The 144,179-nt window shown below is 40.0% G+C and overlaps 1 protein-coding gene across 1 annotated transcript; it reads left to right on the top strand.

The window, feature by feature from the left end:
- Positions 1 to 25,658: 25,658 nt before the first annotated feature.
- LOC124799241 (F-box only protein 28) lies at positions 25,659 to 139,453 on the top strand. The gene is made up of 5 exons (XM_047262786.1): positions 25,659 to 25,854; positions 66,015 to 66,263; positions 133,155 to 133,350; positions 133,431 to 133,528; positions 138,966 to 139,453. Exons 1-5 carry the CDS (start codon positions 25,735 to 25,737, stop codon positions 139,293 to 139,295), a joined length of 993 nt encoding a protein of 330 aa, XP_047118742.1. The 5' UTR covers positions 25,659 to 25,734; the 3' UTR covers positions 139,296 to 139,453.
- The last annotated feature ends 4,726 nt before the right edge of the window (positions 139,454 to 144,179 follow it).

Raw genomic sequence — 144,179 nt, 5'->3', positions numbered from 1 at the left:
CGTCTGAACCTGTAGTGACCACATGGGATCCAGCAGTGCACAGAGCCCACTTGCTGGAGCAGGACAAGGAGCTGTTATTGTCCGTCCCACTCATCAATTTGTTCAATGAGGACACACGGTCTGCTCCCAACACATTGAACACTGCTGGTGGTCCTAAACAACAGCAAGATGGAGAACAGTACTAGTCACCAACATATGACCCATCCCAACAGAACATCTCTGTGCTAGTGCAGGCACAGAGTGCAGATACAGTGAATAAGCAGGCATCGAGTGTACCCATGCTTTTCAGTTGTTCAAAAATTTAATTCCCAGTGCAACAAAACGAGTAAACGTTGGTAAAGAAACACATCGTAAATGGGACTTGCGTGTGAGAATAGAAATTGAAAATGCATCGAGGGGCGCTAAAGCGCCAATTTCCGAGTTCGACTGGGACGAAATATGTCGTGCAGAGCGGTACATCAAAGAGCATGTGACTCCAGAACATTATCCAACTCGTACCCCTCCAGACATTCGCCTTACTGGTGTGGCACTACATATTACAGTAGTGTATGATGACTGTGCACTATGTGTGAAATTGGGTGACAAGCATGTTTATCTATGGCACGCCTCAGTTATGAACTTATATGATATGGATATTAAGCAATGCCTTGCATTGGAGAAATTGAATCGTTGGTTGCCGACCTTGGACTCCGCATACATTGATGTTGTGAACTTTCGATGTGTGCATAGAGTACATGTTGATGATTTGGAGCAGTAACTTTGTTTGTACATGAACGCTGAATCAAAAGAGAAACAGATTAAATGAGTGTGTGAAAAACTCAAGTAGTGTGAGGTATCCATTGGCTTGAGGGAGATATGCGCGGAATTTATTGCATATCAAAAAGTTTTGTTTAGGAAGTACTGTTCAGGTGTGAAGAAGAAGATAAAGAAAAAGTCTGATGACTTTTTTTGAAATACTGCATCCTATGTACGATATTTAAATAAATAATATATGCATATATAATCCCAAACTGTGTTTGTGTTTTAATTCATACCTCTCTCATTATAGTCCAAGCATTATGCTTATTAATATCATTATTTTTCAGTGCTACACCTATAACGATGCAGCAGCAGCAGACAATTACCCCATATATTGCCTCGCCATTTATTGACAAAATGGATGAACAAGTTACTCTTCATGGGTGAAATACATATGGCTGATTTCTCTGTGTAGCTAGTATAGTTCAGTTGGTTAAGTGATGGAGCAGTAGTGGCTACACCTTCTATTACCGTCCCTTCAAGTGTATCACTGTTTATGTGCCAACTACTTGTCAGTATCTGGTGTAGTTAGCGACATGACAGGGTGGATGAAACATCCTCATCACAAGGACTTTGTTGTCGGTGACTGGTCCTGTGAAGATGCAAAAGAAGATCAGAAGAAGAAGAACAGAATTTCTCTTCCTGATAATATACAAGCAATTAGTGTAGGTCAATCCAATTGTGGCAAGACTAATGAATGCTCTCATGACGCTGCTAACACATGTAGATGAAGTCCGATTTGAACATGTTTGTGTATTCTCAAAAACACTGTTTCAGCCCAAGTATCAGCTATTACAGGAGATATAGCGCGGTGTAAAGGGTGTTACATACACAACATTCAGTGAAAGTGGTGATATTCCTCCCACCTGAAAAAGCCAAGCCAAGCACTGTCTTCATACTGGACGATGTTGCTGTGGAAAACAAAGACCATATTCGAAAATATTTTTGTTATGGTCGTGATATGGGTGCTAAAGTATTTTACCTAAGCCATACATACTCCAGAATCCCGAAACTGTTGGTTAGGAATAATGCAATCTCATTGTAGCAACAATCTGAATTTAAAACACGTTTACCAGGCACATATTGAGACTGACATGTCGTTCAATTATTTTGTAAAGATATGTACTGATTGTTGGAATCACTCACAGTATGGGTTTCTCGTTATTGATAAAACAAGAAACCTGAGTGATGGTAGTTACGGGTAAGAGAGTTTCGTACATCAGTATATGGTGTACCATGGACAAATTCGCGTGCATCTCTAGCTCTCAACCCGAGAGACTGGATGTACACAGACAGAACATACGCCTGTACATGGATGCGAAAATTCAGGTTATTGTGCATAAAGTTGGAGCTATCTGCAGGGTTTTAGAGACCTATTATCTGACTCTTCAGAGAATGTATAACACCTTGTCTGCTACTGCTATACCATAACCTTAAGTAGGAGTCAGTTTGCAAAACAGAATTATTTTGTTATAGCAATTATGGTATAAAGCAACAGAGCAGTGTTACCCTCTGAGAGGAATTTTGTTGTGTTGACCATGTTGTACCTAACGGAGGTGGCTTATCGGAAGTGAAAGTCAGAATTACGTAAATATTCGAAAAGTAACAAACATTATTTTGCCTGTCTGCACTGTTTAATTGATAAAGAAAACGGTCGCCAGCCTAACTAGGCAAGAGAATGATTAACATTCTCGTTCAAGAAAATAGTTATTAGTAACTCTAATGGGTAAACACAACCTATACTTGGCCACACGCGAGTGCAATGAACTCTGACACACTCATATGTTTACGGTAAGAGTGAAACTAACAGTTGGAGCAGCACATACTATTTGCAAAATTATAACAGGTACAGAAAAACACTATCACTTTCAGGGCTTACACAAACTGAGTGGTCTTTATACTGTTAATATGCACACAAGAGAGACAAACATTTAGTAATCATGAACATATAATTTCCTACTATGCAGTTTTCCACTTTTACTACCGTGAGACATAAAATTAACATTTAAGTAAGATACTGACTCACTTTCTGCGATTAACAACAGGCAGTAATGTGATCATTTACTAAGCAAAACTTTATAAGCCTCAGTCTTGAGAAATTTTAATTTGAAGTTGGCAACAACACATAAATAAGCAGTTTTACTAGGAATATTATTTCAGCAAGCATCATTAACTTTAACTCACTCTCTTGCCACATTAACTTTAACTTTCTCTTCACTATGTTCAAGAGGCATTAATTAGAAAACTGGGTTTTAATGTACTTTCAGTAAGGACACTCGGTAATCACTTTCGTTCAAACGGAGAGGACCTTGAGAGGTGTTATGATGATGAGAAAAATCAAGGTAGGTACATAAATTCAGATATAAATTACATTATATTTCAGCACATTAAGCTGATCCTTCACTGTACATCATTATAGCATTACATTGCAATGATTGTGCAATGTGGTGGCAACTGCATGTTGGTAGGTGGAATTGCAGGCAGTATTGCTGGACTTGGTCATTTCTTGGTGGCGATGATAGATACAAATTCCAGAATATTTCCAGCTAATTATCCATCCATCCGAGGCCTTGGAAAAAAGCAGGAAAGGCCTCTCTCGAAATCAGCACAATATGCATCTTTTACATGGCAGTGCACGGACTGGTGGCTCGTCCCCGACTCGTAGCTCGTCCCCGACTGACTATCAGTTCCACCTTTTCTACATAGGCCAGCCACACTTTGCGCACGCTACACAATACAGACAGGTGTACGTACACCAACTTTCTTTATGATCGCTTCACCAGATATAGTTTTTTTTTAACGCCAAGAGTATATGGAGACAGTTACGCACACCAATGACCAAACAAGTACCCCATGAGTTGCTGTACAACACAGCTGTATTATCGCTTTTCTTTCCTGCTCCATCTAACATATTTATCGAGAAACAAATCCACTGTCTGTATGCCTCTGTGTGTACACACTTCTACTTTATGATCTACACACCAGATACGTCCGAGAGGGATAGTTCCCTAGGCAATGACCGTAGAAGCATCACTGCTGCATCTTTCATTAACAAGGGTTGTACCAAGAAAACCTGATGAATACACCTGCAGTTAACCACTTTCAAATGATTGTTTATATATGTGTCTGTATATGTCCTAATCCCCTTTATTGTATTCCTATGATGACTACACTGAAAATGCTTTGCTAGATATAAGATGGTGAAGCCATAACAGAATCAGAGTCTTAGTTGATGCCACAGCATTTTGTGTGAAATTGAGTGTCTGTTTTTTTCCTAATGGCTTATACTTACATTACACGATCCTGACAGTGCCAGAGTTTTCAGGACTAGCCATCAGATCATTCTTACGTTGTGCAGCTGTTTCACCGACCATACACAATTCAGAGGTACAGTAAGACTACAGAAACATTCATGGTTTAATGACTGAATTGTTCATTTTTCTCCCCACAAGCTATTCAAGTGTTTGTATACATGCAGTTGCTCCCTACCCTATCTGATGTCTATGACTCATGATAGCCCGTGTCAGTCAGGAGTGGTAGAATTGCTACCGAGATGAAAGCCTGTCTGAATGCTGTACTTCTCATATTTCAAAGCACTTCTTATCAGATGACAGTGAACTGTGTACCACAGGTCTTAACAATAGCACTCTGTTGGGGATAAAATGATGTTTTTTTAACCCCGTAGAACACTGCACACATTAGTAAACAGTGGTAGTGTCTCGGCAGTTCTACGTTTCGACACTAAATTCACGATTCTTTCATGCTGGTCAGTGCTTTTTGAAAAAGGAAGTGTTAAGATCATACAGTAATTACAGCTATCATATTAAGAGCAGAGCCAAGTGTGGTTGTTGTATGCAGAAAAAGAATGTATTTTAACGATAGCACTTTATTTTTCACGATACATATTAACAATGTGTAAAATGGTTTCAAATGGCTCTGAGCACTATGGGACTCAACTGCTGTGGTCATAAGTCCCCTAGAACTTAGAACTACTTAAACCTAACTAACCTAAGGACAGCACACTACACCCAGCCATCACGAGGCAGAGAAAATCCCTGACCCCGCCGGGAATCAAACCCGGGAACCCGGGCGTGGGAAGCGAGAACGCTACCGCACGACCACGAGATGCGGGCGAACAATGTGTAAAAAATATATATAATGAAATAATAGTGTTTCCTTTAAAATCGTTATTTTCATCAAAAATGCAAAGGAAGGGAAGGTCCACATTTAATAAAAGCAGCAATATGTCTGCATGGAAAGAATAGCACTCCCATTTCTTCCTGGAAACAGATTTTACATAGGCGAGCATTATTGGAAGTTCTCGTAGTCACATGGCATTCTGATAACTGCGTTCAGATGATTTGATAGAGGTTTAATATTTGCTGCATCCTTTTAGTAATTATCACATCTCTGTTCTGAAAAATATTATCCACAAAATTCTTAGCGTTTGTATGGATCACTACACACTGCCTCAAAGTATGTTCAAGCTATAGGTCATGCATTTCTGCCCAACATCTCAATTCACCACTTCAACAGAAACACACAGTGTGATCTTCGTTACTGATATGAAAGAATCCAGCTTCACTTAGTTGGTTAGGAGTTTGCTTAACAGCGAACGACCTGTCAACAAAGATGCTTCCTTGCATTATACCTTTTATATTTAGGGTGAGCTGACCCAATATCCCACACATCAACCACTGAACTGCACAATGATGCCGATTCAGATGGTCAATGTAGATGTACCTCCATTATGTGCAGTTTACAAGTATCATAACAAAGAAACAATTCGAACAAACACAAATACACACTCACAGGTACACCTTTGCGCCACCCAAGACTTTCACCATGTTACAAAGAGACTTACTTTCGAAGATAGGAGATAGTGTTTGTGGTGTTGTCGGATCTGACCATAGGGTACCACCCAGCCATATTTTTCGTCAATCAGAGTAGGGAACACTGTTAATGAATTTCTTTCTCAATAAATCAGAGCATGCGATAGGTGTATATGCGTATTTTCTCAATTTCTTTAATCTCTTTTGGTAATTTATTGTACAGTTTTATTCCTTGGTAGAAAATGCTGTTTTGAATTTTATGTTTATTTTTTCTTAGTAAATGTAAGTTGGGTCTATCTCTTGTTGCATGGTGTTGGACAGAACTGTTTTTGCAGTAATTACCAATGTTATTTTTGATGTGTGCAACTGACTGGTAAATGTATTCACATGGAGCAGTTAAAATCCGCAGTGTTTTGAGCAGATCTTTACAATGAGCTCGACTAGTATTTTTGGTTATTATTCTTATGGCTCTTTTCTGGAGAATGGAAATTGTGTTCATATTTTGTGCATTTGTTCCCCAAAAAAGAATGCCGTAGCTAAGAATTGAGTGTACGAATGAACAATATGTAACTAAAAGACACTGCATGTTGCACACTGATGATAGGGTTCCAAGGGCATAACATGCTGATGACATTCTGTTTGCAAGCACCTTTTTGTGTTCACACCACTTCAACTGAGAATCAATATTCATTCCTAGAAACTTTGCATTTGTTACACAGTCTATAGAGGTGCCATCTACATTTAATTTAACATTGCATTTTTCTTCTTCAAACTGAAATTTATGGCATTAGTTTTCTTTATGTTCAATGTCACTTTATTACTTATTGACCAATCATAAACTTCCTTGAGAGTTCCATTTGCTTTCTTAGCAAGGAGTTCTCTTGTTTTCTCAGTGACTATATTATTGCTGTCATCAGCGAAGAGGACTTTTTCACCATGAGTAACACTACTGGAACAGTCATTGATGTGTATCAGGAACAGTATTGGCCCTAATATACTACCTTGTGGAACCCCTGTATTAATGTATTTTGCTTCTGATAAATCTTTTACTAAATGTTTGGATCTATTTGAAGTATGTGTTATCTCTACTCTTTGTACCCTATCTGTTAGGTATGATCGAAACCAGTCATTAGCTACCCCTCTCATTCCTAATGCTTCTAATGTATTTGATAGAATCATGTGGTCGACTCTACCAAGCGCCTTAGAAAGATCCGAAAACATGACTGTGACACACTCATCTTTATCAAGAGCATCAACTACAACTTTTGTGAGTTCTACTGTGGCTGACTCCATATTTTTGCCACTTAGGAAACTAAAATGTGATTCGATTAAAAGATTGTATTTATTCAGGTTATTCGTTAATCTGTCTTTCATAATTGCTTCTATTATTTTTGAGGATGCTGACAGCAGGGAAATGGGCCAGTAGTATTCAATGTTTTTTGCATTACCTTTCTTAAGCAAAGGTACAACTCTTGCCTGTTTTAACTGGTCTGGAAATGTCCCTGATGTGAAGGATTCCTTTATTATATTTGTTAAGGGGCCTTATATAATCCGTATTCATTGTTTCTGTACACACATTGGTACTTCATCTAAGGCTACTGACTTTTTATTTTGTATTTTTTGAATTGTTTTACTGACTTCATTCTCTTTGGTTGGAAGAAACACCATTGTATTTAGTGCAACATTATTTCCAGGTGTTATATTTGTTTGGGGAAATTTTTGCTGTAACTTCTCTGCAATACTTGCAAAATGCTCGTTTACATAGTTTGCTAAGTGCTGTGGATCATTTATTACTTTGTCCCCCTCCCTTAGCAGTACGTTATTATGCATTTATTTGTATCTCCCTGTTTCCTTTTTTATAAGATCCCAGACTGTTTTGCTTTTATTCTTTGCATTATATATTATTTTGTCATGAAATGACTTTTTTGCAGCTATCAGGACCTTCCTATAGATCTTTTTGTATCTATGACAGAAATTTAAGGATTCAGGATCATTGCGAATCTTTTTCATTGAACTGGCGTGTTTAAGTGTTTGCGAGGACTTCTTAATACCTGCTGTTATCCATCTGCTTTTGTGAGATGTTGATACAGACATGCATACTTTTGGAAATGCCTTTTCAAAGTTCAATTTAAACAATGTGGAGAATTTAGAGAATTTCATGTTCATATTGGTTTCTTATACACTTCATCCCAGCTTTGTTTTTTTAGTTCTTTTGAAAAATCTTTTATTTTGATGTCGTTTGTAGGCTTATACCTTAGGGAATGATTCAATGCCTGACTTTACTCTTGTTATTTGACAGAGATGGTCTGATAGGCCGAGATCTTTTACAGCTACATCACATTATTCCCTGTCCTTATTTGTGGCCATATGGTCAATTACTGATGAAGTCGTTGTGGTAACCCTTGTTGCACTATTGACCAATAGGGACATGCCAAAACTTTGATGGATGTTTATGAAGGTACTGCTGGATTCATTTATGATGTTGGTGTTGACGTTAATGTCCCCATGCAGAATTATGTTGACTTTTGTACTAGAGACTTTATCTAGAACTTCTGATAACTTACTGAAAAAAGTGTCCACACTGCCACTGGGAGATCTATACACACACAAAATGATTAATTCTTGGTGATATCACGCCTTGTTAATTCAATAGCTGATATTTCGAAGTGTTTGTCTTCACTTACAGTACAGAGGTCATGTCTTGATTTGAACTGTGTTTCTTATCTGATATAATTGCACGATCCTCCACCCCTTGAAGTAGGTCTGCAGTAAGAGTTTGCCTTTTCATACAATGATAATACTACATGTTGGATTTCTGTGTCTCTGCACCAGTATTCAGTAATACAAACCACTGTGCAGTTCAAAGACTGGAGCTCAACTTCTAATACTTGTATTTTATTTTTTATTGATTGCATGTTTTGATGGAGGATTTTTAAGTCTGTGAAATGCCCCATGTTATCCTTTCCAATGGTTTGTTTTTCTTTGTGACATCTGGTATATGTGATATTTGAGGTGTTCACATCTGTCTTGTGAGTGATTGTTTCAGTATCTTTTAAAGTGCTGGAGATACTCTTTAGGCAGGGGAATATGTTGTCTGGATTTAGCCTAAAAAGACCTACTTTTCCTACCTATGACAACAAGTATTTGATCATGTGTGGCTCGAGATCCACCCCCTATACTTTCATGTATCAACTGTACCAATCTTTCCTTCCCATTCCTGTTTAGTTGTAGGCCATGCCTAGTGGAACCCCATCTGTTGATAGTCCTGACAGGCACCAGAGAAACATGAGCAAAGTTGGCTGTCATCAGAGCCATCCCTAACCCCACATTGATTCCCTTCACAGCTCCATCAAGATGTGGTCGAGCATGACACTGGAACAGCTCAACAAAGTGTACATTGGTGCCATGAGTCAGGGAAGCTATCTTGTTCAGGTCACCACCTATGTCATATGCCCCGTCTCTGTCCAAACAGTTTCCCACCCCACCCACTATCACTACATGGTCCTTATTTGTAAAGTCCTTACATAAAGATCCTAGGTCCTCTATCACATGACTTAGCCCTGCATCTGGCTTGAAGATACTGGTGGCCTGGTACGCTGCACCTAAAGTTTCCTGTAACTGTGGGCATACACCTCGCCCATGGCTATCTAACAGCAGCACTTTCTTCTTCCTAACACTTTGTACCTTCCTAGGCTTCTTGGCCTTGGTTGAAGTGTGCTGCCCATTTCCTGCTCCTCGTTCTACCTGAGGCTCTTCTCCACTTAACTCTGGCAGTGGTAGATACCTGTTTGTGGTGTTGATGATAAAACTGTCAGATCGCGTTCTCTTTCTTCCTACCCTCCTACCAGCTGCCAGTTCCCAACCACCCACCTCCTCCCTATCTTCCTTGATCCTTATGAGTTCCTTCCTTGCTTCCTCCAACTGTGCCTGAAGGGCACAGATTTTCCTTTCCTGTTCCCCAATCAAAATGTTCCTACTGCATACTCTGCAGTTCCAGGAGATAGCCTCTTCTGTTCTGCCAACATTCTCCCCACTGCATTCCCCCAGTGAAAATATTTCGTACAAGATTGGCAACAAATCCCGCTACTCACTACCCTATAATAGCTCCCACATTTCTCACTCATGGTCAGTTTCAAAAGAATAATTAAGTTTAAAGAATGTTTTAAATTTGTCAAGGACGCGAGGTTGGCTGTGTGTAAACAAACAACGACACAAAGGTCTTAGTGCGGTGGGTTTTTTGTACTGATTTAGAGATACAATGACAGAAGAATGAATTTGTAATTAATTTGCTTTTAGAGAATTTACGTTTTCAGGTGTGTTTGGTCAGATTTTTAAACGTTTATAGCTCGGAAAATTTAGGCCTAGATCACGTCTATCTAACTAGCAAACAATAAGAAATGTGTTAGTTAATTACGATTTATAAACGTTTAATTACACTTTTATTGCAACAATAGACACTGATGAAACTAGTAGCAGCCTTTTCAAACGAATTTTGCACTGTCAAGAAAACTTGAATAGAATTTTTTGTGTTTATGTCACGCAAAATTTTGGGTTATGTCGCGATTATGGGAACTTCAGCACAAGAACAAGTTTTTTCGAGAACAAGCGGTATAATCCCCAGAACGTGTGCCATCTCATCTCTCAGCCTCTTATAAGTCCTGCATATCCTCACAACTCCTTTCAGCACCTTTCAGCTTCTCAGAACCCTGCTGAAAGCTATCAAGTACTTTCCCTAGTCGCCGGCCGCGGTGGCCGTGCGGTTCTAGGCACTTCAGTCCAGAACCGCGTGACTGTTATGGTCGCAGGTTCGGAGCCTGCCGCAGGCATGGATGTGTGTGATGTCCTTAGGTTAGTTAGGTTTAAGTAGTTCTAAGTTCTAGGAGACTGATGACCTCAGATGTTGAGTCCCATAGTGCTCAGAGTCATTTGAACCATTTTTGAACTTTCGCTAGTCGTCTCACCTCGTTCCACATCTTACATGCACTAAATATCACCTATACCACCCAGCATTGACTAGTGATAACCACATCTTCTTGCTTCACGAACAGCACTTCCCCTTTCGGGCACAGGTCCCACAATGCTTCTACTCTGACGATGATCAGAAGTAGGGTAATGGCCCACGCCATCTCATGACGTACCTAACCTGACGGCAGGTATACACATTACCCTTGCCTCCCCCTGAAGTCCCCTGCTGCCCCACAGCAGCTCATCTCGCCTTCACTATCCCTTATGCTATACTTATGCCTAACAGACACAAAAGCTAGTCTGCTTTTATCTCCTAGGCCTTAATATATACGGTTCTCATTGGTTCATCCGAAACTACTCGCTCGCTCTCCTGCACTTTCATTTTAACTTTTCCCTTCCAGTCCAAAACTGTAATGCCTGGCATAACTGCCACACTGCCTCGAAATGGTTTCAAACGTCCCACGTGTCGTACTTGGCAGCAACTGAATCTTGACGTTCATTGGCGATGTAGATACTACAACTTCACATGGTTGTTGATACTTTGCAAAAAAAAATTTCGACTTCCCCTTTGGAGTACAAGAAGCTGATAACATTACCCATTTGCGAGTCTTGTATTTCAGCCTTCCTGCTGAACAGCCCACTGCTTCATTTTGCTCTTCTAGCGCCCTGGTATTAGCTTTGCACTCCCTGTTCGACATTTCCCTTATTACTCCCATGAACTCTTTAACAGCCTCTCATGTCTTACCCTTCTTGTTTTTAACAAGTCGAATGGCGCTAGCATCTTACAACCATATACTACCTCATAAGGTGACATGCTGGACATACTGTATTGATGTGTTGTTTTAAGTTGTATGCTGAGACCACATTCCTCAAATAAACATCCCAATTGGAATGGTGTGCGTCCACGTAGTACATTAGCATCTATCCTATAGTTCTGTGCACTCTTTCTGTTCTTCCATTAGCTTGAGGATGCAAGGAACTCGTCCTCAAGTACTGCACATACAAAATCTTACACAATTCATTGAACAAATCCGACATAAAGTTGGTTCACTGATGCATCAGTATCGTCTTAGGTACCCCAAACTTCAGTAACCAGTTGTTTACTAGCGCTTGTGGCACGTTTCTGGCTGTTGGCTGGCACTGCGATGATTTTCACGTACGTCAATAAATTTTCTATAATTGTGAGTGAATATTTATTCCCTGCAGGTGTTTCGTAGAAATGACCTGAAACATAAAACACGAGCAATTGAAACGGTGCTAATATTTCAGGTAACCTCTGCAATGGTACTCTCGTCCAACACAAAACCACTCTCTGGCACTTTGTATTCAATTCCATACGTATTTCTCCAAGCAACGATGACTAAATACAAATAATGCAGCGAGAAACCGATTCCAGCTATCACAACCTCAACAAGGATGAGGCTCACTGTAGTAAGGCACGAACAATGTAATCAGAGACAGGACTATTAGTGTCTGCAAGGCGAAGTGGTTTCGAGCACAAGTGGGCTGAGCAGCTGTCATCGGCCATCCTACATCGCGGCAGCGGAGGGCGCTCGTAGTCCACAGTTGCTGGAGGCGTTGCTCAGTGGATATGCTCCATTGAGTCCACCGGATCGTGCACGACTGTTGCAATTCTGTTACCAACGTAATGACGCCCATAGGATAGTATCGATATATGATACAACGAAAATTGCTGGGATAGTTTACAAACAATTGCAATGTGTCTATTTATACAAAAGCCACAGAATGTAGCGTTCTCCAAACACGTCAATGAGTACTGCTGCAATGTGCTTGTTTTAGCTTCTGCTATGCATCCGGACAGTCCAATATTTCTATATACCTCCCTCTGCTACATTTGGAACAATGCGCCATTTATGATCAAAGAAACGTCACTCCAGAAATAGTGCTCTGAAATGATTCGATCTAAAAATTTTGTTCAAAAAACTGAGTACTTTTTAATAGTTTTTCACAGACCTTTCTATGGTAAATAAAAGTATATTTCATTGACTGTTGTTTTCTTCTAGGTGTTATACATTCTAGTCACTTGGTGGACACTAATGAAATATTTTATTAAATTGTGCAAGTAGATACGTTTGTCTGATTATTAACTTAATGGTTGCTGCTGTGTAACATATGAAAGTCATTCAACTAATATGCATCTTTAAGCAATATTATCATATTAAAGATTACTTCAGGTGTATTAATAATGTCTTTATAAATACAAATTACATGGTACAAGCTATGGGAATGTGTGTCAGTGCTATTCAGTGAGTACTATGAGCAAGAGAACTGTTTCTCAGGAAGTTTATTATCAGTATATGATGGAGAATACATAAAAGCCATTATTATTTTCACTTTGCATTATTTGTCTACAGTAACATTGAACTTACAATGCATAATTTACAGTAACAGAAATAATATTCTTGTTTTTTAGTCTTCACATAACAAACATAGGAAAAATTATTGTAACGAAACACAGTGCTCCTTCATACCTGTTTTTTTTTAATTCCTGTTTCAAAAATAATGCATCATAGACATTTAAATGAGCCAAATTAGTGGTTTACATAAAATAACTAGGGTGATGAACTAGTAACAATAATAAAGAAGACAAAAACAAAAAATAAACATGAAGTCTATTCCTGTGATTCTTCCATGTTTTCCTCATTTTCTAAATCGTTAGCAGTATTGAGTGCTTGATATAATGTGTGATACCTAGAAGGTATAATATCCTTATTACATAAATATATAAGATATTTTTCCTTTTCTTTACTTATGCAGAGAAGACTGTCATAAGGTGGGTGCAGGGTACTATCTTTAGGTGCTGATTTTGAAGAATTTCGTAGGCCAGGTCTTTTCTTCATGAGCAAAACTTGAAAGTCACGATCATCGTAGGAATGCTTTAAAAACATCACGTCAGGCTGATCCTTCATATATTGCATCCAAACAAGCTTTAGCCATTTCACAGATTCCGCAGTTTATCTGTTCCAAGTTATTTTCTTCTGAAGCTGGTTGAAATCTAAAATTTGAGTGTTATCCGTTTCTGTCACTCTGTACTTTTTGGAGGTCATTCTTGCAATTGTATACCAGCCAATGGGATCAAAAACATCCACCTGTTTACTTTTTCTTGCACTGAGTCTACTTCTGCTTATGAATGTCGAATCTCAAAAAAGCATTGGCCAATAGTTGGACTGTCCAGTGTATTCACTGCATGCAAACATATAATGCTCATGTTGTCATTCCTGTTCTGGCCCCAAAATGTATCAGAAAACAAGATTATCGGTTTTCCTTGTGCATAATTTTTCAAAAAATCCCGCAGCCATGAAGCCACCTCTATGGACCGCCTTTATGCTGTTGTCTTGTTCCACATGTAGCAATCAGTTATGTTTTCTCCTACATTAAGAACTGTGAGATTGTACACAGATACCATTCTTTTATAGAATACTGCCTTTTCATTCACTTTAGGGCAATAAAGCACAGCATTTACGTCAAATTCGCATTTTTCTTGCACTTTCTTTCTTAATGTTCTTAAATTCCCTTTCCATTTCTTTCCTTTTCAAATGCTCTTCTTGTTCCCTTTTAAAATCTTTTTCTTCCTTTTCCGCAGCCGAAAGGTGTGAAAATTTTAAACATTAATCACACATATCTTTTCGTGGCCTGTAGAATTTCAGATTAAATTTCTTTGTGAATATCTCCCTGTAAAGCCCTAATTTCTCGACTGTCTTTCCTTCCTCATGGCATTGTTCCCAATATAATTCATACATTATCTTAATACTCATATTGGCAGGTAAATAATCTGCTGTACATTCTTTCCTCTTGTAATGGGAAAAATGGATAAAAAACTCTTAATGAGTTTCATTACAGCCTCTTCACTTTCTTCTGGTCTCTTTATACCTGGCTCATGGCATCCTGTTCACTCCTCAATTACATGATGTTCATCTCTTTTTTAATGATACTTCTTACGAAGGTTTCAGAAATGTCAAATGTCTTGAGAAAAAACTGCATACATACTTGAATCTTATCAAATCCCTTTATTAGATAGAATTTCCTGGTCCTCTTCCTTCGTGAGTTATCTGATTTGGTCCTCACATTTTGTTTCTCTTCTTCTTACACTAACTTATTTAGATAGTGCCTTTGTAGCTCAACTGATCCAAGATCCCAGTAGGCTCTATGCATATTTTGTATGCCTTGCTCAGCAAACTTACTACTGCACTGTCATGGACATTTAAAGCAATATTTTGGCTTCACATTTATTGCAGAAACTTAGGATTTCTTCATAGAAATATATGCCCTACCTTGCTGTTGATTGATTTTTCTTTGATGTCTTTTCCATTCCTTTTTAACCGCTATCCTTTTTCGTTTTCTTGTTTGTTACTATTCTCAATACCAGCATTCTCATCTGTGATTTCCACATCCTGATTGTGATGATTTACTTGTGCACTAGTTGCATCCTCAGCAGTTTTTGTGACATTCTTTACAAGGGACATTCCTTGTTCAACACTGCTGTCTGTAACAATAACATGACAAATGTTCAGAGGAAGGGAAAAGAAAATTAACTGGAACTGCTATAGTGTCTAGTAATTGTTTCGCTACTCACCAGAATCTGTACTGTTGTCTTGTTGATAGGAAGGATCATCATCTGTATCTGAACCAATGAATGTCCTGAGCATCTCCACATAACATCCTTCCTCAGCTTTGAATATAAATAATTATAATAATAATAATAATAACGACAATAGTAGTAATAGCAATAATAATAATTATTATTATTGTAGTGCTTACTACCGAAATATATACAGTAAGAAACATGTCCTAATACTTACAAGATTCCATTAAATTCTGTTCTTTCTCTAGGCAGATTTTCACCATCCTTCTTCCTCTGGACTCCATAGCGCTCCTACTTGCTTGTAAACCCATTCACAACTGAAATAATATTTATCTTCCTTGTCAGGAAGTCGCATTTCATTGTTGTCATAGAGCGTTGGTGACAATGCATCTAAAGAGAAGTAGTGGGAAAAGCAACTTCTAACAGTTCTGTTAGGATCAGAGAAAGGCAAGAGCTGTTCCGTTTCAAAAATAACACTGGGTCCTGTGATCTAAAAACGGATCAGCTCTTCCGTCTGACTGATCCCTACTATTTTTCTAAAAATGTAGATACATTGACAACTAAACTGGAAACCACATAAAATAGAGTTATGCTTGTTTCATCATAACGTTGGTCTTCATTCCGTGTACCTTATGGTACTAACGACTCAAAAGTAGCAAAAATGTAGTTATCTCTGTCTGATCCTAAAAGGGCGAATGACCCTCTGTGTATAAGTGGCGCCCACCCGCCCCACACGCCTAGTCATAGACGTGTTGCAGAAGCCAGCTGCAGCGACCAGGATGTATCAAGCTGCCTCATGTCCTTAAACGCACAGCGAGATGGCGATATGTGTAACAAAACCTCATTTAATCATGGATCTAATTCGAGCATTGCACAAATTTGCAATATGCAATTTATATTCTACAAAATCTGTCTGACCAATCTATCCTAATAATAATAATAATAATTGTTGTACCAGGTGAAAATACTCGTTGGTATAGCGATGGGTTCTTTAGCTTCTTCTGGGAGAAAACATAGGGGCGCATGTATCGGTTTCCAGTGGACATCTGGTGGAACTTAAGGAATGGAAACCGCCACAGTATACAGTGGCTGGAGGAGAAGCGGGGTGGGGGGAGGGGGGAGGTAGAGATATCACACCATAGGGATCAATAGACATAAATTTTTGAATTTTTGCCTGGGTGAAGCTCGGTTCAGATGTTGTGTAGAGACTGTGTCACACATGAGTGGGGGCTGTGACATGATTCTGGGTTTGGATTTCTTGCATCATTATTGTGCGAAAATTGATCTTATGCAACACATGGCTGAGCTTGATGGAAAAATGTTTCAGTTAGAGTTGGGTGAAACCACTGCCATTGTAGCAATGTCAGGAAGTGAGTTTATCGAGTATGATAAGCTGTTCGAACCATAAATAATCACACTAAAATTTGATTCACACTATTGTGTACCTAAAGGTTCTGGGAAATCACTTTTGGTTAATGTTGAGTCTAACTTACAGTTAGGGGTGTCGTGCATGGGGGAATATTTGGAAGAATATGAAGTATTGGATCAGGCACGTTATGTGTGGATACAAGAGATAAATGGTAATGAAACGGTACCTGTGTTTGTGGATAATCTTAGGACCGACGATTCAAGATTACTTAAGGGGTTGTTGTTCATTAATGTGTATATCCTGAAGGAGTAAGAGTGGGACAAAAGCGGTGTTGGCCATGTAAAAACGCCAAAAGTCACTGAAACTGCGTTATGAGTGAAAGTGAAGCACCTAATGGGAAGTAATATGGAATGAATGGAAGAGTTACTGTTGGAATTTAGAGCTTTGTTTTTTTCCAAAATGACCAATGCCAGCTACGCACATTACACAGCACCGAGTACCAACAGGAAATAAATCATTTGTTTCCACATACCACACTGAGTCCCAAGGCACTTGCAGCCCATGAGGGGCCGGAATTGTCATTGTCAAGAAATCAATGGATGGATCACGAAAATATAGGTTTTGTTGCGATTATCGACACCTAATGCCAAAAGTATAACGAATGCCTACCCACTGCCACACATTATGGAAACAATAGATTATTTAGCACAGTGAAATTATTTTTCAACAATGGGCATAACAATTAGCTATCATCAGCTAGAAGTCGCTCAGGAGGACAGACGCAAAACAGCATTTCCTTCGCTGTGGGGACACTATCTATTCAGGATGCCTTTTGTGTTAAAGAATGCATGTGCGATGTTTCAGAGGTTGCTGGACAGAGTTCTCAGAGGACTCAAACATATCAATGCATGATGTATCTTGATGATATAACAGTTTTTGTGAGTGACGTGGAGCAGCAAATAAAAAGCCTAAGGGAGGTATTCTTGAGACTGAGAGCTGCTAATTTAAGGTTGAGAACAGAGTAGTGTAACTATGTGATGGTTGAGGTGGCATACTTTGGTCACATGCTTTGTGTGGATACGGTTAGGACAGACTCAATGTTGGTTAAAGTGATACATGAATTTTCTGAACCTGATTCATGAAGGAACTAAAATCATTTCTTGGAGTCGCAAATTATTGTAAGAGATTTGTAAAAGGATTTGTGGATGTTGCCAGATAATTGACACAATTACTAAATAAAGTTGAAAATTTGCTTGGTCAGAAGATTGTCAACAAACTTTTGGGAACTGAAGGAATCTTTTACATCTAGTTCGATTTTGGTGCCTACAAATTTCAATAAGGAATCCATTCTGTTATGTGATGCATCTAGCCGTACACTTGGTTGTATGTTGCGTCAAGAAATAGGTGAGTAGAGCACCCAGTTGCCTACGCACCAAGGCAAATGAACTCAGCAGAGAAGTATTACTCTACGATGTAAAAAGAAATGTTGAGCTTTAACTTCACTCTGTGGGAAAAAGCTTCGAGTGATAACAGATCATGCAGCATTGAAATGTTCGTTTGCGTTGAGGGATCCATATAGTAGGTTGACACAATGGGCAGTATGATTGAGTGAGTTTTATGTTGATGTCGTACATAAACCTGGGAAGAGACTGGGAACACAGACAATTAAGTAGGAAAGTAGCAGTGTTACAAAAACGGCGCGATGAGCTTAAGAAATGGCATACAGCAGAGAAGGTGGAGAGTGAATATAAACAGTTTAGTAAGCAGTCACAGTTTTGAATACAGGATGAGTTGGGACTATGGGTGGCGGTGCTGCCAAAACCAAGAAATAGAGTATTACATGAGACACATAATCACATGTTAGCAGGTCATGGGGAATGTAGGTCTAGGAACAGGAGAGTAAAGGAGAGAAGAATAGGAAGTCAGACGTGGATGGTTTAAACAGTTTATCATACTCAATAAACTCACCTCGTGACACTTCTACACTGGCAGTAGTTCCACCCAACTGAAAAATATTTCCATAAAGCTCTACCATGTGTTCCCAAAGATCGATTTTTGCACAATGCTAATGCAAGAAATACAAACCCAAATCTTGTCATAGCTCTGATTCATAGTGTTTGGGGACCTGGTAGTGACGTCACACACTGATACTGTGAGAGATAAGTTCGTTTAGGTGAAATGTAGAACTGATGCTTATTTATTGTTAAATAAAAATTGTTTAATGGTGAAGATCTATGCATATTTGTTAAATTATCATGCTATGATGATTGTTTAACCTATATTTTTTATGTGTGACTTCCTGAAAAAGTGGCTGTTTGTATAACACTGGGAAAAATTCGGTAAAACTATATCTAGCCGTGGTGTGGTAACAGAAGGTACATAGCAGGACCTTATTTGTTGCTAAATAATACAGTGTGGAAAGTTTTAAACATTCACAGTCTAATATTTACGTTCGTATTCTTCAAAAATCGTTAAAATTGTCCCATACACCATATTTATGTGCATCTTCTTAAAAAATCGGTAACAGTGCATCAAAACCCATATTAACATGTATCTTCTTGAAAAGTAGGGAGAAAATCTGCAAAATAGCAGCGAATCCTATATTTACATGTTCCATCTTAAAAAATCAGTAAAGTAATGATGAAACCCATATTACATGCATCTTCTTAAAAAAATCGGTAAAAGGCAATGAAACTGTAAATTGCATCATATGTTGCAGAAAATGGCATTCAGTGTGACACTCTGCCAAAAATTTGCGAAGACTACACTTGAAATTTCCAAATATCAAAGGTATTTGTTGCCGTTGCTAATGCAAGGTGCAGAATACAAACGCCAAGTTCCCTCTGAGGACGCTGTGGCACTAGAAGGGGCTGGACCAATAGGAGCAGGCTGCACCAGTGGGGGAGGGCTCACAAATTACCATTTTTATGATGTAAGTTATCAATTCAGGCTAAAAGCATTTGACTGTTAACTAAGACCTGCATAAACATAAACACAAGTGCAATACTCATCTGCCATGTTGGTTATAAATTATGATAATTATAATGATAGCTACAGTCTATGAATTGTAATTATTATGACAGTTATAATCTATTAATTATTTCCTAAACAAAGAAAACAAGGGCCCAAGTGAATGGTTTGTTTACATAAGGATGCTAGGACAAGTGGCCAGTTTCTTTAAATAAGAAACCGATGGACCCTTTGTCACTAAACTCGCCTTGGTACTCTACTCACATTCACCAAAAAACGAGTTAATATCAGAACATTTATCTGATGTACCAAAGTGAGAGAATATACTCGTACATGATGCTGACGATCATGTCTCTCATGCCACCCTTCTAATTGTTCTTCTGACGTTGCCAAGTCAATCTTTATTTGTGAATCCGGATAACAATTCGCATGTTCATAATGTACACTGAATCAACAAGTTTTCCAGTTGCGACTGTTTCGTTGTGTTACGGAATGATAAAATTTTTATCATCATATGTCATATTGTATCCAGGCTGAGCAACTTGTTGAACAGAGAAACGCTGGTATCTGGCATCAGGTACATACCAAACATTTTCAAGCAAAATAGGTATCCACTTGCTGTTTATGAACACTGATGAAAAAAACATTATGACCACCTGCTTAATATCTTGTTTGCTCGTCTCTGGAACGAATTACATAACTGATTCTGTGTACCAAGGGCCCGACAGTTCGTTGGTAGGTTTGTGGCGGTATATGGCACTAGATGCCCACGCACAGGTCATGTAATTTGCGTAAATAACGGGCGGCCGATTTGCGTAGCCGGTAATGGTGTGGCTCAGGTGGGTTCCATAGGATTTACATCAGGCGAATTTGGTCGCCGAGACATCAGCATCAGTTCACCATAATGCTTCTCAAACTACTGTAGCACGGTTCTGGCTCCAAGACACTGACAATTATACTGCTGAAAGATCCCATTGCCGTCGCGGAAGACATCAAGCATGAAGGGATATAGGTGGTTTACAACTATCAGAGTGTCTTCTATTACTGCGACGGATGCCACGCAAGAGCAGGAGAATGTCTCCCATAGCATAATACTGCTCCCACCAGTCTGTGTCCGTGGCGAACTGCACGTTTCGAGCAGGCGTTCACTTCGATTACGGCATTTACGGAGACGGCCGTTGACCTAGTGTAACAAAAAACGTTACCATTGATCGATGGTCGAATCTCAATGGTCCCAAGACGACTGCAATCGTAACTGACCAAGTCGTTGGGTCAACTTATGAACACCTAGGGGTGGTATGCTGCAGAGCCCCCTGTTCAACAATGTACGATGAACAGTGTGCTGCAAAGCAGTTGTGCGTGCACCAGCACTCTGCTCTTTCGGCAGATGTGCCACAGATCACAATTTATCCTATTTTACAAAGCAGACAAGCTTCCGAACCCCACGTTCTGTGAAGAGTTGTGGACGATCAAACTTTTAGCGCCTAGTGGTAGATTCATAGCACTTGTGCGTGCACCAGCACTCTGCTCTTTCGGCAGAGATGCCACAGATCACAATTTATCCTATTTTACGAAGCAGACAAGCTACCAAACCCCATGTTCTGTGAAGATTTGTGGACGATCAACCTTTTAGCGCCTAGTGGTAGATTCATAGTCCTTCTGCCTTTTTCTGTAGGTGTTCATGACAGTAGCACGTGAACATTCGGCCAGCTTCTCTGTTTTCGAGGTACTCGTTCACAGGCTCTGCGTAATATAATCTACCCTTTGTCAAAGTCGCTTATTTCAATGGATTTCCTCATTAGCAGCCCATATCTTCGCTGGGGTGATCACCACCCGTGTCTGTTACGCTTACATACTCTTGTTACCGTGACATGTGCCCGCGACGCCATCCAGCGTCGCTGTGGGCAATGGTCATAATGTTTCGACTCATCATTGTGTATTATTTCATTACTCATATTGCCAGCCCCATGTGAAAAAAAAAAGTTGCCAGCTGTCTGTATTCAGTATGGAAGATATTTTTCTAGCTTAGCGAAGTGCCATTTATTTGGTGAAATGTGGGTGTCGTGCCATAGTCAGAAATCCAAGAATAACCACTATAACCACTATAAAAATCAGTGTGCAGTAGAAAGCCAGTGGTGAAAAATGTATTTGGTCTGCTGTGCACTTTTCAGCTGAAACTATAACTTTTATTGCTAGCAGTCGCCTTTATTTCTTCTGTGGCCATGTGTTTTCAGCAATTTGCAATAATATGTCCAACTTTTCTTGCAACAGAGACAGGTACGACCTTCTTTCTTCTTCGACTGACTCCACTGTGTTGTTGATTTCTTCTGTTTCGCTTTTGCTCATCCAATTTTGATTTTGAAAGTGCCAGCTGCCCGAGTATTTCCATGTGTAGCTAGCGTCTTAGTCAAACGCAGATCCTCAATAAGAATCTTTGTCATCTGCTAAAATTCAGGAAAGTGGTTTTTAAGACACAATGTTTTGAGAATACGATGATGAAGTAGCGAAAGAGGCAAGCTTGCATTTGGATCACTCTTTTCTCAGTTCACTGCGTTAAGTCATAGAAAATGTCCGCAAGCAGCGACGTGTGTTCTGTTACAGAAGTGAAGTCGTCTTTTGTCATTAAAAAAAAACAGTCGAACAGCGTGCATAATCGTTGCAACGAAGGGTATTCAGATACTAATACAAGGATGTCCCAGATTTCTGTTTCATCTAATTTCTTAGAAGAATGCCAGATTCCACTTCAAGTGCCGTTCTGATGATATGACCTGCCCATGTATTGCCCCGTTGCCTGTGTTAATTGCGCAAACAAAGTTGACGCCCGGTGAGCTCACTTATGGGAGGTGGTTGATTCGATTCAAATTGAATGCATCCGACCGTCAGTGACAGTTTTCCCTCGCTGCCAACCTAACCTGATCGCACTAGTAGAAAGCATTACAATGTTAGAGCGTCGTGTGTTTGTTAATGGTAGCAGACGTGAGAGAGTTAGCGATAGCGTCAGTGTTATATGTATTCCTTCAGTGATTATGGTTGAAGAAGTCTTAACTTATTGAACATCATGCTTATTAACATATCCACTGCTACAATTTGCGTAATGCTATAGCTACGAAATCTCTGTATGAAGGTATTTAGGCAGATGTGATAAATGGAGTAGAAGTTCACTACTGATTTTTACTTATATTCTTATATACACAATTTACAGTATGAAAATGAAACAATGAAGAAGAAACAATATGAACTCTGTGCAAAGTCATTCAAGGTCAGACACCCCACTAACATCTTCAGCTCTATCTGAACTGGATTTTGACGAATCACAGGAGTCACCTGTGCCAACAATAAAATTGATGTTATCAATAGTTCAAATGAGCACTATGGGACTTAACATCTGAGGTCATCAGTCCCCTAGAACTTAGAACTACTTAAACCTAACTAACCTAAGGACATCACACACATCCATTCCCGAGGCAGGATTCGAACCTGCGACTGTAGCAGTCGCGCGGCACCAGACTGAAGCGCCTAGAACCACTCGGCCGCCGCGGCCGGTTGTTACCAATGACAACTTCCATAATACCATCGTTTGTCCAGTACTCCCTCTCCAAATGCTCCACCTGACGACAGTAGCCTGCCCAGTGATCCTCAGTGACTGACATAAGGGAATCGTCCGCAAGTTTAAGGAGATCTTCCGCAGACATGTCCCCAGTGACATTTTTTCCCCCTAAACACACTCTTTACTTTCGCCCACGCAAGTTTGATTGCGCTTAGGTCACAGTTACAGGGTGGCAAGCGTATCACTCTGTGACCTTTGCTTGCGGCCAACGTGTCGACAGCACAGCATTTATCCGCAGGCTTTTGCAGCCTAATTAACGAGAAGAGAGCCACATTTCTCATGCTCGCGCTGCGCTCGATGGTTTTTTTTTTTTTCCCTCAGCCACTCAAGCATTTCTGCCTTGGAATCGTCGTATGTGGGAGGTTTGTCCAGCTGCCTATTTTGATAGGGCACATTGTCTAACACAATAACTGAGTTATGGGGAAGATTGCGTAAAACCATTTCTTCAAAAAACTTTTTAAAGTTATTGGAGTTCATCTGCCCATGGTAATCTCCTTGGCTGGTTCTGGCCTCACAAAACCATTCTTAGAACCAACATATGCTACTATTAATCTCTTAGAAGCTCTTCCCCAAGCTGTCACACCAACCATGTCTTCACTTTACCAACATTTGCCGCAAGTAAGATTGTTATCGAGCCAAGATTCGTCTAGGTAGAAAATTTCGCTTCCTGCCTTCCTAAAGGCTTTCATCTCAACAAGAAAACGAGATATCCACTCCACAATGTCCTCACATTCGAGTAACAATGTCGTCTTGTTTTGAGACGTATTCCACATGAAACCCATTGACTTCAAAATTGTTCTAAGCGAAGTACCACAACAGTTCCATCCTATCTTGAATCTCACAGCTGGCAACAGTTTTGTTACGCTGGGAGCAACTTTCTGCATAGTATAAAAGTCTCGTATCATGTCACAAATGACACACTTGTCAAATTCATCCAGTTCCTCTTGAATGTTACTACGTCTCATATTAAGGAAAGAAACTCTTCAAAACTTTGATCATATTGTACAGTGACTATATCGAAATACAATACAGTATTTATACACAAAGTCATTCAAGTGTAATCAACGACACATGAAAAGAAAAAATAACATCCAATAGAGGGTTGTACCGAAGGACAGTGGAACAGCAGACTACTAAATTACACTAATCTTTTCTTTTTTGGCTTTCTTGGAGACTTGCCAGGATTAGTTTTCGTAAATTTTACCATTCTCTTCATACTCGACACACTTCGTCCTGTGTATTTAGCAGCTCTCTTCCCCACCTGTGAAAGCGGGTAGAACAATGTCTTCTGCTGTTTTCATCTTTGCGGCACTTTATGACATTCAGCACTATTTTACGTGCTTGGCTACGCAACATCTTTACCCCCTTTGCATTTAGGAGTGGAAGGAGTTAACAACTCCCCAGAGGGACCAGCATCACTCATTACGAAACAAGTTTGAAAACAGTATTTACCCACAACATAAAACTCAACACACCGAAGGCAACACAGATTGACAACAACAATTCCAGTATTGCCCAGCACCTACATTAGACAAAGGTTGGCAGACATCCGAAACAAATGAAGATCGGATTAAAGTCGTACACTGTCTTTCGACTTTGGTCGATTCCAGTGATCTCTATACTATATGGAGATCCACTGGTCGATTCTGCTCCCCCGCCACCTACAGCGCCAGAGCTCAACTTTGGTTGAGCGATTAATATTGATATACATCAGACGATTCTTCTCCTCCCACAAGTGATGGACACTGACTGATACAGTCGGAGAAAGAAATGTTCCTTTAAACAAAGCTGACTCTGCCATTTCCAAGTTCCCCACTAATCTTCACTTGACAACTTAGAAACGTTTGTACGACTGCTGTCATCATACTGAAGTGTCGCGCCTACCACATTCCATCAAATTAATCGTTTCACCAAGATCCTTTGTAAACAAGAAATAATCCAGTGAACGAATGCTCCAATTCTCGCAATTTGAAGCGGTCAAATTTGAGCCCTTAACCTCTTGTGGTGAACTGAGCATATTTTTGTAGCAAGAATAGAACACGAAAGCCTTAAGAGAAAGGTGCACTTCATGTACTATAACTTGGATACTATAAATAGTACAGTCCAAGCACAAAGCAGAAACAATGAATGCATACTTGTAGAAGAGTGGTTTCACAGAAAACAAGACTAGGTGTCACAGTAGGAGGGAACAGAAAATACAAAGTTCAATCTCTCTACTTCACTAAACGGTACAGCACTGAGCCACATCCCACTGTAGATGTACACCTCTCTTCAGCTATTTCCAGCGCTTTTGGTTCGTCTACATTTTGTGTTACGAAAAAGGTAATTGCAAGTAAGTTGCAAAATAAAACTGTTGCTGAGAAACGGTGTCTGAATTATCAAATCTCACACAGAAATGTAATAGGCCCCCTCAGCTCTCCTAAAGAAACTAAAATACTGACCACGCCCCACGGTACAATGTACGCATGCGCTCACCAAGCTTATAACAAATAATATCTTTGTCCGTGTGTTAAAGGGACGATGCATCTGCGACACATACACAAAAGAAATAAAAGTTGATGTTTTGTTAGGTGTTGACGTTTTGATCATTATGAACGAACGTAAAGAAGTGTGTGCTGAAGAAATAAGGGCGTTACATGATTTGCCTGACATAGTATTGGAAAAGATTTTTTTATGTCTGAGTTATGATGAGATCGCAAAAAAGAGACAAGTGAGTCCTTCCAACAATTATTGATTTTTACTAAATGTTGGTTATGAAGACATTTCAGATAATCTGGCCGTCACTGAATAAAGAGTTAACGTGAATTTGATATAGAACAGTGACGCGCGTTTAGACAAAAATGCGAAGAATTTAATTATATTACCCAGAAGCATGACGCAGTTGTGTTTAAATTGATCATGTCAAGTACGGTTCACCATCAAGAATTCCAAAACTGTTAATAATTAATAAATATTTAAATTCTGCGCGTAGCGACCTGTTTTGTTTATGCTGGTGTTTCCTACAGTATACCAGTGTCCTACAAAAACTCCAACTTTTGTTGGATATTCAGTTCAAAGTGTAACAAGGCGTTTGTGAAGGATGGTAGTTAAACAGGAGTGCAGTGGGCCAAAATTGCATGCTGATATCTTTTTTTTTTTTTTTTAAATCGAGTAGATGCATGCACTGTGTATTACGATTTGGACTTTAGCCTATCTGCCTCGGGCCTAATATTTAAAAAACTGTTATTCTAAGGTGTGAAACATAACCTATTTCCGTACGTACTCCCCACTAACTGCCTAGCCCTTGATCAAAAATCTTAACCCCCCCCCCCCCCCCCCCCCACACACACACACACAAACAATAAACCTTTTTTCCTTAAATCTATCTTGAACTAGACTAACACACATATGTTTAGTACCATTTTCAGTAATAGAAGTTGCTTAGGTAAGTGAGGATTTGAAAACCAACATCAATTTTTTTTTTAAAAAAAATGTTCAGCCTGATACAGGCAATGTATTTTCCAACTATAGTTCAGAGAAAAAAACTGCACAGTTAGAAACCATATCATTATGTTAATTGTTCTGTCATTGATTACTATTACCATTTATTACCAAGTATTATGGGCACAGTTTGAGATAAATTAGTAATGGCTTATGTCGTTGTGACACAAAGGTAGTAGCTAATACTGAAAGGAATCAAGGCAGAGTAATATCTCCAAGTGCTTAACAAAATATTTAGATATAGTCCATTGTCAATGAAGACATTTAAACCCACTCCTGAAGGACAAATTTGGTAACAATATAGACAAGCTTAGTGACAAATATAATACATTTCTGCAGACTTTAATGTTTTTCTTGGATAACTGCTTCTCATTAAAAAAATTGCAGGCAGATATGCAGTACTAATAAGCAACCAATCTACAATTGATTGCATTAGGATATCATGTAGAAGAAAATGGGAACTTTATGATAATATGAGGGACAGTCCTAGCCCAGTTTAATATTTGCACAACTGACAGTACTGCAAATTGTGAAGAGAGTCGCCAGAAAGGCTAAATCAATGCATTGCACCTAAAGAATAAAAGTCTTTCAGAACAAAAATAAAACTACATGTTAAATTGTGAAAGAAGTATCAGCGCAGAATGTGATGGTGCTCAACATATTGTATGAGAACAAATCTGTTAATGATCTATGAGAGTTGTGCAGCATAGTTCATAATCACCTCTTGCTGCTAGTCAGCCATTAAAAAAGTTTATTGGTAGAGATGAATATGCCACTAAACATGACAGATGATTCAGAAATTTTTCTCGTTTTCAATCACACAAGCATTATCGTGAAATATGTGAAATGGAATGTCAGTGGTCTAGCTAAAAGGTAATTGGTAACATCGGAATTAGGTTTCAGAGAACAGATTAACACCTAAGTGCAACAAAACACTATACATATCGTTTCTGACCTGGTACTTTTACATAAGGGAAATTTTACAGTCGCGAGGTGGTCAGTCATATAAATCAAACATTTAAACTCTTAGGAGTGAGGGTGAAAGGAAAGTTTTCTGGGAAGTATGACATGCCTGCAGATGGTTCTGGGTGAATAAGTATCATAAATAAACTAAAAAGAAGTAAGTGCTGTGAATGCTTTCTGAATGTATTTTTCTGGACCAAAGCCTTGTACAGAAGTGATATTAAACAAATGAGACAAGAAGGGAATAGAAGCTTTTGAAGTGTGAAACTGCAGAATAATACTGAAGTTAGATCAAATGACTCGTCGCCATTATCAGCTGCAACTTGATTCCAAATGTGCAGGACTTCTTCCTGTGTAGAATGAGCGTTTCAACTCAGCTTATGATGTGTTTCTGATGATTGGATAGACCAATCCTGGCATAAAACTTGCACCCACACAAATCACACTGAGTGGTTAGAGAAGGGCTTGCTTCTCCCTTGGTTTCTTCTTCAAACAAATTGACAGTGGTGGATGTAGTGTTCCTCCACAGTAAACGGTCAACAACACATTCTTCCCATGTTTGTATATTTACAGCATTCATTTTCATGATGTGTTTCAGCTGGTCCTTAAAGCACTTAAGTGGAGCTCCATGAGGTCTACTACTAGAGCAGAGTTTGCCGTAAACGACTTGGCGTGGGTGCCTGGTAGTACTCGTACAGTGAACATGACCTGACCATTTCAGGTGATGAGAGATGATGGTTGACTCAGTGCTGTTTAGATGCCCTTTTTCAAGAAACACTGTGTTGGTCACATAGTCCTCCCACTTAATGTTCAAGATGCATCTCATTTTTTGTTGATGGAAGCACTCAGGTTTCTTGATATCACAGCGATATTGTGTCCAAAGTCACAGCCATTCAGGAGTGTGGAAATGTCCACAGCTGTGAACACTGTGAGTTTAGTATGCAGCTTTACGTTTTTATTCATGAAGACTCTGCATCAACTGTCCAAATGTTGCATAGGCAGCTCCAATTCTTTTATTAACATCCTGTTCATAGATATGCCGTCAGGCAAGATGTGTTCAAGATATGAAAATTGATCAACCAGCTTCAGTGTTGTGTCTTAAGATGGAGGCATTGAACTCAGCAAGAGTTCATCTCGGGGCAGGTTGTGCGAATACCTTCGGTATTTTTTCTCCCTTTCATTCTTTCTTTCTTTTATACATTGATGGTAATACTGTGATTCTGTCATCCAGGTAACCTGCGAGCATCTTTTTGAACGAAGTCTTGCCAGAGTGAAGAGACCTCCACCTAAACAAAACTTCATCTCCATGCTTTGATTGTTTGTAGGTAATTCGTATAGCTATTCGTATAGCTCGATAGCCATGTACAGAGCACAAAATGTTGGAACAAGCACACAGCTGTATTTCAAAGTCTGAGTGGTTGAGAATGAATCCAGTGCAGAGTTACCATGAAGAACCTGCCGAGACAAGCCATCATGAAGAGCTTTAAGCAATTCCACGTAGCATTCAGGACATCCAAAGTGTCTCAGTACTTTGCACATAGAAGATCTAGGTACTGAGTCAAAGGCTTTTTCCTGGTCATATAAAAACTAAGTTTAGAGTCTTCTGTTGTTATCTGCATTTTTCATGATGTCTAACACAGAAGGTCATATTTGTCATGCCTCTGGAGATTCAGAAACCACATTGAGATTCAGGCAAAAACCTCTCAGAAATAATTTGGAGCCGAATTAATAAAATTATTGCAAGAATTTTACCTGCAATCGTCACTAGCAATATACCATAGTAGTTCCTACATGCACCACAATTGCCATTCTTAAAGCTAGTGATAACAGTAACATGCTTCAAGTACTTTTAAAATTTCCCTAATTAAGAGGATGAGTGTAAGAAGCGTAGTCTTCAAAGATATACCTCAATTTTGTATCAGTTCCAGAGAAGTGTTATCTATAGGACCAGGAACCTTTCTTGGTCTTAGTCGATTGAATGCTGTGGTAAAGTTCATGTATGCCGGTGGAACTGCCATCAATAATTGTTGCAGTTACTGAGGGACATTACAAAGAAAGTCATAAGCAACATTGGAGGCATGATTCAGAAGTGCGGAGAAATGTTCTTTCCAATGCTCTAAGATTTTTTTCACAATCAGTTTAAGTGATAGAGTTGTCAGTAGGCTTCAGTGTCCCTGATGAGGCTCATATTGGCTCTTATATCTCCTTTCTGCCTGTATAGAAGTTTTGCAGTTCTTCAGCTTTTTAATGCCTCCAGTTATTCTTGATTTCTTTCATTTGTGTGTCACATTTACTTTTAAGTTCCATTAAGTATTATTGTTTCATGCTAGAAAGTGGATCTTGAAGAAAGGATAGATGGGTTTCGTATTTTCTGTGCAGAACCAATTGTTTCCTCAGGTGACTCAGCAATGACCTCCTGAAGTGTGGCCACTCGTGATTTGCATTATTAGTGCTGGCTGGATGACTAGCTAGCTTATTTGAGGCTGCATTCCAGTAATCTCTAGTAGTGCATTTAATTTGAAGTGTATTTCCATCTGGCAGGTTGTTGATTGATCTTTTTGGGCTAAAAGGAACATATGATCATTGAAATTTCTTGTGGTTCTAATGACAAGGACATCATTTTTTTCCACTGCCTGCTGATGCAGTAGCTCCATACTTAACAGTCATATACAACAACTCGCATAACAGAAGATCCATACCCACAAACTGGAAAGTTATACAGGTCACACCAATATCCAAGAAAGACGATAGGAGTAATCCGCTAAATAACGGCTCCATATCATTAACATTGATATGCAGCAGGATTTTCTAACATGTTATGAATTACCTCAAAGACACATAGTCAACACGAATTTAGAAAACAACATTCTTGTGAAACAGTACTAGCTCTTTACTCTCACAAAGTGTTGAGTGGTATCAACGATGGATTTGAGATTGATTTGGTATTTCTAGTTTTCCATAAGGCTTTTGACACCATACATCACAAGTGGCTGTAATCAAATTGCGCATTTACTGAATATTGTTTTAGTTATGCGACTGTGACTTCCTGCCAGAGAGATCACAGTTTATAGTAATTGACAGAAAGTCATCGAGTAAAACAGAAGTGACTTTTGGCATTCCCCATGGTAGTGTTATAGGCCCTCTGCTGTTCCTTATGTATAAATGATTTAGAATACATGTCATCAGAAGATCAAAACCAATTGCAAAACCATTTAGAGAAGATATCTATATGGTGGGAAAATTGGCAATTGATCCCAAATAATGAAAAGGGCGAGGTCATCCACATAAATGCTAAAAGGAATCCATTAAACTTCAGTTACATTATAAATCAATCAAGTCTAAAGGCTCTAAATTCAACTAAATACCAAGGATTTACAGTTGCAAGCAACTTAAATTGGAAGTAACACGTAGAAAATGTTGTGGAGAAGGTGAACCAAAGACTGCATTTTATTGACAGAACTCTTTGAAGGTACAACAGATCTACTAAAGAGACTGCCTACACTATGCTTATCCATCATCTTTTAGACTACCTGTGCTGTGTGGGATCATTACCAGGCGGGAATGGAGTACATTGAGAAAATTCGAAGGAGGGCAGCACATTTTGTACTGCTGAGAAATAGGGAGAGGATATCATGGACAAGGTACAGGATTTTAGGTGGACATAATGAAAACACAGGCATTTCTCATTGTTGCTGGATCTTCTTACAAAATTTCAAATCAGCAACTTTCTCTTCAGAATTCGAAAATATTTTGACACTGACTCACATAAGGAGAAATGATCATCATAGAATAAATAGGGGAAATCAGAACTCACACAGAAAGATATAAGCGCTCATTTTTTCCACACACTCTTCAAGAATGGAATAATAGGGAGCTGGTGTGAAGATGATTCAACAAACCCTGTGTCAGGCACTGAAGTGTGATTTGCAGAGTGGCTATACAGTTTTTGGATGTAGATGTAGAAGGATGTGCCAGTGCTGCGAGCAGGGATGCATCCAAGTACTCTTGTAGCACGTAGGCAGGAGCAGCTGAGTGTTAGGGATAGGGAGTTCATGTTTAGCATACAGAACAAGGAGCAATAGACCATTGGTATTGCAGTTGCCAGATCCTTTCTTCCTTATCACATTGCTCCCCAACTGATGATTCTTACCAATTCTGGCATTGAAATCACCAAATACTAAGAGCTTGTCTCTAGGCGGTACTTTGGTGATGGTTGTGCTCAGCAGGTTGTAGAATTTGTCTTTAGTGTCTACATCAGCATTGAAGGTGGGAATGTATGCAGAGATACGTCAAAAATTCACCTCCAGAGAGTGGGATTTGCAAAGACTATTCTTTTGCTGACAGCAGTTGGAGTTAGGTGATGATCATTCACAAGTTAGTCTCCACAGCAAACCGAAGACCATGCATGTGGCATTCTCCTTCATCTTTTCCCATCCAGAAGATGGCATAAACTGAACTCAGCTCTGTAATTTTACTTTCACTTGACAACCTGGCAGCAATATCAATGTTCATTCAACCAGGCTCATGTATGAAAAGTGCTGTTCTGCTCTCAGGCATGTTATTTTATTTCAAATGTAAAGTAATAGTTTATTAGTCTGTATCTTAGTCTCAAAATTGATGTCACCTATGTCACAGTCTTTGATTGTATGAGGCATGTTATGTGGTAATAAAAATTTGATTTGAAACCAAATAAGGTTCAATCATTTCAGGTTCCTATTAGTAAGGGCTCTGTAAATGATCAAACAATTTGTCAAATTTTATTATGTTTGCCAAATATTTGATTGTGTACAGCCCCATTGCACATGTTTGTCAAACATAAAGTGTGTTCGACATATTTACCATGAATTTTATTGGATGGAAAATTTGTCAAGGTGGTGAAAGTTGGTTGTGTTGATATTTCACCACTTATGTTTAATGGAAAATAGTTATATTATAATTTTTCTCACTGTATCAAAAGTTTTCACACCTATTGAAACTATGATCAAGGATAAAAACAAAACAACATTGGCAATTACTAAAATGGTAGAGCTTTCACATCTGTCCTTTAACATGCAAGGAGGAGTCCAATAATAGGAGGAGTGCTGTAATAAAACTCTGGTTCCTCCATGAACAATGTAGGCTAAATGTTTCCACATTGTGATATTTTAACTCACAGAAAGTTGACGTATTCATCAGGTATCGAGTGTTATATTTCCGTTAACAGGTTTTCATGTGCACTTTTTTCTCATTTTAAACCATTCCCTGGAACAGCATTTTGTTTTCTCCTCCTCCACACACAGTGCCAGAGTTAATATTAGAAACCCTTTATCTGCATTTGTAGCCATTCCCACTATTGTCAAAATACAGCATACATGAACAGCCTCTACTTGAAAAGTGAGGTTAAATTGACAAATTTTGTTGGAATGTGTATGGGCTTGTTCGACAAATCCACGGCTAGGTAGAAGCAAATTTGAAAAAACAAGTCTGATCTTTTATGAGAGTCTTTAGAACTTTGGTAATCATTTTTTCGAGTGCATGCGGGGAGACCCGCTGAGTGTGGTGCAGCCTCTCAGCCGGCTGAGAGTGTGACTCCCTATGTTTAGTCCACATTTTCTATTGCCTTCCCCATTCAGAGTGGGGAGTGGTGATCCTAGATAGGCCTGCCCAAACACAAATTCAGGACCAAATTCCTGAGTAGTCATTGGGACTCAAAAAGATGACCGTCACACATCTGCTGCCTGTCTGATGAGCTAGAGTTTTCCAGTTTTACCTGAAAACCTGCTTCCACCATCCTTATCTCATTGCCCTTTGACTTTAGTTGAAGTTTTGACAGCAGAAAAAATTGCCACAAGTGGGTTTTGTTAAATGTGGATCTCAGCTTGCAAGGAAGTGATCCACACACTATGATCTGAGAACTATACTCTGCAGCTCAAAATAAATGAGACATACAGGTTCTTGTATTGGGACTGCTGCAGACTTGAAATGCAATTGACTTGCACCTTAACACCCAGTCCATCTGGTATGACCCCATCTACGTCTATGACTGCACCTGTTTGATCAAAAACACAGGGTTGCTTCATCTGTCAACTCCACTGTTCTGATGTCTCTATCTCCCCTTTGCTGCCATTGAAGTCTTCACTGTACTGTGTCAAGGGGGCCCCACAAGGTATTCTTACCAGGGCCAGGTGAACTATGGTTTTTTAACTAGATGTTACTCCCCTCCCCTCTTTCTCAACGAGATTGAACTGGCTATGGCTGCATTAGATCAAATAAACAGTGAGAATGTAATGAATTAAACTGGGAAAAAAAGGAAATCTGTTGCAGAACTTGAGTAAAAGAAGAGTACAGGTAATAAGACACAGGTGAGGCATCGAGGAATAATCAATTTGTTTATTGGTGTTGTATGTGGGGTGTAAGAATAGTAAAGGGTGATGAGCACTTGCATACAGTAAGCATGTTCAAATGGATTTAGGTTGTAGTAGTAATGCAGAGATGAAGAGGCCTGCACAGGATAGACAGATGAGGAGAGATGCATTAAACCAGTCTTCAAACTTGAGACCACAGTACGGCATAAAGCATTGTGCAAAAATGTGAGCACTATTCAGCAGATGTCAACAGGATTCCAGCAGAAAAAAAGAGTGAGAAATACCCACGTCTTCAAAACTTAAACTTGAGCTGAAAGCTTTCTTGTGACTCATTCCTGTTCTGTACAAGAGGTCCTTGCAGTAGTTATGAAGTTTTCTCTATAATGTGTTATTTATTTGTATACTTTGTAACAATTTTATTGTGTATTTCGTAATTATTTATTTTCTTTTGTGTGTAAAAGTTCTAATTAGCATTTTGTAAATTAAGCCATTGTACTGACTCCTTCTATGATCGAGTAACTTCAGTTTGCTTGGTTTCTCAGGATATGATAAATAAATAAAATTAAAGAAAAGGATTAATTTGAGCCTAATAGCCCTAACCTTTCCCATTTAGACCTACACTCAAACCTCCAGATGTCAGACACTCAATTCAGTTGCAAACGTTGTGTGTCGTGTCGATAGAGTATCAACCAAAATACCAATATAGTTTGTGCTGTGTGCTGTTGTCCAGTAGAACATGTGCAAATGGTAATTAAAAGTAACACCAGAACTGTGGAGTATAGGAAAAGCATATCTTTGAGTGGGAATGTCTCTGGTAGGTGAGTTGGTAGAACATCAGATGGGTTCCAAGTTTGAAACCCACTGATGGTGTTTTTTCAAAAAGTTTACTCATGAAATTGTTATATGGCAGAACATTTTTATGATATGTAAAATGACATTTCGGAATTTGTAACAATGTTCTTTTGGCAGTCTGCTTTTGCTTAGTTAGTTGAAAGTAGCAAACCTAGAGCATATATTTGCAAAGGTAACACCACTCCTATCTATACATATGTACTCTATATGTTTGCTACTTTCAACTAATCAAGCAAAAGCAGACTGCCAAAAGAAAATTGCTACAAACTCTGAAACATTCTCCCATATAACAATTTCACATGTAAACCGTTAAAAAAAAAAAAAAAAGGCACCTTCAGTACGATGATCTGTTATTCTACTAACTCGCCTAACTGATATCTTCAACTTCACAGCTCACAGATAGTTTTCCCTATACTAAGTAGTTCTGGTGTCACTTTTAATTACCATTTATGCATCTTCTACTGGAAGACAGCATACGGCACGAGCTAAATCAGTGTTTTGGTTGATCCCCTAGTGACATACATCATTTGGTACCGATCTGAGTGTCTGACATCTGGAGGTTTGGGTGTGAGAAGACTGTTCATTCAATTGAATGGAATCTGTGCGGACTTAAAGTGAAGCTTTGTTTGGAACCTACGAATTGAAAAGATTTTACACTAGGCCCTAAGCTAGTTATTTGCTTGTTCTGTGGATCATAATTACGATCTCAGACTGTGATGTGGAACAGGCCTGTTAGTTTACAAATGTGTATATATTCTTTGGAGTAGTAGTCAGGTAGATATGATTCCAGCTTGTGTTTGATGTTCATTTTATCATCTATTAGAGTCTTCACCTTATTGGGTGGGTAAATGATGAAATTCTTTTGTATCTGAGTTCCTCACTCCTCTCTGTGGCACACAAAGGCTAAATAATTAACAGTTTATATGATTCCTTCTTTTGATTTTAGTTGCATGAATGTTGACGTTATTTTTATACTACGATTGATTCTTGACCAAAAAAAAAAAAATCATACATACATATTTTTATCATGGGCTAGACTTTAAAATTACTAAAATGTTTAAGTAAATTCTAAATGTGACTTGCTGACTATGCAGATGTTTGTGCAACAACAGCTCTTAAAAGTGTAGTGTTTGATCTCAAGTAATTTCACAACAAGCAGATCGATTTTAGGACTCTTTCCCATCTTGAATTTGAATGAATTTTTGCACAGATGTTCCCAGTACAATAAAACTAGCTAGTGAAAAATTTGAATTCAGGATACCAGAAATTCATGATTTAGGGGGGCAGGGGGTTGGGTCATTGAAAAGTCCTGTGAGGACTACTATAGACTTAAATTGAAACTAATAGTGATGAAGTGCTTCAAACTCAAGTATCACTCAGCACACTATTTAAATTTCAAGCTCTGTTCACAGGCTTCATGCTACATGATATGGAAGTGTGACAAGAAATTAACTGTGACAATTTTTCAGTTATTTTGTTAGCGCAGTGGCTTTTTTGGAAACATGAATATTTAGTGCCCTCTAGCAATTGCACAAGAAAGTTATTTGTTATCATTTGTATCAAGCTGTGACAGTCTTACATGAATATTCTAGAAGTTACTGTCTAGAAATGTGCCGTCTAAAATTTTTGCTGGTAATAAATACAGATTTCAATATTATACTGTTAAACATTTACGTTGCATGAGAAGAAGAAGAAGCTATTCTTTTATGAGAAAAGGTTTGTTTGTGCTGGAGATCGTGAGGTTAAGGTTAAAAAATGAGCTTGAAAATGCTGTCAAATATTTGCAAATCGTTATATATAGTGTGTCTTCTCCTGCTGACACTTGGTGAGTATATTTTTTTTTAATCCATCCAGTTTTTTAATCCATCCAGTATTTGATAGGTTTTAGTTACATTCAGATGCTGTATTTTTTAGACGTACTAATTTTTAATATTGATCTCTATTTTATTATAATGAAGAAATGTTTACATCTGTTGCAATTCAGGGTGGAGAAAATTAGACCATGTTGTCAGTTTCCTATACATGATTGTACAGATGGACTTCAAGTACTATGCATGCTGCATTTTAATTGTTAATTGTTAATGGCAGACTAGTGTTCAAGGCAGTAGTTTTTGGTGTCTGTCACTGACAATTAGTACACAGAGCACTTTAGCCAGTGTTTGTGTGTGTGTGTGTGTGTGTGTGTGTGTTTGTGTGTGTGGGTGGGTGCACGCGCATGCATGGGAGGAGGAGGCAGGTAACTTCATCTCCTTTTTTAATTGTAAGCAGTTTGTTGTAAAGCAAACAATGAAAATAGCATCATTCTATTTACAAGGCAGTTTCAGTGTGTTCTAAACACAAGTGTGTCTAATTAGAATTTATTTGGGGTGAGGGTAAGTGGATCTAGATTTAGGTCCTGACTCACCACTTGTAAAATTGGTTGTTTGGAAAAGTCAGAATGTCATTTAACCTTTTTCAATAATTGTAAAAAATGGACCCTTTAACTTAATGCATTCCAGTCTGATCAACAAAGACTGCTGATATGTTGTGGTCATAGCCACGAATCAAATTCATGATCTGATTTCATAGTGAAGCCTATTTCTCACTCAGTGACCTTGTTAGCCTTTCATTGTGTGAATCATAAAATTCTATTTAACACACTACTGTTTTATGGCATTGGTTGCATCCCTCTTGCACGGATTGAATCTTAACTCCCTTACATTCAGCAGAGGGTCTCATTAACAGACTCTATCACAGGCATGAAAATAACGTAAGAATGGAGGAACATAACGTGTAGTGCCACAGGGATCAGTACTGTTTCTTTCTAACCTGCACAAATGATCCTCCATTGTCTTTAAAGAATGGCTCAAAAAAATTAATGTTTGCTAATGACGCAAGCATACTAACCAACGATTCAAACTCAACCCTAAAGGATACTCAGATGATAGCCCAGCAGGGTTACAAATGGTACACAGCTAACAGTGTAGATCATAATCTCACAAAGAGTTCTATTGTGGTGTTTCAAACAAGCAATTTTACCATTTAATATGGAAAGTAGACATTAATGGTCAGTCACTGAATTTAACACGTGATATAAAACTTCTTTGGATCAGCTGGATAACAACTATAAATTGAGTTAGCACATGGATAAAGTCGTCAAGAAGCATAGTTCAGTTTATTATGCTCTTAGAATCACCTTTCATTGTATTGGCTTAAAGATAAGAGTACGGCCTTATTTTACGTTTTATCATTCTCTGTTGTGTTATGGAATTATTTTCTGGAGTAGTACACCTTAAACATGGTGTCTGTACAGCAGGGTTGAGCAATAAGAGTGTTGTGTAAAGTGAATAACAGTGCATCTTGCAGAAGCATTTTTAAGGATCTTTGAATTCTTACACTCACTTCCCAATATACTCACCCCTTAAAGTTTTTTGGTTGCTGATAATAAAAATTGGTTCCAGCTGAAATTTGATACACTTAGTCACAGTAAGTACACAAAAATAATTTTCATGTAAACTCCAGGTTCCAGAACAGAGTCATGTACTCTGGTGGTAACATATTGATTAAACTCCTGTCTAACATACGGCAAGAAACTGGGAATCACTACCAGTTAAAAAAAAAAGAAGAGAAATAAAATAAAATAAAAAAAAATTAAAAAATATCTGAGTGTCTGGATTCAGTGATCTATTAGCTAGATTGGAAGTAGCAGTTTTGTTATAAAGCTATATGACAGTAATGTGCTGTAAATAGGACTCTCTATTTATAGATGTAGAAATATATTATTTGAAAAATACTTTTGGAATCAAGTAAATGTTAAGCTATGAATACAGCTAAATGGCAGCTATGTAGTAAAACTCATGAGGCAACAGCTTTCTTATTAATTTACTTGATCCATCTTATATGGCATAAGTGTGAGTAGCATTAAGCAGTATACTCATGCAGATTAAGTTCCTGTATCTTTGCTTTACGTTAATATGTACCGTGACTCATTCTGCATCCATAATAGTTCTTCTTGTTGAGTTCTATTCAATGAAGTAACTCGGTTGTAACTCTTGCAAAAACGCATCGACAGTGAATAAAAAGTTCTCTGTTAAGTTGCCACATCAAATTTGCATTAAATCCAAAGTTTTTGACGGCGTTGTCATTGGGGGCTACGACTGACTGTCATGAAACTGACGGGGCGAAATGACAGAATCGATTACGTCATGATGACATCATGGAAATGGCGCATCTGTAGATTATGCTCCATCCACTCCAGTTTCTACATCTACATCCATACTCTCCAAGCCACTGCAAAGTGCATGATAGAGGGTATGTCTGATTGTACCAGTTATTAGAGTTTCTTCCCATTCCATTCACATATGGAGCAAAGGAAGATTGATTGTTTGAATGCCTCTGTGCATGCAGTAATTATTCTGATCTTGTCATCACAATCCCTGTGTGAGCGAGACATAGGGGGTTGTAGTATATTCTTAGAATCATCGTTTAAAGCCAGTTCTTGAAACTTTGTTAGTAGAATTTCTTGAGATAGTTTACATCTATCTTCAAGAGTCTCCCGGTTCAGTTTTTCAGCATCACTGCAACATTCTCACACAGGTCAGACAGACTTGTGACCATTCATGCTGCCCTTATCTGTACATGTTAAATATTGCCCATTAGTCCTATTTGGTATGGGTCCCACACACTTGAGCAATATTCTAGAAAGGGTCACACAAGTGATTTGTAAGCAATCTCCTTTGTGGACTGATTGTACTTCCCCAGTATTCTACCACTAAACTGAAGTCTATCATCTGCTTTACCCCCAACAGAGCCTATGTAATCATTCCATTTACAGTGTGTTACAGCCAGGTAATTGCACGAGTTGGCTTATTCGAACTGTGACTCATTGATGTTATAGTCATAGGATACTGTGCTTTATCATTTTGTGAAATGCACAGTTTTAATTTCTGAACGGTAAAGCAAGCTGCCAATCATTGCACCACTTTGAAATCTTACGTAGATCTGACTGAATATTTACGCATCTTCTTTCAGACACTACTTCACAGTTTCCTCAAATTTAGAGAAATTGCAAATGTTAACATTTGCTTTTAAAGTTGGGTGATAAAGCAAATGCCCTCAGATTTTTCAGTTTCAACCAGAATTGTCAAGAAAAGCTAGGAAGCTTAATCAGCAGCTGATTGCCTTATCCAAAGCCTGGCAAGAACAAAAGTCCTTTGTGATTACATGAAATAAGGTTTTAGCTTTCTTTGAAGACAACAAATTTAGTTAGAATCAGAATGCATTAAATGGTATGTTATACTTTAACAGAATTTTTAAAAAATATTGTGCTAGATAATTAGATTAATGAATGTAACTGCAATAAAAACATGTAAAGTTTGTCATACAGAATGCACTTGTTAAAAAGATTGTTTGTGAATATTTGACGTTAGTATTTCAAGCTCATTTCTGAACATATCCAGATGGTCTCCTAACAAAATAAAGCTTTTCTAATACAATAAAATCTGCTTTTCCTAATAAAATGTAAGTAAGGACAATTGCAGGTTATAGAACGAGTATTTAACAACATATCAATGTATGCACAAATTTTTCAATGTGATAGCAGTTGATAACAAGTATTTTCTCTAAACCATTATTAAAGATTGGTCAGTATCATTTATCAAAAAATATTGTGGTACACATTAGTTAAAAAATTTATGCAAAAATTGTGTGACATTTTTACATATTAATAACTTCTACAATACTCACAAGTAGCTGCTGCTACTTGTAGAACTGATAACAAATAACTTCTCTATGAGCGTACTAAAGAGCAGTAAATATACTGAATTCTTTAAAAAAATTATTATGATTGAAAACAGTTCAAAAATTATCATGCTTAGTTTTCCACCAACTTTGATGTCATGTAGCACAAAACCGGTGGATGATAAGAGCGTTGCAATTGTAACAGAGTACTGAGCACACAAAGTATTGAATTTATGACAAGCATCTTCCATGCATTACTACTAGTTTCACTTTTAAGCTGTCTTAACTCTTGTGTATCTCACACAGCAGTCCTCTACTGAAATCCTTCTGAAGCATTGGGCTCAAATTTTGCACAATGTAATTATGAGGGTTGAATAAAAAGTAATGCCTCCACCCTCGTTAATTGGGTTTGGATGGGAATATTTTAATAAATCAAATGCAGAAATAATCCCTAGGATGTGATCTTTAATTACCAATAAACACAATATGAACAAGTTTTCTGAAGCTGTCACGGAAGAAGTCGACACTGTTTCCGCAACCACAGTCTCACAGTTCTCTCGGTGTCTTCATAAGCATAATGATGTCCTCGCAGATCGTCTTTCATTATCGGGAACAGATGGAAGTCAGACGGTGCTAAATCTGTACTGTAAGGACGATGCCGTACAGTGGTGAGTTTCAGTCTCTGAAGTTCTGCTGTGGTGGTATGTGAAGTGTGTGGTTTTGCGTTGTCATGCTGCAGGAAAACATTTCCCTTTTCCTTTCAGACCCTTGTTAGCCGCCGTTTCAGAGTTCACAGCATTGTGATGTAACACTCTGAATTTATTGTTGTTCCGTGACCAAGGAAATTAACACGGATAACACCATCTGTGCCCCAGAACACTGTGGCCATGATTTTTCAAACTGAGGACTGCGTCTTGAATTTCTTTTTCTGGGGCAAGTCTTTGTGTCGATATTCCATAGACTGACATTTTGTCTCCGGGTCGTAATGGTGCACCCACATTTCGTCTCCTGTCACAATTGAATGTAGGAAGGCATCACCTTCATTCTTGTAATGCAAGAGGAGTTCCTGGCAAATTTCAAGTCTGTGCACTTTCATTTCAGGAGTCAGCATCCGGAGTACCAATCGTGCACAGATCTTCCAATAGCCAAGCATTGCAATAATGTGACCCACACGTTCTTGTGAAATGCCAATTGTGCTTGCAATTTCTCTCTTGAGTGATACAATGATTGTCCTGATTCACTCTGTCAACATTTTTCTTGTGAAACTCGGTGGTTGCTGTTACAGGACATCCAACTCTTTGTTTGTCATGCAGGTCAGATGTTCCCACCTCAGCATCTTTAAACTTACTTGCCCAATGACGCACAGTACTCACATCATCACAATCACCATAAACTGCTTTCATTCTCTGATGAATCTCCCTTGGGGTGACACCTTTTGCTGTCAAGAATTCAATGACTGCACTTTGCTTAAATCGCTTTGACCGACTGTCTATGCAGGGTTCCATACTTTACACTGTAACAACACAACCGTTCAGTGCTAAGGCTTCCCACCATCTGGAGCTGTAGAGAAGAGGCTGTGGAACAGGCCAGTACCTGCCGCATACCAACACTGCCAACTGTTGAAGAGTTATGAAGGTGGAGGCATTACTTTTCAGTCAACCTTCATATTTCCGTGGGTAATATCTGTGCGAAATTTCATTAAGTTTGGAAAGGGTCAGGCCGGGACCACTGGACATGAAACAACCCTCTCTAGTTGCTTAGGATTTCTTTTCAAGCACTTATAATTTCATACCTTCACAGAAATTCTCCTGTCACTATGACCATGTCAACATTTGATGTCTTGTCATAGTGCAGATGTTTCTGCTAAAACTTTCTCCATGTTCGGACACATGGGCCGTTAGATACAAGAAACAGATAGTAGAATTTTAGTGTAATTTTTATATATTCTTAGCATTGGACTTCTTGTCATAGTGCAGATGTTTCTGCTGAAAGTTACAATAAGATTACATTGGGATGGGTGGGATGGTTAGGTACAAGAAACAGTTTGTAGAATTTTAATCTAATTACAAAATATCCTTCAATACAAATGAAAGCTGCAGCAATCTGTCCATGATGGGCACCACAGAGAATACAGAAAGAGAATGGAAGTTGTTAATTAGCCATGAGAGTTCTAGAGAGTTGTTGGAAGGGGCAGCACAGACCATGGGCGGCAGGTGTGCATAGCCTGTATTCCAGCATCTTGTCAATGGTCTATTTTTGTGATGTAATGGAATTAGTAGCAAGCATGGGCACTGCAAGTCTGACACCAAGGTAATGGAGGTCAGAGCATGCTGCTATCTTGCGTAGTAGCAGATTGTTGCACCAATGTTGACAGTGAATAAGCCATAGTAAAAGAATGAGGAAGTATTAGATGAAACAAGTCGGAGTGCGCTGCCTTCGGCAGTTTTATAACCATGTTAATGTCCCATGGTCAATTGAAGTGTCTTTCAGTAGTAATGAAAAATCATGGGTCTTGGGTTCAAACCTAGCCACTGCTTAAATTTTGAATAAAAATCATTGGCAATGCCAGCAAAGGATTTCCACCGTAGGAATTCACCTCTGTCCTGCCAAGGCCTTGTCACAGAGGGAGGAGCAGATAGAGGATCTAGGCCTTCTCTTGTCCTTAAGGTGGGTAAATACCCCTAAAAGGCGGTAGAATCGGCAATGATCAAAGGCATGAGAATGCACAGGGCAGAGGAGATCACTACATTAAAGACATGTAAGGTGTATGCACAGGATGTGGCCAGTAATTGAAAAAGTGTCATGATGATCTCTCTATTGGCAGAAGATTCCACATTAGTCCCCCGTTTGGATATCTGTGAGGAGATTGCAAAAAATAAAAAAAATAAAAAAATGGAATACGCAATAAAAGGGTAATATTCTAAGAGTTGGCATGTGGAATGTCAGAAGTTTGAATGTGGTAGGCAAGCCAGAAAATCAGAAGACGGAAATGCAAAGGCGCAATCTTGATACAGTGTAGTCTGTGAAGCAAAAGAGAAAGAAGATAAGGTTTTCTGGTCAGATGAATACAGAGTAAAGTCAGCAGCAGCAGAAAATGCTATAGTGGGACTAGGATTCATTATCAGTAGGAAAGTATGGCGGAGAGTGAGTTACATGGACAGTTCAGTGATAAGTTTTTTCTCATCGGGTTTGATAGCAAACCAATGCTGATAACAATAGCGTACACTTCTGTGTACATGGGATACCTCCTAATATCATGTGGGACCTCCTTTTGCACAGCATATTGCTGCAACAAAATGCGACGTTTACCCAACAAGTCATTGGAAGTCTCCTGCAGAAATATTGAGCCATGCTGCATTTATAGTGACCCATAATTGTCAAAGTGTTGCCAGTGAAGGTTGTTGTGCAAGAACAGACATCTCAGTTACGTCCCATAAATGTTCAATAGGATTTACGATGGGTGACCTGGCTGACCATGTCATTCGCTCAGATTGTCCAGAATGTTCTTCAAGCCAGTTGTGATCAGTGGAACAGTGGTGGCCCAGTGACATGGCACATTGTCATCCATAAAAATTCCATCATTGAATGTATGCAAATGATCTTCTAGAAGTTGTAAATAACCATATCCAGTCAAGGATCAGTTCAGTTGGACCAGGGGACCCAATCCATTCCTTGTAAACACAGCCTGCACCATTACGAAGCCACGAACGGCTTGCACAGTGACTTATTGACAATGTGGGTCCAAGGTTTCCTGGGGTCTGCGCCACACTTGAATCGTACCATCAGTTTTTACCAAGTGAAATGAAGACTCATTTGCCCAGGCCACTTTTTTCCAGCTGTCTAAGGTCCAACCAGTATGGTCACGAGCCCAGGAGAGGTACTGCAGGTGATGTGTTGTTAGCAAAGGCACTGACATCAGTCTTCTGCTGCCATAGCCCATTAACACCAAATTTTGGCACACATTCCTAACAGATATGTTCGTCATACAACCCACATTGATTTCTGCAGTTTCTTCACACAGTGTTGCTGATCTGATAGCACCGACAACTTTACGCAAAGGCTGCAGCTCTTGGTCATTAAGTGAAGGCCATTGGCCACTGTGGTGTCTGTTGTGAGAGGTAATGCATGAAATTTGGTTCTCAGCACACTCTTGACACTGTGGATCTTGGAATATTGAATTTTCTGACAGTTTCCAAAATGGAATGTCCCATGCATATAGCTCCAACTACTGTTTTTCCTTCAGAGGCTGTTAATTGCTGTCGTGTGGCCATAATCACATTCGACACCTTCCCACATGAATCATTGGAGTACAAACGAAGCTATCCTTTATATCTTGCTTATGTGAACCTGCATATTGCTATCAAACTTTTGTCTGAATGGATAATTCAGTATGTAAAGGAGATGAAATCAGTAATCATGGGCAATTGGAATATGGTTGTAGAGGAAGGAATAGATGAAAGAATTAAGTAGGAAAATGGGCTTGGCAGTAGGAATGAGAGAGGAGAAATACGAACAGAATTCTTCAATAAATCTTAGTTAGTAAAGGAAATACACTGTTCAAGAACCACAAGAGGAGGGCATATTCTTGGGAGTGGCCTGGAGATATGGGAAGATTCCAATTGGATTATATCATGGTCAAACAGTTATTTCAAAATCCAATACTGGATTGTAAGGCATACCCAGTAGCAGATATAGACTCAGATCACAATTTAATAATAATGAAGAGTAGACTGAAGTTTAAGAGATTTGCACGGAAGAATCAGTGTCATAAAAAGTGGGATACTGAAGTACTGAAGAATGGTGAGATGCATTTGAAATTCGATAAAGATGCTGTGCTGTGATAAGAAACATCCCAGTAGGCAGTACAGTTGAAGAGAAGTCAACACCTCTAAAAAGGGCAATAGCAGATGTTGGAGAGACAAACATAGGTACTAGGAAAGTACTGCAAAGAAACTATGGGTAACATTAAATCCTTGAACTGATAGACAAGAGAAGGAAGTACAAATATTTTCAGGGAAAGACAGAAGTACAGCAATGTAAATCACTCCGAAATGAAATAAATACGAAGTACAGGGAAGCCAAGTCAGTATGCATACAGGAAAAAGTGAAACAACTGAAAAAGAGATGATAATTGGAAAGGAGGACTACATATAGAAAAGTTCAAAACAACCTATGGTGAAATTACGAAGAGGAGGAATGGTTTGACAACATGATAGAAGAAGAAATGGGAGTCAATATGGAAGAGGTAGGAGATACAGTATTAGAGTTAGACTTTAAGATAGGTTTGGAACACTTGATATGCTATAAGGCAGAAGGGTAGATAACATTCCATTGGAGTTTCTGAAATCGTTGTTGGAAGTGGCAACCAAATGGCTGTTCAAGTTAGTGTGTAGAATCTATGAGAGTGGTGACATACCACCAGACTGTCGGACAAATATAATATATTCAATTCTGAACAGAGCAAGGGCAGGTAGGTGCGAAAACTATCACATAATTAGCTTAAAACCTCATGCTTCCAAGCTGCTGACAAGAATAATATACAGAAGAATGAAATAGAAAATTTAGTATCTGTTACATGATGATCAGTTTGGTTTTAGGAAAGATAAAGGCACCAGAGAATTGGTTCTGATGCTATGTGTGATAATGGAAGCAAGACTTACGAAGAATCAAGACACACTTCGTAGGATTTGTCAGCCTAAAAAGTGTAAAATGATGCAAGATGTTCAAAATTTTGAGAAAAATAGGAGTAAGCTATAGGGAAAGTTGAGTAATATGCAATATGTCCAAGAACCAAGAAGGAGAAATAAGATTGGAAGACCAAAAACAAAGCACTCAGATTAAAAAGAGTTAAGGATGCAGTCTTTCACCCCAGCTGTTCAATCTACACATTGAAGAAGCAATGCCAGAAATAAAAGAAAGGTTCAAAGTGCGATTAAAATTGAGTATCAAAGGACATCAGTGATGAGATTCACTGGTAACATTACTATCCTCAGTGAAGGGAGGAAGAATTACAAGATCTGTTGAACGGAGTGAACAGTTTCTTGAGCACAGAGTAATAGATTGAGACTAAATCAGAAAAAGACAAAAAGTAAGGATAAGTAGCACAAATTAGAATAGTGAGAAACTTAACATCAAAATTGGTGGTGACAAACCAGATGAAGTTAAGGAATTCTAGATTTGTTTTTGGAGAGGGTCTACCTTGGGTAAAACACAATTTTTTAGTTTTATTCCCCAGATGTGTTTTACTGAAGTTTCATACTCATCAATGTTTTTTACCTTCTATAAAATAGGAAAAATGCTTTTTACTGCTGGTTCACATATAAATTTGAGTTTTTAAAGACAGTGCTTACATATTTGATAAACAGATAAAATTTTGTATGTATACCGTGTTACTACATTCTTTGGAGTTGCTGGATTTCATGTAATTTGATGCAGTTATTTTGTTTCACAGTTCGTCATCTGCAGCCATATACAGGGTGTTACAAAAAGGTATGGCCAAACTTTCAGGAAACATTCCTCGCACACAAAGAAAGAAAATATGTTATGTGGACATGTGTCCGGAAACGCTTACTTTCCATGTTAGAACTCATTTTATTACTTCTCTTCAAATCACATTAATCATGAAATGGAAACACACAGCAACAGAACGTACCAACATGACTTCAAACACTTTGTTACAGGAAATGTTCAAAATGTCCTCCGTTAGCGAGGATACATGCATCCACCCTCCGTCGCATGGAATCTCTGCTGTGCTGATGCAGCCCTGGAGAATGGCGCATTGTATCACAGCTGTCCACAATACGAGCTCGAAGAGTCTCTACATTTGGTAGCGGGGTTGCATAGACAAGACCTTTCAAATGCCCCCATAAATGAAAGTCAAGAGGGTTGAGGTCAGGAGAGCGTGGAGGCCATGGAATTGGTCCGTCTCTACCAATCCATCGGTTACCGAATCTGTTGTTGAGAAGCATACGAACACTTCGACTGAAATGTGCAAGAGCTCCATCGTGCATGAACCACATGTTGTGTCGTACTTTTAAAGGCACATGTTCTAGCAGCACAGGTAGAGTATCCCGTATGAAATCATGATAACGCGCCCCATTGATCGTAGGTGGAAAAAACTAAAATGAGCTCTAACATGGAAATTAAGCGTTTCCAGACACATGTCCACATAACATCTTTTCTTTATTTGTGTGTGAAGAATGTTTCCTGAAAGTTTGGCCGTATCTTCTTGTAACACCCTGTATAATGTAATGTAGAACTGTTATTTACTTCAAAAATATATGACTGTGCATGTTATGGCAAAATATATTTCACACACACACACACACACACACACACACACACACACACACACAAATTTTCCACATTGTATTAGTAAATGGTAGGCATAACCATAACATGCCTAGTCATAAATTATTCAATTTAAATAACTGTTCTATGTTAAGTTGATATGATTGCAATGACAAACTCTGAAACAAAACAACTGCATTGTTGTTGTTGTGATCTTCAGTCCTGAGACTGGTTTGGTGCAGCTCTCCATGCTACTCTATCCTGTGCAAGCTTCTTCATCTCCCAGTACTTACTGCAACCTACATCCTTCTGAATCTGTTTAGTGTATTCATCTCTTGGTCTCCCTCTATGATTTTTACCCTCCACACTGCCCTCCAATACTAAATTGGTGATTCCTTGGTGCCTCAGAACATGCCCTACCAACCGATCCCTTCTTCTAATCAAGTTGTGCCACAAACTTCTCTTCTCCCCAATCCTATTCAATACCTCCTCATTAGTTATGTGATCTACCCATCTAATCTTCAGCATTCTTCTGTAGCACCACATTTCGAAAGCTTCTATTCTCTTCTTGTCCAAACTAGTTATCGTCCATGTTTCACTTCCATACATGGCTACATTCCATACAAATACTTTCAGAAACGACTTCCTGTCACTTAAATCTATACTCGATGTTAACAAATTTCTCTTCTTCAGAAACGCTTTCCTTCCCATTGCCGGTCTACATTTTATATCCTCTCTACTTCGACCATCGTCAGTTATTTTGCTCCCCAAATAGCAAAACTCCTTTACTACTTTAAGTGTCTCATTTCTTAATCTAATCCCCTCAGCATGAACAGACTTAGTTCGATTACATTCCATTATCCTTGTTTTGCTTTTGTTGATGTTCATCTTATATCCTCCTTTCAAGACACTATCCATTCCGTTCAACTGTTCTTCCAAGTCCTTTGCTGTCTCTGACAGAACTACAATGTCATCGGCGAACCTCAAAGTTCTTATTTCTTTTCCATGGATTTTAATACCTACCTTTCTTTTGTTTCCTTCACTGCTTGCTCAATATACAGATTGAATAACACCGGGGATAGGCTACAACCCTGTCTCACTCCCTTCCCAACCACTGCTTCCCTTTCATGACCCTCAACTCTTATAACTGCCATCTGGTTTCTGTACAAATTGTAAATAGCCTTTTGCTCCCTGTATTTTACCCCTGCCACCTTCAGAATTTGAAAGAGAGTATTCCAGTCAACATTGTCAAAAGCTTTCCCCAAGTCTACAAATGCTAGAAACGTATGTTTGCCTTTCCTTAATCTAGCTTCCAAGACAAGTCGTAGGGTCAGTATTGCCTCACGTGTTCCAACATTTCTACGGAATCCAAACTGATCCCCCAGTTTTTCCATTTGTCTGTAAAGTATTCTCGTTAGTATTTTGAATCTGCGACTTATTAAACTGATAGTTCGGTAATTTTCACATCTGTCAGCACCTGCCCTCTTCGGGATTGGAATTATTATATTCTTCTTGAAGTCTGAGGGTATTTTACCTGTCTCATACATCTTGCTCACCAGATGGTAGAGTTTTGTCAGCACTGGCTCTCCCAAGGCCGGTAGTAGTTCTAATGGAATGTTGTCTACTCCCAGGGCCTTGTTTTGACTCAGGTCTTTCAGTGCTCTGTCAAACTCTTCACGCAGTATCGTATCTCCCATTTCATCTTCATCCACATCCTCTTCCATTTCCATAATATTGTCTTCAAGTACATCGCCCTTGTATAGACCCTCTATATACTCCTTCCACCTTTCTGCTTTCCCTTCTTTGCTTAGAACTGGGTCTTGATATTCATACAAGTGGTTCTCTTTTCTCCAAAGGTCTCTTTAATTTTCCTGTAGGCAGTATCTATCTTACCCCTAGTGAGATAAGCCTCTACATCCTTACATTTGTCCTCTAGCCATCCCTGCTTAGCCATTTTGCACTTCCTGTCGATCTCATTTTTGAGACGTTTGTATTCCTTTTTGCCTGCTTCATTTACTGAGTTTTTATATTTTCTTCTTTCATCAGTTAAATTCAATATTTCTTCTGTTACCCAAGGATTTCTACTAGTCCTCGTCTTTTTACCTACTAGATTCTCCGCTGCCTTCACTAATTCATCTCTCAAAGCTACCCATTCTTCGTCTACTGTATTTCTTTCCCCCATTCCTGTCAATTGTTCCCTTATGCTCTCCCTGAAACTCTGTACAACCTCTGGTTTAGTCAGCTTATCCGGGTCCCATCTCCTTAAATTCCCACCTTTTGCAGTTTCTTCTTAATCTACAGTTCATAACCAATAGATTGTGGTCAGAGTCCACATCTGCCCCTGGAAATGTCTTACAATTTAAAACCTGGTTCCTAAATCTGTCTTACCATTATATAATCTATCTGAAACCTGTCAGTATCTGCAGGCTTCTTCCATATATACAACCTTCTTTTATGATTCTTGAACCAAGTGTTAGCTATGATTAAGTTGTGCTCTGTGCAAAATTCTATAAGGCGGCTTCCTCTTTCATTTCTTAACCCCAATCCATGTTCACCAACTACGTCTCCTTCTCTCTCTTTTCCTACTACCGAATTCCAGTCACTCATGACTATTAAATTTTCGTCTCCCTTCACTATCTGAATAATTTCTTTTACTTCATCATACATTTCTTCAATTTCTTAGTCATCTGCAGAGCTGGTTGGCATATAAGCTTGTACTACTGTAGTAGGCCTGGGCTTCGTGTCTATCTCGGCCATAATAATGCGTTCACTATGCTGTTTGTAGTAGCTTACCCGCACTCCTATTTTTTTTATTCATTATTAAACCGACTCCTGCATTACCCCTATTTGATTTTGTACTTATGACCCTGTATTCGCCTGACCAAAAGTCTTGTTCCTCCTGCCAGCAAACTTCACTAATTCCTACTGTATCTAACTTTAACCTATCCATTTCCCTTTTTAAATTTTCTAACCTACCTGCTCGATTAAGGGATCTGACATTCCACGCTCCGATCCGTAGAACGCCAGTTTTCTTTCTCCTGATAACGACGTCCTCCTGAGTAGTCCCCGCCCGGAGATCCGAATGGGGGACTATTTCACCTCCGGAATATTTTACCCAAGAGGACGCCATTATCATGTGACCATACAGAAAGCTGCATGCCCTCGGGAAATACTACAGCTGTAGTTTCCCCTTGCTTTCAGCCGTTCGCAGTACCAGCACAGCAAGGCCATTTCGGTTAGTGTTACAAGGCCAGATCAGTTAATCATCCAGGCTGTTGACGTTGCAACTACTGAAAAGGCTGATGCCCCTCTTCAGGAACCGCACGTTTGTCTGGCCTCTCAACAGATACTCCTCCGTTGTGGTTGCATCTACGGTACGGCTATCTGTATCGCTGAGGCACGCAAGCTTCCCCACCAACGGCAAGGTCCATGGTTCTTTATGCGGGAGGACGACGGTTCAATCCCGTCTCCGGCCATCCTGATTTAGGTTTTCCGTGATTTCCCTAAATCGCTTCAGGCAAATGCCGGGATGGTTCCTTTGAAAGGGCATGGCCGATTTCCTTCCCCATCCTTCCCTCACCCGAGCTTGCGCTCCGTCTCTAATGACCTCGTTGTCGATGGGACGTTAAACACTACTCTCCTCCTCCCCCTCCTCCATGGTTCTTGGGGGGAACAACTGCATTAAATTACATAAAATCCAGCAAATACAAAGCATATATAAAATTTTGTCCTTTTTCAGATATGTGAATACTGTCTTTAAAAATCAAATTTATATGTGTACAAGCAAAACAGCATTTTTCCTGTTGTATAGAAGGAAAAAAACTGATGAGGCTGAAACTTCAGCAAGACGTGTGTAGGAATAAAAATAAAAAATATAAAATTGTGTTTTGTTCGAGGCAGACCCTCTCCAAAAACATGGAGAGAAGAGCTTCAACCTCAAGATGATTAAGAAATTATGCTACATTGGAAGCAAAATAACCCATTACAGACAAAGCAAGGAGAACATAAAAAACAGACTAGCACAGACAAAGAGGGAATTCCTGGCCAAAGAAATCACTAGTATAAAAAATAGACCTAAATTTGAGAACAAAATTTCTGAGAATATACTTTTGAGTGCAGCATTGTACGGTAGTGAATCATGGACTGAGGGAAAATAGGAACAGAAGAGAAGCAAAGCATTGAGATGCATTGCTAAATTAGGTGGACCGATAAAGTAAAGAATCAGGAGGTTCTCAGAACTGATAAATAAAGGAACATATTGTAAATATAATAATCGTGACTAAACTTCAAAAACAGACAGCTATATTGATTCCTTTGATAATTTAAGAGAAAAATTCATCTCAAACACTCTCATAACACTAGTCATCTCAAAATTTTAATCACATTAAAGCTGATGCAGCTCCTAAGAACAAACTTCCACCTTTGTGCGCCAAAGTACACATCAGTTAACTAAAACAAATTGTAAAACTTTCAGACAAAGTTGTCTTTGGTTACTTTCCTTGGCTGTCTTCTTGTCTGTCACAGTCTCCTCTGTGACCATTCAGTGTGTTCACCTGTGCAGAGTCCTAGGTCAGTAACATTTGTCATGGCTTCAATCAGCTTATTTGCCTACTCATCTGATGCACTGGGGTGATACTTACACTGTGTGTGCACATCTGTTGGTTCATCAGGCACTAGGTAAAATTAAAAACTTTTTTGTTTTCGTTAAAGTGTTTGCCATCCTGTATTTACACACATTGCTTGTGCTGTTACATAAGAAAGTCATCATTCTGCCACAGTACAGAAAAGTTCAGAATCGTACCTTAACAGGTCGCTAACAGCGCGCAATTAATAGAATGCCAAAAATGCTATGAGAAGCGTAACATGAGGTACCACTCAAACATGAATCAGTGTTCTTAGTTCTGTATATTATTATCATTATTGTTATTTTTGTTGAAAATTTATTTTCTTCCACTTTCACTGTAATTGTCATCCTTCATAAGCTCCTGTAATCAAAATCTCCAACTCTGTTGGAACAGAGTGGAAAAGTGAGATAGTTCAAATCAACCAAATACCAAGGCATAGCTCACTGCAGACAGGACCAGTTCACACTTCCACATATTATGCACAATGAAGAATTCCATTTTACTTCCTAAGTTAGTGAAGTTGGTTTAATACTGTGTGGACACTTAACCTTGGAGTGTGTCAATAGGGATCTTAATTTCTTCATGTCTTCCAAAAACACATGTATGCTTTCACTAGAGACATGAAAAGAGTCAATTTAATGTACCTCTTTTGATTGGCAAACATTCACTCTTGAGCCTTTGCGTTACTATCATCCTCCCTTACTGTCCTTTTGCTCTTCTCAGGGGACCAACTAGCAATAGCTGGGTGTGAACTTTGGGGTACTGTAGTCCCTTAGCTTAGGCCTTGCTACTGCCAGCGGCCTTCTGATGCCAAATGTATGAATGTGAGTCAATAACCACCATTGGATGCCACACTTAATTGAATTCCATAGATCCCTAGCTGTTAATGGGAGCAACTTGATTTTCATTTATGTGTAAGAGAACTATGCTTGGTTATGGATATTAACAGGACATATTCCATAATACAGAACATGCTTGCAGTAAAAACACATGAAGAAAATTGGTTTGATAAATTATTACTGTTGTGTATGAGCAATTGGGAAAAAAATCTGGCATTCTGTGGGTCAGAGTATACCATATAAGACTCCTTAATCAGATAGATTAGATAATTTAAAAAGAGAAATGGTTACATTAAAATGAGATATAATGGAACTTAGTTAACTGTTGGATGAGTACAAGTTTATTAACACTAAATCAAATGGGGGGGGGGGGGGGGTGGATGCAAGAGGAGGTATGATAATGAAGAAGGAAACAAGAATACTGTTTAACAACTATGAACACCTTAACGAATGCACTATGATTGCCAAGATAGACACGAAGTGAGCACACTATCGAGCACCCGCATCCCCCCCCCCCCTTACAAAAACAAACACACACACACACACACACAACAGAGACAAAGCCGACACCCACCACACTGGTCACTAGTGCAAGTTTATATATCAACTAGTTCCACAGATTAAGATGTGATTAAAAGAATCTATGATTTAAAAAAAGAAGTTATTCCTATTGGTAAGGAGGGTGAAAATTTAATTGTGGTGGGTGGCTGGAATTTGGAATTAGGAAAAAAGTAAAGGAAAATTAGTAGGAGAAAGTGGATTGGGAGAAAGGGATGAAAGGGGAAGCTGTATGGTAGAATTTTGCTCAGATTGCAATTCAGTCATTTATAACATTTTGTTTAAAAATCATACAAAAAGATTCTGTGCGTAAAAAATATCTGAAACATTGGAAGGTTACATAATCCTAAGTAAGGCATTTCTAAAGTAGATTTCAAAAGGCGTAATATTTCAAATGGCAGATGTGGATTCCAACCATAATTAGGATTCCCACCATAATTAATGGGTTATGAACTGCAGATTAAAAATGAAGAAATTGTAAAGGTAGCAGATGAAGCATATGGGACTAAAGTGAAAGAATCGCTGGTAGTTGAGACTTACAAAGGCAGTGTTAAGCCTCAGTTGACTGAAACAGGGGAAAGAAATGAATGGGTGACTGTGAGAGGTGAAACAGTGATGCCACCAGACACACGTACAGGTAAAAATAGAATGGCAGTAGAAAACTGGATAAAATATGAAATATTCAATTTAATAGACATGGAAGAAATATAAAAAAATGGCTAGTGGAGAAATGCAAATTTCTTGAAGTATATGTGTCTATAGGGTAGATAGATGCTACGTATAGGAAAACCAAAGAAACCTGCAGTGAATAGAGAAACAACCATATGAACTTAAAGAGCTCTGGTGCCAACCAGTACATAGCAAGGAAGGGAGGGCTGAAAGATGTGATCAGTTTGTGTATAGAAAGGCTATACAAAGGACACAAACTTGAAAACAATATATGGAAAGGGAAGAGGAAGTAGATGAAGATGAGATGGAAGATACAGTACTGCAAGAAGAATGCTGCAGAGCACTGAAATGCCTAATTCAAAAGCAGATGACATTCCCTGAAGCAAACAATATTCCTTCAGAATTATTGAGATCCTTGGAGGAATGTACCGTTAAAAATCTTTTCCACCTGGTAACCAAGTTTATGAGACAAATTCCCACACTTCAAGAAGAATGTAAAAATTCTAATTCCTTTGAAGAAACATGTGAATTTCAGAATGAAATTCAATTGTCAGCTGCAAATATATTTTTATTTCACTTCACTGGTTTCGAAAAATTGAAGTTGGCATCTTCCTTTAGACCTTGGCTATACATTTATGTAAGGGAAAACAAATGTGTTATAGAAACCAGACTGCAGTTGTAAGAGCTGAAGGACAATGAAGAGAAGCTGTAGCTGAGAAGGGAATGGGGCAGGGTTGTAGCCTAACCCCAGTGGTCTTCAGTCTGTTTATTGAGTGAGCAGTAAAGGAGACAAAAGAAACAATTGGAGGAGGAATTAAAGTTCAAGGGGAAAAAAATACTTCCAGTTTTGCCAGTGACACTGTAACTCTGTTCGAGACAGCAAGTGACTTGGAACAGTAGTTGAATGGAATGGTCAGCATCTTGAAAGGAGGATATAAGATGAACATCAACAAAAACAAAACAAGGATAATGGAATGTAGTTGAATTAAATCAAGTGATGCTGAGGGAAACAAGATGTGAAAGTAGTAGATGAGTTTTGCTATTTAGGCAGCAAAAAACTGATGATGGCTGAAGTAGAAAGGATATGAAATGTGGACTGGCAATGGCAAGAAAAGTGCTAATGAAGAAGATAAATTTGTTTTCATCTAATATCAATTCAAGTGCTAGGAAATATTTTCTGAAGGTATTTGTCTATAGTGTAACCTAGTACACTAGTGAAACATAAATGTTAAACAGTTCAGACAAGAAGAGAATAGAAAGTTTCGAAGTGCAATGCTATAGAAGATTGCTGAATGTTAGATGCGTAGTACAAATAGCAAGTCAAGAAGTACTGAATTGAATTGGGGAGAAAAGAAATATATGGCAAACTTAATTAAAGAAGGAATCTGCTGATAGAACTTATCCTGAGGCATCCAGGAATAGTCACTTTAGTAATGGAGGCAAGTGTTGGAGGTAAAAAGTGTAGAGGGAGAGAAGATTTGGCTACAGTACCAAAATTCAAACGGAAATAGGTAGCAATAGTTGTGCAGAGATGAAGAGTCTTGCACAGGATAGACAGTTGTGGAGAGCTCACATCAAATCATTCTTCAGACTGAAGGCCACAACAACATAATTGCATCCAAAGGTTTAGAGGCTTTGTGTGGCACTCTGCTCTTTTTTTATTTTATTTTATTTTTATTTTTTTATAAAAACACACACACACACACACACACACACACACACACACACACACACACACACACAAGTAGCTCAGCAAGTACTGAATTTAATGAAAAATAATGAAATTTTGAGAGAAAATGACTGGCCAAACTTGCCGTTAAGATGGTAAAATTCTTACTATTGCTTATAGTCAAATGTGAAAGCACAAGAAATTATTCCTTGTTTTAGCAGCTGTTTGTTCCTTCCTCAAGGTGAAAAGAGGGATAGTTTGTGGAAGCTAGAAAAAGGTGGCAGGTCTGTCAGACACTAGGATGAAAGAGAGTTATGAAGATATCCTCACAGCAGGCAGGTTCTCTCACTTAGGGAAATAAGGGCCCTGTTTGACTGGGTAAGTCCTATACAGCTGAAGTGTGGTAGGTTACTGAAATGTTTTCCAATGATGACCGTTTCATCTCACAGCCACCCAGCTCTTGTTGTAGGTTTGTACTAGTGAGACAATCCAGGTGAGTGATTTAAGATCCCTGCTCTGTGACACACAATATTACACCAGATGTTCATTGCTGAAACATGCACTGAATGTACGGTTACAGCTGTGACTGTAATACAAGTCTTATGTGGGCAAAAACAAGTCTATGAGTAGTTGTTTCCACAGGGAAAGCTGCTGCATGAATCAGCATCTAGAGTTGTGTTATCAATGGACCCTTCTATAACTGCTCTAAAAGTGAATTAGGACCCTCTTTGACTGGATAAGCCCTATACAACTGAGGTGTGACAGATTATCAGAATCTTTATTCACTGATGACTGTTTCACCTCAACATCCATCCAGCCCTTGGCACAGTTTTGTACAAGCCAGGCAATCCAGTTGGTTAACCTAAGACCCCTGCTCTATGTAACCCAGGCAAATGAGCACTTCATCACATGCTCCAAAGTCTTCTCTGCTGAGACAGATAATGTACTGCTATGATAACTGTGGCTTGTATGGGCAGATTTGACTCAAATATGTCAACATAATGTTATGCTTATTCAGCGACAGAAGATACAGGAAAGGGTGATGTATATGGAGGCAAATGTGGATCTGCACTTCGCATTGATTGAAATAAACAGAATATTCTCTTAAGGTTAATGATAGACCCATGCTTACAGCAATTACTTGAAAATCTGTAGTGAAATGAGTGGAAGGGGTAGTATATTGGCAATCATAAGGACAGAAAACTCTGCGTTCAGTATATTCTCACTATAATCATCTTTTCCGTGTGTATTGCCTTAAGGTGTAAAATGTATTGTCTCTACATGAAGTATATATGTTCTCAAGTTCATTTATGTTTCACAGCATAATGAAAGCCATTTATTAGTTATTAGTGATGTTTGTCTCTGCACCCTTTTTTTTCCTTTCTGCAAGGTCAAAAGTAAAAGAACAGCAGCATACTTTATTTGGCATAGCTGAATCAGCTTTTCTGCCTGCTGTTGATGGCCTGGATCTGAGTGTTAAGCTTAAACAGTTCCACCCTCTTTTGGTCATCTGTGATGGCTGAGCGTTTGCTGTCACATTGCATCAATTTTGAAATGTGTGCTTCTCAGTTTGCCAGGCAGTTTAGGGTTTATGGCAGAAGTAGAAGGTGTATTCCACAAGCACATATACGTACATGTGTACTGAAGACCTCTTTCATGACCTCTTTTTCTTTGGTGACACATTACATCTAAAAGAATTCTACCAACAGTGCAAGGAGAATATATCAGTTTTGTAGCCTGAATCTACAGACACTTTTTTTTTCTTTTTTTTCCTCACCTCCTTCAAGGGGGCAGTCTATTTGCATTGTAACACATAGCTGACAAAACAGATCTCTCAGTCTTGTAATAGCTGACAAAACAGATCTCTCAGTCTTGTAACATTTCCATGCTCTGTTTGTGACAGCCAAGTGGAATAACAACTTGAATTAGGGTAAATCACATAGAGGAGGTGTTGAATGGCAGGCAAGCCCATTGAAAAGAAAACTGTTGGATATTTTTAAGTTATCAAAAAAGTTCTTTCTGTGTAGTGTGTCTGAGTTGTGTGCGTGTGTCCACTGTGTGATTACAACCAAACGGTCTTCATTAAACTTCAGGCATTGTATATGCTGCAGCTAGTCTCTAACACATGCCCCTCCTTCAGTTGATATATGCCCAACCTTTAAATAATCAGGTGACTCTGACCAGTCAAAAATTAATATAAATGAGTGTGTTTCTCCACCATGATTTATTAATAATAATTTAATGCTGAGAATATGATCAGAAAAAGTAAGTGAATAACCAAAAATGTGCATTTCTCATATCATGCAGTGAATGCCATTGTATATTTATGATGCTTATTTAAAAGATCGAGGACCTGGACTCAGAAGCATTATATATAGCACATAGAAAACTTCAGGTACCGTAATGTTTTCTGGCTTCTACAACATCACTGGAGCTTTGACAACAATCTTAAGGTGGACTGCTGGTTATGTCTATCGCCCAACTCCGAAGAGAGCTTGACAGGCCAGTTCGCCAGAGAAATTAATGACAAACATTAAACTGTGAACAGCAAAAGGGCAGTTGTGATTTTGTGTGTGTGTGTGTGTGTGTGTGTGTGTGTGTGTGTGTGTGTGTGTGAAGATGGGAATTTGTTCTTCTGAACTGTGTCAGTTTTTAAAATGATTAAAATTTTAAGATGATTAACATTGTAGGAGTGGATTACTCTCTAAAATTATCAAAACGGATGAATACAGCTGCCTCTTTTCAAAACTTAGTCAGGAATTAACAACCGTTTCTTTGAACAGGGATCTGCAGCACTGCAGTGTTTTCAAAAACGTGACTAATAAATGTTGAAAACTGTCAAAATCAAGAAGGAAAATTATCTGAGTGTTTTCAGACAGTAATTGTGCAAATGGTAATAGCATTCAAACCTGCCACAGATAACTTGAATCACGTTAGCTGTTCTTTCACTGAATTAGCAATGAAATGTTTTGTTATGGCTAGTGATTCCACTTGCGTTGTTGGAAGACACTGCATCATTCTCAACATGTTTGTTACTGTTACTGGGAGTGGACATACAATTCAGTTTTTCAACAGAAATTTGGTTTTATCCTGCGGGGAATGACATTCCAGTTTCAATGCTATATTCCCTTTTTTCCATAAAATGTTAGTCTAATATTGGTGGATATATCATGGCAAACAAGCTCGAGCTTGTAATACTGCACTGCCAACTTAACACACTGTGTAAACAACTATAAATGTTTTGGCTTTGGGGAACAGTTATCCATGTGCGCCTTCTACAAGCAGAGTCATTTTGATTTATTGGGAGACACATGTTGGTCACCCGGGGCTGAGGTTGTCTTTTGGATTTTACAATGCCCAACATGACAGTGCTTGTGGATAGTTTTGCTATAGCTAGTATTGGTAACAGGGTGGTTTTTCTGGAGGCAGAGCTTTGGCACCATTTCAATGCGGGCTTCCAAGTTGCTTCATTTGATAACAAGGAAATTTCAGACAACTGGCCTCTTTGATAAAGTCACACATGTGGGATGAGGCAGGTACTTCATTTTGTGTGCTTCTTGGCATGCTAAAGATGCTGATAATGCTCTTTTAGGGATATTATCATAACAATAAGAACCAAGATGCAGGTATCAAATGGAACTATGTGATTTTTTGATTACAGAATAGAAGTTCTTGATGAAATCTGCTGGTCTTTATGCATGCTCTGTAAGTTAGTCACAGGTAGCTAATTTTTCACTACTAAATGTAATTATAGATCTAAAAAATATTTGCAAACAGAGGCACAAAATATTGTATGAGCAGAATAGATTAAAAGAATGTTAGTGTATAACTCAATAGGCCTGATCTACACAGACTTTGACAGCACTGTATATCATTAAAATCTTCCAAACACCAATACAAAATTAATAGATTACTTTCTATTTCCACAAAGCAATTTGTTGAAAAAAAAAAAAAAACCCTCATTGCTGCATGTTTAACCCACCACAATAACATTATGAAACCATAATTTTTACTACGCAATTTCTTCCCAGCATATGAAATTTTATGTAAGTTTCTTCATCTGTGGCAGAGGTCTGCCTGCACAAGCTACATGTAACTTGTTATTGGTCCTCCACTCTCAAAAAATTGCCCTATACCCTATTCACACTCACACTGGCAAAGCCAAGACAACCATCACATCAGCCCATAGAAAGAAAGAGGATGCTATAAATACAGACAATTAACTTCAAATCATAGATTCTTGTAGCTGATGAAATTGTAAATCGAATGATAGCAATCACGGGTCGATTGCCTGTATGTTAATCAAGTACATAAAGTTAATATGCAAATCTCTGCCAGTAAATCAATTATGCACAAATTTCTTAAACCATCTGTGTGTTGTGGAAGGATATCGGCTTTAGGGAAAACCATTTCCGTGGTCATGGTGAGGACATTCATCTGTGCCAAACTAATTTTTTATGTTTAACAGGGAAGAAGGGACACTTGCCAAGATGCTACCTTTTTGTTTTCAGTAAAATGCACTGGTGTCCAAAACTTAAGTACGAAAGTAACTTTTGCACGTGGTGTCACTGTCAAGTAACAGCGTGGTGAAACTTGAACCATACATTAGAAAGAACTGCTACTGTAAAGTGCAAAAGGTAACCAAAAGAAATATGTGATGAGATGAATAGAAGTGACACTTTTATTCAGAGACAATTATTACATTGAAATCACCACCATTTATGATGATCTCGTGCACATTACAAAAGGCAGGACATGGTTCTTAATAGGGTGTGTGATCGACACCGATAGCAGTGCATGATTTGCAATGTGCTTCCATGCTGGCCACAAGATTGGTAAGGGGTTCATGTGGTAAAATGTTCCAATCCTACAACAGTGCAGTTGACAACTCCTGGGGGGTCACTGGTGCATGTGTACGTGCTACAGTGTGCCTCCTCAAAACATCTCTCATGTCCTCAATGCGATTTAAGTTGGGGGATCAGGCAGGTCAATCCATTTGCTGAATATCCTTTCGTTCCTCCACTTTTGCAATTTGATGCAGTCACACATTGTCATCCATAAAATGAAGTCAGTGCTGAATGCTTCCCTGAAGAGGCACACACAAGGAAGGGGTACATTGTCTCAATAACATTGACCTTTGAATGTACTCTGTTCAAAGATATGGGGACAAGTGCACCCATGGAGTATGATGTCACCAAAACAATCATGTTAGTTAATGCTGGACGTACCATCAAATTATGAGAGGTAGAAACACACAGTGAAACCAGGAACATTATCAAACAAGGTTGTTTTGATGCTTCGGATTTTATGGTGTGGGGAGGCTTAATGTTGCATTGGCCTACTGACCTCCAATCTTCAAACACAGTACACTCGCTGGTCACTTTTATTGTGACACTGTACTCCTTCCCCTAATATGTGTCTTTTCAGGGGTATATTTGGCCCTGAGTTCATTTTTGTGGATGACAATGAGCAGCCACATTGAGCAGCGTAGGTGGAGGAGCTCGTGGAATGAGAGGATATTCGGCAAATTACTGGCCTGCGTATTTCCCCGACTTACATCTCATTGAGCCTATATCGGATGGTTTGGGGAGATATATTACAGCATGTCCACATGCACTAATGACTATCTGACAGTTTTCAACCACACTGATAGAAGAATGGAATGCCTTACCACAAGAACTCGTTACCAATTTTGTAGCCAGCATGGGAGCATCTTTCAGAGCATGCATCGCCATCTGTGGTGAACGGGTTTCATAATAAGAACCTTGTCCTGTCTTTTGTAATGTCCAGTAGATCTCCTAGAATTGTGGTGACTTCAGTGTAATTATTGTCTTTGCATAAAAGTGTCATTTCTGAAACTTCCTGGCAGAATTAAAACTATATGCTGGAGCGAGACTTGAACTCTGGACCTTTGCCTTTCACGGGCAAGTGCTCTACTGACTGAGCTACTCGAGCATGATTCATGACCTGTCCTCACAGCTTCAATTTTGTAGTATGTCATCTCCTACCTTCCAAACTTCACTGAAGCTCTTCTGAACCTTGCAGAACTAGCACTCCTGGAAGAAAGGATATTATGGAGACATGGTTTAGCCACAGCCTGGGGAATGTTTCCAGAGCGAGATATTCATTCTGAAGCGGAGTGTGCTCTGATATGAAACTTTCTGGCAGAATTAAAACTGTGTGCCGCACCGAAACTCGAACTCAGGACCTTTGCCTTTTGTGGACAAGTGCTGTGCCGAGTGAGCTACCCAAGCACAATTCACGACCTGTCCTCACTGCTTCAAGTCTACCAGTACCTCATCTCCTGCCTTCCAAACTTCACAGAAGCTCTTCTGCTAGCCTTGCAGAAGCAGCACTCCTGGAAGAAAGGATATTGTGGAGACATGGCATAGCCACAGCCTGAGGGATGTTTCCAGAATGAGATTTTCACTCTACAGCGGAGTGTGCGCTGATATGAAACTTCCTGGCAGAATTAAAACTGTGTGCCAGACCTAGACTCAAACTTGAGATTTTTGCCTTTCACAGGCAAGTGCTCTAGAGCACTTGTAATGTTCAGATACAGTGTTACTAATGTCCTGCTTGGCACAGTCAGGTCATTTAAATACCTGGGCATAATGTTGCAAAGCGATATGAAGTGGAATGAGTGTGTGAGAACTGTGGTAGGGAAGGTGAATGGTTGACTTCAGTTTATTGGGAGAATTTTAGGAAAGGATGGTTCACCTGTAAAGGAGACCACATATAGGACGTTGGTGCGACCTGTTCTTGAGTACTGCTTGAGTGTTTGGGATCAGTACCAGCTTGGATTGAAGGAAGACATTGAAGCAATTTGGAGGCGGACTGCTAGATTTGTTACTGGTAGGTGTGAACTATGTGTAAGTGTTATGGAGATGCTTCGGGAACTCAAATGGGAATCCCTGGAGGGAAGGTGACATTCTTTTTGAGAAGCACTATTGAGAAAACTTAAAGAACTGGTATTTGAAGCTGATGTTGAATAATTCTACTGCCGCCAACATACATTGCACATGAGGACCATGAAGATAAGATATGAGAAATTAGGGCTCTTATGGAGGCATATAGATGGTTGTTTTTCCTTTGCTCTGTTTGTGAGTGGAACAGGACAGGAAATGACAGGTAGTGATACAGGGTACCCTCCGCCATGAGCCATACAGTGGCTTGTGGAGTACCTATGTAGATGTAGATGAAGATGCAGATGTATGGATGTGCTATACTATTGTGAACGCTATGTACACAATACACTTCCGGCCATTATCATTAACCAGTTGTATGAATAATTCCATTGTCGGTGCAAAACATTGATGATTATTAATATCATATAGTAGGTTGTAACAATAACATTTCAGTCTATCTAGAAAAATTTATTGTCATTGGGTCTGAGCAACATGTCAGAGGAGAACAAGTACTTAATATTTTGCTCAAAATATTTTATGTTGCACTTTTTCTTTTAAGAAAATTAATTATTTTATGATTTGTGTACAAGACATTGTGCTAACTTAAAAGTGATTGAATATTAGTGATGTTCCACGTTGCATACAAAGTAATGTTTACAGCATGAAACTTGCCTAAGTATGTTTTAAGTACACATTACAGTTTCACTGTCATTATATGTCCATGGGTGTAAGGATTATTCAGTGTATATTACCAGGGTGATGATTTTTCTGGAAAACCTGGGATTCTCTGGGGATTACATTTAACCTGAAAAAATCAGGGAAATATCTTGGAATTTCAGGAATTTTCTAAAATATCAGGGAATTTTGTGGTTTTAACCTAACATTGGAATTTAATTTTATTGAGCCGTGTAACTCACAGGTTTTTAAATATTTACTATTTCAAAGTGGGTTAATTATTTGACTATTAGTCCATATGTATTACAGCAGTTTAAAAAGTGCAGTTAAATTACAAATGGAACTTTGTCCACAAAATTTTTCTACACTTACATTTCACTTATTGTGCTCGGCATCTTTCGAAATGCTCTCCTCCACAATTGATACCACCACTCCCAATGCCGTTTCCACTTTTGGAAGTAGTCTTGGTATGCCTTTTGCTGGATTGCATGAAGCGCCGTCTGCAAATTTTATTTTGTCTCGTCTGTTGTTGCAAATCTTCGTCCTTTCAACAGGGTTTTCAACTGTGGAAATAAAAAAAAAGTCCTTAGGGGCCAGATCAGGAAAGTATGGAGAATGAGGCAGCACAGTGATTTTGTTTTTTGTGCGGTTGTCACACACCAGCAGGGATGAATGTGCAGGTGCGTTATTGTAATGCAAGGGCTATGAATTATCTTACCACATTGCAGACCATTTGCTTCTCACATTTTCCCACTGGCTTTGCAACATGTCCTGATAGTACCATTGATTAACAATTTGTCCCTGTGGCATGAATTCCTGTTGAACTAATCCTTCGAAGTCAAACAAAACTATCGGTATGGCTTTGACATTAGACCTTGGTCTTGGAGACTCTTTCCCCAATGCATTGTGAAGAGTGGACCTTGGTCTCAACATCATAACTGTGAACTCATATCTCGTCACCAGCTATGATTCTCTTAAGGAACATCTCGTTCTCATTTGCGTGATCCAAAAGCTGTTCACAGATTGCGAGATGAAGGTCTTCCTGGTCTTGACTCATGAGTCGTGGGATGAACTGGGCGGCGACATAATGTGCTCCAAGATGCTGTGTAAAGATTTTGTGACATAATCCAGTTGAAATGTTACATTCTTCTGCAATGTCTTGGACAGTCAGTCTTTGATTGGCACACACAATTTCCTTGATGTTCCTGATGTGAGTGTTGTTGATAAATGACAAAGGGCATCCTGAATGAGGGTCATCTTTAACTTCCATGCCACCATTTATAAACCATGTGAACCATTCATAAGACCGTGTATGGCTTAAGCACTCATCACCGTAGGCTTGCTGCATCATTTGGTGTGCCTCTGTAAAAGTTTTCGTGAGTTTGACACAAAATTTAATGCAGACATATTATTCATCTAACTCTGCCATCTCAAATTCACAAACTGTGTGGCACAATGTTCTACTCAATACAGCACTGAACAATAACTAACAGACATACAACAATGCAACTTCTCGTGGTTACACATTAAACACAGGCTTGTGCAGGGATCCCAACCACATTTCTCTCTGACACACCATTAGCGTGAAATTACGAATGTTCAGGAGTTTTTTGAACAGACCTTGTATAAACAGCTAATAGTGGTCTGTGAAGTTAAAATGCTTCGTTTGAAGTGTTGTATCATAACAGCAATCGAGTAGTATAAAAAGAGTAGCAGTGACATTTTTTAAAGTAACTCTTTTTCTTCTAAGGTATGCGTATGAAGCTGTCTAGAAGTAATTACTGTAATTATCAGTTTGAGCAGATTGGAGCTAGTCATAAGTTTTTGTTAGTATATTTTACAGAAGTTAATATGTAACTAGACACTTTCCACATCCATGAAAGGTCTCCTTCATTATGGGATTGACAGAGTACAGTGTGCCAATAAATGTTGTTGTTTGTAGGCATTCAGATCCACCAGGAGTTTTTCAGTTATGCGGATTCAAAGTTAATGACTTTAGAATAATAAAAGAGAACACAAACACAGTTATTGATACAGTAATTTATCCTGCAAATTATACCTGTTTCTGTGTTCTTGTAATACATCTAGTGTGTAGTTCGTTAATGACTATGTTGCCTACACGTGTGTGTTGGAGGATTGTACTTTGACAGGTTGATCATTATTGCTTTTTGTTTCTATAGTTTACATACTGCATGCTCAGATTTTTTTCCTCTTTTAAAATGGTATGATTTTCGTTTTAATGATGTGTTACATAATTTGTTAAATGAATGTATTTTATAGGTGTGTCAGCGGTTTAATAGAATTTGTGGAAAATTACTGACCAGTGGGTTTTTGAAAGCTGAAAAATATCATTCAAGATGTATGAAGTCGATAAAGTCACAGCTTCCAAGACGTGAGTCTGAGAGAAGAAATCATCCTCTCTCAAAACACTGTGACATTTTGAGTGGTATAGAGACACGAATGTCTATGCTTTCAATGACCTTTATGAAGTTCATTTCTAATGGAATGTGTTGCTTCATACCAGGAAAGGTAGGTACATTTTGCATATAATTTTTGATTCGTTAGAAACCTATGGTATATGGAGAGGATTTTCTTGATCTGCTAGCTAATTTCATAATCACCAAATCAGTTAACTTTGCTGAATTCAGCCACTTCTGCATATGTAAGACACCAGTCTGTTCATAATTACTTTTCAGCCCCACAGGTTACTTTCAGCGAGGTTGTACTTCACCTGGTGCTAGGATAAAAATTAGTGCCATGTACATAGCAAATAATTGGTGTGAAAGGCAGACGCAGTGGTCTTAGTGAAATTGTCAGTGAATTTTTGTCACTTTTCTTGACTGATGTGTGTGCATGCATGCATGCATGCCATTGGGTATTCAAATCTGTACTGTCTCCTAGAGGTACAGTATAAATATTAGAATGATATGTAAGATGTGTCTCATAGAAATGTATATTTGCAAATTCAGAGAAAATGGGCCCTTTGCCAGTACATTATTCTTATACTATGTTTCCCTTTGGTTATCTGGTTGCTTTCCAATGTGGGCTCCTCAGTGGAAACAAGAAATTTTATTGTTTTGTTAAGTCTAATTATTAGATGTCTGCTGGTTCCCACACAGAGTGCTGATGCAAAATGTTGTTAGTCTCTGAATGTAATAAAAAAATTAATGAGCAAATAAATAAATTGAAAAGGACAGTAATTTTAGAGCATAGAGAAAATAGGTGTTGCTATGAAATGTCAGCATTTACAGTCATCTGCATCTACATTTGTACTCTGCAAGCCACCATGCTGTGTGTGGCAGAGGGTGCAGTGTGCCTCAGTATTAATTTCCGCACTTGCTATTCCACCTGCAGATAGTATGTAGAAAGAGACTGCTGGAACAGCTCTCTCAGAATTTCTTTAAATTGAGCATTGTGGCCAGTGTGTGAGATGTATGTTGGAGGAAGCAGTATGTTTCTTGGCTCATTTTGGACGGTGAACACTCAAAATATTGTGGCTAAGACATTTTGTGGTGTCCATCGTATTTCTTAATAATGTTTCCAACTGCATTATGTCAAGCTTTTCTGTGGCACTCTTGCACTGACTGCACAAACTGCTGATGTCTTGTGCAACTCCTCTTTGAATCTGCTTTTATCACTCCTGAAAATGCAGCTTCATAATGGTCCCTGACCAACAAACAAAGAAATGATTGAATGAGGGTTTTGTAGTGACCTCTTTCCCATATGAACTACACTTACTTTGCAGTCTTCCAATATATCTCAGTCTGACATCTACTTTACTAATGGTCAGACTTATGTTGTCATTCTACCTTAAATTGCTCTGTACAGAGACCTTGGACACTTGGAGGTTGTGACTGATTCCAATGACTGACTGCAAGTCACGTAGGGAAATGATACGAGAGCATTTCATCTATTTAAAAGCATCACATTTCATTCATTTATATTTAGATTCAGCTGACAACTTCTACACCAAGCATTAATCATCTGCAAGTCTCTCTGTGCATTTCTAACAATGTCATCTCCCTGTACACAACTCCACCATCTGTGAATGGCCTCATTGAGCTATGGAAACTATATGCCAACTCATTTAAGGGGAGTTAGAACAGAAATTTTTTTTTTCACATTTTCAGATTTTTATCTCATTATAAAATTTTCAATTTTCCAAATAAAATGATATATATATATATATATATATCACTTATAAACTCACATGGGAAGTATTTTATCTATTTTTAATATAATCTTCACTGGTAGAAAAAGTTAAAATTTTTACGTGAATTACTTCAAGATCTAATAAAATCGGTAATTTTTTATATAGAAGGCTGTGGATTGCTGTGTTATAAAGGTTAAATTATGTGAAACTTCCTAGCAGATTAAAACTGTGTGCCAGACCAATACTCGAACTCGGGACCTTTGCCTTTCGCGGGCAAGTGCTCTACCATCTGAGCTACCCAAGCACGATTCCTGCCTCGTCCTCACAGCTTTACTTCTGCCAATACCTCGTCTCCTACCTTCCAAACTTTACAGAAGCTCTCCTGCGAACCGTGCAGAACTGGCACTCCTGAAAGAAAGGATATAGCGGAGACATGGCTTAGCCACAGTCTGGAGGATGTTTCTACAATTAGACTTTCACTCTGCAGCAGTGTGTGCACTGATATGAAACTTCCTGGCAGATTAAAAGTGTGTGCCGGACCGAGACTCCAACTCGGGACCTTTGCTACCCATGGTTGTGCACGGTTCGCAGGAGAGCTTCTGTAAAGTTTGGAAGGTAGGAGACAAGGTACTGGCAGAAGTAAAGCTGTGAGGACGGGCCAGAGTCGTGCTTGGGTAGCTCAGATGGTAGAGCACTTGCCCGTGAAAGGCAAAGGTCCCGAGTCTGAGCCTCGGTCCGACAAACGGCTTCAATCTGCCACGAAGTTTCATATCAGCGCCTGCAGAGTGAAAATCTCATTCAGGTTAAATTATGTGTTTGTAATGGTAGCACTGTCAGAAACAGTATCGTATTGTTTTGTAATATAAACATGCGTTGCATGTCGAAGTGCTAATTTTTTTCCAAGAAAAAGTGATTAATAGATTGGCAAATCTCTCAAAAGGTAAGTATGATGCCAAAACGAAATGTTTTTAAGAAACATGGGTTTCATGCTAGTAGATTTTCGAATAATGGGAAACATTGTGTTCAACATGTGGCGTGTGAAGTTACAGACAATGCACCTTATCAGTATCTAGAGAAAGACCCATTAGTGCTTTGAAGATTAAAATAAAATGTTGTGATACACAGTTTTCTCAAAATTAAAGTGATGTAAATGGTAGGTTAGGTTATATTCTGATAGATTTAAACATCCTAACAAGGGTGTTAGGTGAATGTGTGTATTGTGAAATATGTGGAGGGCCAGTTAGGTATCAAATGGACTAGCCAGGAAACTTATCATTAATTGTGCCAGTTGTAACTATTCATTTTGGAATTCTGATAAGTGTAAAGATAATTATTTTGAAGTAAATGTTAGGTGTTTTTATGTATTGAGAGCTATTGGCAAAGGACACACTGCAGCAGAAACAATGTATGCCATGATGAATATGCCATGCCCACCTTGTAAAATCGACAAGTATGCAGGGTTTATCGGGGCTGCTGTGGTATCTGTTGCATGTTAGTCAATGAAGGGTGCTGCAAATGAAGCTGTTGAAATAAATGATGATATGACTGACATACCAGCAGCTTTTGATGGCACTTGGCAGAAGTGCAACTACAGTTCTAAGAATTCTGTTGCTATGGTGACCAGTGTGGATACTGGAAAGATAATAGATTTCCAGATTTTAACCAAATATTGTTATAAGTGTAAGGGCATATCTATGACAGAAATTATAAAAGAACAAGTGGTGCTGCTATTAAAATTTTAAGTCGATCTGTGAACGAAAGGGGAGTGTGTTACACTAAGTTCTTAGGTGATGGAGCCGGATGGAGTGGCCGAGCAGTTCTAGGCGCTACAGTTTGGAACCGCGCGACAGCTACGGTCCCAGGTTCGAATCCTGCGTTGGGCATGGATGTGTGTGATGTCCTTAGGTTGGTTAGGTTTAAGTAGTTCTAAGTTCTAGGGAACTGATGACCACTGCAGTTAAGTCCCATAGTGCTCAGAGCCATTTGAACCATTCTTAGGTGATGGAGACTCAAAAGCATACAACAGTGTAGTAGCCGTTCAGCCTTATGGTGAGAAGATTATCACAAAACTGGAATGTGTTGATCATGTCCAGAAGTGGATGGGCACCAGGTTGAGGAAGTTGAAACAAAGTTTGACAGACAAGAAACTTTCTGATGGCAAAACCATACGAGGCTGGCTGACAGACAAAATGATTGATGAACTACAGCAGTATTATGGGTTGGCCATTAGAAATAATACTAAGGATTTGTTGAATATGAAGCAGGCACTATGGGCTACCTTCTTCCACAAACTGTGAACTGATGAATAACCAGTACACCACCTTTGTCCTCCTGGACCTGATTCATGGCGCAATTACTGCAATGCCCAGTACTCAAACAGTTCATACAACCATAAACATTCCATCCCAGCAGCAGTCATGGGTATCATAAAACCTACTTACAGAGACCTGGAAAATCCTGAGTTACTGAAGAAGTGTCTGCATGGTCAGACTCAAAATCACAATGAGTTGTTCAATAATGTTATATGGATTCACTTACCAAAATATGTTTTTTTGGAATGAAGACACTAAAGTTGGGGGTCAGTGATGATGTTACTGCTTGAAAGTAATATAGCATATTGGAATAATTCCTGGAGCAAACTGCATCAGAGAACTTGAATGGATGGACAAGGTTTGCATTGATAAAGCAGAGTATGCAGCACCAGTTGGCCACTAAGGACTCCAGAAAGAAGAAAAGAAGAAAAAACTTGGAAAAAGATCAAGAGGATGATTTATTGTATGGTGCAGGGTGCCTTTGAGTAATAAAAAATTAAGCATATATTAAGTGAGTTACAGACTTTTGAAATTTTAGAAGTCGTTCCTGAAAATTTACATTTTCTGTTGCATTTTTCCCTAAATCTCTGAAACCACTTCGAGTAGAGTATTCAAGTTTCAGGGAATAACAACATACATATCCTGAGTGTACTGAACTAAAATAAGAACATAATGTTATGTATAATTAAAATTATTTAGGATAACATACAAAAAAAGTACACAAAATTTTAACTGTATAATTAAAAATTTTTATTTCTGAAAGCAGAGACTAAAATGCAATTATTGTACTTCAGTAGACTCAGAACATACAGTTTAATGTCCTGTAAAAGTTTCATGTCAATGGCTACTGTTGTTCTTGAAATACAGGGAAGCCAAGTCATTAAATTTAACATTGTCGGGGTAGGGCAGTCCAACTCCACTTAAATATATTGTGAACAGCAGCGACCCATCACACTACCTTGAGGTACATGGGATATTACCTTTGCTTTTGAAAATGATTCCTCCTTAAGAATGACTGACTGAGGTCTGTTTAATAGAAAGTATTCAGTCCAGTCACATTTCTGTTTGGATATTTTGTTTATCTAGTTGATGTAGCGATGGCTGTAGCGAGTTGTACTTTGAAAGGGTTCTGGGTGGCATAAACATATCAAATACCTGACATGGATGTCTTCATCAAATTGAAATTAATTGGTAATCTTTCTGTATTAAACTTCTCCAAAATGACTTTTCATAATTATGTACAATAATAAACATTTATTGTATGCTTATACACAGAGTTGTATATTGAGTGGATATGCTTAGCTCACACTAACTTTGGACCTTTCAAAATTTTCAGCATCAAATGTGTATACATTATTGTCCGAGTTTTCACGGGCAATTCTTGTAGAGCAAGATACTCCATGCAGCACCTGCTGTGATGTAGAAATATTTGCTGACAAACTCCAATCTCACATTTTCCAAGACATACCTAAAACAAATAATAAGATGCAAAATGTTACTGAACCAATACAGAATATCCTATATACAGGGTGAAGAAAGAAATGCCTCTCATGGCAGTCAGCATGTGATTCTTCGTCCAGATTCACAACAAAAGCTTATGAAGCAAAATCAGATAGGGTGCTTTTTGAAAATACATGTCTGAAGAGTAGCTAGCAACACCATCATATCATACAGTGCATTGGAATGTATTAAGGAATGTGTATCACCCTCCACTACCGTTTCAGCCATCATAGATCACTCAGTGGAATGGTGGGACATCAAACCCAAACCCACCATGGAGCTATGGTTTGAATCCTTGTCTGGTTCCTTTTTTATCTTTTAGATGTCCATTCCCTAGTTCTCATCATTTATAAGCAGAACATCATTTTGTCACATGGCAATAGCCTGTCACATGATAGTGTGACCGTTAAACTGCATTCGTGTGTGTACTAATTGCACAGTGCTCAATCATAACTGGTTCTGTCAAGTTCACTTGGGGGGGGGGGGGGGGGGGGGTTCCCGAAGGAGTACACAAATAATGAATACTTCAATGTACATTTGGTGCTGGGTGCATCCAATCAACAAGCTGCTGCTGCTGCTCATGCATATGCTGCACAGTATGCTCAAAGGTGCCATACTGGTAAGAATGTTTTTTGTCACCTGGAGCAAGACCTATTGGAAACTGGTAATCTTTGTCCACAAGTAATGAGGATGAGGAATCTCATACCGACCGCCAAGTGTGGCATTTTTTTCTTCACCCTGTATAGAAATGATATGCTTGCATAGTATCTAAATAATGTAACCTTTATAATAAAATTCTCAGTACTCTTGGTCATTTATTGACGACAAGGTACAGAAAACTTCACACCTCGAACACTTACGGAAAAAATTCCCAACTTTCATTCAGCATAATTTCCATACCCTCACAAATTCATTTGATCGTCACTTGCAGATAACATGTTGGTTTCTACATGAGAGCTATTCAGGAGAGTCGTCATACATGAGAATGATATATTTTCCATATTTTTACCAAAATGGGTGTCAATAAATGATGATACCTAACATTGTCAGCTGTATTGGAGGCGATCTCAGAATCTAAACACAGTTGTTGCTCTTGTTACAGAAGTTTATTTGCCCAGATCACATCAAAATGTGCAATGATTACTACAGCAAAATTAAATTGCCATCTTCATATCATTTGTATAAAAACAATTTTTATAGGGTCAATGAAATGGATTGGCCTGTAAAAACTTTTTCTCTGCAAATAATCTAAAGATGATGATTTTATTCCACTGAAAGTAATAACTATTGTGTATTTTTGTACTATCTGGGTGAATAAATTTCTAATATAAGAACAACAACAATGGTTGGGTGTCAGTGAGGTAGGTCAGTAGCTCTGTGTATAGGTTGTTGACAGTGCTTACAGACTGAAATGATGTGCACCTTTTCTTTCTTCTGGCCTACAGTAAACTGATACTACAATAGGGACCAGTCCACCTGCATATCAAATTTGTGTATTACATTGGCTTCCACCTTTAAGCTCTGAGGTTTTCAAATCTTGTCCGAAGCAGTTTCCATCAATCAGTCTTTCCTTCTCATCCTGTGCGGAAAGTCTCCCCTGACCCACAGTTCTGGGCGACTTTCCTGAAACCTGTCCCTTTTCCTAGACCTCTCCAGTCCTTTTCCTTCACCCCTCTTTCTTCCCCTCCAACCCTTCTGCTGAAGAAGGAGCACTGGCTCCGAAAGCTTGCCTAATTACAACCCTCTTTTGTGTATGTGTTCTGCCGCCGATTGGTGCATAGATTTTTTAATCCATCCAATTAAATTATTTTGTGAAAAATTGATTCTTTTCGTTTTTATAAAATGTAATGGAGAAGTGCATGTGCAAAACGATATGTATCCTAGGCAACTAAGTGTAAAAATGACAGTGGATGAAATAGAAAATACTGACATCCAACCTGGGCAGCCACGAAAGATTGTTATTGTGTGGACACTTTAACATGACAGTTTAGAAGGGAAGTGGTTGAAATGTGGTTACATTAGATACCAGCCCCAGATCTATGATATTTCTGAACCGGGGCAAAAACTTGTTAGTGGTGCTCCCTACCCCCATTTGGGCATTTGAGATAGGACATAAAAAATTTGAAAAAAAAAAAAAAAAAATCAATTTTTCAAAAATATGTTCATTTTGCAGTGCACATCTTTCTGAAGGGGTTGGTTTATAAAACATATATGTTTGAGGAAATATAAAACATGTAATGTGGTCTTATGTGTGCCAAAGTGGAGTGCCACATCTCTTCACACAGCATTCTTCTATCGCACATCTTTGTTCCTCACTCTGTGGAATTCAACGGTGTATATTTTGTAATGGAAGCCATCAAACCTGTGTTCAGGACAGTGGAAATTAAAATATCCCTTGGTCCCAGTTGGTCGGTTTGAAATCCTACCCCTCCCCCCTCCCCCCCTTTTTTTTTAAAACCCTTACAGTTAATACTGGGAGGAATTATTTGTGACCAGGAGAATAAGAACTGTTTAGAAAATTTGCACTCATTATTGCTTGTTAGTTAATAACTTACTCTCTTGTGTGACATAAAATTACATATAAGAAACATAAAACCAATAAAGGCAAGAGACAAGCAAGACAGTACATATTTCTTCAATCCTTAGGTCCCAGCATTTTTTTCTCTCTAATCATGTTAGAGTTTTATACTCTCATGCTTTCCTTCCTGCTAAAGAAGTGGGACAAAGGTTTTGCTACATGAAAAATCAAAATGTGGTTGTCTAGTACTGAAAGAGCTGTTAATACAAATAGTGTCGAAGACTGGTGTGGTGTCTCGATTTGACTACGTCCGTTTTGTCAGTGTCACAAGATAAAATGAAATAGGCCTTTCTAATATTGCAGCATCAGTAATCTACACCAAATAAGTGAGACTGTTTTGGCACAAATGGTCATTTTTATCTATCTCATTTACATTAATAACACAACACAGTATAATTGATGAGGTACCAATATCAGAAGCCTATTATGTATACTACAAGCAAAAAATTTTATCTTAGGAAGTAGTTTCACATTTTGTTCTTACCGGTACTCTCGTTACCAGGCCTGTTGAGCATATCAGGGTCCAGACATTTTTGAAGCTGGCTTATGTGCCTCCAGCAGGTGACACCATTAGCCAAAGTAACCTCCACTATAGCTCAGCCAAGGTGATGGGAAATGGTGACAGGGAACCATTGTTGACAGCTGCGAGAAAATGTCAGGACCTACATGGGTTCTCAACTGGCAGAGCAGTGGTGGCGAAGGTGCCGAGCAGCGACGGGGGCAGATTGAGAGTGTAACAGAGAGAGTTGGGGCTGGTGAGGACATCAGTGCAGCTTCTCTATTTGGGAGAGCCCTCCTGGGGAGTCGCTCGATAGAATGCCAGGAATAACAAGAGGGCATCTTCCAATGGATGGTGCTTTTGGAATTTGGTCATTCGGGTTTTGAAAGTCCTGATGAACCTCTCGGCCATGCCATTGGAAGGTGAATGGAAAGGTGCTATGTGGATCATTTGGATGCCATTTTTCTTGCAAAACTGTGGGAATGTAGTGAAAGTGAATTGCAGGTCATTGTCCAAAACAGTCGTTTTGGGACTGCTTCAATGGAAAAATGTGTGAAAGAGCACTGATGATGCAGTCAGAGGATATGTTTGATATTTTTGTGTCATAGGTAAATCCACTCCCCATATTGACCATAGTAAGTCAGGAGGAGCCAAGGCTCAGAGGTGTATAAAGGCTCCTTTGAAAAAAAAAAGAAAATTTTTTTTGTTTACCACTACTACTACTAGGCTAATTACTGTTTAGCTCTACAGAACCTTTATACTGAAATGTTTCCCACACCACCTTTTATTGTCTTTCTATGTGTGTGAGTAACTGTATGTTCACTTTTGTGGGTAAATACATACAGCGTACACAGGGCGATGTGTGAAACTGATAGCGATTACACGCTTCCGCTGTTGTAGAAATCTGCTCCAGATGCTGCAGATACCGTGTTGAGCTGAAAGTGGTAACCAAAGTACGGAGAAATATTCTTCGGGGCTCTGTTGCATAGAAATCAGATTGCTTTCAGTTCTGAGAAATGTCCAGGTACTATTGTGGATTTGAATGATCCATGAAGTGACTTCTTTTCTGAAGAAAACATCGAACTATTTCACTAGAACTGAACGCTCCCGTTGGAACTGTTCTCAAGCTGGTATTTATTATTAAGTATATGCTGGGTGTATAATAACACGTACCTTCTTGAAATGAACAATATTTTATTGTTCTATTAACTGATTTCCTTCCATATACACATATATTTTACAATGTGAATCAAAAACTCGCAATGGCGTCGATTTTTACCTCACAAGAATGGCTCTCTTTTAGTAAAATTTACTCGTAAGAAAAACAAAAGCTCTGTCTCCTAAGAATAATTATGTGAGCGCTGACCGCGACAGAGTAATAAACAATATCTCTCTCTCTCTCTCTCTCTCTCTCTCTCTCTCTCTCTCTCTCTCTCTCTCTCGCGCGCACTGTCACAGCAAGTTACGCTGCATGATACATCATATATGCCCCTCTTGTGGACGAACGTTTTTGGGCAAAAACAAACATGAGCGTTCACACATCACTATATTGGTGATTGTTTATGACGCTGTATTAATGTCCACTGGAGTATTAGTGAATGACTATCTAAATGGAAATTATAGATTTGGGTGCATATACTGCTGACAAAGCCTGTGCTGCTTGAAATTTTCTGATGCAGCTTATATGCATAGCTTACTTGCTTGCTTCTATTCATTTGTCGAGGATGGCATGAGATATGATCAGAAACCTTTTTCATCATCACTCAAAGCTTCTGTCACTCGCCTTGGGATGTCTCAAACGGGTAATCTAGCCATTCAGCCAAGCCCCACAAAGGAAAAACAAGGAAAACATCGGTGTAGATTTACCATCCTCGTATTTGCGAAGAAAATTAATTGAATTACAATGGAAAAAATATATTTACAATATGGATATTTTTTTGAATGAATTTAAATACTGTTCACAAAAGAAACACAACACTGTTAATCTTGTGTGTGTTGAGGTGAACCGTAGACGCGTTGGTTTACGTCCATCTACGATTCCCTTCTATCTGTCATCTCCGGGTAACTGATTGATCTCTATTCCCATTTCACTGTTTCCTCGTGGGTATTATGGTTTTCCACATATGGTTAACATGAAAATAAGAGCCAGTGCAAGTTCTGTGGAAAAGGTGTTTGATCTATGCTGAGCTGAAATAGAATCTAATCTAAAGTTTTCTAATTCTCTGTCCCGAATTCGAAATATTCGGAAGTCGTAAGGTGCTCTTCATTTCTATCAACAACCATAGAATGCACTATACACAAATCATACTGGTGATGCCGTGTCAACTTATGCTCGTCATCTTTCAGATGGACTTTAACACTTGTTGATGTGCTTGTAACTGAAAGGCATTCGCTCGGTTGGTAACTTCGCGAGCAACAATTGACATAACATAATTTACATACACAGGTATGTTACAACATTAGTACAATTATAAAGACAATGTCCATCACAAAAGATTGAAACAAAGAAATAGGCGTTTTTTTTTTTTTTTAACTGAGAGCGGGTTACCCCTTCCAAACAGCATGACTTCAGCTCAGCGAGTAAAAAAAAAATACAAACATACACTGACATTGTCAAATTGACATACGAAAAAAATATCTTGCCATAGACCAGATTCATTTGAGTCACTAACCCATGGTCATTATGCATTGTGAAACCTGATTGAAATTACTATCAACTAAATTTAAAAAATGTTAAAAGAAATCATTCATACTATAGCTAAATTCTCTGCATACTGAAAAGAAAACTCATCTTTACAGAGGAAAGCAAATACATAATGTCTGCATCTCTCTCGTACATTATGCCTGAAAAGAAAAACTAACTACTAAATTGCAAAAAGAAAGGAACTATCCTAAGTATGATTCATAGGTTTAATGAAAATTGTCTGATCAGTATTATTTGATAAGAATAGTATCTTCAATTTTCAGTTATCATGAAATTCCTTTAACAGGTGATGAGGATACATTCCTTTCACCTTTCCATTCTTCACATCCTTCAAAACATAAGTTCCTGGATGGGATATTTTGGTAATCACAAATGGTCCATGATACAATAATTGCCATTTTGTGTTCTTCCTCTGTATAAGTGAAGCCTTAGGATGAGTTTTTACTAAAACTTGGTCTTTCACTTTATATGTTTTTATTTTTCCAAGTCGATTGTCAAAATATATTTTCCTTTTCCTTGCCTTGTCCCTTATATTGAGTAAGGATTGTCATACTTTATTTTGTAGGTCTATTTTGTTAATAGCTACTTTAGGAATTGGTCGAATCCAGTCATTCTGTTCCTGTTTTCCAAACATCAGTTCGTATGGGGTGTATTCTGTCGTAGTATGTGGCATATTGTTTACAATTCCCTGAAAATAATCAAGATAATCGATCCATTTGGTTTGCTGGTTGTGGCAATATGTTCTCATGAACCGGTTTAATTCACGAAAAATTCGTTCCACAGGATTCGCCAAAGGGTGGTACACTGATGTTAGAATTTGTTTTATACCACAACTGGTTAATGTATGCCTCCAACGAAATCCAGTGAACATTGACCCATTGTCAGAAAGAATAGCCTCTGGTTTGCCTACCTTGACTATATAATCCTTGACCAGCTTCTTGGCTACGGATGCAGCAATAGCTGATTTTACGGATAAAGTTTGACATACTTAGTGAATATATCAAGAAAAGCTACAATATATTTGCATCCTCCCCTTGATGATGGTAGAGGACCACAGACGTCGACCGAAATGATTGACAGCGGTTTAGTGGGTATAATAGGATGTAGGAAATCTTTCACACAAAAATTTCCTGGTTTGGCTAGCTGACAAATTTTACATTTCCTTAACTGGCTGTGTACTTTCCTGCGAATATTTGGGAAGTAGCAATATGCTTGAATCTTCCGAGCACACTTTAATACTCCAAAATGTCCCCAAGTGATGTGCGTGTGCAAAATTAAGTCATTCCTCATTCTTCTCGGGAATATACACCTTCCAATTATCTGAATCAAGATGCCCTTTGAAAAATAAGATGTCGTCCTCAACTTTGTACAGTCTCTTCAGATCATCGTTTCCAAGCTTTGCTAAAGTTTCCTTTATTGAATGCCAACGAGGATCTTCATTCTGTAGTTTTCCCATGTTCTTACACATGTCAAGAAAATGTTTCCTATATATTCTATCAGTCATTATGAGAACATTAAATTCGGACGGATTGTCCGTGATGTTGATAGTTGACAAATCTCCATCTGGCATTCTAGACAGTGCTTCGGCGATGAAATTATCCTGTCCACTTATGTATTTAATTGCAAACTGAAACTCTGGGAGTGAGAGCGTCCATATTGCTAATCTTGGATGTAACAATTTACACGTTTGCAAAAAACTTAACGCTTTGTGGTCACAGTATACCGTTGTCTTCGCTCCGTGTAAGTAATAGTAAAATTTCTTAAATGACCAGACTACGGCCAATGCTTCCTTTATGGTAGTCGTATATGTTCTTTCACAAGCAGTTAAGAGTCAGCTAGCAAAAGCTATTTGACAGAAAATTGATTTTCTATCTATCATCTTCAATTGGAAGAGGCATGAACCTATTCCAATTTCTGAAGCATCTGCCATTAAACCGAATTCTTGGCTCATATCTAGATGATATAATATTTGTGAATTGACTAAGGCATGTTTTATTGCTTCAAATGCATTCTGGCATTGTTGCGTCCACACCCATGGAGTATTTTTGCACAAGAAACTGTACAACAGTTCTGCATTAATAGAGTGGTCGTGAATGAAACGCCTGAAAAAAGAGTTGGAACTGCAAAGTTTTTGATTGCCTTTAGTTTCTCGGAGTCCGGTAAGATGCCTTTTCCATTTATAAGATGACCCAGAAATTTGATTTTATCTCGAGCAAAATGGGACTTTTGCAGATTTGTGGTTATGCCTGCTTCCTTGAAACGTTCTAACACTCTTCTCAATAGATCAATGTGCTCCTTCCATGTGGTCGTAGCTATGAGCATGTCATCCACAAACAAAGTTAAATTGCTTCGAAGTGCAGGTCCCAATGTGTAATCTAGAGCATTTATAAAAACTCCTGAGCTCACGCTTAGCCCGAAAGGTAAAACCTTAAATTGATAGCTTCTACCTGCATGTACAAACGTGGTGTACTTTTTTGATGGTTCAGCTAGAGCCACCTGCCAAAATGAACTTCTCAGATCAATATTTGTTAAGTATTTTATCCCCTCGAACTTTTGAATTAACTCATCGATATTTTCCAGATGAGTTCACACGGGCATGATAATCTTATTTATCTGCCGTGCGTGTAGCATGAGACGAACTTTTCCTCCCTTTTTCGGGACAACATGAAGCGGTCTACGGTATGGACTCGTCGAAGGTTCGATCAGATCCCATTCAAGCATCTGTTGGATTTCCGCATCAACTGCCTTTTGCTGGTGCCACAGTACTGGATAAAAAATATGGCGGAAAACTTGGTGTGGTATCACATCTAAATGGCATGTGTATCCCTTGATTACACCAGGTCTTTCTTGAAAGACTTCATGATATTCCTGTAGAAGATCATATAATTGCTTTCTTTGGTGTTGTTGCACATATTCAGGTTCTTGCACCTTTTCATATACCATATCTTCAGGGTTTAAGACTGGTTGCAAGTAATTAATTTGGTAATACTGTGCAGGTTTGCTATGTATCCACTTTATTTGCAGCTTTTGTCCCTGACAATACTTTCCATTGGTACTATATTCCCTGAGAAGATTCACTTGATGTTTCTGATCCATTATTGTAAAACTGGCACGGCCTAGAGAAAAATCGATATGCCAATTTCTCTCTGTAAATTCATCTATACACAGGATACAGCCCTCAACCAATTTTTATATTTCAAGGAACGTGCAATTTATAGCAACATTTTCTATATCTAACTGGAGTTGAGTCTGCACTTTAACCTGAGAAGACTTATGACCAGTAGGACCTACAATTCTACAACACTGAACAGGAAAAATCAGTGGATTTGCTTTCTGAAGTATTCTTTGAAATAATTTCTCAGAAACGACGTTTACTGCTGCTCCTGTATCTAAAGTAACTTGCACAGTAATGCCTTCAATTGCCACCTGAATTTTCGCAACAGGTTCAGTGATATGTTCCTCTTGACAAGGCATCATATCCTGCTGAAGTTCTTCTATTAATAATCTGCCATCATTGTACCGAAAAAATTTGACGCTTGAATTTTCGCCCCTCAAAACTTCCTCGACTGCACCGTCGGGGCTTCTGACAGTCGAGTTTAGTTTGACAATTGTCCATTATTAGTAGATGTCTGCTCCGTTGCGTCAGTTATTATTGGTGGTACATTTCTCCATTCATTTGCATTAGCATTTGGTACTCAACCTGAAGTTTGTGGTTGGTTGTGATATTCTTGAGTTGGTTGCTGATATCGGCGTTTTTGCTGATAATTCCCTTCTTGATAGTATCCTTTCCTCTTCTTATTATTCTTCCTCCATTTCCGTTTATATGTTTGTTCACATTGTTGGTCATGATTACACTGGTCGGGATTTTTGTTACCAAATTTCACGTTTTCCTGGAAATAATTCATCTGTGGATTTGGTGAATTGTGTGCAAAAGGTTTGTTTCCATACTGTTTGTTGTTACTGTTGTATTTGTTAGGTTGGTAACTTGGTTGGTTATAGCGCACACGTGATTCTTCGAACAGAATGTCTGTTGAATCCAATGTGGCTAGAAAATCTTCCACATGTCGTTCAGGCACATGTAGAAGTTTTTCCTTAACTTCAAGTGGAAGTTTGCCCTTTAATATTCGAATGATATCCTGCGTCAGGATTGGTTCATTCCAGTATTTGCTTTTATTTATATACTTCTCGAAATACTTTCTTAAAGATCCATTTTTGAAAGAAATAGGTTGTGGGTCAAAAACTTCCTTACGTAGTCTTTCTTGTACTCCCTTATTCCAGTATTTGTGCAAGAAAGCGCGTTCAAATTGGTCATAATCTTGACACCAATCGGATGCTTCTGACACCCACATCGATCCATCTCCATGTATGAATCCTGCAATGTACATAATTTTTTGTTGCTCAGTCCACATTCGCGGCAATATCCCTTTAAATTGGTTGACAAGTACCACGGGATTGATCGACTTCCTTTCGGGAATAAATATCTGGAATTGACGATATTTAAGCATTTTTTCTTCATTCATAGTCACAGGTGTATTCTGGTGGCTGCTTTGCGGTGAATGATAATCTCGATAATTTGTTTCTGGTTGATTATGTGAATATGCACCAATACTTGGATATTGTTGCATGGATTCGGTTTCACTGGTTTCATCAGGAATAATGTCTGCTTTTGATAAACTGCCCCTCTAGTATTAACTAGACCCTGCTAGCATGATTTTAATGTATTTTCTATCTTTGCTTTCCAAGCAGGAAATTCACCTCCTATATTCTCCTTAATCTCTTTAACTTCTGCTTTAGGTTGTTCTTGTGCAGTTTCGTTGTTAACTTGGACATTAGAAACCGTTTCTTTCAAGGTTTGGTCAACGTAGTTTCGCACTGTCTCGGTTTGCTCTTTCGCCCAATTTTCAATGTCCTTAGAGAATGCGATCTTATGTTCATTGAAAAGTTTCTCTATGTGTTTCTCGCCTTCGAGACTGAGAGTATCTATCCTCCGAGTAAGCTCAATGACAGCTTGCTCGTTATCGTGCTTAATTGTATTCACGTCCTGCGCAATAGTGTTCTGTACATGAATAACTTCTTGCACTTGATGATTTAGTGTATCTTGACGACATAAGATGTCTTTGTATTTGATTGTTAATTCCTGATACTGTTGTTCTTGTGTAACTACACTCCTGGAAATGGAAAAAAGAACACATTGACACCGGTGTGTCAGACCCACCATACTTGCTCCGGACACTGCGAGAGGGCTGTACAAGCAATGATCACACGCACGGCACAGCGGACACACCAGGAACCGCGGTGTTGGCCGTCGAATGGCGCTAGCTGCGCAGCATTTGTGCACCGCCGCCGTCAGTGTCAGCCAGTTTGCCGTGGCATACGGAGCTCCATCGCAGTCTTTAACACTGGTAGCATGCCGCGACAGCGTGGACGTGAACCGTATGTGCAGTTGACGGACTTTGAGCGAGGGCGTATAGTGGGCATGCGGGAGGCCGGGTGGACGTACCGCCGAATTGCTCAACACGCGGGGCGTGAGGTCTCCACAGTACATCGATGTTGTCGCCAGTGGTCGGCGGAAGGTGCACGTGCCCGTCGACCTGGGACCGGACCGCAGCGACGCACGGATGCACGCCAAGACCGTAGGATCCTACGCAGTGCCGTAGGGGACCGCACCGCCACCTCCCAGCAAATTAGGGACACTGTTGCTCCTGGGGTATCGGCGAGGACCATTCGCAACCGTCTCCATGAAGCTGGGCTACGGTCCCGCACACCGTTAGGCCGTCTTCCGCTCACGCCCCAACATCGTGCAGCCCGCCTCCAGTGGTGTCGCGACAGGCGTGAATGGAGGGACGAATGGAGACGTGTCGTCTTCAGCGATGAGAGTCGCTTCTGCCTTGGTGCCAATGATGGTCGTATGCGTGTTTGGCGCCGTGCAGGTGAGCGCCACAATCAGGACTGCATACGACCGAGGCACACAGGGCCAACACCCGGCATCATGGTGTGGGGAGCGATCTCCTACACTGGCCGTACACCACTGGTGATCGTCGAGGGGACACTGAATAGTGCACGGTACATCCAAACCGTCATCGAACCCATCGTTCTATCATTCCTAGACCGGCAAGGGAACTTGCTGTTCCAACAGGACAATGCACGTCCGCATGTATCCCGTGCCACCCAACGTGCTCTAGAAGGTTTAAGTCAACTACCCTGGCCAGCAAGATCTCCGGATCTGTCCCCCATTGAGCATGTTTGGGACTGGATGAAGCGTCGTCTCACGCGGTCTGCACGTCCAGCACGAACGCTGGTCCAACTGAGGCGCCAGGTGGAAATGGCATGGCAAGCCGTTCCACAGGACTACATCCAGCATCTCTACGATCGTCTCCATGGGAGAATAGCAGCCTGCATTGCTGCGAAAGGTGGATATACACTGTACTAGTGCCGACATTGTGCATGCTCTGTTGCCTGTGTCTATGTGCCTGTGGTTCTGTCAGTGTGATCATGTGATGTATCTGACCCCAGGAATGTGTCAATAAAGTTTCCCCTTCCTGGGACAATGAATTCACGGTGTTCTTATTTCAATTTCCAGGAGTGTATGAGTTGTGCCTGACTGGCAATCAAGTGACTCTGCTTTGTTTCCAAACACTGGAATTTTTCAGTAATCTTATCATTTATTTCTTTTAGTTTAATAGATTGCTCCTGAGCCAAATTAAATTGCACACTCTCCAATACTTGGAATCTATGATTCATGTCATTTGCAAACGTGGATTGCGTGGTTTTCAATGCCTGGAATCTACAATTCATGTCATTTGCAAACGTGGATTGTGCCGTTGCAAGATTAGATTGCGTGGTTTCCAATGCCTGGAACCTACGATTCATGTCATTTGCAAACGTGGACTGCGTGATTTCCAATGCTTTAATCCCTTGTGTTATGACAGTCAAACTTGACATCAGCTGGGATAACAAATCGGTATTCTCAGCAATTGACGATTGCACTGGCCTTAATGAGGATTGTACCGACACATTTTTCGGTACAGTCATTTCGTTTTCGCATGCGTCTGTGTCAGAGATGAAATTCATGTTGTTTGTTTGTTGCTGCATATTTCTCTGGACTTCATTCGACATATGAATGTCGGAACTAGCAACCGTTTGTGTCGACGGCGTGATCGCATTAGTTACTGCTGGTTGCTCAGCCGTAATCGACATATCGCTAACTACGGCGGTATTAAATTCTGTGGCACTAGTTGACGATGCCTTCACACTATTTAATTCATTTTGTGGCATTGTGATGTGTGCTTGCTTATTGGCTTTGAACATAGATCTAGTTATCACCATGTAAATAAGCAATTGACAGTTTCTCCGCTAAATAAGTCCTACAAAAATGACTATTAAATTTTACACACGCAAAAAAACGTTAATGTCCTAATGCTGTTAATGTACACTTTACAATGTGACACAAACACAGTACATAGATAACACACAAAATATTGTCTTACTATATTTACTGAAATACTGGAATTCTAGTAAAAGTAATGTAGCAACACTATTTATACTTAGAAAATCAATACATGAAAGGTCACTATAATGCATAAATGCTCAAGAAAGTTAGTAATTCAAATGTTCTGGCCTTTTTGAAGTTTCTGCTCGGCTGCTGGGACGGCGTACTCGTTCTCTTCACAGGATACTCCGCATGTTCCGTTAGCATGAAACATACAAAGGACCATAATGTAGTTACTCTATAAAACTAGACATATATACACACAATGAAACATTAATTACTAAATTACTAACATAGTTATATTGCAGGTTCACTATGAGTGTTGTATCAGGATCGTGTTCTGTCACAGTCGCCATATATAAAGGCTCCTTTCAAAAAAATTTTTTTTTTTTTTACCACTACTACTACTAGGCTAATTACTGTTTAGCTCTACAGGACCTTTATACTGAAATGTTTCCCACACCACCTTTTATTATCTTTCTATGTGTGTGAGTAACTGTATGTTCACTGTTGTGCGTAAATACATACAGCGTACACAGGGTGATGTGTGAAACTGATAGCGATTACACGCTTCCGCTGTTGTAGAAATCTGCTCCAGATGCTGCAGATACCGTGTTGAGCTGAAAGTGGTAACCAAAGTATGGAGAAATATTCTTCGGGGCTCTGTTGCACAGCAATCAGATTGCTTTCAGTTCTGAGAAATGTCTAGGTACTATTGTGGATTTGAATGATCCATGAAGTGACTTCTTTTCCGAAGAAAACATCGAACTATTTCACTAGAACTGAACGCTCCCGTTGGAACTGTTCTCAAGCTGGTATTTATTATTAAGTATATGCTGGGTGTATAATAACACGTACCTTCTTGAAATGAACAATATTTTATTGTTCTATTAACTGATTTCCTTCCATATACACATATATTTTACAATGTGAATCAAAAACTCGCAATGGCGTCGATTTTTACATCACAAGAATGGCTCTCTTTTAGTAAAATTTACTCTTAAGAAGAACAAAAGCTCTATCTCCTAAGAATAATTATGTGAGCGCTGACCGCCACAGAGTAATAAACAATATCTTTGTCTCACTCTCTCTCTCTCTCTCTCTCTCTCTCTCTCTCTCTCTCGCTCTCGCTCTCGCACTGTCACAGCAAGTTACGCTGCATGGTACATCATGGTACATCATAACATCAGTGCAGCTTCTCCATTTGGGAGAGCCCTCCTGGGGAGTCGCTCAATAGAATGCCAGGAATAACAAGAGGGCATCTTCCAATGGATGGTGCTTTTGGAATTTGGTCATTTGGGTTTTGAAAGCCCTGATGAACCTCTCGGCCATGCCATTGGAAGCTGAATGGAAAGGTGCTGTGTGGATCAGTTGGATGCCATCTTTCTTGCAAAACTGTGGGAATGTAGTGGAAGTGAATTGCAGGTCATTGTCCAAAACAGTCGTTTTGGGAACTGCTTCAATGGAAAAATGTGTGAAAGAGCACTGATGATGCAGTCAGAGGATATGTTTGATATTTTTGTGTCGTAGGTAAATCCACTCCCCATATTGACCATAGTAAGTCAGGAGGAGCCAAGGCTCAGAGGCGTCAGGCCCAGGGTAGTAATTGTGAGAAGGAGCTGCCTGTTTACTTTGGCATGTAGGACAAGAGGAGACTAAGGTGGTAAAGGCTGTTTACATGCTCTTACAATAGAAATTCTGCCACATGAGGCTCAGTCAAGATGATGCCCTAGTGAGCTGCGTTACGGAGCTGTAGGATCCGTTGCTGGATGGTTGTTTGGATAACTACTCATATTGAACCTGCTGCACCCTATATGAAGATGATGCCATGCAGCTATGAGAGGTGGTGCCAGTGATGCCAGAAGAATTGAAAGTCAGTGTTCCTAATGCCCATCTGATGTAGGGGGCCATTGGTTCTGGACCATCTGCAGGACTGCCCTAACAGTGGGATCTTTGCTGGTGTGTTGTGCAATGAGTTTTGCCTCGAATGATGGGCGAATGATGGCCTCAGCTGCCACAAAATTGAATTGAAAACACACCTCAGGGTTATCATTGAACTCCTGGTCATTACCCATAGGTAGATGGGATAGAAGGTCCATGTTGCCTTATTGTGGTGAGATTCGGCACTGGATATCGTATTCATAGGCCAACAGCAAAAGGGCCCACCACTGAAGGCACCATACGGTATTGGTGGGATAGTGGCTGTGGCATTGAATAACTATAGAAGCTGTTTGTGGATGGTCAATAGACTGAAGCAATAGTCGTAGACAAAATCAAGGAACTTTTTGATGCTAGAGGTGATGGCCAGGTCTTCTTTCTCTGTTTGGCTATAATTGCATTGCCTTGTGGACAAAGTTTTGGACACAAACATAGTTGGTCATGTGATGCCATTGACAATGTGGGAGAAAGCCACCCTCAGACTTCTGAGGCATCCACCACCAGTATCACTGGGTATTGAGGATTGTAAGCCATTAAGCATGTTGGGTGCAGGAGCAACTGTTTGACAGTCGAGAGTGTCATGTTACATTCTGAAGTCCATTCACACTTGGCACTTTTGCTTAATACACTACTGGCCATTCAAGTTGCTACACAATGAAGATGACATGCTACAGACGCAAAATTTAACCGACAGGAAGAAGATGCTGTGATATGCAAATGATTAGCTTTTCAGAGCATTCACGCAAGGTTGGCGCCGGTGGCTACACCTACAATGGGCTGACATGAGGAAAGTTTCCAACCGATTTCTCATACACAAACAGCAGTTGACCGGTGTTGCCTGGTGAAATGTTGTGATGCCTGGTGTAAGAAGGAGAAATGCGTACCATCACGTTTCCGACTTTGATAAAGGGCGGATTGTAGCCTATCGCGATTGCGGTTTATCGTATCGCGACATTGCTGCTCGCGTTGGTCGAGATCCAATGACTGTTAACAGAATATGGAATTGGTGGGTTCAGGAGGGTAATATGGAACACCGTGCTGGATCCCAACGGCCTCGTATCACTAGCAGTCGAGATGACAGGCATCTTATCCGCATGACTGTAACGGATCGTGCAGCCACATCTCGATCCCTGAGTCAACAGATGGGGACGTTTGCAAGACAACAACCATCTGCATGAACAGTTCGACAACATTTGCAGCAGCATGGACTATCAGCTCAGAGACCATGACTGCGGTTATCCTTGACACTGCATCACAGACAGGAGCGCCTGCAATGGTGTACTCAATGACGAATGGCAAAACGTCATTTTTTTGGATGAATCCAGGTTCTGTTTACAGCATCATGATGGTCGCACCCGTGTTTGGCGAAATCCCGCATTGGAAGCGTGTATTCGTCATTGCGCCATACTGGTGTATCACCCGGCGTGATGGTATGGGGTGCCATTGGTTACATGTCTCGGTCACCTCGTGTTCGCATGTACGGCACTTTGAACAGTGGGCGTTACATTTCAGATGTGTTATGACCTGTGGCTGTACCCTTCATTCGATCCCTGCGAAACCCTAAATTTCAGCAGTATAATGCACCACCGCATGTTGCAAGTCCTGATGGGCCTTTCTGGATACAGAAAATGTTCGACTGTTGCCCTGGCCAGCACATGCTCCAGATCTCTCACCAACTAAAAGCGTCTGTTCACTGGTGGCCGAGCAACTGGCTCGTCACAATATGCCAGTCACTGCTCTTGATGAACTGTGGTATCGTGTTGAAGCTGCATGGGAAGCTGTACCTGTATACGCCATCCAAGCTCTCTTTGGCTCCATGCCCAGGCGTATCAACACCGTTATTACAGCCAGAGGTGGTTGTTCTGGGTACTGATTTCTCAGGATCTATGTACCCAAAACTGTGTGAAAATGTAATCACATGTCAGTTCTAGTATAATGTATTTGTCCAATGAATACCCGTTTATCATCTGCATTTCTTCTTGGAGTAGCAATTTTAATGGCCAGTAGTGTAGGTGGTATAGTGGTTCTGCAATGGTACCTGTATGGTGGATAAAACATCTGCAATAGTTTAGCTGTCCCAGGACAGATTCAGCTGAGTTGTGTTCGTTGGAGTGAGCATTTGTCGAATGGCATCAGAATATTTCGGTGTAGGACGAATGCCGAGGGGCATGAAGAAGTATCCTGGATATGTGACTTGGGAGGCAAAAAAATGCACTTTTCTTTGTGACATTTGATATTGGTCTCTTGTTGTACTGTGAAGAGGGCCTCGAGGTTGTGTGCTAACTCCTTGGCATCCTTTCGGTGACTAATATATCATCCAGACAGTTGACTGTGCCAGGAAGTGATGGGACAATGCTCAGGATACTGTTGAAGTATGGCGGGAACACTAGCAGTGCTGAATGGAAGATGATTGTATTAAAATAGCCAAATTGACTTGGAAGCCTCATCCAAAGCGAGTTGTATGCAGGTGTCTTTAAGATTGATTTTGGAGTAGATTTTTTTTCCTCCCAGCCACTGGGGCCTTCAAGTCTTCCATCGTAGTGATTGGATACACTTTCACAATGGCTTGTGACTTGGCCATTGAACTACAATCTCTGCAAACTTGTAGTGCACCATTAGGTTTTCCTATGAGAATTATGGGAGTTGCTCATTGGCTGATGGCCATCAGAGTGATGATGCCCACGTCTTGAAGCCACAACTTGTTTTTAAGGGCAAATGGAACATCGTGGGCTTTGTAGAAATGTGGACAGGCTGGGGGAAGAAGGTTGATATGCACTTCATAGTTTTAAACTCTGGAGGGGTAGCACTTGAAACAGAAGTGAACTTATCTAGTAATCATGTCACATAAGAGTTTGTGTCCACTGAATAGATGGCATGTTCTGCATCATAGATTTCGAGTCCGAGAACAGAGAACAAGTCCATCCCCAGAAGATTGACATGGTGCAGTATATTTGCTACCAGAACCCATTTCTGAATGGTGTAAGAGTGATACAATATTGTGACCTGAAACTGTCCTTTGATGTTAATGATATCATTAGTGTAGCTGCGCAGATGCTCACTGAATCGCTGGAGAGGTAGGTATCCCAAAGTGGAGCATGCGATCCAACCAATGATGGTAGCCGAAGATCCGTGTCAATCTGAAAGCTGGTTGGATATCGATTATTGTGGAGGGAGAGGTGCATGGAACTTATGGTATGCGGTAATGTAGGCTGAACGAACTCTGTTGTCAGGTATCTACATGAATACTCTGCATATCACATTTAAGTGCCTGGCAGAGAGTTCATCAAACCACATTCACAGTTCTCTATTATTCCAATCTTATATAGCGTGCAGAAAGAATGAACACCTGTATCTTTCGGTGCAAGCTCTGATTTCCCTTATTTTATCGTGGTGATCGTTTCTCCCTATGTAGGTTGGTGTCAACAAAATATTTTCGCATTTGGAGGAGAAAGTTGGTGATTAGAATTTCGTAAGAAGTTTTCGTCACAACGAGAAACGATTTTCTTTTATTAGTCGATAAATGACAGCATCATCTGCAAACAACCAAAGACAGCTGCTCAGATTGTCTCCCAAATCATTTATATAGATAAGGAACAGCAAATGGCCAATAATACTGCATTGGGAAATGTCAGAAATCATTTCTGTTTTACTTTATGACTTTCCATCAATTACTATGAACTGTGACCTCTCTAATAGGAAATCACAAATCCAGTCACATAATTGAGATGATATTCCATAAGAACGAAATTCCACTATTAGCCACTTGTGTGGTACAGTGTCAAAAGCCTTCTGGAAATACAGAAATATGGAATCAATCTGAAATCCCTTGTTGATAGCACTCAACACTTCGTGTGAGCGAAGAGCTACTTGTGTTTCACAAGAATGATGTTTTCTAAACCAACGTTGGCTGTGTGTCAATAGACCGATATCTTCGAGATAATTCATAATGTTAGAACATAATATATGTTCCAGAATCCTACTGCATATTGACGTTAATGATATGGGCCTGTAATAAAGTGGATTACTCCTGCTACCTTTCTTGAATATTGGTGTGACCTGCGCAACTTTCCAGTCTTTGGGTAAGGATCTTGCGTCGAGCGAATGGTTGTATATGATTGTCAAGTATGGAGCTAATGCATCAGCATACTCTGAAAGGAACCTAATTGGTATGCAGTCTGAACCAGAAGATATGCTTTTATTAAGTGATTTAAGTTGCTTCACTACTCTGAGGATATTAACTTCTAAGTTACTCATGTTGGCAGCTGTTTTTGATTCGAATTCTTGAATATATACTTCATCTTCTTTTGTGAAGGAATTTAAGAAGGTTGTGTTTAGTAACTCTTTTTTGGCAGCACTGTCTTCGATAGTATCTCCATTGCTATCGCGCAGAGAAGACATTGACTGTTTCTTGCCGCTAACATACTTCACATATGACCAGAATCTCCTTGGATTTTCTACCAGGTTTCAAGACAAAGTTTCATTGTGGAAACTGTTATAAGCATCTCGCATTGAAGTTCGCACTAAATTTCACGCTTCTGTAAAAGATCGCCAATCTTGGGTATTTTGAATCTGTTTAAATGTGACATGTTTGTTTCATTGTTTCTTCAACAGTGTTCTGACTCATTTTGTGTACCAAGGAGTATCAGCTCCGTCGTTTGTTAATTTATTTGATATAAATCTCTTAATTGCTGCCAATACTATTTCTCTGAATTCAAGCCACATTTGGTCTACATTTATATCATTAATTCGTAAGGAGTGGAGATTGTCTCTGAGGAAGGTGTCAATTTCGCAACAAGATAAACTACTTCTAACAGCAACAAACATGCCGCTGCCAACCGTGTTTAGCCTATCCTTTTAGAACACCGTTAGGTTCTTCGCAAAAATTTCAGCTGAACTTATCTCTGGCTTTAGCCAGTTTTCAATGCCTATAACGATTTGAGCATCAGTGCTTACATTAGCTCTTGGAGCTCTGGCACTTTCCCAACAAAGCTACGACAATTTACAACTGTTATACTGATGGTTCCTGTATCTACGTTCCTCCTGTGTTAGGCCTGCACCCTTTGTGGCTGAAGCCCTTTTGTGTTTTCCTGAGACCCTGTAAACTAAAAAATTGCCCAGTCCATGCCACACAGCCCCTGATACCCATGTAGCCCCCTCCTCCGTATAGTGCACATCTGATCTATTCAGCGGAACCTGAAACACAACCACCCTTTGGCGAAAGTCAAGGAATCTGCAGCCTACACGGTCGCAGGACCGTATGAGCCCCTGATTCAGACCCTCCACTTGGCTCTGTACCAGAGGTTCACAATCGGTCCTGTCGACTATGCTGCAAATAGTCAGCTCTGCTTTCATCTTGCAAGCAAGACTGGCAGCCTTTACCACTTCTGTTAGCCGCTCGAAACCAGAGAGAATCTCTTCTGATCCAAAGTGACACACATCATTGGTTCCGAGCAAACACCTGCTGTTGGCTGCACTCTGTGCTTCTCATGGCATCTGGAAGTACTTGTTCCACATCTGGAATGACTCCACCCAGTATGCACAGGGAGTGCACATTGGTTTTCTTTCCCTTCTTGGTAGTCATGTTCCTAAGGGTCCCCATAATGCACCTAACATTGGAGCTCCCAACTATTAATAATCCCACCCTCTGTGATTGTCTGGATCTTGCAAGCTGAGAGGTTTCCTCTGAAATAGGACAGGTGACAGCATCTGGCTCAGCAGCAGCATCAGCCACAGACAGCGCCTGGAACCTGTTGTCAGAAAAACCAGGGAGGCCCTACGTGCGGCCGCCTGGGAAGTCTTTTGCCGCCTGCTATGCCCCCGGGGCGACCTCCCACTCAACCACAGGTGAGGGATCAACCTCAGTGAAGCTGAGAGCGAAGTGTCACCAACTTGGCTCGCATCTGCACACAACAATCGCAGTCCCTGTCCATACTAAAGACCGTGGAAAACTAAACTATGCAGATAAAAGGACTATCAGCACATGCTGCACAACTCTACTGTAAACCCTGGCGAAAATGCAGGAATTGTGTCCAATAAATTAGATTAACAAGGAGAGATTCAAAAACCTAACTACCGAAGCACTCAGGTGAAACTAAATAATTCACCCCCAATTAGGAACTTGTAATATATCACAAAATCGATTTACTTCCTGACGCAAACAAAAGTGTGAGAACTGTGGCTATTAGATATTAAATAAACCCACAGAAATCCAAGAAACTAAACTATTAAAGCACACAGATGATATTATGTAATTTGCTCCTGGTTGTTGTTGTGGTCTTCAGTCCTGAGACTAGTTTGATGCAGCTCTCCATGCTACTCTATCCTGTGCAAGCAGTACCTACTGCAACCTACATCCTTCTGAATCTGCTTAGTGTATTGATCTCTTGGTCTCCCTCTACGATTTTTACCCTCCACGCTGCCCTCCAATGCTAAATTTGTGATCCCTTGATGCCTCAAAACATGTCCTACCAACCGATCCCTTCTTCTAGTCAAGTTGTGCCACAAACTTCTCTTCTCCCCAATCCTATTCAATACCTCCTCATTAGTTACGTGATCTACCCACCTTATCTTCAGCATTCTTCTGTAGCACCACATTTCGAAAGCTTCTATTCTCTTCTTGTCCAAACTGGTTATCGTCCATGTTTCACTTCCATACATGGCTACACTCCATACAAATACTTTCAGAAACGACTTCCTGACACTTAAATCTATACTTGATGTTAACAAATTTCTCTTCTTCGGAAACGATTTCCTTGCCATTGCCAGTCTACATTTTATATCCTCTCTACTTCGACCATCATCAGTTATTTTACTCCCTAAATAGCAAAACTCCTTTACTACTTTAAGTGTCTCATTTCCTAATCTAATCCCCTCAGCATCACCCGATTTAATTTGACTACATTCCATTATCCTCGTTTTGCTTTTGTTGATGTTCATCTTATATCCTCCTTTCAAGACACTGTCCATTCCATTCAACTGCTCTTCCAAGTCCTTTGCTGTCTCTGACAGAATTACAATGTCATCGGCGAACCTCAAAGTTTTTACTTCTTCTCCATGAATTTTAATACCTACTCCGAATTTTTCTTTTGTTTCCTTTACTGCTTGCTCAATATACAGATTGAATAACATCGGGGAGAGGCTACAACCCTGTCTCACTCCTTTCCCAACCACTGCTTCCCTTTCATGCCCCTCGACTCTTATAACTGCCATCTGGTTTCTGTACAAATTGTAAATAGCCTTTCGCTCCCTGTATTTTACCCCTGCCACCTTCAGAATTTGAAAGAGAGTATTCCAGTTAACGTTGTCAAAAGCTTTCTGTAAGTCTAACAATGCTAGAAATGTAGGTTTGCCTTTTCTTAATCTTTCTTCTAAGATAAGTCGTAAGGTTAGTATTGCCTCACGTGTTCCAACATTTCTACGGAATCCAAACTGATCTTCCCCGAGGTCCGCTTCTACCAGTTTTTCCATTCGTCTGTAAAGAATTCGCGTTAGTATTTTGCAGCTGTGACTTATTAAACTGATAGTTCGGTAATTTTCACATCTGTCAACACCTGCTTTCTTTGGGATTGGAATTATTATATTCTTCTTGAAGTTTGTGGGTATTTCGCCTGTCTCATACATCTTGCTCACCAGATGGTAGAGTTTTGTCATGACTGGCTCTCCCAAGGCCATCAGTAGTTCTAATGGAATGTTGTCTACTCCTGGGGCCTTGTTTCGACTCAGGTCTTTCAGTTCTCTGTCAAACTCTTCACGCAGTATCTTATCTCCCATTTCATCTTCATCTACATCCTCTTCCATTTCCATAATATTGTTCTCAAGTACATCGCCCTTGTATAAACCTTCTATATACTCCTTCCTGGTTAGGAACTCGTAAAAGTCCCAAAATCTGTTACTTCACTGTTGCTGCTTGTGTTGCGGCTACTGCTCTAAGTAATGTCACCTTCTGATTCATGATCGGTTTCATCCCAATTGTTACAGTCTGCTGCCTTTTTGGAAGTCTGCTTGATGTTCCATCTTGTCACATTTGCTACACTTTGCCTGGCGGAGTCGGCATTGTTGCTGCTGATGGTGAATGAAGTTTTGACTACAGGAGGAAAGTTGCTGTGTGTGTTGGTGGCATGAGTGACCGGCATGGTTACAAGGCTCCATCTGGATTGGGTCTTGTTTCTGAATCTATGGGCATTGCAGTTTGGTCATGAACACTGGCAGAGGCTCTTGTATAGCTGCCGTTGAATGAAGTGATTGTTCGAATGCATGAACGATAGGGAGGCATGTTTCCAGAGGAAGATCCTTCTACTTGTGTAAGTCTGTGCAAAGACTGATGTCTAGCGTGTGAGCAAGAGTCATGACTGCGACCAACAATGCAGCATAAGACAGTTTACAATTGGGGTTGGTACTTTGAAAAGGGCAGTCTCTGGAGACACCCTGAAGTTGGGCGATTGACTTGTTTATGACAGTTGAACAATTTGTGTCTTGCTGCTGTGATATGGACCTGCATTTTGAAGTATTCCAGAAGGCTGGACTTCGGTTATTTATAAAGGAGCGAATCTACATCTGCATAGATACTGTGCAAGCTATGGTAAGGTGTATGGTAGAGAGTACCCTATACCACTGATTGTCATTTCTCCTCCTGTTCCACTCACAAATAGAGCAATCGAAGAATGACTGTCTGTATGCCTCTGTATGAGCCCCAATCTCTTGTTTCTTATCTTTGTCGTCCTTAAGCACGATGTGTGTTGGCGGGATCAGAACTGCTTGGCAATCAGCTTCAAATGTTGGTTCTCAAAAACACTTAAGTTTTGTTTGAACCTATCAGTAACAAATCGAGCAGCCCTCCTCTGAACTGCTTCCGTGTCTTCCTTCAATCCAACCTGGTGCGGATTCCAAACATTGGAGCAGTACTTATGAATAGGTGACACCAGTGTCCTATATGTTGTCTCCTTTACAGGTGAACCACTCTTTCATAAAAATTTTCCTATAAACGTAAGTCGGCCATTTGCCTTCCCTACCACAATTTTCACATCCTCATTCCATCTCATATTGCTTTGCAATGTTATGCTCAGATATTTAAACGACTTGACTGCATCAAGCTGTACACCAGTAATACTGTTTCTGAACATTACAGGTTTTATCTTCCTACCCATCTGCATCAACTTACATTTTTCCACAATTTGGGCTAGCTGCCAATTATCACACCAATTGGAAATTTTGCCGGTCGGCATGTATCTTCTTAAAGTCGCTTGACTTCAACACATCATCAGCAAACAACTACAGACTGCTTCCCACCCTATCTGCCAAATGATTTATGTATATAGAGAACAACAGCAGTCTTATCACACTTCCCTGGAGCACTTCTGACAATCCCCTTGTCTCTGATGGACACTCGCCATCGAGGACAACATGCTGGGTTCTATTATTTAAGAGTGGCTGTGCTTCAGGGTTTAACTGCTTGAGGAGGTGGAAAATATTGGGGCTGACATAGGCGAGGAAATAGGCCTGCCATTGTTATTCCACACTGTTTTGTGGACAATGCAATACTGTTCCAGCCAGGCGATGTAGTCTCCCTATGGGTTCACCTGTTTGTCAAACGATTGGAAAGCGAGAGGAGTCGGGCGAAGTCCAGAGACTGGATGAGAGAGTTGCCAGGTGACTGAAGAAGTCCAGCATAACTGGATGCACAGACAGTTAAACATTCATACAATAGTTCCACATTTTGTTGTAGCTGATGAAGGACAAATAGTAGATTATATGATAAATCTACACATCCTGCCATAATGGGGGTGCACTTGTGACTCTGTTGGAGCATATGAGCAGTTGATTGGAAGACACATTTGTGTTTAAAGGTCCATTACTTTACCTCGTGACTATCTGAAATGTCCCTCATGGGGACACAGGGAAAACAATGCTTTGACGGTAAGAACAAAAGGTACAAAATACAGTTTCTCACTAGGTACTGGTGCAGAGCCTTGACAGAGCTGCCATCTAAGGCTCCCTGGCTGTTTCTAGTATGTAGTAACACCACTAGGAGCTTCATAGGAAAATAGACTTGCAGAGAATAATCCAAGTCCCGAGAATGTCATCCTGATTAGATCCAACAGAGGCACAGAAGTCTGTCCTTAATACAGTCTAAGTCCACAGAGGATGCAATGATGAAAGCATAGAACAGCGGCATTGGTCCCTACGATGGGCTTTGAGAGTGTCCTGAGATGATGAAATGAGCAGCATATGCCTGGAGGCCAGGAGAAGCTCTAGAAACTGGAAGAATGGGCACTGGTCTTTATAGCTGCTGGCAGCAGAATGCTAGTGATACTATTTTCTTGTCACATGTAGTGCGGATGCGAATAGGTCCCTGGGAAGTGGTGTGAGTGTTGTCTACATCTGATGAAGCACTTAGCTCAATAACTGGTAATATCTAGCAGTCTTGTTTTTAGTGTGCCTGGCTGCCAATAAATGCTGCTTACCATAGTGAGTATCAATCTGTCCTATTTCATACTGAATTCACCATGTATGATGCAGAGGTACAGACACTGCAAAGCCATTGGAACAGGTGAGATGTATTAGAGCTACAAAATACCTTCCCAGCTCTGAGTCCTTGAGTGCAGTCGGTGTACCAAGTATAAAAAGCACTTTTGGACTTTGAGAACACTTTCCCTTTGTACAAAATCTAGGGAATGGTGCAACCAACTGCAGATTGTGGAACACATTGGGACAAATAATGTCTGGACTCTGGGGTCATATCTGGGGCAGTGCAGCGATTAGCACAGAAGGTTGAGAATATCAGCCTTGCTTATGGGGTCTCAATAAACCTCACAATCAGCATTGTCCCCAGAAAGAGATCATGGCCCCTCGATTCTGACTTGAGTGGAAGGCTTGAATCTGACTGTGAATGTTCTCTGATAAGCTAGGCTGTGATTTTCTAGACTTGCGCCTTAGGGTTGAGAACTGTAGGGTCCCCCCTCAATGGACCAGCTGTGCCCTACATATCAGAGACACCTACCCAGGTAGCTGACTGTGTTTGGGGAGCATGCAAGGGTTTTTTAGATTTGGTGACTCTCCATCCAGTGCAGATAATGACAGCTGTAGGAAACCCTTAGGTATCAGTGTAAGATCTGAAGAAACGTCTCCCATGGGTGAGAGTATTAAAATCTTACCTGTTAACTGCCAAAACATTTGCAACAGAGTGCCAGAGTTTGAAGTGCTCCTAAAAAATAATGAAGGCCACATAATACTAGGTACAGATAGCTGGTTAAAACCTAGGATTCACTGCAGTGTGATTTTTGGGAAAAATTTAAGTATATACTGAAAGGATAGGCTAATGGCAAATGGGGGTAGTGTATTTGTTGCAGAAGACAATAAATTCAAATCCATCAAGATAGAAACTGATGCTGCATTCGAGACTTTCAGGGCAAGACTCAGTATTGGGGGTAGGCATAAAATTATAATTGAACCTTTATATCGAGCACCAGACCCACCTTGTCATATAACCATAAACTTTAGGAAAAAACCTCAGATTTCTAGAACATAAGATCCCCAATCATACTGTAATCTGCAGGGGATACTTCAGTCACCCACCAATCAATTGGGATAATTACAGTTTTGTTAGTAGTGGGCTTGACAAGACATTCTGCGAAACATTACTAAATGCCTCCTCTGAAAACTTACTGAGAACAAATATTTCAGAATCCCACTGATGATGGAAGTATGTTGGATCTAATGGCGACAAATAGATTTGACCTTTTTAAGGATGTCCACATTGAAACTGACCATGATGGATATGTAGTAACTATGAGTACCAAAGTACAGTGTGCAACTAAAACAAGAAGAAAGATGTGTGTATTCAATAAACTAGGCAAAGAAACAGTAGTTTCATATCTGAGTGAGGAATTTGACATTTTTAGCTCATGGCAGGAGCATGCAGAGGAACTATGGCAAAAGTTTAAAAGAATAGTTGACCACACACTGGATAGATATGTACCCAGTAGGACAGTTTGTAATGATAGGAATCCTCAACAGTATACAGTCACTATAAAGAAACTCATAAAGAAACAGAGGCTACTGCAAATAGGTGTAAAACAAAGCATAGGGCTATAAGTGGAGAGATGCTAAGTGAAATGTGTTCAACTGTGAAGAGGGCCATGTGTGAAGCCTTTAGGACTACCGTAGCAGAATATTATCAAAAGATCATTCACAAGACCGGAAGAAATTACAGTTGAACATAAAGGCTATTAGTGGCACCAAAGTTAGTGTCAAGTCATTCACAGATGAGGCAAACTGAAATTGAGAGTAGCAAAGCAAAAGCATAAATGCTTAATGCTATTCACAAATATTACTTTACAACAGAGAAAACCCAGGAGTATTCTGTACCCATTTTGTGGCTGAGTTAGACCTTCTGTTAACTATTCTGTCAGAGATCCCATGAACAAAAAACCATGTGCAGTAGTGCGAAGAAAGTGCAGGTCACACCTGTCTACAGGAAGAGTAACAGAAATTATCTACAAAACTACCTTCCAATATCTGTGTAATCCATTTTTTGTAGAATCTCAGAACATATTCTTAGCTCAAATGTAATAAATATCTCAAACAGAAGGGCCTCCTCCGTGCCAACCAGCATGACTTCCGAAAACATATTTCTCAATTTCCAAAACAAGCTTGACTCAACACCAGAGCTATCCTTATTATCAAAGTGTGGTCACATCACACATTTAGTGAAATTTGTGATTGGATTGAGGATCTTTTGTTAGGGTGTCTGTAGCAAGTTATATAGAAGTGAGAGGCATGGACAGATGGAGAAATAACTTTTAAGTGTGCTCCATCGAAATGTGTAGGGTGACTTTGTGGTCATGTAGTATTTGTTGTATATTAATGATGTGGATAATATTAGTAGTAGCCTCAGGCTTTCTGCAGATTATGCAGTTATCCATTATGAAGTATGGTCTGAAAGAAGCTGCACAAACATTCGATCAGATTTTGATAAGGTTTTGAAGTGGAGCAGAGATTGGCAGTTTGCTTTAAATGTTCAGAAATGTAAAATTGTGCACTTCAGAAGGTGAAAATAGTAGTATCCTATGATGATATAAGTGGGTCACAGTTTGAATTGATAAGCTGATACAAATACCTGGGTGTAACACTTGGTAGGTGTGTGAAATGAAACAATTACGTGGGCTCAGTGGTGGGTAAAGCGGGTAGCAGACTTTGGTTAATTGATAGAATACTATGGAGATGCAATCAGTTTACAAAGGAATTGCAAACGAATCACTCATAGGACCCATCATAGAATATTGCTCCAATGTGTGGAACACCCCCCCCTCTCACCCCTCCACCCCCCACCCCTGTCCAATGAACCAGGAGGCTTGCGTGTTGCATGCCTCAGCTATACAGGTAGCCGTATCATTGGTGCAACCACAATGGAGGGGTATCTGTTGAAAAGCCAGACAAACATGTGGTCCATGAAGAGGTGCAGCACCATTTCCAGTAGGTTCAAGGACAACAGTCTGACTGATTGACTGATCTGGCCTTGTAACGTCAACCAAATCAGGCTTGCTGTGCTGGTGCTGTGAACGGCTGAAAGCAAGGGAAAACTACAGCCGTAATTTTTCCTGAGGGCATGCAGCTGTATGGTATGGTTAAATGATGATGTCATTCCCCTTGAGTAAAATATTCTAACTACTATCAATCTATATCGGGATCCCACTCCAGCTACTGCCGGGTCTAGGTGCTGATGAGTCCTGTCCATTCCGAAGCTCATCTGTGTTTTGAAAGCAATATATGAACTTTCCTACTGGCTTGCTAGGCCTAATGCAAGAAAGGATTTTCTGTTGGGTTTGTCTCCTTTAGCCTTAGGAGTTTCTCCTCCACCACAAGGCTGTGGTTCCCTTCTCATTTAATCCCCAGAAAGGAGGGTTGCCTCATCTGCCAGCTACGCGATTCTGAAGTCTTTCTTCTCCACCGTTGCTGCCATTAAGGAATTACCTCAGTGGAGGAATAGGGAAGGGGACCCTACCTTCCTGGAACTGGGGTAATGATTGTGGATAAGATATTCCAGAGGTAAGATAGTCCCACATTTGGATCTCCGGGAGGGAGGGGGGGGGGGGGGGGGGGGCTACTCAGGAGTACATCATTATCAGCAGAAACAAAACTGACGTTCTACGGATTGGAGTATGGAATCTCAGATCCCTTAATCGGGCAGGTAGGTTACCCAAAATTTAAAAAGGAAAATGGATAGGTTAAAGTTTGGGATGATTTCCTGAATTATTAGGGCATATATTTTGAATGTCATTGAGGTGGTCACCACTTCCCTCCCACCCCCCCACCCCACCCCCCACCCCCCACCCCCCCCAAAAAAAAAAAAAAAAATCTCTCTCACACACACACACACACACACATGTCAAGAGATCAGCAAGCCATAAAAGTTTTCGAAAATCAGCGTGGTTTTAATCATTTCATTTCAATGTTCAACTTTCAATATCTTATATTTTGACACATAGACACATACAGACTCTTGAAGCTTTTGAGGTTGTGTGTCCAAGTCTGTCAGTGTGTGAGTTCATGTGTATTTGTGATCAACACACATGCATCTACAGGCTTAAAATTTGTCAGAGGTGCTGTTTCTCTAAAAAAAATTTCACTAGTGACAATTTAAAGGTTTTTCCATAATTATTGGATTTTTCATTAAAAATTATTTTATTCTGTGACTTTTAGTGTAACATGTCATTCATAGAATGAGATGTTCCACATCCTTGATATCCATTGGCCAACAAAATATGTTTGTGGGTTACAGCAATAAGTAGGAAGCCCCCCACTTTTAGGAGCTTTTTAGATGGTTTGTGCAGATCGGAATTGTACTAGTCCTGTGCTTTCAGCGATGTGGGCTGCTGCTGTCTGCTAGGTGAAGTCGTTTGCTCCATGGGGCCACAAGGGAAAGGCATGTGACCTCCTTGATGCCAAAGAAATCATCACGGCATTGATGTTCAGATTTTATAGTACTATTGTTCTGAGTCTCACTTGAGATGTACACATGACAGCATCTAGCTGGAATGTAATGCATGTGTAGTCTCTACATCTACATCTACGTGATTACTCTGCTATTCACAATAAAGTGCCTGGCAGAGGGTTCAATGAACCACCTTCAAGCTGTCTCTCTACCGTTACACTCTCGAACAGCAAGTGGGAAAAACGAGCACTTAAATTTTTCTGTGTGAGCCCTGATTTCTCTTATTTTATTGTGATGATCATTTCTCCCTATGTAGGTGGGTGGCCACAGAATGTTTTCGCAATCTAAGGAGAAAACTGGCAATTGAAATTTCATGAGAAGATCCCGTCGCAACGAAAAATGCCTTTGTTTTAATGATTGTGACACCAATTCACGTATCATGTCTGTGACACTATCTCCCCCATTTCGCGATAATACAAAATGAGCTGCCCTTCTTTGTACTTTTTCGATGTCATCCGTCAGTCCCACCTGATGCGGATCCCACACCGCACAGCAATACTCCAGAATAGGGCAGTCAAGTGTGGTGTAAGCAGTCTCTTTAGTAGACCTGTTGCACCTTCTAAGTGTTCTGCCAATGAGTCACAGTCTTTGGTTTGCTCTACCCACAATATTATCTATGTGATCATTCCAATTTAGGTTATTTGTAATTGTAATCCCTAAGTATTTAGCTGAATTTACAGCCTTCAGATTTGTGTGACTTATCGCATAATCAAAATTTAGCCGATTTCTTTTAGTACTCATGTGAATGGCTTCACACTTTCCTTTATTCAGGGTTAATTGCCACTTTTCGCACCGTACAGATATCTGATCTAAATTGTTTTTCAAGTCATTTTGATTATCTGATGACTTTACAAGACAGTAAATGACAGCATCATCTGCAAACAATCTAAGATGGCTTCTCAGATTGTCTCCTATGTTGTTAATATAGATCAAGAACAATAGATGGCCTATAACACTTCCTTGGGGAACGCCGGATATTACTTCTGTTTTACTCGGTGACTTTCTGTCTATTACTACGAACTGTGACCTTCCTGACAGGAAATCATGAATCCAGTCACACAACTGATGGGATACTCCGTAGGCACGCAGTTTGGTTAGAAGACGCTCGTGAGGAACGATGTCGAAAGCCTTCTGGAAATCTAAAAATGTGGAATCAATTTGACATCCCCTGTCAATAGCACTCATTACTTCATGAGTATAAAGAGCTAGTTTATGTTTCACAAGAATGATATTTTCTGAATCTATGCTGACTGTGTCAATAAATCGTTTTCTTCGAGGTACTTCATAGTGTTCGAATACAGTATAAGTTCCAAAACCCTACTGCAAATCGATACAGACCTGTAATTCAGCAGATTACTCCTACTTCCCTTTTTGGGTATTGGTGTGACTTGAGCAATTTTCCAGTCTTTGATTTTCAAATCAATTCATGTGGAAACTGCATTGTGTTCCTGTTCATGTGCAAGCTGTGGCCTGCTACTATGGGGTCACTGTTGTGACTTGCTGATCTTTCAAAGTGCAGCCGCGCAGTTACGCGCGTCCTCTATTTGCGGCACTGTCTGCCAGCCATTCAGCAGCAGTGCCACCTAAGCAGCCAGCCAGCCAGCGACCGCTAGACTTGGACTCAGTTCGGATTTGACTGTTAGATTAGATTAGATTTACTTTCATTCCAATTGATCCGTAGTGAGGAGGTCCTCCAGGATGTGGAACATGTCAGAAAAACAACAATACATGACAAATATTTAAACTAAAACAAATAAGCTAATGTACCATTCCACAGGTCCCAAGTGGAATGATCGTCATTTTTTAATGAACACTAAGAGTCATTTTACAAATACTATTGCACTGAGTTTAAAATAAAAAAGTTTTATATTTATTTATAAGGTAAGAAACATGTAATACAACTACTGTAATACTTATTTACAATGAACACATTACTGCACTGAAATGGTGCAGAAGTTAGATTATACTTACACACACACACACACACACACACACACACACACACACACACACACACACACACACACAAATTTTCAGTGAACACATTACTGCACTGAAATTGTGCAGAAGTTATGTTGTACTTATATACAAATCAGTTGGTTTTCCTCAGAAATTCATCAATGGAGTAGAAGGAGTTGGCCACCAATAAATCCTTTAGGCTTCTCTTAAACTGAATTTCATTGGTTGTTAAGCTTTTTATGGCTGCTGGCAAGTTATTGAAAATGTGTGTTCCTGAATAATGCACACCTTTTTGTACAAGACTAAGTGACTTTAAATCCTTGTGAAGATTATTCTTATTTCTAGTATTGATTCCATGAATTGAGCTGTTGGTTTGAAAAAGTGATATATTTTTAATGACAAATTTCATTAAGGAATAAATATATTGGGAAGCTGTAGTTAGTATCCCTAGTTCCCTAAACAGGCTTCTGCAGGATGTTCTTGAGTTCACACCACATATAATTCTTACTGCACGTTTTTGTGCCCGGAAAACTTTAGCTTGGCTTGATGAATTACCCCAGAAAATAATCCCATATGACATTATGGAATGAAAGTAAGCATAGTATGCCAGCTTTTTCATTTTTATATCCCCTATGTCTGACAAAATTCGCATTGCAAACAGAGATTTGTTAAGACGCTTCAGCAGTTCTGTGGTGTGCTCCTCCCAGTTGAATTTATTATCAAGCTGTAATCCCAAGAATTTAACACCGTCCACTTCTTCTATCTTCTTGTCATCATATGTTAGACTTATACTCTTGGGACACCCCTTACAAGTTCTGAACTGCATGTAGTGTGTTTTTTCAAAGTTTAGTGACAAAGAATTGGCTAGGAACCAGTGATTAATGTCTACAAATATTTTATTGGCTGATCTTTCTAAGACTACACTTGATTTGCTATTTATTGCAATGTTTGTATCATCAGCAAACAAAACAAACTTGGCATCTGGTAATGTTACTGATGAAAGGTCATTGATATACACAAGAAAAAGTAAGGGCCCCAAAATGGAACCTTGTGGGACCCCACATGTAATTAGTTCCCAGTTGGATGATGCCTGATAGCTTGATACATGTCTCTTTCCTAATAACACCCTTTGTTTCCTGCCAGAGATATAAGATTTGAACCATTTTGCAGCATTTCCTGTTACACTATAATATTCTAGTTTACTTAAAAGGATATTGTGATTTACACAGTCAAATGCCTTTGACAGATCACAAAATATACCAGTTGCCTGCAATTTTTTGTCTAATGAATTAAGTACATTTTCACTGTAAGTGTAGATAGCCTTCTCAATATCAGAACCTTTTAGAAATCCAAACTGTGACTTTGACAGTATGTTATTTGAGATAAGATGGTTATAAAGACGACTGTACATTACTTTTTCGAAAATTTTTGAGAATGCTGGCAACAGTGAAATTGGACGGAAATTTGATGCTATTTCTTTATCTCCCTTCTTAAACAGTGGCTTAACTTCAGCATATTTCAGCCATTCGGGAAATATTCCACTGATAAACGACTGGTTACACAGATAGCTTAATATGTTACTTAGCTCAGAATCACATTCTTTAATTAACTTTGTTGATATTTCATCATACCCACTAGATGTTTTTGATTTTAAAGATTTTATGATGGACATTATTTCTGTTGGGGTAGTGAGGGTCAAATTCATATTATGGAAGTTACTTGAAATGTCTGGTCTAAGGTAATCCATAGCAGCATCTACCGAACCTGACAACCCCATCTTTTCAGTAACAGTTATAAAATGTTTGTTAAAGTGTACACACGTCTTACTCTGTTTACTTGATCTGTGACTTACATGTATTGTGTCGTCCTTGAAATATATTTGTTCAACTTGAAGTTATAACAATTGGTGACGAGGTAGTGAATTTTTCTTTTTCATCCTTGACCTACAGGTTTCCATGACTACTTTAGAGCAACTATTGCAAGGTCTTATAGAACAGCAAACGCTTCTCACAAAAGCGATTCGCGATTTCGTCATGGCATCCAATGCGGGGCGTCTCTCGTCGTTGTCTGTACCTCCTTTTCCTCCTTACGACGAGGCGGTGGAAGACTGGTCTGATTACAAAAAACGTCTTCGACAGCTCTTTTTGGCATTTCATGTCACGGATGACTAAACATGTAAGTCTCTGTTCCTTTCATGGATTTCACCTCAAATGTTTCGGTTGTTGTCGCAATTGGCTCCTTTGAAAGGTCCTGCGTCTTTGTCCTTTGCTGAAATGTGCTCACTTCTGTCCGTCTATTTTCAAAAGAATACGCATGTGGTGGCCTCTCATGTTGCCTTTTATCGTTGTCAAAAACAACTGAATCAATCCTGTCACGCTTGGGCTGCTGAACTTCATGGCCTCAATAGAAAGTGTCAATTTGTTACTGATGTTCATAAAGAATCCTACGCCGATTCCATGGTATGGGATGCTATTATCCGGTCGGCGGCCGACAAAGAAGTTAGGCAACGTGCCCTTCAGTGGGCAAATCTGACTTTAGATGAAGTCCTATCTATCGCTCAGTCTTTTGAAATTTCTCACGCCGCTGGAGCACAGATAGAGGCATGGGGTGACGTCGGGGAAATGCAACCTCTGTGCGCTGTTGACGAAGTGGGTGGCGTGTCCCCAGCTGACATGGCCGCAGTACGCTCCCAAGTGCAGCCTCGGCCTAACCGTAAACAAACCTCTAAGAAACTGCAGCAAAACCCACGGCAACTTCCTTCATGTCCGCGGTGTTTTATGAAACATTCACGAGACGATTGTCCACAACGTTGGGCCGTGTGTCACAAATGCAAAAAAAAGAGTCATGTGTCATCCGTTTGCAAATCCGACCGCATACATGAGGTTCATGAACATGACGCTGATTCTAATTCTGTGTTGTCTGTCAATTGTACTTCTTCCCTTTCAGGGAAGTTATTCCTCACTGTACAAATATTTGGTCAAGATGTTCACATGCAGGTGGATACGGGTTCTGCTGCCGCTATCATCAATTCTCAGACGTATCTTCAGTTGGGTTCTCCAATCCTGTCACCTGTCACTAGGCAATTACCGACTTACAATAAACAGAAGATTTCTCTCTTGGGACAATTTGATGCTGAGGTCTCTTACAAATCTGTTGTTCGCACTCTTCCCATCATTGTGGTCAACCATAGTAAAGCGGAGAATCTTTTTGGTTTCGATGCCTTTCGCGTTTTTGGGTTCTCCATAGATGACTCTGTCAATATCGTCTCTGATGCTATTCCTTATGCTCAATGGTATTCCTTGTCGACAACATTTTCGTCCCTTTTTTCTCCTGGGTTAGCCGTGCAAACGACTTTAAAGCTTGTATCACTCTCAAACCCACTGCTCGGCCTAACTTTTTCAGGCTCGGCCCATTCCTGTGGCCCTTCGTGATTGGGTCAAACGGGAGCTGGTTCACCTCACGTCTTCAGGGGTCTTGCTTCCTGTCACTTCCAGTGAGTGGTCCTCTCCTGTCATTGTCGTTGCTAAGCCAAATGGTGATATTTGTCTCTATAGCAATTTCAAAGCCACTGTAAATGCTCAATGCCTTATTGACACTTACCCTATGCCTCCACCTGAAGAATTGTTCACTAAATTTGCTGGAGGCCAGTATTTTTCTAAGCTTGACCTATCAGAAGCGTATCATCAACTTCCTCTCGACGCTGCTTCTCGGCAGTTTCTGGTCCTTAACAAGCCTTTCGGCCTCTATCAATACCAACGATTGCCATTCGGGGTTGCCAGTGCCCCTGCTCTCTTTCAGTGATTCTTGGAACAATTATTGCTCACTGTCCCTGGGTGTATAAATTACATGGACAACATTGTTGTCACTGGCTCCACCACTGAAGAACATCTTCGGAATCTCCGCACACTTTTTCATGTCTTACAGACTGCCGGTCTTAAGTGTAATCTTCAGAAATCAAAATTTTTTCAGGCATCTATCATGTACTTGGGGTTTCAACTCTCTCAGGATGGTATTCGTCTGCTTCAGCAAACTGTCGCTGTGATCGATGCCCTTCCTCGCCCTACATCTGTTAAGGAACTGCAGGCCTTATTGGGGAAAGTAGCATACTATCACAGGTTTTTACCGTCTGCTGCTTCGGTGGCTCAGCCGTTGCATCACCTGTTGCATAAAAACGTGCCTTTTCAACTAGTCCGCATCATGCGATGCGGCTTTCCAGAAATTGAAGACTATGCTGAAACAGGCCCCGTGCCTGGCTACTTATCGACCTGGCCAACATCTTGTTCTTGCCCCGGACGCCACTCAATATGAGGTTGGTGCAGTCCTTGCGCACCGTTTTTCTGATGGTTCTGAACAACCCATTGCTTATGCCTCCAAAACGCTCACGGATGCCCAACAAAAGTATTCTCAAATTGAAAAATAAGCTTTGGCCATTATTTATGCTCTTCATAAGTTTGGTGTTTTTCTCTATGGATCCAAATTTCATCTTGTTACGGATCACAAACCACTTGTTTCATCCATCAATGTCACTTCCCGACAAGGCTGCACACCGCCTCCAGCGTTGGGCTCTTTACTTGTCTAGTTTCAATTATGAGATTCATTTCCAGCCGACGGCTCAACATGCGAATTCTGATGCACTGTCTCCCCTTCCGATGGGTCCTGATCTGGCATTCGATAGGGACGAACTTTTGTGTTTCCACCTGGATGTTGCCGAGCAGTGGGTTGTGGATGGGTTCCCCATCACCGGGGACCGGCTGGCGGCTGCTACGGGTTCTGACCCTACCCTCTCCCAGGTTTTACACTGTATTCAGAAGGGTTGGCCAGATTGTCCGTCCGCTAAGACTTCTGATCCGTTGCGGAACTACTACACTTTGCGTTACTGCCTCACGCTTAGGGCTGGTGTTATCCTCCTTTCCACCGAAAATGCTTCGCCGCATGTTGTGGTACCTGCGTCTTTGCGTGCTGCGGTCTTGTGCCTCCTTCACCAAGGGCACTGGGGTGTCTCTCGCACAAAATCTCTGGCGCGCCGTCATGTATACTGGCCCGGCATCGACTCTGAAATCGCATACATGGTCACTGCCTGCGGCCCTTGTGCATCACAGGCCACCACCCGGATGTCATCTTTGTCACCGTGGCCTTCACCTGAGAAGCCTTGGGAGCGTATTCATGCTGACTTCACGGGACCTTTTTTAGGTATTTATTGGCTTCCCGTTATCAATGCCTACTCTAACTTTCCTTTCATTGTCCGTTGCATGTCGCCTACCACCGCGGCAACCACAAATGCTCTATTTCACATTTTCTCTTTGGAAGGCCTTCCCTCTACTCTTGTTACTGATAATGGTCGGCAATTTGCCTCTTCTGATTTTGTGGATTTTTGTGCGTGTCACGGCATCATGCATGTCACGGCCCCTCCGTTCCATCCACAGTCAAACGAGAGGCTGAACGACTGGTCCACACATTTAAGGCTCAGATGAGGAAACACCTGACTTCTTCTGCTGCTGATGATGCGCTTCTCCAATTTCTGGCTTCTTACCGTTTCACCCCCATGGGCGACCACAGCCCGGCTGAGCTCTTACATGACCGACAGCCCCACACACTACTTCATCTTCTGCGGTCTTCCGCTTCACAGCCAGGTGCCTTCGCTTGGCCAGTTCACCGCCGGCGGCCTTGTATGGGTACGGGGATATGGCCGGGGGCCAAAATGGAGTCCTGGCCGCATCTTACGACACCGTGGCTGATGATGCCTGTTTGAAATCCAGAAGGACACGGGTGTTGCAGTGCATCATTCGGAGCAGCTTTGACCTCGTGTGCTGGCAAAGCCTGTTCCGGATGCCGCTGCAGCACCTTCGGCTCTACCTGAAGCTCAGGATCCTGGAATCTCTCATTACTCACAATGCAGTACTCTCACCATCATCTCGGTGCCAGCACAAGAACTTCCGCCAACAGGAGACGTGCCCATGCAGCAACCAGATGACCACCATGTGTCGGAACAACTCTACTCGCCTCCTTCTCCTACAGATGCAGACACATCGTCCATGTCTCCTGTTATAACAACCGGACTTGCCGCAACGGGCAGATTGGTGCACGGGGCCCCAGCAGATGCGACCCCCATGTCTCCTGTCATTTCAACCCGTTATCATCGGGGACACTTCCGTCCGTACGGGAAGCCACCTCCTCGAGACTTTATGGCCAGTCAAACAACACCTATGGATGTGAGCAATCTACAAGGCCACCTTCATCAAGACATGTGCAAAAACTTCAAAGGGGGGAAAAGTGTTGTGACTCGCCGATCTTTCAAAGTGCAGCCATGCAGTTATGCGCGTCCTGTACATGCGGTGCCGTTTGTCAGCCATGCAGCAGCAGTGCCACCTAAGCGGCCAGCCAGCCAGCAACCGCTAGACTCTGACTCAGTTCGGATTTGACTGTTAAAGTGTACACACGTCTTACTCTGTTCGCTTGATCTTTGACTTACATGTATTGTGTCGTCCTTGAAATATATTTGTTCAACTTGAAGTTATAACAGTCACTTTAGAGGCTGCAAGAAAATACCATTAGAAAGAGAGAGAGAAAGAGAGAGAGAGAGAGAGAGGGGCAGTAAGTTTTGTATCATCTCGTTGTCACTGTAGGCTTGTACCATGGGAAGGAAGGAGAGGATGTTGTTTGGTGACTGGTAACCTCTTTCTATAACACAAACTGCACACAAGTATTAACTGGGTTCTTTATTAATAAGAATAAGAAATCTACTTAAATCAAGATGGACCAGGTGCTGTGGTACAAGCTCTCTGTAATAATCCACATTAGCCTCACTGCTAGTGAATTACAAGTCCACTATGTACACTACTCTAGTCACTAGGTACTGCCTGACTCCGAGCTATAGGCTGAGCTAACTGCTACTGTGACTGCAAGTGAGTAGGCTGCAACTGATGTCTCTGTGACTCACTGGATGACAGACTGGAACTGACTGGCTGTGGCGGTGATCTAAATACTGGTGGCTGAGAGGACATTGGTGGCGCATTTCTTGCGAGTCTGCCTTTGGCCTCAATCGATCTTCTCGCAACCTCTTTGCCACGTGCCACGTAGTGTGCTGGCGGCGACAGCTTATGCCAACACATTCCTCCCCCGCCCCCCCCCCCCCCCTCCCCAAAATGCTGCTCCGTTGTCATGTAGTAAGGCTGCAAATGACAATGGGATTGGAGACAGGACACTGGATGTAGAGATGAGCTGGGAGCCGTAGCTGTGGAGTATGGTGTACTCCCGACCATACCCTGCCATCTGGCTTTCGAGGCAACAGGAACATCCTCTGGAAAACTGCTGTCAAGGCACATGTCCAGGCTTGAGGGCATGTGCTGGGGCGATGCTGGTGATGGTAACGGTGACGGCGAGTCCAGGTCCATCAGGTCAGCGAGCAGGGACAGTGGGGACGAGGGCACATTGTCCATCCACTCCTCCTGGGTTGCCCTGGTGGCACCAGTGGCCAGCTGTAAAAGCCACATGATCCTGTGAGTCTGTGAACCTGGGGGAAGAAAAGTAGCAGTACCATGGGGCAAATGACGAATTTGGTTCTGGAGCTGGCACTGCAAACCATCAGGACCTGCAATCAAATACATATATGAGCCAATGTGTCCTGGATCATGCTTCTTTCCCAGCACCCACAGTTGCCATAAACATTGAAAAGAACAAGACTGCATGGCACAAAGCGATAATTGCAGACCACTGGCACCCCAGATGCTGTGGCTGGTGTAGCAAGTGTAGTATTGTACGATGGCAGCGGCCATGGAGAAGTTCTGCCAGTGATGGTCAATCTCATGGGTGGGAGCAATAGGAGACGAGAAAGAGTTGCAGCACCTGTTCCCGTGTGTGAGTGATGCGGAGCTTGGCCATCTGTTGCTTGAAAATGCGAATGTAGTATTCTGCTTCTGTTGGACTGTGGGTGAAACAGACAACTTGTTAGATGACGAATGCTGGTGCATTCTCAAAACTGTTCAGATTCCTCTGAAGTGAACTGTAGTCCATTGTCCATGACAAGTACTTCTGGCAAACCTTCTGTGCCAAATACGGAGGACAGTGTTTGAATAGTGCTACTTGACATGGTAAAGTTCATAGGCATCACTAATGGAAACTTGGGCTAAAGGGGTCTACCACTATGAGCCAACAAGTGTTCCTAAATGGTCCTGCAAAGTCAATGTGCACTCGTTGCCATGGTGATTGAGTCTTAGGCCAATCTGAGAATGTCTGTAGAGGAGTTGATTGGTTTTCCATGCATATGTGGCACTGTGACGTCATCTGTTCAATGTGGGTGCCCATACCCTGCCAAGTACAGTGCCATTGTGCTAACTGTTAAGTGCAAACAATTCCCCAATGTTTTTGATGGAGCAACTGCAACACATCCTTTTCGCAACACTTTGGGAATAAGCATATGTGATTGTCCACTGTCATTTTGGACTAGAATCATTCCTTGTTGCACTGAAAGGTTATGCTGACAAGCAAAGTATCGGTGCATAGCTGAGTTCTGGATACTGTTCAATGAAAAAGGCCACGTCATGCAAATATAATGCAACAAAATCTGGAGATCTGGGTCTGCTTCCATGGCTTGTGCAATTTCTCTGTAGCGAAAGGGAAAAGATTCCAGCAACTCAGTGTCCTGCACATCGATTTGGCAACAAGATGTGGCACGTGCATCAAAATCAAAGTCTGTGCCAATCAAAGGCAAGATAGGGTGTCTGCATTGCCGAAGGTCTGTACACAATTTCATACTGATACTGCGAAAGCAAAAAAGCCCATCGTTGCAATTTTTGAGGAGTGCACCAGCTTTGATGGATGAAACAAGGACTGCAAAGGCGTGAGATCTGTCATTAAATAGAACCTGTGACCATACAAATAGTGATAGAATTTTGTCACACCATATACAATCCTGAGAGCTTTCGGTGCAAAAGCCAATATGGAAAGTATGTTGTTGTGGATGCTAAGGCCACACAAATCAAAGGCATCTAAACTGAAAATGCTCTCACTGTCTCTTGATTCCAACACAGTAAAATTCACTGTCCTACTGTGAGATTTGTAAGTGGCAGGCAAACTACACTGTCCAAGCACTGGAATTTCCTGTCTGTTGTAAGCAGTGAGGTGCTTGCTAGATTTAAAAAGGCTGGTGAGCTTGACTGTTCATACGTGGCATGATTAAGTGAAGTTGCTGAGGCATCTGTGTGTAACTGAAAGTTCACACGATGGCCAGCAATGTGTAATGCGACAAATAGTTGTTAGAATGTCATTGCACAGCACTAGGGTGAGAAGGAGCCATAACCTTAATCTTACTTTTGTCAGAAGCTGTTGTAGGTTTGGGAAACACAATGTTCACTGGATGTGCACGAGCCTATTTTTTCTGCAAGTGGCCAAAATTGGCATTTATGTGCCGTTGCAAACAAACTGCTTGGACATGACCTTTCTTTCCCCACATGTGTAACATGTTGCGTTACATGATGGGCAATCCAGTCTTTTATGGTGAGCAAAACATCTAGGGCAAGACTTCACTAAATTCATAGGCCTGTTTACCTGTCTACATGGCTGTCCGCACAGCTGTGTACGCGCTTGTTGCTGCTTGGGGCGGTTGCAAGCAAGGGGTGACTCAACCTGACAAATCGGGTCCCAGTCGAACTTATCAGCCAATATGGCACCCGAATCATATTGCTCTAAGATTTGCAACACCTGAGGAAGTGATGGCTCAGAGTACTTTCGGATCCGTTCCTGTATTCTACTATCTGGGACATTGAATGTTATTGCATCCCTAATCATTATGTCACTATAAAAGTTGCCACAACTACACTTAAATTTACACTTCCTAGTCATGCCTGTTAATTCTGTGTACCGCTGACGGCATGTCTGTTCCGGCTTTTTCTGCAAGTGAAAGAACTCATATCTGGCTGCAGCTACTTGAACTTCCTGGTCATAGTACATGGTTAATGCAGCGGTTACTTCATCATAACTGAGCTCATCAGGAGATGCAGTTGGGAATAGTTTTAACCTGAACCCTGGGGACCCTGCAATCGAAAGAAAGTATTGTAGCTTCAAAGTACCTTGTACATGATGAACTTCACAATGTGGTTGGAACTGTGTCAGGTATTTGAGCCATTCCTCTTCAGTACCATTAAATTGCTAGAATGATGGCATACTGGTCGACGGCACTTGTTGGGCTAGTCGGTCGGTCAGTCGTTATTGTGCGGCCGACACTACATGTACAGCCAGAAGTTGTTGTACCGTCATCAGCAAGGCAGCAATTTGTTGGTTCTGAAACTGAAAAGCTGTTAGATCCATCACATTGGCCAACTGTGGATGAGGCATGGGGGCAGGGGATGGGGTAGCCATGGTTTACACAAATACGTTATAGCAAAAAGCAAATAAAGGCTGTGCAAAGAGAAATTTGATTAGTTCTGTGGCTCCCATCCTGGAATATATGCAAGAACACAACAAAAAATTAGGAATCACCCCTGCAATCTGAAACACATGAGAAGCAAGCAAAATATGCACTGAATTATACTTGCCTGCCAGTTTTTTATGTATTCTCGTTGTCACTTTAGGCTTGTACCATGGGATGCAAGAAGAGGATGTTGTTTGGTGACCAGTAGCCTCATTCTATAACACAAAATGCACACAAGTTTTAACTGGGTTCTTTATTAATGAGAATAAGAAACCTACTTAACTCAAAGTAGTCCAGGTGTTGTGATACAAGCTCTCTGTAATAGTCGACATTAGCCTCACTGCTGGTGAAGTACATGTCCGCTATGTGCACTATTTTGGTCACCAAGTACTGTCTGACTCTGAGCTAACTGCTACTGTGACTGAAAGCGAGTGGACTCTGACTGATGTCTCAGTGACTCGCTGGATGACATATTGGAACTGACTGGCTGCAGTAACAATGTAAATAATGGCAGCTGAGAGGGCATTGTCGGTGTGTTTCTTGCGAGTCTGCCTTTGGCCTGTATCAATGTTCTCGCAGCCTCTTTGCCGCCTGGTGTGCTGGCGACAGCTTATGCCTGCACAGTAATGATCATAACATTAAACACAAAGCTGGACCACTATAAACACACACCTTCATACATCTAAACATATTTCTATGCCATCAGTGTTTGCTAAAGTTATTGAAAAGACACTATGTAAGGATAATTGATCATTTTATATCACACGATTTGCTATCAAATGTACAGTATGACTTTAGAAGTCTTTTCACATCTGAAAATGCTATATTCTCTTTTCTCTGTGAGGTACTGGATGGGTTAAACAAAAGGTTTCAAATGCTGGGAATATTTTTTGATTTAACTAGGTCGTTTGATTGTCTTGATCACAAAATATTGCTCCAAAGTTGGACTATTACGGAATACAGGGAATAGCTCATCTCTTACTTTAACATACAGCAAAAGGTCATTATTCACAATGTTAAGAATGGCTGTGATGTGGTGTCTGAGTGGGGTACTGTCAAGTGGGGGGGGGGGGGGGTGCCCCAGGGATCAGTGTTGGGACCACTCCTATTCCTTATTTATATAAATGATATGCCCTCTGGTATTACGAGTAACTAAAATATTTCTGTTTGCTGATGACACTAGCTTGGTAGCAAAGGATGTTGTGTGCAACATTGGCTCAGTTTCATATAGTGCAGTTCATGACCTAAGTTCATGGCGTGTAGAAAATAAACTACGCTAAATCACAGTAAGACTTAGTTTTAACAGTTTCTAACACACAATTCAACTAAACCTGACATTTTAATTTCACAGAATGGACATCTGATTAGTGGAATTGAACAGTTCAAATTTCTACGTGTTCACATAGATAGTAAACTATCTTGGAAAGCCCATGTTCAAGATCTTATTGAAAGACTTAATGGTGCCATTTTTGCTACTCAAATGGTATCTGAAGTATGTGATTGTTCAACATGAAAATTAGTCTACTTTGCTTATTTTCATTCGCTTATGTCATGTGGCATTATATTTTGGGGTAACTCTTCCCATTCTAAAAGGATACTTTTGACTCAGAAACGGGCATTTCGGGCAATAAGTGGTGTACGTTCACAAACATTTTGTCGACCCCTGTTCACAAGTCTGGATATTTTGATATTTAAGCAGCTTTCACTCAGTTAATACTCGGCAGAAATTAAACCTGCATTTGGATCGGACTTCCTTAACTCTTGTGCAGAAAGGTATGCAGTATATTGCTGCATTTATTTTCAATAAGCTACCACTCGAATTCAAAAATCTTAACAGTAATTCACACGCTTCCAAATCGAAACAAGAGTTACCTCATGGGTCACTCCTATTCTGTCAAGGAGTTCCTTGAAAAATTAAGCTGATTCGTGTTGTATTGTTGATTGCATTTACTTAAACTTATGGATTGACTTTTTTTGGGTTCATAAACATTTTATTTTTATCTATTATTACTTTTACGTTGTAATTTAATTTGGTCCTATGGTACTTGAAGTGTAAATTAAAATAAAATAAAATACTAAGACTGATGACAGTTTTCAGTCAGTATGTCTACATTTGTCGCATTGGGGGAAACTGAAGCATTCAGCAATAGGAGTGAAATCCACAACAACAACATGTGCAAATATGGAAAACATAGACAAGCCAAGTTGTCAGCTCCCTATGACACATGTGAGTTTTCCAGAAGTGTACCAAAACGCAGTCCTTGGAATTGGTGAAATTTCGAGGAATCTGTGCCAAAAGCCCTGTAAAGTGAAACAGCAAATTGGACAGTCTAAAAAGTGTACTACTACTACTACTACTACTACTACTACTACTACTACATTAAATCAGATGAACAATATGTACTTTTAAAAAAATTCTCACTCTGTATGCCATCAAGTGTTAAGCTTTACTTTACATGTGGCAAGGGCCTTATTGACCATATGCCTGCTCCATGAGCTTCTCCCACTTCTACTGTCCAATGCACTGTATGTCCAGTTGCTGTCGATGTTCATCCTAGTTGTGTCCTCCCGAATGTTACTCCGCCATCTGATTCTGGGTCTTCCTTTACATCTCATTCCATGTGTTGTTCTGCTGAACGCCAGTCTAGGTAGTCTATTCTCTGTCATTCTTGCTACATGGCCTGCCCAATTCAACCTTCTCCTCTTGAGCACTTCGATGATGTTACGGTGTTTGTACAGCCCTGTTAATTCTTCATTTTTTCTTATTCTCCATTCCATGTTATTTTCACCGTATACAGGTCCAAAAATTTTCCTTAGTACTCGTCTTTCGAATATTAACAGTTTTCCTTCATCTTTATTTCTAAATATTAATGTTTCAAGTCCATATAACATCACAAGTATAATGGTTGGTTGATATAAGTGGATTTTGAAGTTACTGCTAAATGATCTTTTTCTTAGAATTTTAATGAAACTAAAAAGCCTGTTGCTAAACAGGCATCTATTTCTATATCTGTTCTGTTGTTATTACGAAAAAGACTTCCTAGGTACTTGAAGTGGTGTGATAAGCTATACTCATACTAATTTGTTGTTGTATTATAATACCTGTGTAATCTTAACCTTGTAACATTGACACAGTCTACCCAGTCACAACTGGTGAACGATGCTGCTACAGAGATTAAATTGTAAAACTGTACTGTTTGTTTCAGATTAGTGATCCAGTCTCCACTAGTATAATTACTGGGATTTTTAAAACAGATATTTCAGTTTGACTCACCCTTTTCTTAATTTAGTAAATCACAGATAGTATATTTTTCGATTTCCACACTTTCATTTTAGGTTTCCATTCATTTATTATGTACAAAAAACTTATAATATTGGTCCTTTTCCACTTTTTTCACTATGCTATTACACCTCATAATGCACAGAATTCTAAGTAAACCACATTCATGCTGCTTACTGACTCATTGTTGGCTAAGAAAAAATTGAGAGATAATTTCATTCACTACTGGCAACATTATCGCACTGCATCAATCAGCCAGATTTCAGAAAAGTGCATTATAGAGACTTTTATTATCAAATGTGGTGCTTATTTGCAGCAGTGCTTATGAAATTAATTAAATGAAGGCTGTTGTACACCACCTACCCAGTGAACGCCACCCTTTGTTAGATCACAAAGGTTGGCAATAATTACAATGACACCGCTTCTTACTTCTGCCGACAAGTATAGAGCAGCAGCCCTACAGTACAAGTGAACACACTTTCTGCAAATGAAAGGGAACATAACACTATATGATTCTGTAAATTAGACCTGACAGTTGTTAACCATTACCTGAATTTTGAAAGAGTAAGTTTTTGTTGAGAGTGCTTTGCCATGCAATTGTTTTTTCACACCAGTGACCATTGAAGATTTATGAAGTGCGTAACTAGTGATATGGAAACTGGAAGGGTGATTAACTCTCACCATAGGTATCATTTCTAATGGGACCACATACACATATAGCCGTTTCATCAGTCAATCAATCGGCAGCTTTCTTTCAATTTATTATAGCTTAGTAGCAATGCCCTGACATGTAATCTTTGTTTCCTTATATGTTGTTGGCAAGGACTAAAATCCCGAATATTTTGGTGATACAGATGTAAATTTAATTTTTTGGTTTCATCATATAAGAACCATATGACGTTTAATTTCTCAAGAATGTTGTCATATTTAAGATTTTATTTAGTTTTTTACGTGGTTGGTGTTTAATGTCCATTTACTATAAAACAGTCCATTCTTTTCACGTTGGGAAGAACACACAGTGTATATGCCTCTACAATATTGTGCTAGAATGTATTCACACATGTTGAAAATAAATTAATGGGTCATCTGGTTACTGTCATTGTCACATCACTTACTGTTGTTAACTTGTACCAGTTATGGCTCATATAGGTAATGAAACAAAAATATTGATATTTTTATTAATATTGTATCATACATAATGTCCATTTGTTCAATATCAGTATTCATATGTCAATTTTTTAGATTCATTTCTGAAACTAAAGGAAAATATCAAAGCACATGCTCCAGTTGTTTTAGCAAATGTTCAGATATTTTCTAACTACAAGCATGTGTTGTTCCCTCACTATCAAGAACCTCTGCATGCATACTGCCATACACTGCAATAGCTCTAAGATGCTTACACAACAGTCTTTGTACAGCTCACCTTCAAAGCATGAGATTTATTAAAGAAAAACGGAGGTTTTATGATAATTAACCTTTTTGTGATTTCAGCTCCAAACTTCTATAGTTTTTCATTAGTTTGGTTAATTTTTAACCACGTTACATATGCTTTATATAATTTTATCAATATTTTCAGGTCATTTTAGTGATAATTTTCTAGACATCATATTTTATAAAAATCCAGACCCTGTGGTAGTTCCTATTTCATACTCTTAAACTAAATGAACTCTCACTAAGGTCACATGTGTCAGTTCTGAGTCAAATGATTGAAAAATTTTGATCAAACTGTGTATTTACTGAGTTTTAAAGCCTGCTTTCCTCAAAAATTCTTAATTTTTACTGAAAAATTGGGTTACATATGATTTGTTACACATCCTTCTCTATACAAGTAGCTTACAAATATCTATAGAAGGTGGCTGGTGAAATCCTTTTTGTGTGGAGTATGTAGTTGTGTGAGCAGGTATGGTGGTACCAAGCTGCATTTGTTTTATGGAATACACACATTAGTTTCTTATTTTATTCAATATCATTTTCTTTATTATTGTTAATCATTATTTATGAATTATCTTTATAATTAGCACTTTGAGAGAGTGATGACTGTGTCCTGTAACAATGTATAAGGGACGATCAAAAAGTTTCCATTTCAGGGGAATTCGTGCAGTATATGTGGAGCGTAGTGTGACTCCAAAGTAGGTATATAAGCACACAGACAAGAGATTAGTGTAGCATTCGTGTCTTTACAACATGTATGCTGCAACGTGAACTATGGTAGTGTTGTTAACAAATGCGTCCAAATGGGATCAGTATGCTGTTATTCTTTTCTTGGCTGCGGAAGGACATCACCAGCGCACATCCATCGGAAAATGAAGAATGTGAGTGGGACACAGCAGCATGTCTGTCGAAAAGTACCATTGTGGGAAGGTGTGCCAAGTTCCATGCTGGTTGTGATTTGACACAAGATGCAAGTTTTGAGACACTCAAGCACCCACTCTGGTCGATGGTTCAAAAAAAAAAAAAAAAAACGTTGCATGGTCAATGGTTGCTGTTGGACAATGTTGTGCAGCAGAACATGGTGTTTTAGCAGCTGGGTATCTTCAACCTGGTGCATCGGTAGGATAATTGCCACAGTGTGCATGGCAATTTTGTGTGATTGGCATACTGATTCTGGACTGTAAGGCCTTCAACCAGAAACTTTTTGATTGCCTCTTATCTTTTATTGGATGGTATTGTGGACATTTGTAATTTTGAAGACTTGTTTGATTGGATCAAAGTTGATGTTTTTTGACATACTTTTTGTGGCCCTTGCAATAAATTATTTTGAATGTTTAAAATATTCTTGAAAGGGACAGAGAAGATGTCTTATTCTATAAAACTGTATTCATTTGCCAAGCAAGTGTCCCATACACATATGCCATTATCTTCATTGTTCGAGATAAGGTTCTGCAGCTACTCGTATGTAGTACTGTGTGTTGTGTTGACACTAAGTTGAGATTTATTGAAGTGGTTGAAATTGTGCAAAACATCAATACAGAAAGAACACAATGCAAGGCTGATACCTGGCAGCAAATGTGAGTTCATACCATTGCAGTAACATCAAAAATCCAGTCCACAGCCAAGGAAGGTAAATAGCACATCCACAAATAATCCAAAGTATCTCCAGTTGCAGAATCCAGGCAGTGTGCTAGTACTTGTAAGGTGGTCCACCCAGTAAACATTCAAAGGTAGCAGCTTAGTGAGGAGACTGACTAACAATTGAAGTGCTGTTTCTCCAAATCATTATTTGTCCACAACTAGATTGCAAGGGGACAGTGTGGTCTAAGTGTGTGCCAGCCTATTCTCGCCTTTCACTGTGCTGCCCTCAGGCTAATTACCACCCTGAGCTGCATTGACATCTGTAGGCCCATATGTCTGCCAGACATTAAATCCCTCCCTACAGGATTCAGCAAAGAGGATCAAAAGTTGCCCATTAAATGTGATCTGAATAAATGAATTTGATGACAATGGACACAATTTCTATTTTGGCTATCTGAGGCTTTGGTGCAGGTAGTGAGTATCTGCCTTCACCCCACACCTGAATCCCCTGCTGAGGTGGAAGTGCTCTTGTCCCATGTTTTATAGCCTTGCTACTTCATATGGGAGACACAAGTATTTACTGAGTCCAAAGGGAATATTAATCACCATTATTTCTTACGTAACAACTATGTATTTTGAACTTAAACCACAAGGATCTCAACAATCCATGTGTTATATGATTGGTCTGTTTTCTTTTGTGTGTGTAGATGTTAAAACATGTATTTATTTATGAAAATAGACTATTAGTAAATCAATGGAAAATCCAGGCTGGAACGTAACAATATAATGAAAAGGATAGTTACTAGTAATAAAAAGTTTAGTTACTTCTCACCATATAGTGGACTGATGAGTCACAGAAGGCACAAAAAAAAGACCATAACACAGTCAGCTTTTGGCCAGCATGGCCTTTGTGAGAATTAGACACACACACACACACACACACACACACACACACACACACACACACACACACACACACACGTGCGCGCGCATGCACACACACACATGACCACAGTCTCTGGTGCCTGGAGCCAGACTCACCACCTTTTTGTTGCCGCTTCCATACATTCAGACCTTCTGGATCCATATTGAAATAGAGTAGTTTACTCATGGAGCTCAAAATTTGTTCATCATGGTGAGTAGTAACTATCCTTTTCATTATTAGTCAATAACATGTTTGTGTAAATAAGAGTCAGGGTTTGCAGGTGAGGGCAGTTTACATTAAAAACTGAAAAGTTTTTTGGCCGGACCACAGAAGAAAAAAAAATGCCCTTTTGCTACACACATCCATTAACTTGAATGCTATGAGCTACTGCTGTAATTGCTTCAAACATAAGCCCCAATCTTCATTTTTGACACAGAGTGATGGGAACCTTGGAAGCAATTCCGTGGGTGATCAGGGCAGTGCCTGGGTCGGTGAAACTGTTCTCAGTTGTTGTAGCTGTAGTAGGTACTCGTCTCTAAAGTTTCTGATTATGTGCTTCCCATTGCTGGTAATGTGCTTTTTGTTGCCATTTCCATAAATTCAGACCTTCTGGATCCACATTGAATTTACTCATGGAGCTCAAAATTTGTTCATCATCATTGTTGTATAGGCATTACACTTCTCTTTATGTACTGCATGAGTTGCTCACAAGGTTAACACAACAAGAACACAGTGAACTGTCTGACAATTGGCAGCATTGCACAAGTCCATAATGTGGAAGTAATGTCTGATATCCAGTCCACAGCCAAGGCAGATAAATAAACACCAAACTGTGTAGGTTAGAACATCTGTAAGCATAATGTATAGTCAATTTATTGAGAATCTAGAATATATTTGCAAGAAATCTGAATACTTCACCAAGAGGTAAGGACGAAGATGTGGAGCACAAATGAATAAAATTTAAAACCATTGTTCAATATTCCTTAGACAAGTATGCGCCAAGCAAGGTTTTAAGGGATAGGAAAGACCCATTGTTGTTTAATAGCAGTGCAAGAAAGTTGGAATGAAAGCAAAGAAAGCTTCATCACAGATTCAAGAGAAGTGACACCAGCAATGTTACAACTCATCTGCAGGTCATTTGGAAGGTGCACTGAGTAGTACATTCAGGAAAATAGGCACTCATTTGAACAATTCACTTAAATGAACATTCTGCCGCCAGTAGATCCATCTGAACACAGCCAGTTATGTACTGCATGATGCACCCACCCGTAAAATTTTGAATGTTTCTAGCTCCTTAACTAATATTGATTGAAATTTGATTTCAGTTAATTTATATGTATGTGGTATAAATGCGTCAATTACATAATAAAGAAAAAATAATGGTAAATTGTTACTGTGACTCTGTGCAAAATAACTAAATAGTCTACGTAAATAGTGACGTGTCGACAGAAGTGCCGACACAGTGTGATTTGAGGGGACCGCAATGCACGCTATAAACACACGAAGGATGGCGTGAGGTCTGAAACAGGATACGTAATGAATGCTATAAAGAAAAGTACGTAGCTTCTGGAATACTTAACTTTAATCCATCCTTGGTACATCGCTATTGACGATACAAGTGAGACTGTATAGTTTCAGACAATATACTGCTAATGGCGCCTTGCTAGGTCGTAGCCATGGACTTAGCTGAAGGCTATTCTAACTATCTGCTCTGCAAATGAGCGAGGCTTCGTCAGTGTAGTCGCTAGCAAAGTCATCCGTACAACTGGGGCGAGTGCTAGTCCGTCTCTCGAGACCTGCCGTGTGGTGGCGCTCGGTCTGCGATCACTAACAGTGGCAACACGCGGGTCCGACATGTACTAATGGACCGCGGCCGATTTAAAGCTACCACCTAGCAAGTGTGGTGTCTGGCAGTGACACCACATTCCTCCCCCGCAAATCGGCGAACGGTCATGTTATAAGGCTTCCGCCCGCTGTGGGGAGGACCCCATGTTGACGTATGCAATGAGGTGGGGAGCCTAACAACAGGCGAGGCTGTGCCACCCGCACCCTGCCATTCGGTCCGAGGGGAGCTAGGAAACGCCTGAAAACCTAGTCCAGGGTGCATGTCAACATGCGGTGTATGCGCCCGTAAAGAGACAGGAGGCGCCGAAGGGTCGACCTCCATTGCGTCGGGGTACCCGACGCTCGTAGACGCCATGTGGTCCGGAGCGGGCAAGAGTTCCATGGCGGAGGACAGCTGGTCACGGGAAGCGATCGGTGGCGCGTGACCCAGGGAGGCGCTTGGCGGTTGCAGCGAAGCGTCCACTGCGGGCGGCGCTGGCGGGAGACCAAGCGGCGGCAGCGGCGACGCTTCGTCATGGGGCAAAATGGAAGGCAGCGTCGGTAACACCTGGGGATGAGGCGAGCCAGTAAATGGGTCCCCAGGGCACTGACCGGATGGCACCGTCGCTGAAAGCAGACGGGGAGCGGCAGAACCCAGGCGACGACAGAGGCGCAGCTGATTGAGATGCCGACACACCTCACCAGAGGCCCCCAAAACCAAATACATCGCGTGGCCGAGGCAGCGAAGAATGCGCCCTGCGAGCCAACGCCATGAACCTCGATAGTTGCGATAGAATACAACGTTGCCTGGAGCAAAAGCAGGAGTCTGCCGCTGCACAGGAACCTGATGCGGCGGATGCAGCAAAGACATCAAGGTTCGATGAGGACGACCGTGGAGCAACTCAGCCGGCGAGCGACCATCTCGGGGCTGAGAGCGATACAATGACAAAAAGAGCAACAACGCGTCCTCCCGAGAATGCGACTCTTTCAACTTCAACATCTGTGACTTGAAAGTCCGGACCAATCATTCAGCAGCACCGTTTGACTGAGGCGAAAACGGCGCGGATGTCAGATGTTGAATACCATTGGCCTTGCAGAAAGACTGAAATTCTGCAGACATGAATTGTGGGCCATTGTCGGAAACAATAGTTTGCGGAAGACCTTCAATGCAAAAAATAGCAGACAACGCTTGGATGGTGGCAGTTGACGTTGTGGAAGACATCCGGACAACAAAAGGAAAAGTACTGAAAGAATCCATCACAACCAACCATCTAGCATTCCAGAATGGACCAGCAAAATCGATGTGCAAGCGTTGCCAAGGGGAAGTGGCTTTTGGCCATGCAAAGAATTTCCGCGGCGGTGCGGATTGTTGTTCGGCACAAGCCATGCAAGAAGAGCACATATCCGTAATCGCAGCATCGATTCCAAACCAAGTACAGTGCTGACGAGCAAGTTGTTTCGTTCGCACTATACCCCAATGTCCTTGGTGAAGAAGCCGTAAGACAGAGGACTGTAACGAACGTGGGACCACGACTCTGGACTGATCATTATCAGAACGCAACAACAAAACACCACGTCGTACAAAAAGTCTCTCCTTGTGAGCAAAAAATCAGCGAACCAGCGGATCCTCAATCCGCGACTTCGACAAGGGCCATTGAGTAGCAACAAAACGCAAAACGGTAGCAAGGACAGGGTCCGCAGCTGTGGCTGTAGCTACATGACGAAAATCAATCGGAAACGATTCGATCACGTCATCGGTTTCCGAATCAATGAACATGCAAGCAAGTTCGGAAGAATCGAATGCTCTATCCTCAGCAACAGGCAAACGGGACAACGCATCGGCGTTTCCGTGCTTAGCAGTGGACCGATACAAGATATTGTAGCGGTACTGCGAGAGGAAAATAGACCAACGAATGAATTTCTGCGCTGTACGCGGAGGTACAGGCTTGTTCGGATGAAAACGCGACGTCAAAGGTTTGTGGTCTGTGATGATGGTAAAGTGACGACAATACAAGAAATCATGGAACTTAGTAACACCAAACACGAGAGCCAAAGCTTCTTTCTCGATTTGTGAATAATTTCTTTGCGCAGACGAGAGCAATTTGGACGCAAAGGCAATAGGGCGATCATGCGATCCATCTTTGTGCGCAAGCACAGCACCGATCCCGAAATCCGATGTATCTACCATCAACAAAAGGGGTTTCTGGGGATCGAATGGCGTAACACAAGTATTTGAAAGCAACGCCGATTTCGACTGGCGAAAAGCGCGTTCGCATTCCGTCGTCCAGACGAACGGAACACCTGTACGGCGTAAGCGATGAAGCGGAGCTGAAATGGAAGAGGCATTGCGCACATTCACTCACACCTTGTGATTCCAAATCATGTAAGGTTCTCGCGACCTCATCACGCAATGCGTGGGGAACATTGCGTGCTCTGAAAAATTTCGGTTGCGCGTTTACTTTCAGTTCCAAATGTGCTTTATAGTTCTTAGCGCAACCAAGGCCCGGTGCAAAAATGTCTGCAAATTCTTCACATAGACGAGAAACACTGGTGGAAGGCACAGTCTGGTTCACTGAGAGGACCTGATTGACTATTGACAAGTTAAACAACTGAAATAAATCTAAACCAAACAAGTTCACTGCAGTAGAAGAACGAAGAACGTAAAATGACACAAGTTTTGTTTGTCCCTTGTATGTTGCAAGAAGAGTGCACTGTCCTAACACAGGGATCTGCTGTCCTGAATAACTATGTAACTTAACAGTTGCGGCACGCAACGGAGGTTTGCCCAGTTATTTGTACGTGTCGTGATTGATCAATGAAACTGCAGCTCCGGTATCGAGCTGGAATGGTATCACTTTGCCTTCAAAGTCCAAGTCTACAAAACGTTTATTGTCCTGCCGACAACAAGAGCGACTTTCTCGTGCAATTTGAACTGATACAGGTACATGAGCACTTGCGACCTGACGAGATTTCCGGCGACGTCGATGCACACTTTTTGTGGGATGCACACAGTCACTGTGAGAGAAAGTGGCACTGGACGGAGTGGAATTAACTACATGAATGTCCATGGGCGAAGGTTCACGAGCCTGAGTATTCGTGGTTCGATTCCGGCGCGAAGCAAAGGGCCTGGAATCGTTGTTTTATAGTGTCCGATCTGAGCTTTTTCTGGCAAACACTCTGAACATGTCCTTTTTTATGACAGAAAAAGCAAATAGCTTGGTGTGACGGGCAATTCTCACGTGAATGTCTAGTAGCACACCGCGGGCATGATTTCACTGCATTTGCGTGCTTGCGCGGCACACGTGGCTGCGCGGACGTGCGCGAGGGCTGTTTACAGTTCCGTGCAGCTCGCCCGGCGGGCCGGTTAATGTGACACACGGCTGGCGAAGTTGCAAATGATTCCTGAGCAAAGTCAAGTGTGTCTTGCCTATCCAATATGTCTATCACTTGTTGAAGGGAGGGATTGACGAGTATCAAAATTTGCTCCCGTATACGAACATCAGAAATGTTCTGTGCAATTGCATCACGGACCATAGTATCTGAATAAGGGAGTCCACATTCACACTCAAAAGCACAATCCCTTGTAAGGCCTTGCAAAGTTGCAACCCACTCCCGATTAGTTTGACCGGCCGTACGTTTTGTACGAAAGAAAGTATACCTTTTTGCAACTACATTAACTGATTCCTTGAAATAGGCGTCTAAAGCAGACAAAATTTCTTCGTAGGACAGAGTTGCTACGTTGCGTCGAGGAAACAATTTCACTATCACACGGTACGTGTGCACGCCGACACAAGACAATAAGTGAGGCTGCCGCTCGTTACCTTGAATTCCGTAGGCGGCGAGACGAAATCCAAACTGGCGTGACCATTCCGTCCATGTCTCCAGAGCCGCATCATAGGGACGAAATGGGGGTGCAACTGCATGTTGTGGCTGCGGTAGCAGTGAAGCGGCGGCCGCCGCATCGTTTTGCATTGCACGTTGACCCTGGACGAGCTGTCCAAGGGCATCCAATAACGCCTGCGTCTGCTGATTCTGCAAGCGATAAAATTCGGACAATACATCTGGAGAAGCCATGACACAAGTAAATGTAAGCAAGTAGAAAGAACAAGACCCTTTTTTGACTCGTCGCCATATGATGTGTCGACAGAAGTGCCGACACAGTGTGATTTGAGGGGACCGCAATGCACGCTGTAAACACACGAAGGATGGCGTGAGGTCTGAAACAGGATACGTAATGAATGCTATAAAGAAAAGTACGTAGCTTCTGGAATACTTAACTTTAATCCATCCTTGGTACATCACTATTGACGATACAAGTGAGACTCTATAGTTTCAGACAATATACTGCTAATGGCGCCTTGCTAGGTCGTAGCCATGGACTTAGCTGAAGGCTATTCTAACTATCTGCTCTGCAAATGAGCGAGGCTTCGTCAGTGTAGTCGCTAGCAAAGTCGTCCGTACAACTGGGGCGAGTGCTAGTCCGTCTCTCGAGACCTGCCGTGTGGTGGCGCTCGGTCTGCGATCACTAACAGTGGCAACACGCGGGTCCGACATGTACTAATGGACCGCGGCCGATTTAAAGCTACCACCTAGCAAGTGTGGTGTCTGGCGGTGACACCACAAATAGTATGGTTTCTTATGTGTAAATATGTAAGTAAATATTCCAAGAAGTAATGCTCCTCTACTTCTTGGAATGTTACACTCAAACAATTTTGATAATAAACCTGTCTGTGAAGCACACCACTTTTGTAGTTTCTGAAGCAGGTGTTGTTTGAACATCTCTGGAACAGAATGAGATGCATCTCTGGGACACTTTTGTGCTTGCAAAACAAACCTGTGACAAAATGTTTTGGGTACTTTTCTGTTGATTTTCTGTCTTTCTTGTACTAATCCTACCATGTAATAGCTCCAGATTGAGAAGCAATAGTCACAAGTTGATCAGCCGAGTGTTTTGTTAAGAACCTATTTGTGGGTGAATTACATTTTCATAGGTTTCTTCCCATGAATATTTCCAGCATCTTCCTCTCCTTTGACAAGTTTGGTGTGTTTATTCAATCATAAATCTCTCTGGGCACATATTTGTAGATATTTTACTGTCTTTACTATTTTAGTGATAAATTGCCAGTCATACAATCAAACAATGATTGGGCTTAGCTCCTATTTATCGGCACTATATTGTTTAAGTTCAGGGTCTACAACCAACTCCTGCAACGAGTGTCAGTTCTGTTGCTGGTCTTTTTGCACATAACTACAATTTTATAGCAGGGTGACTTCTCTGTATGCGACAGCAGCATTCACAAACAGCAGCACAAACAGTGTTATCCACCATATCATTTGTATATAGCATAAACAGTAAATACTTGGGGTGTTCGGCTACATAAGTTACTCTGTTTTTCTCAAAAACTATTATTAACTATATTATTAACTAATTACTAACATAACTTATTCTCTAATGACCATTGTAGCAAAGTATTTCTGAAACATTTCCAACAACTTAAATTTTCTTGGTGGCTGTACAGGTACATGAAGCCTATGATGTTTGATGTCTGCTCTACTGCCTATAGATCTGAAATGTGAACTAATGGGATAAAAAAAGTTAGTTTTCTGTTACTTATCACTTGGGATGTACTCAAGATACAAATTTTGGGGAAGTGTTTCTGACAGCAGATATTATAGTGTTACCGAAGTGAATAAATAATGTGTCAAACACTATAGAATTTAAAATGCAGATGGAATAATAAAACAGTAATTAAAAAACAGTGACATGGTACATAGGAAATTAAAGAATGTGGGAGGTGATAACACACTGTAAGAGATTTGTGGAAAGCCATCAAGAGCAGGAATACTTTATAACTGCAGACAGAGAGAGAACAATGAGATAGATGAAAATGGAAAGAAAGCTAATAAATGAATATAAATAATGTAAAAAGGAATAAACAGGATGCTGTGTTTGAAATTCAAAATAACACATCCTGTCTTTCACCTGATGGTCTTGGAACATACAGCCCATATAGATGATGTAGTTATCTTCACTGAGCAGTAAACATTCTTTTTTGATAAGGCCATTTTTGCAAATGAAACAGTCTAAGATGCCCTAATTTCTCCAGTGAATCAGCTAAAAATGTCACCTATGTGGTCTCTTTCTGTCAGAGTTTCAAGCATTATCGTTTTGTATTACTTTCCTTCTCTGTAGCAAAATACAGTTTGCATATGTACAGAAATGAATTAGTTATAGAATGTTCATATTCCCTGCAGTATTGTTACTCTACAGCCCACCTGAAAGTTTGGAACCAATTCTTGCATCATGTCAGTTTTAGATTCCAAACTGAAGTTATTATTTTATAAAACTTTGCTGTAAATTGAGTAAGATGAGTTTTGAAGCCTGTTGCAGGTTAGTATTACATTTACAATGGCTGTGACAGTAAAATCTTAACACTCAGCATTTGACATCATCAGTATTTTGAAGTTGCTGGCTTCTTGTTAGTTCATTCCATGTGAAATCATCCAGTAAAAAAAAATTGAAACTTGCTGGCTTAAAATTTTGTAATTTTTTGTCATTTTATTCTACCTATCAAAATAAGATAAAATCCAAAATTAAATCCTTTTTGACTTTTGTTTCTGAGTAATTATTTTTTAAGGTTTTTAATACTGTGAGATTTGTGTCATATTTTGAAACCTTAAAATGGCCACATCTCAAAAAGTATTTGTCATTGAGACTTGAAATTTATGTCATTTTATTCAGTTTATTGTAAGCTTTAAAAATATGTTCTGATTGCTCACATTCATTGTCCATACCAAAACTTTTTTAAATTCTGAAAATTTCAAAATAAGAATTTTTGTTCTGAAAACAATGTTGTTATACACTATTTGTTAATCTGTATGCTAAATTTCATGATTGGGGTTCCAAGGGGAACATATGGAAATAAATTTTATTTTACTGCTATTCGCATTGCCAACTGTTTCTCAGCTGCATTTAGTTTACAAACTGTTTTATGAAACTATTGTTAAAGTGAAATTGTTGAGTACTGATTAAGCACATTTCACTTTATCATTTTAAAACTGTATTAGAACATGCCATACAACAATTAACATAGATAATGTAAGAGAGAGTATGCATTTTTCATTTTATGTAACTTTTTATTTACAGTAGTTGTAGTTCACATTTACAGAACAGCATTTCAGAGTGTGTATATGTGTGTGTGTGTGTGTGTGTGTGTGTGTGTGTGTGTGTGTGTGTGTGTGTGGGTGGGTGGGTGTCAGTCATTAAATAAAACATTCACCTCTTCATTAAATAAAAAATTCATTTCTAGTGACAGTAATTCACTTCAGTAGAGATGAACTGTTGGGACAAAATTAGGAAAGCACTGATGAGGGAAAGAGGAACAGATTGCTGTGTGAATGTGTAACTCATTAAGCACATGTGCTCAGGGGATAAAGTGACAGAAAATGTGCTAGTTCATGATTTAAAATGCTTAGTACCCCAATGAAATGTTGAAAGGCGCATGTGGGAATATGACAAATACCAAGCATGGTCAATGAAGTGGAATAATGTGCTTGTCGTCATTTATGCCACTTTACACCTGAGGATGTTCATACAGAATGAAACCAGTGGCTTTATAAGTGAAAATAAAATAAAAGTCAAAGTGGTTTTCTTAACATTCATATTAATCCATTGTGGAAGCACAACATGATCAAATATTAACTTCCTTCCAATTATTTGAGTGGAGTAAAGTATATATGCCATCAGTCACTACTGTGGGGGACAAATGATGAGCATGCAGCATAAAAAAGGAGCTTGGCAAAAATATTTTATAAAGCCTTAGTAGTCATGGGGGCACAGAAGTGATGTGCATTTATTCCTATGAGCAAACCCAAAGCTAAAGCTAAAATTGTTGCTGATTTTAAGGATTTTGATGTTCCAAAAATTCAAATGGGTTCAGAGACTGCTGCTGCATGCTTTTGAACAGATTAAGGACTTCTTGCTTGTGTCTCTGACAACAAGTGGTGAATGGCTTGTGTGTTATCAAGAGGAGAGGTAATTCTTTGTTTACACATCCTTGTTAACCAGCTATTTGTTTTTATTGACCAAGAAGACCAGATAAATTGATTGCATTTTCATACTTTGTAAATTGAATCTCACTACTGCCATTGGAAAAACATATAGACTACCAGATGTAGAACAGAGAAAACCCTCTGAGTATATTGGAAAAGAATTCATTGTTCCATCAATAATCTGTCATTATTGTGACTGATGACCATAGATGTTAAGTCCCATAGTGCTCAGAGCCATTTTTTGTCATTATTGCTTAGGAGAACTAGGTTATGTCTTTTGAAAGAAAAGAGCAATACATAATCTTAGACTGTAATAAGATTGTTAGTGGATCACCACAGCATGAAAATGAGTAAAAAATTTCTTTATCCTATATCTACACCTACATTCTGCAAACCATCATGAGGTGCATCATAGGAGGTACTTTCCATTCCATTCCAGTTATTAGGGTTTCTTTCCATACCATTCACGTATAGAATGACTTGAATGCCTCTGTGCATGCAGTAATTATTCTAATCTTATTCTCACGAAACCTATGTGAGTGACACATAAGGGGTTTTAGTATATTCCTAGAGTCATCATTTAAAGCCAGGTCTCGAAACTTTGTTAAGAGACCTTCTCAAGGTAGTTTATGTTTACCTTCAAGAATCTTCCAGTTCAGTTCCTGCGGTATCTCTCTGACACTCTCCCATGCGTCAAATAAACCTGTGACCATTTGTGCTTCCCTTCTCTGTAGACATTCAGTATACCCTGTTAGTCTTATTTGGTACAGGTCTCACACACTTGAGCAATATTCTAGAACTGGTTGCGAATGATTTGTAAGCAATCTCGTCTGTAGATAGGTGCCCTTCCCCAGCATACCACCATCAACCAAAGTCTACAGGTTTCTCATTGCAAGGCACACAAATAACACATTGGTAAAACAAAAACAGCTTTATCATTGTTAAATTAATAATATTGATTAATATTACTATACAGTATTTGGAAAATGAAGATATAATTAAGTAAATTATTCATGCCCTTTCATGGGCAGTTGTTGTTACAATATCCTCACAGTTGACATGGGAAAGCCAAATGTGATTTTAAATTTAAGTCTATAGTTCTAATACTGTAAAACATTGATTGTCACTAAATAAAAAATAGTGATTTGATAGCCTTATTTTCTTTTTGACATATTACCACTTAACAAGCCCAGAGCCCTACAGACTATCCATTGGGTGCTGCACTTACCGGTAAAATAAAATTTGTTTCAATATGTTCCCTTTGGAACATCATTATGAAATTGGCACAAACATTAACAAACAATGTACGATGAACACAAATTCTTTTTTCAAAGCAAAAAATGTTCCTATTTTGAAATTTTCAAAATTAAATAATAATTTGATCTGGGAAAGGTCTGCGTTATTATGAATATCATCAGTTATCACATATCTTTAAAGCTTTAAGAAAACTGAATAAAGTGGTACAAATTTTAGGGTTTTAGGCCGAATGGTTTTTTGATATGGTAATCTTAAGGTTTCAAAATGTAACAAAAATGACATAATTTTGCAAGTTTTAAAAATTAATAACTGAGAAATTAAAGGTCCAAAAAAATTTTAATTTGGAGTTTTTCATGCAGGCAACTATTAATATAAATTTACAAAAAAATTACCGAAATCTGAGATTTCAAGAACCAGTCCATACTGCTAGTACTACTACTTCTTTGTGAAACAGCTTCATTATATGTACTCTGTACTTCTACTACTACTACTACTACTACTACTGCTACTACTAGTATTATTACTCTGCCGCCTTATGTTATAGGTTATCGATGAAATATTTAGAATCCTCAGATACATGGAAAGTTATGGTATTGATGCTCCTCCTCCAAGGACACTTGAAACACTTCAAGAGTTAAGAGATATCTCATCTATGGCAATGGAGCATTTTGAAGAAAAAATTGTGCCCATATTGAAAAGCAGGCTGGAGTGTCAAAATTATCCAAATTATCCCTTAGCTGGTATGACTTTTAATATATTGATGACATTTTGATTGTATTCCAAAGAATAACTATTTAAAAAACATAATTTTTTCAAACAGGTCCATCAAGGAGGATAGAAAATTTCCAGCGACAGTTCATGACCATTAGAAATCATGAAAAATATAACATGGATATATTGGCAAAAATGGATGAAAGGGTAGGTACAGTAACATCTAATGGGAACTATTGCTGTCATAACAGGAATGCATGACATTCCCCTGTCATTGAGGGAGAAATGATCATTTTCAAAGCCAGATAAACTTTATACTCTCTTCTATATGACCTGCATGCAACCTTTGTAAATGTGATGACAACATTAAAGAGGTTAACTGTATAAAAAGAAAAATTGCATTCAGAAAGTGCTAAATTCACTGAGAAGGGTAGCTGGCTGGTACTTACTCTCAAGAGGTGCATCTTTTAGTACAGCTGACAGACACACGTCTGTCCGTCTTAACCTGGTTGCTAGGTGACACGGACCCCCATACCTGGCCTTCCCAAAGTAGTTCCTCCTTACCTCTTGAAGAAAGAATGTAATTCTGAAAGCTAAGAGTGCTGTTGTGTGTAGTTTTATATATGCCCATTGGTTGTAATTGAAATGAACACTATAGAGGATCTTACACTCTTACTTTGAGAAAATGGATGAGAATCTTAGCATTGGCCTAGAGAACAATAACAAAGTTGCAATAAAGGTGGGTAGCTTTCACAAATTGAGTGTAAATGCCCTTTAGTTGCTGCAAATGCCTCATTAAGTGTGAGAGGTAAACATTGTTCAACTGAGATGCAGAAATATATCAGTGTATTGCCTTATAACTAGAGCTGTATAAAAGTACAGTTTAGACCATGGAGAATATTGAAGGGCATTAATTGGCGAAGAGCATAATTTAGAAATAAAATGAATGTGTTAAAAGAAATAAAATGAAATAGGGATTATAAGCCAAACAATATTTGTTGAAAGGAGTCAGTAGATCCATTTGCTGAGAAATAAAGTCAGCCTTATGTTTGAAGCCACATAAGTGAAATGTGTACAAAGCAAATATGAAATAATTTAAAGAAAACAGCTATAGACACATGACCATAAATGAAGTGGACTACATTATTCAGTAAATTACAATATGTGGAGAGATAGGAACAAGAAGTTTACTTTGTTTGATGTCCATTACCATCTACATAAGTAAGATACAAATACTACCATGATGATCATATTTCCCAAGTGCAAATTATTCGATAAATGTGAAGACAGTATGGTTGAAATTTCAGGAGCCTAAATTGTTAGACCTCTATGGAGCTTATTATAAAATAGTGATTATGATAAGTGATGATTATGGAATATTGGAAGGCTGCTTCTGACAAGCATGATTTAAATAATGTGCCAGAAAATCAGTACCTAAGAAGATTCAAATAAGGAAACAAATTACTTCTTACATTACTTGCTTGCTTGCTTACTATTTTAAACAGAAGGCAACACAAGAGCAAATAAGGTATTGGTTTGTATGAAGGAACCTTGTAGAACATTTTTAAATGATGCTGATAATTTAGGATGATTCTTCATACATGAAACCAAATATAGATAACTGGTGGGAAATATGGAAACTCAAGGTACATTCCAGGTGTCTTTAAGGTGAAGGCTGATATGTTTGAAGCAGATATCAAAAACAGTGGAGAAATGCTGCACTGAATATTAATAATGCATTTGTGAGGCCCAGGTAAATTTGTCATTTTGTAATGCCCTCTGCTAACATTGTACTTCCTCCAACTCCAATAGTGTTGAAGTGGTGATACAGGCATCAGTCTTCTAGGATTCTATCAAAGAATCAATGAAATTCAGAACTGAAGAAACTGTAATTAACACTGGCTCAGGATCATTTCAAGATCAACAGCAATAAACCAATGTAGAAAACAAAAAGTTGCAGTGTACACTGAGGATGCATATGCAGCAGGTGGACAAAAATGTGGAAAAACCAAAAACACAACACATTAGCATGTCTAATATGATGTAGGAACACTGCTGTCAATCAAAATAGCTTCCAGTCATCTTGAAATAGATAAATACAGGTCCTGTGTGGTTTTCAAGCAAATCTTAAAAAATTCTTCCTGCAAAATGGTAGTAAGTTCAGGTAACAATGATGGAGGTGGATAGCAATCACGCACCCTTCTCTCCAAATGGACCACAAAAGCTGAATAATATTGAGATCTGGTGACTGGTGGTCATAGGGGATGCAGCAATTCATTCTCGTACTCACAAAACCGGTCCTGGATGATGAGAGCTGTCTGGACAGGTGCCCTGTTGTCCTGGAACATAAACATCTGGTGAACAAACACTGAACCATGGGATCAACTTGATCAGCCAAAATAGTCACATAATCCTTGGCACTAATGCAGCCTTGTAGAGTAACCATGTGGCCCATGGAATACCATGATACAGCTACCCAAATCGTCACCAAATCTCTGCCATGTTGCACCCTTGGACAGAAGTTGGTAACAGTAGCTACACACATCAAAAAAAGTTTTGCATCACCCCGGTTTCCAGAACTCCTGAATATAGTCATTGACTGTGCATATTGTATCAAAGATGCAGTCCCTTTGACTGTTCAGAGATGTCACTAAATCCGCCCAAAAATCTAAACAACCATGCGTGATCAGCACCTATTAGAAGGAGGGGGTCCAAGAGCCAGTCAGTTTCAGTCATTCCACCAGGAAGGAGGTACACAGGTCGTGTTGTCTGTAGTTCAACCATGCTTAGACAGTCAATACCGTGGTTCGATCATGTCCGCGTTGTTGCTTTGTGCCAGGAAGGGCTCTCAACAAGTAAAGTGTCCAGGTGTCTCGGAGTGAACCAAAGCGATGTTGTTCCGACATGAAGGAGATACAGGGAAACAGGAACTGTCGACGAAATGCCTCACTCAGGCCGCGCAAGGGCCGCTGCAGTGGATGACCACTACCTATAGATTGTGGCTCGGAGGAACTCTGACAGCAACGCCACCATGTTGAATAATTCTTTTCGTGCAGCCACAGGACATTGTGTTACGACTCAGAGTGTGCGCAATAGCATGCATGATGCGCAACTTCACTCCCAATGTTCACGGCGAGGTCCATCTTTGCAACCACGACACCATGCAGCATGGTACAGATGGGGCCAACAACATGCTGAATGGACTGCTCGAGATTGGCATCACGTTCTCTTCACCGACGAGTGTCACATATGCTTTAAACCAATCATCGGAGACATGTTTGGAGGCAACCCGGTCAGGCTGAACGCCTTAGACACACTGTCCAGTGATTGCAGCAGCCTGGAGGTTCCCTGCTGTTTTGGGTTGGCATTATGTGTGGCCGACGTACACCGCTGGTGGTCATAGAAAGCACCGTAACAGCTGTAAGGTATTTGTATGTCATCCTCCGACCGATAGTGCAACCATTTTGGCAGCATATCAGAGAGGCATTCATTTTCATGGACGACAATTCATGCCGCCGTCATGCACATCTTGTGAGTGACTTCCTTCAGGATAATGACATCGCTTGACTAGAGTGGTCAGCTTGTTCTCCAGACAAGAACCCTATCGAACATGCCTGTGATGGATTGAAAAGGCTGTTTATGGACCCCCCAAAAACTCTGAGGGATTTATGCCATTGAGGAGTGGGACAATCTGGACCAACAGTGCCTCGATGAACTTCTGGGTAGTATGCCACGATGAATACAGGCATGCATCAATGCAAGAGGACATGCTACTGGATATTAGAGGTACCAATGTGTACAGCAATATGGATCACCACCGCTGAAAGTCTCGCTGTATGGTGGTACAACATGCAGTGTGTGGTTTTCATGAGCAAGAAAATGGGTGGAAATGATATTTATGTTGATCTCTGTTCCAATTTTCTGTACAGGTTCTGGAACTCTCAGAACCTTGGTGATGCCAAAGTTTTTTGATGTGTGTATATCATCATGTTTTTCTGTTTCAGGAATTTGAATAATTGACGATTGGTTGTAGAACTCCAGCTCGCTCTGCAATTCCCTGCCTTTGCAGCTCCCTTTGTGTTATTTTGGTGCTCACAGCATTCAGAAATGCAACATTCAGTTCTGCAGTGACTTCTGCAGCTGTCCTCCTCTTATTTTTCAGTATAATCCTCTTAAATGACTGTTTGTCATGATCACTCAACAAACACTGTCGTCCACGCTGTGACTTGGTGAATGATGTTTTTCATCTTTCCCTGTATTCAGTACAAATGTTTAATATAGTGCCTCTTGAAATACCAAATCCTTCAGCTGTCATGGTTATGAAAGCAGCCACCATATGAGCACCAACAATTTGCCCATGTTCAAATTTACTTAGCTCAAATTTGATACAATCACAACTACACAGAATGCTGTCTTAATCACGACTAACATTTGCAACATTTTGAGGACACTGCACAGGTGCTGTTTGTTGTCAAATACAATAGTGCAGCCTGCAAACTTGGGTAGCATCTGCATTTAAACAGTGTTTGGAAGTTCCCATTACAAACTTCAAGGATTTGGAGAGCAGTGAGTACATAATATTTTGAATAGGAACCTATGCGTGGAGCTACATTGTTTCTGTGCTACAACCATTTGAAAACATGTTGGTACTTTTACAAGTAATTTATTAGGCATGACCCAGTACATTACTCGTTTCACAGTTCAGTCATTAATAATCAAAGAAACAAAAAGGAAACTTAATCAGTTTTCACAAACACAGTTGTTTACAGTTAATCATCTTGCAGCACCACAGTGATGCCTACTGATGGTGCCTTTCTCAAAGCCATTTAATAATTGTGGAAAAAAAGGATATGCTGTGAGTCAGATGTCGTGGCTAATGATCTTGATACAGGCAATGAGCAGCTCTTCTATTAACATGAACTTTGTTACTGAGAAGGGTCATGTCTGTGTATAATGCAAATGTGTACTCAACCATGTTGCTTCAACACTCACAGACATGTGAATGAGGCTCGAACCAGGTCGGAGAGGTAGGATGGACGTAAGCACTGCCTACCACGACTATCCGGTAACATGTTTTCAAATGGTACATTTCTGAACATGGGTTACAATTCAAAATATTGTCTACTGAGTCCCCATACAAGTCCTAGAAGTTTGTAACAGGGATATCCTAACACCCTGTATGTTCAAGCATGTATTTCTTGTTGCGTTTTCATATTTTTGTCCAACTACTGTATGTATGTTTAGCAGCAAAATTTCAAATCCCCATACTACTTGTGAAGAAACTCATTATGTAGTGTGTGTGTGTGTGTGTGTGTGTGTGTGTGTGTGTGTGTGTCGTCACTTGATATAAAATATGCTTTGTAGCAAGTGCATAAGTACCATTTGGTAGTGATTTAAGTGTTCGGCTTATTGTCATCAATCGCTGTCTGACTACGTATTTGTTCCAGTTTGTAGAGAATCTTTTATCACTAAACAAAATGTTGGAGGAATTGTTAAGACACTTATTAGGGAAGAGCAAGACTTAAATCTGTGTCAATTTTTCAAATTTGCTGGTTTTCTTTCCATCTCCTTTCCACTTCTCTGTAACAGTTGTTAGTATATTGTGATTGTGTGTATTAATTCATTGTTTACATGATTGTTTCAGCTGAAAAAAAGCAATATTCGAATTGCCAAACAGGCCAGAATGTTACAAGAGCAAAATGCTAAACTCATTGCACAAGATGCCCAGATTAATGAACTAAAGCAACATCTGGAGGAGTGGGATCATAAGTTACGAGAACTTGAAGCAAAGGTGAACAGGGTAAATGATGACAATGCATTGTTGCTGGAACACTCGGAAGAGACAGTTGTTTCAAATGATTCTGGTTGCAAACGGAAATGTGAGACTGTATGTAGTGGTAGTTACTCTAATGAAGACAACTTGCCTGTCAAAAAGCAGAAAGTTGTCAGCACAGTTGAAGAAGTTGGTGAATAATGAGCAAATATTCTGCTTAAAAAGAAAATACTCACCTGAAAGACATATTGTCCATCAGCCTAAAACCCTACAGTAATAACATTATTAATACCCTCTTATAATACTGACAGTGTTGTATTACCTTTTCTGTTTATTAATAAAATTTGTGGATAAACTTATAGATGTATTTATTTACAGCTATTTAAGACTAAAATAATCAGTAATCTGTTTATAAACATAATTAGAGGCCCTGACAAAAATTGCAGCTCTGCTCTCAATTTTTTCATTGATCCAAAAGTAATATTTATCTTCCACTTTCATGGAAGGGTGTGTTTTCTTTGATAACTTCATCATATTATCAGCATGAATAATATGTGTAATGCTGCCTACAATAAGCATACCAGTGAACTTATTCAACAACGAGACACTGAAAAAATTTAGTCACTAAATTGTGTGGAACCAAAGTGCAAACTGGAGTGAAGAAAAAAGAACTACTCTGAATTCCACGAATGCTTTTCAAGCACTGGAGAAGATAATTCAACAGCAGAAATTCTAAAATATTGTGGGAGGGAAATGGCACTGGTTAAATGTACAGAAAAATTTGAGAAGAAAATGCCTGGAAACTAGCAGACAAAGCAGATGTCAAACTATTGGGCTATAGCACATACACTATGTGATCTAAAGGATCTGGACACCTGGCTGAAAATGACTTACAAGTTCGTGGCGCCCTCCATGACTAATACTGGAATTCAATATGGTGTTGGCCCACCCTTAGCCTTGATGACAGCTTCCACTCTCGCATGCATACATTCAATCAAGTGCTGGAAGGTTTCTTGGGGAATGGCAGCCCATTCTTCATGGAATGGGGGGAGAAGTATCAATGTCAGTTGGTGAGGCCTGGCACAAAGTCGGCATTCTGAAACATCCCAAAGGTGTTCTACAGGATTCAGGTCAGGACTCTGTGCAGGCCAGTCAATTACAGGGATGTTATTATCGTGTAACCAATCTGCCACAGGCCGTGCATTATGAACAGGTGCTCCACTATGTTGAAAGATGCAATCACCATCCCTGAATTGCTCTCAAACAGTGGGAAGCAAGAAGGTGCTTAAAACATCAATGTAGGCCTGTGCTATGATAGTGCCACGCAAAACGACAAGGGGTGCAAGCCCCCCCCCTCCATGAAAAACATGACTACACTATAACACCACCACCTCTGAATTTTATTATTGGCCTACACACACTGGCAGATGACGTTCACTGGGCATTCGCCATACCCATACCCTGCCATCGGATCACCACACAGTGTACCATCATTCGTGTCAAAAATGTTTCAACTCCTGAAGGAAACATCGGTTTTTTTTTTCTGTGAAAGCTGTAACCATACTAGCCTTAAATATGTCAGCTTGTAAGGTATCCTTTATTTTCAAACTACATTTTATTTCCTCATTTTCCAGATTTACTTTTTATATCACGTCTGCAGGTATCAGTAAGATCAGGCAGCAATGCAGAATGCATAACAGGAGTAAGATTATGGTTCTCACACTGGCTGATGTGGTCATTGGACTATCTGGTTTTGCCAGTAGATGGTGGGATGAGGAGCCGAGACTATCTGTGAGAAAGACAGTTACACCAATGCACAATATGTAGAGAAACCACAGCTATTCTGTCGGGAAGCAAGTGATTTTGTCAAATAAATATTTACTAATAAAAGCCACTTGTTCCACTTCAGATATTAGGAGAAGCCTATTGGTCATAAACATTTTATTACAACAACATTACAACACAAGAAAGTAGACATTTCAATAAACAAATGAACCATATCTAAGATAACAAAGTTGTTTGAACTGATATGTTCCACAATTGTAAGAATGAGATCTAGACTATACAGCATAGTCGCGTCAATAGACTGTCTTTCAATCTAGTTCTATCATAAAATAATGCTCTCAAGACATTGATAGTTTCGACTTAATAAGTAATATATTGTTTAATTTATTATAAGATTATGGTGATTTTGTAAATAAACACATGTCAAGGTCATCCACAAACATTATTTCATGTATATAGCTTTCCACTTCATCATTTATATATCACAGGATATAGAATCACACTTTATAGAGAATCCAATGGCACTGCCACTGCTTTTGTGGTGGACATCAACTAAGAGAGCTTTGTGGCAAAACAGGGAGGAGGAAATCCTACACTACGGTTCACCAAGAAATCGTAAGCTGGGACAACCTTAGCCCACTTTTTCTAGTTTTTCAAGATAGAAGTTTATTGTGTTCGCCTGACCCCTCCGCCCTCAAAAAAAGACCCTTATGATAAAAGTGATGGTTTCAGAGTATGTTTTAACACAGAGTGCAAAATTAATTGGGTTAGGGCAACTTCAGAGTGTAACACTAACACCAGAAGTATGTTGATGAGATCAGAAAAGAATGAAGTTAGCCAGTTCCAAAACAGAATACTATTCTCTTGTAATTTGTCTGGGTTACATCTGAAAAATCATAGGTAATTACATCTTCTTACCCTTCTGCAAGCCACTTCCAAAACTTCATACTTTTCTCCATACACATCCCCCATAACTTTCTTGGTTCTATCTTCTGTGACAAAACCAGAAGAGTAGTCTGTTACAATTGGTTGCAATACAGTTATTTTCTTTCTGGTCTTCCTTCCATAATTAATCCTCTTTTTGTCTAGGGTTCTTATTAGTGTCACAGTCCTCCTGTCCACTATCCACATCATCAGTTGGAGAATCATCAGCACCAAAGTCAGACTCTTCACTAGAGGATCTGATACATGAGTAATTTTCTCTTGGCTTTCTCACTTTTCTCTCCTTCTCATTTACACGTGATTCAAGCATTTGCATTTCCAAGTCTGCATAGGTGATTCCCTTTCCAGGTCCCACATTTATCGGTGTCCTTTTTCTTCTTACAACAGGTATAGTCTCTGCTCGCTTACTAATTACATTTCAAGGAATGCTTCACTGGCACATTCAACATTCACAGACAGTTCAGCACTAAGCAGCATTTTCAGAACTGCATTTGCTTGAAAAGAATAGATGCCACAACCCCTAAAACACGAAACCATGGTTTAATTTTTTCCTTGAAGATATTCTGTCACTAGCTTCTTAAGAGATCTTGGAAACATCCTTAGGCACAGTTTTGAGTTTTTCTCCATTTGTAGTGCTGTGCCATTCATCTAGGATACTGCATGGAGCAATTATATTTTATTTAATTGAAACTGGGGCAACTTTGGCCTGGGATAAAGTTGTCCTACATAACCTATATTGCAACACCAAGTATAATTTCAATATGTTGTAAGAAAGTACACAGAAATTAATGTTACTTTACACTAAACGATGTAAAGAAATTGGTACTTACTCGAATTTTAAGGGCGAAATTAAAAACCACAAACAAGAAAGTAGTTACACTACTTTACCAAGACCAGAGAAGGGAATACTTTGTGACAACACTTCCAACACAAAATTGAGTTGGAAACCAATGTGACCAATTTAGACTGATGCTATACAAGCTAGCAGAGGGTACAGAACACCTGAATTTCCAGGATCTTCAGTGTAATCTCTGGAGGAAAATAATTTATCTTTTTCCTGTAAGTGGGAAAAACTTGCTCCATAGGGTCAAAGTTGCTCCAGTTTACAGTAATCCAAAGACACATTCCATAAAAACACGGGAGAACTGCCGGATGTCAGTAACGTCCTGCCATGATATTTCGGTGCAGAGTCTTCTGGCCATCTTCAGATGAGTACCACTGTAGTAGTACTGGCGAGCACGCACTGAGCTCTGCTATTTAAAGCCATACTGAGGTGACACTGCGCATGCGCTGCTCAGCTTGTGCGTTCATAACAACTCTGTGCGCTGCGCCTCGCGCCCTCCATGGTGAAAGCTTGGCGTATCGATATCAGGTCGATTTTCATCTTTATGCAGATAACTACGTCGACTACAAAGTTTCTCTATAACAGGATTCCAAGCAGAGTTTAGCTGAAAACCGTTATCTCGATTGATGAGAGTCTCGTTGTCAAACAATCTTATTTCCCTGGATTCATTGATAATCGAGCTCCAAAAGTTTGATGTATGGGCCAAAATTATTGTGGCAGGATGTTACTGACATCCGGCAGTTCTCCCGTGTTTTTATGGAACAATCAGTACGCCGGGAAAACTTTAAACATCACATCAAGCAACTTTACGGGGAGGAAGTGATGGAATGTATTCGAAGATTCGACAAGTTACGTGAAAGAAGAGCGAGGCTGCTGAACTCATTGGTATTCTTATTAAGTTGCAGAGACAAGCAAGCATTGCTTTGGTGAGAGAAAGGATTTGTTTCAGTCGGCGTGAATTGGATTGTGTGTCAAAGGACATGTTCCATATACATTTGGAATTGGCAGCAAGACTATCTTCTCTGTCGTGGGACTGGGTGGATGGTGTGGCATGGGCTAAAGCAAACTGGAGCCATGATAAAGCTGTGACGAGGCAAACTGCCAAGATTGACAGACTTTCTACACAGCTGCAGCAGGAAGTTTCAACTCAACGATCTGTTGTTAATTTGACAGAGAAAATTTTAGATGACACAACTGTGTCCGTACTAGCAAAATGACTGAATTTTGCTCCCACACCTGTTTCACCACCACTAGTGGATTTCATCAGTGCCATCGTAGAAGCTGTACACTGTCTTGATACAGAGGAAGCGGAGGAAGTTCGTCGAGAGTCGTGCCGTGTGTTGACCAGAGGTGCACCAATAAAGAGTAACATCTCGCCCATGGAGAGGATAGCCCTTCGTAACTTACGAGCAGATGTGGATACAGTAATCTTAAAATCTGACAACGGAAACGCTACTGTTCTCATTCCAAGGGATGACTATATTAATAAGATCAATGTTTTATTATGTGACTCA

This window comes from Schistocerca piceifrons, chromosome 5 (genome assembly GCF_021461385.2).
Source record: "Schistocerca piceifrons isolate TAMUIC-IGC-003096 chromosome 5, iqSchPice1.1, whole genome shotgun sequence".
NCBI lineage: Eukaryota > Metazoa > Arthropoda > Insecta > Orthoptera > Acrididae > Schistocerca > Schistocerca piceifrons.
This window is presented reverse-complemented; position numbering and strand designations above follow the sequence as displayed.

Excerpts from the sequence above, each read along its gene's own strand:
- LOC124799241 (XM_047262786.1), top strand. The coding sequence starts at position 25,735 with ATGAACGAACGTAAAGAAGTGTGTGCTGAAGAAATAAGGGCGTTACAT. Across the intron at positions 133,351-133,430 it reads TCCAAATTATCCCTTAGCTG|GTCCATCAAGGAGGATAGAA; the intron begins GTATGACTTTTA and ends TTTTTCAAACAG. Across the intron at positions 133,529-138,965 it reads TGGCAAAAATGGATGAAAGG|CTGAAAAAAAGCAATATTCG; the intron begins GTAGGTACAGTA and ends TGATTGTTTCAG.